Source organism: Onychostruthus taczanowskii, unplaced genomic scaffold (assembly GCF_017590055.1).
Source record: "Onychostruthus taczanowskii isolate IOZ18803 unplaced genomic scaffold, ASM1759005v1 scaffold24, whole genome shotgun sequence".
NCBI lineage: Eukaryota > Metazoa > Chordata > Aves > Passeriformes > Passeridae > Onychostruthus > Onychostruthus taczanowskii.
Window position 1 is genome coordinate 6,067,092 of NW_024499684.1, and position 144,179 is coordinate 6,211,270.

Sequence of the window (144,179 nt, forward strand, 5' to 3'; positions counted from 1 at the left end):
AATTACTGAGCTACTTCTCAGAGTTATTATAGCAGAACTGCAAAACCAGAAATCATATTTTGTTTTCAGTTTCTCCCTGCCTTGTTTCAGAGACCATATTTCTTACAAACAAGGCTCTTATTTCAGTATTCATTAGATTGTCTGTCAAGGAGAGCAGCTGCTGTTGATGAATTGATTAAGACACTCAGGACGGTTCAGCTTAAGGAAGAAAAGACACAACAGATTTCAAAGACATAGAAGGCTGCTGTGACAATAAACAGCTTTCTTCTCCTCCCACATTCAGGGTGGACAAAAGGCTGTTTTTAATTGCACAGAAGATTCAGGTTAGAGAGGAAACAGTTTTACCATTAAGGTTATTGCAGAAAGCTTTGGAGAGCAGCCTGGCAGGACCAGGCATGCACAGCTCCCTGAGTGCCAAGGGTCCTTCACACCTACAACCTCAGACGTTTCTCCTCACCTTCCTCATCACTTGGTGACTCCCATTATTTTCAGACAGAAACTCCAAAAGCAAAAGTATTCCCCTTATTCTGCTCATTTACAAGTCCTCACAGAGAAAGTGGAATAAAATGGCTGAAGAGCTGGACAGAACTCTTGGAATTCCTATATCCATGTAAAAAGTGATCCAGCTGCAAAGAAAGTCACAATGTTCTGATTTCAAACTAACAGAGCACTATGGGTACAGATTTCTCATCCTTATTGTTTCTTGTTGTCCAATTCAGAGGCACAATTTACCTGCAACTAGAAAAGCATTTGATGGGAACACTGAGTCGATTTATCCACCCAGCCAAGCAAACAGTAATCAGCCAGGAGATAAATAAATGGGTCAACAAGTATTTTGCTCCTGAATGCTCAGGGTAAGAAATCATATACCTAAAGCCCCAAATTGGAGATCAATCACTGTCCAGACAGCAGCACCAAACTATATCTCTATACAGCTGGCATTTCCAAGAATTATTGGAGAATTTCCTGCTTGAACAACACACAGGGCAAAGTTATAATTTGTTCCCTATGAAAACTATATTGAATGATTTTCCCATAGAATTAGCTGCAGGAACTAGATAGAAATAAATAGAATAAAATAATAGAATATTTAATTCAGCACACACAGCAAGTTTTACCAATCTGAGCATGAGATGGTAAACAACAGAATTGCAACTACACAAACTCCTACTTCTGTGTCTTGGGAATTGGCTCCTGGCTTCAAATTACTCACTGCTAGAAAGCAGTTTGTTCCCATCCACCTAATCAGCACCTGACTTTTCTGCAGTGTTCAAGCAAACTGAAGACAGATGGGCTGTAGCAATAGAAAGGGAAAGAACTGCAAAACTTTCAAGTAACTATTTAAGAAGTAAACTAAGTGCAATTCTTCACTATTGTCCTGTGGTGGGAATTTGCTGCTTTAAAAACAAATCACGTATGAGAAATTAAGGGATATATGCTAAAATTACTGTGGCTCCCCAGTAATATGAATACATGGTTACTGTGCCATAAAAAAAAATAAAGCAGAGAGCTCCAGTGCAGCCCAAGTGCAAGAGCCAGCAGACACAGTGCTCCAAGTGCCTTCTGGAACTGCAAATGATGCAGCAGCACAATTCCCTGAGCAAGACAGACCCAGTGCAGCTTTGGAGAGCCCCCAGCCGTGAAGTAATATGAATACGTGGTTACTGTGTCATAAAAAAAAAATAAAGCAGAGAGCTCCAGTGCAGCCCAAGTGCAAGAGCCAGCAGACACAGTGCTCCAAGTGCCTTCTGGAACTGCAAATGATGCAGCAGCACAATTCCCTGAGCAAGACAGACCCAGTGCAGCTTTGGAGAGCCCCCAGCCGTGTCCACATGACACAACCCCCACCTGTGCTCCTCTGCTGGACATTTATTAAAGGCAGGCCCCAAATCTTCAGATATTCTTGTCAGCAGAAAACATTTGAAGCAAGGACAAAGGTAAAACTAAAATTAAATTAAACTAAATGGAGCCTGCAGGTTTCATGGTTTCCACCAAGGCTGAGACAAGACACAAAGAGCAAAAGGTGCCTTAGGCTTGTGGTTTGAGCACTTCAGCACAGTGGCACAGGAATCTTGATCTTTAATGGATGGATTTTTTGATAAGTCAGAATAAAAAGTCCTTCATCCACCAACATCTCTTCTCAGAAGCGCTGCCCTAGGTCTGCTTGCACCGAAGTAATTGGGAATTTCCCAACAGCATCACTGTGAGCTGGACCCTTTGATTCTCTAATTGGGAAGGCAGAACACTCAGTCTGAGCTGTCACCAGTCCAGTGAAGTCTTGAAAATGTTCAAGAACATGTAACTCACAAAGCTCAAAATACAGTGTTCTCAAGGTTAAAATCAGGGCACCCAGCATCTAGAACAAGTCAGAAAAACTCTGTGGAAAAAAAGAAAATAGTCTGCTGAAAGTACTCTACCGCTGTCGAGATGTCTTGACATTTTTTTGAAGCCAAAATCTTGACTTAGAAACTGAAGAATTAATCTGGAAACAGAACCTTTTCATATGACATCTGTTAAGAAAACCTGTCTTTATTAATCCTTCAACCAAGCCTTTATGGCACCCATTTTCAGTTAGTCAGATAACCATGAAAGCCCCTGCACTGCAGAACTCCTGGGTCAGCTTTCCTTAAGGACAAAATACTAACTGGGGCATCATCACTCTCTACAGAATCATCAATAAATTCCTCCCAAATTATTATTCCATTACAGCTGCCCTGTGCTGACATCAGCAAACCAAAGATATTGCTTTAACTTCCATTAAATCATTTCCCTGTGAGGCAGGGAACATGGATTTTATGAAAACCTGAGACCACAAGCTCCTGCAGAGTTGTGAGAATCAGGCTCTGACTTCCAAAGGGAAGATTTGGGAAGCAGTGGAATAAAGCACTTACCTGGAATGCTGTCTCCTCTTCACAGGACGGATCTGGACATTCACTACCACGTGAGAGCAACATGTACATAACACAAGACTGCTCTGTGGTTCCTGCATTTGCACTAATGAAATATCAGCTCACAGTCTTGTCTCAGAACTATGAAACTGCTCCAACATTGCTGCTTCAAAATCCAGGCGATGCAGAAATCCTGCAGGGCACTCAGACTTAGGTGAAGGGAAGGCAAGACTGGTTTTACACTTGTAAAACAGAGTCCCTCCTCTGTTTTCAATTCATTACAGGCACTTTTCAACAGCAAGTTTCAAAATATTAGAATCAATTTTGATAGCATTACTGAGAAAGCTACTACTTTTGGATATAGAGCAAATCAGCAATCTACAAGAAAAAGCAGCAATTTCACCATAAAGTGGTGACACATTGAAAAGAAACTGTCCAGGTTCCCTCACTTGGATTATGACATGACCCACAATTCCAAAGGAATTAAATCATTATATGTATGATGGATGTATGCTATTTCACACGTGAATCTGAACAGTTTCACACATCTGAAATACAGAACCACATCTGAAATACAGTAACACAAACAACACTGCTCTGCACAGCCAAACTGGGTCGCTGTGTACCACCAGATCTCCCCGACGTGAGATTCCATCGCCAGGAAGGAGCTGCTGCCACGCTCCAGAATCCTCCACACAGCTAGGCTGCAGCTGCAAGCACCACTGGACTCTGCTTCTCTTCCACAGGTGTAGGGGCGAGGGGAAGATGGAGCATATGAAACACAAAATCCATCAGTTCCCCTGAATGGAATTGCAGGACAGGGTGGCAGGGAGGGTGTCACCATCACAGGATCTACCGTGTGCTCACACAGATCCTGCAGCCACACACTGCATTAGCTCCTGCTGCTGTGTGCACCTTGTCTTATGTGAAAATGTACCAAACCAAATAGTAAAAACAGTGTTTCAGTCTGTCACTTCCCCAGCCTAATGATCTGCAAATCTTCCATCCCAAGCGTCTAAAATTATTGGTATATAACATTCAGCCAAGGTAATATCAAAATATATTTTATTCTGGACCTCTTTCAGATCTGATTCAAATTACAGTTGTCAAAGCAATACAATGCAAAGGGAAACTGCAACAGAAAATGTGCCTAGAAGGGATATAAGGGCCTTGGGGACAAATCATTGTGATGTAGAACCAAAATACATCATAAAGTGTAATTAACATGGTCCAGGACAGTATAGAACATCTATATCAGTCTTCTTTAGACAATAATCATGAAAACTGAACAATAAAAGTCCTTTAAACAAGTACAAAAAACTGTCATGGGCTGGTTTACACTTTTACAACAGTTGTAGTTTAACTGGATAACTGAAGAAATGATGCAGACATTTTAATCCAGTGCTATAGGTAGGCTCACAGAATTAGACCCAAAGGATTTGTAACTCCAAATGAAACCATTACAACTACAATGTCAATGTCAGGAGAGAGAGAAAATTACTTCTGTATTCTAGAATTACTGTTCTGCACACTGCAGTCTGTTGAGGACAAGATTGCAAAGTACACTGGACTAGCAACAACATGCAGACTGTTTTCTTGTATTTACCCACAAATGTCAAAAAACATTATGAAGTAAAAATGAATGATTATTTAAAAATAAAAAAACAAAACAAAACAAAAACATGCCTCAAGTTATTGTCAAGCTTCAAACTTAAAGGCAGAGAAAGCGAATTATGTACTCAAAACTACTGATCTGAAGCACTATTAACACTAAATCTGCAATCCACTCGAAATGGCAGATTTTCCTGGTTCGTCTGCCTCCCACCAGACTGACAGTGAAGACAGTCACACTTTCACAGCTCGTGGTATTTCAGAGCTTTCTCTAGAGGGAGAAGTGAGGACTGCTCCATGTCTCTCTCCCTACGGAAAATGTCAGGGATCTTGATGGAGATTTACTGCTGTCTCCCGAAGCCGCATTTGCTGCTAACATGCCACAATGTTGCTTCTGCTTTCTTCAGGCGTCTGGAGAGGGTGGAAGTGATCCCACCGGGGAATGGCTCTACAGGGCTTTGGGAAGGGAGGAGCTATCCTGCTCTTCAGCCAAAAAGGAACTGGGCTAAATCCAGCAGGCCCTGCTCTGGCGAAACCCCACGGACACGGGGGATGAGGCCGATTTTATCCGCACCGGGGTTCGGCACGGCGCCGCCAGCGCTCGCCCTGGCAAGGGTGGAGTGACAGAGCGTGGGATTTTTGGGGAAGTAAAGATTGCAAAAATCAGGTCCCAAGGCTCCCCCCCACTTTGCTGAACACACAGCCTTGTATTTACAGGCTGAACCCCCCGGCCTGCAGTGGCAATGAAGCTCCTTTAATGAATTAAAGGTGCCAGCTGCTGAGGTCGCTCTGCTGGCAAACCGGCACGGCCGCCCGGTGCCACCCACTGCTCTCCCTGAACACAAAGGACATTCCCCATCAGACGCCCCAGCATGAGGTAAGCAGTGTAAGGAAAAAGGAGTGCTTTTTAAAATGAAAATCAATTAAAATTGGTAGAAATCTTTGGCCTTTCTCTCAAGATGCATTAAAGTGTCACGAAATCAAGAAACATGCTTTGAAATGCCATGTCGTTCTGACTCTGGTAACTACTACCTCCCCTCCACCCAACCCAGAAAAAGAGGCACTTTTAGTGTTTCATATAAGATTTCCAATCATCTAGTAGACATGCTAAATAACCCTGCACAATGGTAGTCCCAGAATAAACTCAGTTTATCAACATTACAAAGAGTCTAAAAAAGCTTTTATGAAGACCTAGATATTCTCTTAACTACACTAAAAAGTCCACTGGTTGGGAATCTTTACATCAATTTAAAAATGCAGAAAAAGGTGAAGTAAAAATAGAAAAAGACAAACTCTACAGAAACCTGGATCTGGTCATGCAAAAATGACAAACGGGATTCTGAGATGGATGCACAGAAAGACAGCGAACTCAAGAGCAGTTCATTTCTTACCCCATCATTAATTCTGAGCCCAGCTTTTCCCCTTCCTTTTATCCTCTGTTTGGATATTTGCCTGTCATCGTGTTGAGCAGATAAAAATAGGAATGACTCCATCCATGAGACTGAGCACGCACGTACACACTACACAAAGTCAGGGCCTTGCTGCCATTTGGCTTCCCCTTTGAAAGGAGCAATTTGGACAGTCTACCCCAGCCTGGAACACGAGGCCTTTGTGTTATCAAAACAACAATTAAAGTCACGGTTCTGTGGTGTTTTTGTCTGGTTTTTGGTTGACAGGGTGGCAGAACCCGGCGTGCGGCGGCTCCGGGTGCGCAGGAGCAGCACTGTGGCATGCGAGGCAGGACAGCTACGGCTGGAGCTCGGCTTGGGGACACCAGCCTGGGGACACCGGCCTGGCCCTGTGGCAGTGGGACACCTCAGCTTGGGGACACCGGCCTGGCCCTGTGGCAGTGGGACACCTCAGCTTGGGGACACCGGCCTGGCCCTGTGGCAGTGGGACACCTCAGCTTGGGGACACCGGCCTGGCCCTGTGGCAGTGGGACACCTCAGCTTGGGGACACCGGCCTGGCCCTGTGGCAGTGGGACACCTCAGCTTGGGGACACCGGCCTGGCCCTGTGGCAGTGGGACACCTCAGCTTGGGGACAGTGAAGACAGTCACACTTTCACAGCTCGTGGTATTTCAGAGCTTTCTCTAGAGGGAGAAGTGAGGACTGCTCCATGTCTCTCTCCCTACGGAAAATGTCAGGGATCTTGATGGAGATTTACTGCTGTCTCCCGAAGCCGCATTTGCTGCTAACATGCCACAATGTTGCTTCTGCTTTCTTCAGGCGTCTGGAGAGGGTGGAAGTGATCCCACCGGGGAATGGCTCTACAGGGCTTTGGGAAGGGAGGAGCTATCCTGCTCTTCAGCCAAAAAGGAACTGGGCTAAATCCAGCAGGCCCTGCTCTGGCGAAACCCCACGGACACGGGGGATGAGGCCGATTTTATCCGCACCGGGGTTCGGCACGGCGCCGCCAGCGCTCGCCCTGGCAAGGGTGGAGTGACAGAGCGTGGGATTTTTGGGGAAGTAAAGATTGCAAAAATCAGGTCCCAAGGCTTCCCCCTCTTTGCTGAACACACAACCTTGTATTTACAGGCTGAACCCCCTGGCCTGCAGTGGCAATGAAGCTCCTTTAATGAATTAAAGGTGCCAGCTGCTGAGGTCGCTCTGCTGGCAAACCGGCACGGCCGCCCGGTGCCACCCACTGCTCTCCCTGAACACAAAGGACATTCCCCATCAGACGCCCCAGCATGAGGTAAGCAGTGTAAGGAAAAAGGAGTGCTTTTTAAAATGAAAATCAATTAAAATTGGTAGAAATCTTTGGCCTTTCTCTCAAGATGCATTAAAGTGTCACGAAATCAAGAAACATGCTTTGAAATGCCATGTCGTTCTGACTCTGGTAACTACTACCTCCCCTCCACCCAACCCAGAAAAAGAGGCACTTTTAGTGTTTCATATAAGATTTCCAATCATCTAGTAGACATGCTAAATAACCCTGCACAATGGTAGTCCCAGAATAAACTCAGTTTATCAACATTACAAAGAGTCTAAAAAAGCTTTTATGAAGACCTAGATATTCTCTTAACTACACTAAAAAGTCCACTGGTTGGGAATCTTTACATCAATTTAAAAATGCAGAAAAAGGTGAAGTAAAAATAGAAAAAGACAAACTCTACAGAAACCTGGATCTGGTCATGCAAAAATGACAAACGGGATTCTGAGATGGATGCACAGAAAGACAGCGAACTCAAGAGCAGTTCATTTCTTACCCCATCATTAATTCTGAGCCCAGCTTTTCCCCTTCCTTTTATCCTCTGTTTGGATATTTGCCTGTCATCGTGTTGAGCAGATAAAAATAGGAATGACTCCATCCATGAGACTGAGCACGCACGTACACACTACACAAAGTCAGGGCCTTGCTGCCATTTGGCTTCCCCTTTGAAAGGAGCAATTTGGACAGTCTACCCCAGCCTGGAACACGAGGCCTTTGTGTTATCAAAACAACAATTAAAGTCACGGTTCTGTGGTGTTTTTGTCTGGTTTTTGGTTGACAGGGTGGCAGAACCCGGCGTGCGGCGGCTCCGGGTGCGCAGGAGCAGCACTGTGGCATGCGAGGCAGGACAGCTACGGCTGGAGCTCGGCTTGGGGACACCAGCCTGGGGACACCGGCCTGGCCCTGTGGCAGTGGGACACCTCAGCTTGGGGACACCGGCCTGGCCCTGTGGCAGTGGGACACCTCAGCTTGGGGACACCAGCCTGGGGACACCGGCCTGGCCCTGTGGCAGTGGGACACCTCAGCTTGGGGACACCGGCCTGGCCCTGTGGCAGTGGGACACCTCAGCTTGGGGACACCAGCCTGGGGACACCGGCCTGGCCCTGTGGCAGTGGGACACCTCAGCTTGGGGACACCGGCCTGGCCCCGTGGCACTGCTGGCCCTGGCCGGGGCTCTGCCCGCAGCGCTCGAGCCAACGGAGCCGACGTTCCTGACAGCCCTGTCCTGGACACGCTGGAGCTCTGGTGTTCTCTATTTCTGAGTGTGTGATGCTATGCTGAAGCAAATTGCAACCAAAACAGCTGATGACTGAGAAAGAGGAAAATGGCAATACCCTAAAACATGGCTGTGTGATTTTGCAGCTATGTCACAGAATTCCACCACAATTCGGTTTAGATTGGCTGAAAGAATCATCCAATAACTTTTATGAAAATGAATAAACTGTCCATATTAAAATACAAAAGTACTATCAAGAATCACTTCTGACTTTCAGATTTAAATTCAGTGCAATTGACAAATGCATTGCTAAATGAAAAATGCAGCTTAAACATACTCAAAACATTTGTGTCTATTCCTGGGAGCACAGTTTAAAATTATTGCACAGATTTTTTTTTTATTTTTATTTTTTTTTCATTAAATGACAGAGGTCAGCCACAGTCATGGACCTCCAGCAATAAAAGCAATATTTCAAGTGCCAGACACTCAATATATTAGGTTTCCTACATATTGTAACTCACAGGGTAATTGCTCTAAACATTTCCAATATGTTCCAAAACCCTAAAAATAGCTGGCACAGAACCACCACAGATAACTGTCTTTATGGATATGACTTGGTGTTGGTTTTAAACACTGTGTATGATAGCAGTATAATCCTGGGGTGTATATAAACCATGTATTATTGTTGACTCCTCTCAACCACTGGCAAATTGCTACCCTACCTTAGCCAAACTCAGACTTGCTTCAAGTCATGTTTATTTCATGGAAATAGCAGAAATCGATGCCCAAAGAACGATGGTTAAAATGTCAAAGCTGCATTATCTCAATTTAATGAATTTATACTTAACTTTGAGAGGGGAAAAAACCCCAAATGAATAAAAAAATAGGTTAGAGACTAACAATCATAAGTCACAAAATTAATTGTGATTGAAATAGTGTTATAAAACCGATAACTTTGCAAAGCTCTGTAATATAAACCATTCCTTAAGTAAAATGTCTGTGACATAAATTTGACAACCTCTCTTTTTATAAATTTACACTCTTGGAACCTTATGCAAGACATGATGCAACCTTTTCGACTACACATACGCATAAACACAACCTCATGCTATCATTTACAAATAAAATCACTATTAGTATACTTTTAATCACATGAGCAGAAAAAGGTTTGCCATATACATCTGTCATTGTAAGAAAAATACTTGATATTGTAAACAGAGTAAAAGACACTATATAGTAGTGATTATTAAAAAAATAGCAGCTTACATCTACCCTATATTTGGAAAAAAATGTAGTCACAAGATACAATAAACTGCAGGACTGGAGCAGCAGGGGAATTAGTGCAAGTATTCATCTTTTAAATAAGCTGAATCACTGCTATTAAAATAAACTTGAAGCAAGTCCTCTGTTTAAGATCTTTTTTTTTAAATCTAAGGTAGTAAACATTTTGCCTCTTAATGGCAGTGTTATCAAATATATGCCAAAGATTTTATTTTAATAAAGAAAAATTACATGAAATACTTTTAATACTGGAGTTTGGTTACAATTATACATCTAAGCTCCTACAAATAATGATGGGCAACTCTCAAAGAAGCTGTGGCGTGAACCCTTGTCCAGAAAGATCTTAACCTCTTAAACAAAATCCCCCAGCTATACTTTGCTCCTTTTCACAATAGTGCACAATTTAACCATACTTTAGCTATGGTCTTAAAGCAACAGAAGATGCATTTTTCCTCTTTTATTTTTTTCTCCTTTTTTTTTGCACCCCTGTTTGTTTTATTTTTTCCTGTGTTTTTGTGCCCTTCTGTTCTTAAGTTTGGCAGAATTATGTCCCAAATAAGAAATTACTGCATTTCAGCCATGTCACCAGAAAAATCAAACATAGCATTATACCCATTTCTGTCCTGCTTTGTAGATGAGAAGGACGTGGAATATCACGCTGCAAAGAAGGATTTTTTTTTTTCTTCTCTCTCCCTAATCCCTTTTCCACCCTCCCTCTGTTCACAAAATTGTGCTCTGGGAGCCACAAAATGTACCAAACACTATCAGGTTCAAACTACCTCTTCAAAGAATGCATCAAAACATGTTTCAAAGAAACACCTTTTTTTTTTTTTCAAGGTGAAAAAATATAAACAAGAAACTAAATCACTCCCTTACTTCATGCATCCGTAAACTTAACCAAAACAAAACAGAAAACCCAATGTTTAAAAGCAAAGAAAAAAAACTACTGCTGCAGATTTCTGTAAGTCCATTTTCTCTGTACACACAAACTGCTCAACTACTGAAGGAAAACAAAAATACCCCACAAATCCACGTGAGAATGGATTTCATGGGGGAAGGGGTAATGAAGGCTGCCATTAGTATCTTCTGATTTTGGTATGTATATGGGTCTGCTCTTGTATATGGTATATTTCTCTCTCTCTCGCTCTCTTCTGTTTTTCATATCCAAAAACCTTTAAATGTTATTTTGGGGCACAGCAGATTCCAGCACTTGGTGAACAGGATTCACAAGCTGTGACAAAACTCTGTCATCCTCTTCAGGGTGTAATTTTTTTTTTCTTTCTCCTCTTTTTTTTTTTTCTCCTTTTTTTTTTTTTTTTTATATACAGTATATGTATATATTTCTTTTACATTTGGCTGTAGTGGACTGGCCATGGTTCGATTGGGACTATAGCAGTACATGGGTCAGGGACAGTCATTTTGGCTATGTACACATTCATAGTCGGTCCATGGCTTCCAACTAAGAGCGCTATTTCCGGAGGTCTAGTACACAAACCTGCAAAGAGAGAGACACACATGCAGCAGCTGCACAGCACCACGCGCTCCCACAGCTCTGGTGAAGAGTCAGAGCAAAGCCTGCCACGTGGGTTCTGTCAGCTTAAACTTGTATCTGTTATCAATGATTAAATAATATCAAAAGGACCAGGTGAGCCCTTTATGAACTAAGGGCACTGCTGCCTCCAGAATTACTATCAGAGCAGCAACAACATCTTATGTAAGCTGTTTGCCTGTTATTTAATACTGTGAGGCTGAGCACTGACTCGAATTTCATTTTATATTTTTACAGACTAGATTCAAGTACATGGACAAGTACTAAAATAGATCAGAAAAAACAGGTAACGGTGTACAAATTCCAGTTTTAGTCTTCCCAAAATCTCCACTAAGTAGTGCTGCTGGGTCTGTCAGATATAGAAATCTATTAATAAATACAACCACACACAAGATAACACCAGGTGCAAGCACATTTAAAATAGAGTGGAGAAGAAGGGCTTTTGCTAGCAAACAAGATAGAACACATTAAATCCAACATTTTTAAAAATATCAGAAACTAAATGAAAACAAATCTATTCCAAATACAATCAGCCTCTTGGGCCAAATTAATTGGAGGACTAGAAAGGTTACACAGCATGTATAAAAAGGGGTCATCTGGGGGGAGTGATAATCGATTTCTGCTCAGGATATGCCTTGGGCTTTTGTCCTTTTATGACATTGCCTATACTTACAAGACTAAAATGATATAATGACCAATCAAAATTAATTCTCTAAAATTTAGGCTTCTTAAAATCCAGAACTTCCTATTTTGTGATTTGAACTCTAACAAAACAACCTTACTTACCAGCAAGGAGCATTGAGGAGGGAATTGCTTTGGCACCTGTGTTAAGATGCCACCTGAAATTCTGCACTACTGAGCTGCCAGGATTGCTTTTTCCTGACATTTGTTAAAGGAAGCTACAGCACTTCAAAACACAATTCCCTTATCAGCCTTATTTTACTTTAATTTTACTTTTCCTTAGGCTTTCCTTTTCTTTCTTTGCAAACCGTGGTGAGACAGAGGCAAGCAAAAGCCCCAGGCCTGTGTTCCTTATGGAGACCCTGCACATTCCCATCCCACTGCAGCTCCCTGCAGGGCAGTGTCAGAGCAGCCAGGAGGTGATGCTCCAACACCCTGCAGTGAAATGACAGTGGGAGCATTCATGATTAGTTAAACATGAATTTATTCCCTGCTTTTCCTAGGCAAAGTAAGCAGACTGATATTTATATATAGCTGCTGACATTTTTAGGAACTTTTTAATTACAAGCATTTAGAAATCTGTGCTTTGTTTTGCTGTTGAATGCAATGCAGAAGGTATTTCATTCCTGTCATGCACTATAATAATATCACCTACACTGAACATCTTCCCTCGAAAAGGGCAGAGAAAGAAAAACAAATTTGTTTCCAAGCCAGCCACACTGACACAGTAGGCCCCAGAAGGAACAGAAAATATAAACTGGAGATATCTACACCTTCTGAGGTTCTTGGACTGGAATGAAGATATTCTCCTTAAAATACCACAGGAGGGTTACAGTTGAAAACCTACAGCTGAACTGGCTGCATTCAATCTTCAGCTAGAGAAGGAAATTTTGTCTCCATTGTTGGTTAAAAGATTTCCAGATGATGTTTGTTATTGGAAAACCAGCCAAGTCAAGCAACACTTACTGAACCATCTGAAGCACTTGCTCCAACTTTGTCTCCTGCTGCATTCCAGCAAACCTCAAAAATCCCTCCTGTTCCCCGATAACTGTGAACTAGGGCACCTGTCTAAAAAAGGGACAAGGCAAGTAATTAATACAACAAAATCAAAGTGAGCAAGCACAATTTGTACGTGTAAAATTTCCTCACTGTTTTTAAAAGCTAAACTTCTCAGAGGAATGTGGTCCAGAAGAGAATTGTGGACAGTCTCAGCACCTTGTTAAGGAATGTGGCACAATCATTGCATCTGAGCTCCTGTGTTTGATGGGCAAAACTGGGGAGGGTCACAACTACTTCCAATTACTAAAACAAGCCTTTCAGAAATTAATACCCAATGCCCAGTAGCCAGAGATTGCATCACGCCTGACAACAAGGTCTTTAGACTTTCAAACATAACAAGCCCTTTTTTTCTGCCAGAAATACAAAACAAGGAATAGTATCCTTTTTGAGAAAGTTTCATAAAAATACTTTGTCATCATTATCTTCCCTCACTTTGCATTCTCTTGTTTGTCAGTGAAATTCAATGAAACAGCCAGTCAGATTAGTATGTCTACACCCAGTCATCATTTTTCACAAAACCCTTGTTTTATCAAGAATTTAAAGTTCAGAGTTAACAAAGACTATTTTTGGATGAAATATGTTCTTGGAGAAACTTTTTTCAACGTGGGGTTTTGTTGGTGAGTTTTTGGTTGGGTCTTTTTGGGGTTTTTTGTCCTTTTGTTTTTGTTTTTTTTTTTTGCTAAGACAATGTAAAGACAAGTATTACCTCACCACAGGCAACCATTCAAAGAGAGAAATTAAATGTACAATCATTAAAAGAAATAATCTCAGAACAAAGAGAAAACCAGTGTGTTAGGAATGACAAAGCTCTTTGTGGCTGAAGTATAATGGATAAACAAAGGTTGGAAGGATGGAAAAGACCAAAACACAAATTCCTCTACACAGACAAGAGCAATACCTGTGTATTCCAGATGTGTACACATTTATCAAAGGAGCCACTGGCCAGGTACCTGCCATCAGGACTGAAAGCTACACTGTACACAGGTTCTTGATGTTTTGTCAGAGTATGAATACAAATTCCTCTGTCTACATCCCATAACCTAACAGTAGAATCAAAGGATGCACTGTCAAGGGAAAAAAAAAAAACAGATTTATTACATCTCAATTGAACATATTTTTGTTGCTAATACAAATAGAATATGATAAAGTATCTTACATGCTTCAAAACATTCTGTGAACTTACATTTATAGAAAGTGAGGTAAAAATAATGTTTAACAAGCATTTAAAACCAGGATTAAATAGTACCTTGCTAACATAAGATTGGCATTTGGATTATTTGTTCCTGGTCCTGTAGGACTCCATTTGATAGTATAAATTTCTTTGTTGTGTGCTTGTAAATCATGGACACAACTGTCTTGTTTCATACTCCAGATCTATGATAAAAAGGGAGGAAAACACAAATAAGTTAGCACAATATTGTATTAAAATACATGTTTCATGTTTTACATGTTTCTCCTGTATCATTTCCAGACTGACTGTTATCTTTTAGGCCACTCAAAACATTTGCTACAATTGTTGGGTTTCTAGAGTAATTATGCCAAGTTTTATTCCAGGACCTTTCATTCTCTAAGTCCCCAGAGAGGTGAATTAATAATAACGGTGCTGCCTGTAGAAACCAAACTGCCTGAGTGAACTGCAAACCCCTTGAAAAGTGCAGGGATGAGAGCAGATGCTGAAATGAGAAGAGCAGTACGTAAATGTTCATGTCTGAGTCGATAAAATATCACGGTCCTATTTTTAAATGAACTTCTTGCTACACAGACTGAGTGAAATAAAGGGATAGTAGAGACATTTTCTGTTTTCATACAAATCCAGAGACACAAATACCACTATGGCATTTTCCTGACATATTAGTATTTGCATTGCCAGATTTCAGTGTTCAGTGCTTCAAAGAGTTCATTAGAGGACTCCAACTCCTGTATGATCACGCCCAACAAACAAAATAACTTTATTCTATTAAGAGTTTATATGGCTTCTACAGAAGGGATTTGGGAAGGCTTTTATATGGCAGAAATTTTAAAGGGTAGATAACCACCTGAATGCTATTTTTAATAATATCTGTCTCAATAATGCTTTTTGTTGGGAAAAGCTACCAGGAGCATGTTTAAACACAACCATGTTAAGCTGCAATTGAGGTGCATGTCTAAACAAATGGTGCTTTTCAGAACTGCTGCTTTGCTGAAGAGGAAATTGATTTCCAATGTGCAGACAGAACTGAAATTGTATTTCCAGTTTAATTGATGGGATCAAAATCTAGCCTCTCTTCCCAAAACTAGCATAGATGAAAGAGTCTGTATCAGCTGCCCTAGAGAATGTTAAGCTGTAGATAGGAACTGGCCAAGTAAATAAATCACTAGGCACCTTCCATGTGCTTCCAAACCTGGTATTTATTCCTTCTGCCATTGAAAAGTAAGTGATCCACAAGTGATTAGTGATGCGTAGACTTAGCCTCCAGCATGTGGCTTTTGAGCTAATCCTGAACAAAATAGTAACATTCTTTCCAGCCTGGGCTCCATTTGAAACAGCCACCAAGAAGTTAATTGCTTGAATCCCACAAATGCTGACACATTCCCAGTTGTCACCTCTACTCATGGAGAGGCAGCAGCAACAGCAGCTCAAGCTCCAGACTGGAATTCATCACCCTGGACTTTTAGCTGTTTAAGTATTAAATACCTGGCTTAAGCTGGCTATTTTGACTCCATGCACTGCCAGTGGAGAACAACTGATGCTCTCAGGGGATTCCTCATCACACTTAAGACACTTAGGAAAGGATAACTTGCTCTTCAGCAGTGCTAGACACTGCTGACTGGAGATGTCTAGACATCCAGCTTTAGACTGGAGGCTTAATGCTTAAGTGTTTGTATTTAGATAAGGTGATTTCCCCTGCCAGAGCCTGACCGTGTGCCAGCAGGAGGGATATGTGGCTACTCATTCAGCCATTCCCTGATTAAACAGCAGTGAGCTGCATGGAATTAACTGTCCCAAGGGTTACTGGCAGGACAGTGCTGTCCATGTAAAAAAGGTATCCTGAAATTCTACCAAGCACAGGGCTGAAGGTCCCAGTGAATATAAAGCATGTGTACCATGGAAGCAGCACAGGCCTGTCAGGCATGAACAACCTCATTTCTGCTGGTGGCAGGTTTGTAGGGATCTCTAGAGTGCCCTGAAGTCACATGTGTAAGCTGCAGTGTCCTCTGCACTCACAAGTTTGCCCCTGTTCTACAAGAAAGCACATAGCTGAGAATCACTTGGAGGACAAGTGTAGGTGTGACTGAAAACCGCAGAATGACTCCTGATGAACTGGAAAAATCCAGGCCAGCACATGGCCTCTGAAGAAACAACATGCCAAAGATTTTAACTAGAAAGAAAGGGAAAGCAGAAGAAAACCAGGAAAGGAGCAAGTCACCCATTCTTGAATGTGCTACCTGACATGCATTCCAAATTTTTTCTTTCAACCAAAAGCAACCATCAAGCGTGACAGTTTAATGATTAATGACCTGATTCTGTGAACAGCTAAAAGCACCTAATAAATCATGCTCCAAGTCTCAGGCTGGCAGCCTGTAACAAGTCCTCTGGACCAAAGCTTGGCCCTGATTAACAAGGATTTCTAGGATTGCCTAACCTTGTTATATTAAAAAAGAATGAATATAGGGCAACACAGCAAGTACAGTGATAGTGCTGGAATGTCCAGGCTAATGGAGTGTATTCCAGAGTCTACAAAGACAAAGCCCAGCCCCAGAACTCCCATTACCTTTAGAGTCATGTCGTCAGAGCAGGATGCCAGCAGATTACCAGTTGGATCCCATTTGATTGCATTTACTTCATTCTAAAAGTGAACAAAGAGAGTAAGTTGGAGTCTTCCCTTCCATTACAAAATGAGCTTACAAAAGATAAAGCTGGACAGCAGTTATGAATATTTGCATAATTGCCAGGATTTTAACACTTAATTTTTATTCATAGCTTTGCCTTCAATAACAACTAACAGCTTTTTGCTATCTATTTATCACATTTCCCATGCATTCCTGTACACCACCTGGCAAAGTCTTGAAGTTATCATGCTTCTTCTCCTAAAGCTCACTCCTGCATCCTGACACTGGTAAAACAAGCTGCACAAGGGGGTGAAAATTGTTCTGAACACAAAGATTGTAATTGCCATAAGTCCTTAACCATAACTACCTATGTGTGCATCTACTGCCTGTAGCCAATTACCCAAGTTCTGGGTATTGGTAAATTTACTGAGCCCCCAATCTCTAACTAATAAAAATATCACAGAGCAACCCCCTTTTTGCAGTACTTACTGTGTGACCCTGGAAGGTTTTGATGGGCCTATCTTGTCCTAGTTTACAAACGTGAATACACATGTCTGTACTGCAAGAGGCAAATGTGTTGTTACTCTGCCAATCAACATCTAATGCTGGTGCTAAAATAAAAAGAAAGATATTTAATACTATAGTACACACTCTGCAGGAATTTGATATACAAATTTAGCATGCACCACCTTGGAACAAAAGCCAACAGGAAGCAATCATTAACTTTACAGCTGTTCTGAAGATAAACACTATGAACAGTAAGAAATGCAGCTAAAACAAGTCTTACACAAAATGGAACAAATTTAATATAAGTCATCATAATATGGAACATATTAGAAATCAAAGCTATACAGAAGACAGTGCAGCAGGACATCAAGCTGTAGTTAAGTCATCTATAAAAAAATCTCAGGAGTCAGCACAAGAACAGGCTCCCACAACTTCACACATCATCATGCATGAGCTCATCTGCACCAGCAGCTCCTGCTCACCGATGGGTGAGGATTTATTTCCTTTCTTAATTCCAGCATTGTAAGGTGTGGCAACTCGAAGCTTGATCATGGGCAACATGTTCCACTTGATCAAGCCAGCTATTTATGGCAGATAGCACAGAGAGAACTGCTTGGAGTAAATGCTGAGTTGATGTTTCTGACTGCTGTCATGGCTCTGGAAATGTGGCGCCGGAGGAATAAGGAGTGGGAACGAGACATGTTTCTTAAAGGCCCTTCAATGACATGTCTGCCATCCTCTCCATTCTGCCTTCCAGCTGACTCTGGCAGGATTGCTCAGCATGCAGCCCACAAGGCAATTTGTCTGACCTCCTGCACTCCCAGCCCAGCTGGCCAGTGAATGCTCTCAGCTGGTTTGTGGCCAAACAACGCAGGGACAGGGGAACAATGGGATAGGGGGTGGATCTCTGCAGCAGCAGGATGAGAAATGCAGTCCTTAGGTGATAAACACTAATCCCTGTGGCCTGCCCACATGATTTGTCTGCGTCAGCTGGTTTGTGGCCAAACAACCCAGGGACAAGGGAACAATGGGATACAGGGTGGGATCTCTGCAGCAGCAGGATGAGAAATGCAGTCCTTAGGTGATAAACACTAATCCCTGTGGCCTGCCCACATGATTTGTCTGCCAGCATACTACAGAAAGTCAGGAATACGTGGATTATTTATCTCCTGTGACTTTGTTGGAACTGCAATAAAACTGTGAGTTATAAAATCAGAACAAATCCATCTTTGTTTACATTCTCAATGTTCCAATACGGGACTATAAGTAACCAAAGACTACCTGTAAGATTTTTAAATTATGCAACTAAGCACCACAAACATCAGATTTTTTAATTTATTTAAAATTTTGTCTTTTCAGATAACAAATCTGAATGATGAAATCAAGACTTACCAGAATGAAAAGGAAACTGCTGCTTGGCTTCGCCAGTGTGGGCATCCCAAATAATTGTGGTCTGTGTTAAACAGATAAATTAACAATAAAAAAACTTGTACAAATTGCTGATTTCCCCACAACTACCACCACTCACAAGTATGAGAATACCTACCCTGCTCACCATCACCCAAACCTGCTCTTGATTATACATTTCTAGAGTTTGATCCAGTACTAAAAGAAATAGTAGTAGATGTACAGAAAACAGTAGAAAACTTAAGATTGCATTAGAAAGATGTTTAGCCACAACATTTTGGGGTCTAGAGGGAAGAAGGAATTTGTGGGCTTTTAAACAGTTTTATCCCCATAGTCCTATTTATATTCTCATTATCCATTCCACACACCTATTTTAATTTCAGATACTTGTATATTCAAATTGTACTATCAGTTACTCACTTGTTCCTAAGGAGATGCTATTAACAGTTAGTCACATACTGAAAAATTTAAGGGTGTAATTTCAGTCTATGTTGTTCTCTGCCAATACTTTCATAACCTTCTGGTTAAAGAAACCTTACATGACAAAATCAGTACCTTATATGCTAATATCCCTGCCCTACCTCAATGACCAATGAAAATTTTGACAGCAAATTCAATGGAAGCATGAATTGACCACACAAAATAACTATGGAAAAGGAGCCTAAGGTTGGATCCTTCTCTCTGCTAAAGCAGAATATTTTCCAAAGCATAATCTCAGTTTTTCTGAGAAGTTTTATTGACTGAAACAAGGTTTCTAGTTCTTCCTTAATTATTTTCCTGCAAATGAAAGCTGTACCTCCACAAATATTTAAAAACTGGCATAACTATCACAGATGCCAAAGAGTAAACACATCCTTTCCATATTTTGAGACATTAAATTTTCCTTCCTTTGTGCCAGCACAAGCATTTATAAAGCTGGCTAATAAAGCAAACCAAGTACATGAATGCAGGGGAAAAAAAACTAAATAAAGGAGAAAATTTACTACTTTACAGTGACACTGCCAGTTTTAAGAGGTTGTAATGAGGTTGCAGTTTGCCACTCTAAGAGAGAACCTGTGCTGACTTCTGCACCTTGAATCGGTTACAGAGGAAAAAATCAACTCTCCTTACTCTTGCTATAGTCTATTTGATTCTCTGAATTCACTTTAAGTACATTTCCCTTCACTCTGTGCCCTTCCTACCACTCATACATAAAACCTCTCACACTAACAACAGCTCTAAGCTGAAAGACCTTGTAAAGCTGACTTTGTTTAGAGATGTGAAATAAAACCCAGACAAACAATAAGCTCCGTGGCATTACACAGCTGGCACCTCCCCAGTCACATATATCAACTCCCCTTATGTTCCAGCTCTAATCTTTACAATCATTCTCAGCTTTGACTGATATCCAACTCAGCCTTGACCTACCCCTCTAGCAGAATTGTTTTCCTAAGGCTTTGCTTGAAGTGCTTCACTGAATTTAGATGGTTTAGTTTTACAAAGGTTTAATGTTTCTGGTTTCAATACACTGCAATCTAGGAAATTAAAATGTCTCAATAAACTACTATAAAAACCAAGGAAACACAGCTAAGCATAACAAGATCTTTGTAAGCACATATTTACATCCCATGCCTTTAGTTTAATTTACTTACTTTGCATAGTTTTGCTATTTTGCTTACAGTTAGATTATAACGGTGAAGGAAAGAATTTTAATTTTACCAAAGATTATCTCACCTTGTCCACTCCTGCACTTAAAATGAAGTTTCCTTTCTTGTTCCATTTTAACGCAAATATAGGACCTTTATGTTGCCCTAAGGTGCTGGCAAGATTACCTGAAAATTTATATTGATATGAATACATTAAAAAATAAAAAACTATGCCGTGAGCCACAATATAGGAAAATATATCGTAAATTAAAAAAGTATTTTGCTTACCATCTTTAGTCCATATCCTCGCAAAGCCATCATAAGACCCAGTTGCTAGAAGTGTACCTTCACTCTGCCAGCAAAAAGGTTATTTATTTATTTATTTATTTCTACTTAATTCAAAACTAAAAGCACAAAGCAAATTTGAGGTAGAATAGATGGGAATAGGATTTATGACATTTTATTGACTGAAAGTTTTTAGAAAGAAGTTCCTGAAGTGTAACAGAAGTTACAACGCTGATCAAAACAGAAATATTTCAGGTGCTGCCACAGAGGCCAGCGCTGCTGTCACCTAAGGGGTGACCATGAGGTGCCGTAGGCAGGGCTTTCCCGGGAGCACTGGGAGCGCTGCCACGGGCACTTACGTTCCAGTCCAGCGAGGTGACGTCCTTGTTGCTGGGCACATCCTGCCCCCCTTCCCGGATGCAGTGCCGCAGCACCAGCTGCGTGGAGCCGCTCGTGCTGTTCTCGCTCAGGTTCCAGATCCGCGCTGTCGAATCGCCAGACCTGCAGGACACCCCGTGGGGACAGAAATCCTGCTGCTCACACGTGGGCCATCCCGCTCGTTCCATGTGCACATGCACATGGATCAGTGTAATGGCAGTCTGTAGTGTTATATAACGTGCAATATACCATAGACCAGTAATATACTGTAACAATGTATGACATTATAATATATGGGATGTGAAAGAATAGATAATATGTATTACACTTATATATAGTTACACAAACCACTATATATAGTTATTAATATATATTACATATACTCATATTTACATTTTATATGTATTACACATACATTATAGAAATATATTTATGTACATATATGTATTATATATATTACATATACATATATCTACATAGTATGTAATATAAAATATATAATATGATATATATGACACATGCTACACAATATATATGCTATGTGATGTATATTACAGTATTTATTGATTACATAATAATTATACTTATATATTTTTACATTATAACTGTATTTTATAGTCTATTAATTGATTATTAATTAGTATTAGATATTGATTATATATTAATTAATTGATTTCATATAAATAAATAAATAATAATACATTCAATTTTAAAGCACTGTTCTCTAAAGAACAAATGCTGTGGCATTTTGATGTTTGGGGAAGATGTTCCCTGAGCTTTCTGCCCTTCCCGTGTACCATCATCACCAATAATAGCAATAATGATAATGATAATAATAATCTCCAATTAAAAGTGCTATTTTCCACACAGCACTGTGCCATCTGATGCTTGGGGTAGGTGTTCCCTGAGCCTGCTGCCCTGCCCAGGCAGCAGCAGTGTGCCCCAGCACAGACACAGACAGTGCACGTACCCTGAGGCCAAAAGGTCACTAACGGGATTCCAGGCACAGATGAACACCTCGGACTCGTGGCCACGCAGCACCACTGCCTTGTTGGGAGGGATTTCCACATCTCCATCTACTTCCATCATATCCGTGTGATTATCTGCATTATGGGAAACAACAGTACAGAGAGGCGGATTTTAGTATTTTGGGATGTTGTGACTCCTGTACGTTTCACATTCTTCTGCCATGAGTGCAAAAATTCACAATTTATGCGATTCAAAAATTTGACAGATCTGTCATGCTCTTTTATTTTTTCAGTTCCAATTAATGAAGCACTATAAACAGATGGGGAGTTTCGAAAATGTGAGAAAACTCTTCGCCCCTGTAAACCTTCACATCCAAATGGATTTAAATTTGGAGCTTCAGAATTAGGGCCAAAAAGTTAATTTTTCGCTATGCTAAAAAATAAGTGCTGTTACAAGTACTCTGTTTTTCAGGCCCAATACTGCATAGTACAATATGTTACTAGTCTAGCTTGTGCTGTAGGAATACATTTATGACATATTCCTTTTCAAAAATCTTTTTCACCAATTGCAGTCAAACAGGTTTTAAATCTACATCTCCAACACTCCATTTACGAAATGCCTTTAATGAATATAATCACATTTGGTGATAGAGTTAACATAACCAAGCTTCTCCAACTTCATCAGCAATTGCCGTGGAATTATGGCAGTGTAACTTTCTGCATGGAAGTGAGACTGAAACCATATTGTTCTGTAGAACGTACTGGGGGTAATTCAACTGACAAAACAGTTTTCTTGGCATCTACCATCAATCATTTTCTGTTATTAAAACTAAATTCATAATGAGTGCAAATGCAGAATGTAAGGAATGCTGCACAGTTCACCTGCTCCATATTTATTCACTGCGGTTAAAGAAATCATTTCACAGCTATTGCTTAATTTAGCATTAAGGGTTTCTGTCACTGTTTGTGCATGTGAGAAAATAGAAAAGGCTATTAAAACATGAGTATTTTTTCAGAAAGAGCACCATATAAAGCATTGCTTCAGTCAAAGGATCGATGCCAGTCTGAAGTGCTGTACAGCCAGCAGGGGTTGCTGGTAGATCACATTTAACAGGGCTGAGATCTCAGGTCTACCCTTCCTCTATCCAGTTCACAGTTTTCAAGTAAATACTCATTTGAGATTTTTAAATTAAAGAATCAAAGTAGAGACCTTATTTGTTTCAGCCAAAGAATGTATTCCTAGCTTTTTATCACATATACTAATGAAAAACCTAGTAAAATCAGGCTGTAAAACTTGTACATGGCTTAATATTAATATTCTCTCAAAAATGTCATTTCGTCAGGTGTTTTGACAGAAAGAACTGTAACTCCTACACTTAAACATGCAATTCAGACTTCCAGAAGAGTATTTTCGAAATCACAGTTTAATGCCTGACCCAAACTTTTCCATACTAAGCCTCATTGTAAGATATGTTCCTTTGACCAGTGATGACAAACATACCCCATTTATTTCACCAACCACAGCTAAAATGGTATTCATGAATAAAGCAAACCTGAGAGCAGTTGCACTGAGCAATTTTGACTAGCAAATAGTGAAACCTGATATTGATAAAAGAGACAAGGGACACAGGGCTCGTCCCAGCAACCTTGAACTCAGTATCACTAGAAAAGCCAGGCACAGCTCTTGGATCCATGGGTTTTACAGAACTTTTTGGAAGGAGTTTGCAGAGCTTCAAAAGCAATACTCAGTTTTAACCTGCCATGGACTGGACTCTGCTCAGGAATTACTCAATTTTTTTCCTTTTTATGCAAGGGCCCTGTGAAAAACCTTCAGGTGATGGAAAAGAAGTAGTACTGGAAGTGAGACCAGCCAAGGGAATATTGTGAATTAATAAATTCAGAACTTTGACTCCTGCAACCCCAGATATCAAAACTGGGGACAACCAAAGGTGAGACACAATCTGTTCAAGTATGACCCGTGATGAAGGAATTCTCTGCAAGTTGAAGGGTTACTCCAAACTCTACATTTTTACCTCATTGTCTACAAGCTCATACAATGGTAAACAACTAGGAAATGCTAACCCAGCTTAAAGCAATTTCTGTCTCAACTTACTTGCTATAGTGTGTGCTCCGTTCTCCTCTCCATTTGCAGTATTTTCTCCATTTTTCGCTGATCCCTGTTGGTTGGTGGTGGCTGCAGCTGCAGCAGCTGCTGCCTGCTGTTGTGCAAGTTTGTCTCTGTAGGCCTGTTGTCTTGTCTGTACCACATCAGGCATCACTGCATCTATCAGTGAGAGAGACTCTATCGGCCTACCATCAAACAAGGTACCATCCTAAATTACAGCACAGGGAGAAAAAAAAAAAAAAAAAGATAACACCAAGTACAAATTAACATTACAGGCAAAAATTCCAAGCAAAACTGAAGAAAACATTTTGATTTAATATAACAAAGCAGTCTACATATGGTGCTGGAAGTGATTTATCACCATTGCTGTGGTCAGGACTGGAATTTTAGTCTGAAGTTAATTGGTCACCATAAATATGCAAAAAAAGCCACTGCAGGCCTCTGGGAGAGCCTGTGGAATCAAAAGTTTCTTGTTTCGAGTTTGCTGAATTGTCTGCTAAAGCAAAAAATTCTGTAAGCTAGCTATGAATATGATTTCAAACATGAGTGGCTGCAGCAAAATCTAATGGTTTGTTTGAAGAGAGAGTTGCAAACATTGCAACTCGGGTCACTGACTTGTGAAGTTATAGTCTTATTAGACTAATACTTTCCATAAACATATTATCTGGGGAGTTGACTAGTTTTCTTCCTTTTTTTAAACTGTGCTGGCATGCTTTCAAACAACAAGGAAGAATTTTATCCTGAAATGGACAAGACCCAGTTAAAAATACCCTTATACATATGCTAGGGCTTTGTAAGGATCTATTTTTAGGGACTAGAAGGATTCCTTGTAATAAATATAGGGTCTTCTTCTTCTATTCCTATCACTTGCTTTATTTTTCTGAGGCTTCCTAAGGGAAAGGATTTGCTTCACTAGGACTGTGAAAACCACACAAACAGCAGGCATAAGGGAGACTGGAAAGTGAGCAGAATTAATGGGAAAAAAAAAGGTTTCTTCAGTAATCTGACTGACACACAGAAAGGCTTCTCACCTTCCAGGAACAAATGAGAATGGAAATTGAGGGAGAGTGTCTGCAGCATCAGGCAGGAAGATACATAGTACTGCTGGAATAACCATTTAAATATCAAATTTAACAGATCCTGCTCAAGATGAATTAGCCAGCAGAGGCAAAAGGCAAACTGGCATATACCTTCAACCTTCCTGCCACAAATTCAAACCCCCTCTCTCCTTGGAAATCTTGCCTTTGGGCTCACATTACTTCACTGTGATGACACAAGAGCCCAAACAAGAGCTGCACAGTGCTCTCCCATCTCCCTAGTGCCAGTGTACAAACCAAAAAATTAAGAGATTGACGCTCTCCATTATTATCCTATTGCACTAGATGCACTACAACATTAGAAGAGGGTGAAAACTCTGCAGACAATGGATCTTCAAGCAAAGAGCCAGAACACCATGCCTGGTGTTGAGTGGCTGCACTGGGCAAAACCCCACCCAGTTATGTCACTCCACTCTGGTTCCACCACTAGAGTCATGGTGAACACCAGCAGTAAGTAAGGAATATGAAGTAAAAGTAAAAAGGATACAAGAAAGTTAAGAAAAAATACTAACATTCAAACTTAGCGCAAGCAAGGACACAGCACTCCTGCAGGCAAAGCCTCCTTACCTCATTAATACTGACTTCTGCCTCTACATACTGCAGACCTTTCTGGATGATGGAAATCAAAGCAGCTGGTGGCACCAGAGCACCATTTATATTAGACTGGCTGATATGGCTCTCTATACCAAAGGTAAATGCTGAATGGGAAAACCCTAAAACAAGGCAAAGACATCAGAATTTATTTACAGATAAACAATGCTACTTGCTGTGCCATGGTAGGACCTTCTGTTTAACACCTGAGCAAATTACACAAAGCATAATGCTACAGCATACTTCTGAACTACCAAAAACTTGTCAAAACACCTCAATTCCCTCACAGTTTAAGTGTACAAAAAGAGAAAAGCGAAGTTCATATATAAACACAACAATTATTAATTACAGTATCAATGGCAAAAAATTTATGCACGAGTCAGTATAAAGTACAAAATTCACTATAGCATTTAAAAGTGTTCATATACTCACAAACTACATGTAAGTATCGTATGATATGTAGTATTTAATAAAAAATATATATTTCTCCAAGACACAAGACTCACTTGCTATTTTCACTCACTGATTTGATACCCATGAAAGTTAAATGGATCTGTATGTGAACAGAATTCAGATCATAGTGCCATAATTGTATATGCTCTGGCATTTAGAGCTACATCAGCACTGTGCACTGAGTAAGAAGTGGCAAACATGTTATGGTGCAGCAATGGTAGCTGCTTGCTATTTATTTGATCACTTTGAAAAAACTGAATTTAAGCTAGAGAAAAATAGTTGTTTCAGCAAGTTAACTATTGTCATGGCATTTTTTCTTAAACCACTTTATTTATTTTTTTTTTCTTTTTCCCTGTCAGGTAAGCAAGAAGCTGACTGCAAACTTTCAAATGAAGATGAAGCAATTTTGTAAGTTTGGCTTCTATGACAAAAGCAATCTGCAACTGGAATAAGAGCGTGTAGTAGTTTTCAGTAAATTCAGGCAGAAAAATGAGGTTTTGCTTTCTTCTGACAAGCAGAAACTGTAAAAGTCTGTCATCCACCATTGCTTCTGGAGCTTCTCTCCTTAATTTGGGAAGTCCAGGAGCAGTGGACATACGTTGCATCAGCCAAATGCATTTCCAACAAGCCTGAAGCCACCCATCAGCAATCACTAAACAAAAACTACAAATCAATAAAGATTGAAATAGCAAGGTAAAATATGAAATATATGTGCATATTTTCTTATATATCTATATGTATATACATTAAAGCTGATCTCTTAAACTCCAGTCTTAAGATAAAAGTGTATTTTTGCTTTAATATGCAGACTTCTTTTATGTATTGCTGAAATCATATTCCCTCCTGCCAGCTGACAATCATCACTTGTTCATTTACTGGGGCATGCCCTGACTTCCAGTCAGATCTTCCCATTCTAAATGTAGGTTGTGTTAAGCAATCAATATCACAGTTGTGAGTAAAAGATGATGTTGTCTCTTACAGAGCTTCACGAATAACCACCACCACAAAACTCCCTGAAGCCATATGGCTGCATCTAGGAACCCAAACATGCAACACAAACTCAAACTGCTGATCTGACTGGGCTGGGGAAGCTTTAAAAATAAGGGAGCACTGCTGCATTCTCGTGTTGTGCAGACACAGTGTGAAGGGATATGATAGGAAAAGGGTTTCCTTTCAAGTCTGACAATATTCAAGTGTCTTTTGCTCTTTCTCCTAAGAAGCAGGAGATCCTGGCTACTCAGAAAGATCCTCCAAAAGAAGGTCCTGGAGGGATGGAGGCTTTTGGGAACCTCAAGGGTTATTCCTGCAAAAAATCTGTTCACCTCTATTTAGAGTCAAGTGATACAAGTCATAGTCACAGCTGTCACTTCTTCCTTTGAAACACAGCCACATCTGCCCTCCCACAGTCAGGTTCAGGCAAGGAATTCAGCTGCACAAGACCAGCTGGCAGGAGCACCATCACTCCAAAACAACAGGAAAAACCAGCATTTTGCTGATCTTTCTATTTTCTTCTTCAAGGAGCCCTGAAGAAAACGGTGCAAAGTGCCATCATCACCCTGTGGAGAAGTGATCTCCAGGAAAATGCATTTTAGCAACCAAGTGAGTCCTTGGCTGCTTGACTGCCATCCGAAGACTCCAAATGACTAAAGCTGATTAAGTTACAGAAGGTAACTTGGCAGGAATTCACTCTCTTGTTGAGAAGAAACACCAAGAAACAGTTCAGACAGAATCCATGCCTACTGGCAAAATAATTAAATGAGCCTGTGTTTGCTAAAGCCAGTTGCAGATCAAGATCAAATAAATTATGCATTGTTTAATAACCAGAATTGTAAAAACTCACCTGACTCTTGCAAGTATCTATATACCAGGAAGTTAACCTCATCACTGCTTATACTCATCTTTATTCCCAGTTAAACCATGAGGTCACAACAAAGGACACAACCCTGCAAATAATAAAAAAAAAAAGTAGGTCAATTAAATATTTTTAGTACCTAATAGGTATTTCCCAACAAATGCTATATTTATAAAGTAAGTAGCTCCCTGGCAACCTAGACAATGGCTTCATTTTATAATGCAACTAAGTCTGCTGGAGTCATTAAAAAGTCATTTGTCTCACCACAAAATAAAGGTCAGTAAATTAAATATTAACGGGCTGGATTCTCATATGATGCAAGTTGGTATGGACTGGGGAACTCTGCTGTTTAATACTAAAAGTACTAAAAAAGGCGTCCTATCACAGGTTTTAAAAAATAACCAAGTTTCATCCAATCTACATGACTGCCATGGAACACATTTTTTATAACATGAGTCTCTCTCTGCCTGGTTAACAAAGACCAAAAACTTCGTTTCAATTGACATCCAGGCAGGTTCTCACTTTTACATTCTTATCTACTCCAATTTTCAGGTGTTCCTGCTCTAAGAAAAGGTGCAGAACAGAATGAGCTACAACATTGTCTGTTCAAACAAGCCCAGCCTACCCCACCAAAGATTAGAAAACATCTCAGCCATACCTTTTGGCTTTGCAACTGGAATACTTGACATTAGAAACAAACTTTAAACTTTAGTAACGTTTCCCTAGGGTTTCAATCAGTGCTTCAAAAATATTGATGGGATATATATATTTACACACAATTTTTTTTAGAAAGACAAATCATGTATCAGACTATATATACTTTTGATCATAAACTTGGAAAATATAAGGCAGCAGCAATCTTTAAGACATGAAGAGACAGAATGCAGTGTTTTTTCTAATCCGAAGTCTCATTTTTGAGAACATTCTCATGATGTCTGAATGTTTGAAAACTCTGACCTTTCCAAGTAAACAAGTGAAAACATCAGCTTTCAGAACATGTTATGAAATAATGTCCACCTCCTGTTCCAATTATCTGTCCAGCACTTTCCATCAGCAAACCTTCCCAGGTTTTTACCCAGCTGACCACCACCATTGCTTTTCCTACAGAACTGGAGTCTGAGAAGGCAAAGTGACTTTCCTACTGTTACTTGACAAAGTTTTACCTGGAATCTGATGCAAAAAAGTACTAGAGAGTGACATTTCCTACAACAGGGCTCCTGCCACATGGCTGCATGGACAGGCCACTTGCCACTGCTGCTCCAGTGGGGAAGTGTTGGACACAAGATCCAATTAAACACCTCAAGAAGAGCAGAGGCTAAAGGATTAACTTGGGTACGAAAATGAATTTATTTGCCTGAAACCACACACAGAAATCCCCAAACCTGCCCCAGGCACGTGGTCACCCAGCTCACAGCCAGGCTGTGGGGGGAGATGGCTTTAGTTTCTTAAGGAAAAATATAAAATTTCAGTTCTACTTAAATCCTTTTCATTTCTAAAGGAAAAAGCTGCCCCAGGACAATGACTTCTAGTAAGTGCAACAGGACTGGTACAGGAATGTACATTGATACCAACCCTACCCACCTCTCCACAGCCCCAGCCACACCTGAAGAACAAGATATCACTGTCAAATTTCACTATATACTTTGAGGACTTGTTTACTGAGCAGAATGTAAAATAAATGGCATTTTTAGCCATTTCATGCATTAGCAGCCAATTCCAGCATGTGCAGGACCAAAAACTGATTTTATTTAGCTAAGTTTTGTTACCATACACGAAGCAAATTATCTTTAAGATTGTTTTTAACAGAAAAATGCTGTAGGAAGAGGAACAATATTTTCCTTCAGAGGAGAAGGCAATTAACTTTAAAGAGACTCATAAAGCAGGTTTTTTTATATTACGTACACACACACAAATGACAGTGTTTGTTTCATGGGTCTGTCACAGAGTTTCAAAATCTTGCTGCATCACCAAAAACGATAGATCAAACCACAGAAATCGGATGAAAGTGCTATTTGTCACACAGAGAGGTCCTGAATTATTTATATAAAGAGGGCTCCCCCCTCAAAGCAGAACCGTGCAGGTGCCACATCAATTCACCTGTTATGTAGCTGGGTAGCTGAAGGGAAAAAAAAACAAAACCCAACGTTTTGCTTGTCTGTCAAAAGTGTTCTGCACCCCAGATGAATCAAAGCAGCCTCATTTTTCCAAGGCTGGTTCCGAGTGTTTTGCACAAGCAGCTCTGGTCCTGCCCAGCCATCAGGAGGTGGCACTGCAGCACCAGCTGTGGCACCCTGGCCACCAGAAAAACACAGAAACAGCCCCAATAAACACAGTTTGCCTGGTGAGTGGTTTGAAACTGGAAAGGGTGCAAAAGGTTCCAGTGTTTTAACAAAATACTGCTTTGCACATATTTTCAGTGCTCTGGAAGGGTTTTTCTGTGTTTCCCCCACCCCAGGCCCCGTGGCTCGGGCAGAGCCTGGGGACAGCATCCCACAGCCAAGTGACACAAGAAATGTCAGAAGGAGGAGCAGGAGCAAGCCACCTTCCTTCCAACACAAAGCAAAATGTCATGTTAAAGAGAAAATGCAGTAGAAGAAGATACAATAATTATTTCCCTGTGACACATTCTGAATTAACACCAGGCTTACACTGCCCACTCTCACATTGTTTGTGACAACGGACCCATGCATATACGTGTGTACCCCACATCCTAAAAAAATTACTTCATCAATGCTGGCTAATTCCCCCCAGATTCACTATTTTCACAAGCAATCAACTACACATTTTGGACACTTTAATAGATATTAATATTGCTCTTCATTTTATATGCAGAAATTAAATCACCAAAGAGACACATAAAAATGAGACAAAAATAAGAAGTTAACACGTAATTCCTAACAGTCTTAGATTTGCAGCCTAATTTGTATGGGGACAATTATAATATCTTAAAATATTTGCAGCTTTATGCCCCAAACCCATTCTAAAAATGTAATGAGATCCTTAAGGACCTTTTTCTTTCTTGCCCTTAGAAACATTCCAGGTCTTCCTCAAAACATTCTGAGGAATTACATGGTAAAGTATGATGCACCCACACTGCTGTTTTAGATCCAATTATACTTTTAAAGGAAATCTCTCCCACTTGCCTCTACTTTTGTTTTGCACCCTGGAGCAGGCACAGCACATGTGAAGCTGATCCCTCACTGGTAAAACCAGGATTAAATAAATAAATAAAATACCCCAGGACAGGTAAAAAAATGATGGGCATGAGAGCTTATGAACAATGCTCAAATTGCTCATGGGACCACACCAGGGTCGATATTCCCTGCTCAAAAGCAAGTCCATTTCAGCAGTCCTCTTCCCAGGTTTTATTTCCCTTCCCAGAGGATGGGCCTGTAGTTTGTAACACCACTGCTCAGTTACAATCAGCACAACATCCAGATATCTCAGGTAATTTTTAAGACTGCTACAGAAAGTCCCTGAAGTCCCAAAATTTATCAGGCATAACACATATCAGCCATAAAAGCCAACTGTCTATAGAGATGCTAGCCTTGAGATTTACTCAGTGACAGGTCAGAAGCAGACAAGACACACACCTGTGCTTTAGACAAACTGACCCGCTCATTCCATGCCAGGAATCACACAAAAAATTCATTTGGAAGCTACTTTTTCCAAAGGAAACTAGGTTTCTCATCCCAGAGACAACACCAGCTCTGGCTTTGCTCCCAGCCTGGCAGAAGTGTGTCTGTGTTTCTGTGCCCAAGGCAGATGGGGCAGGTCCCACCCCAGCACCTCTGTCCCTTGAGTACCATTCACACACTTCATACCTGGGACAAAATTTACAACTAAAACCCATTAAAAAGGAGATAGAATTCCACTCTCACCAACACCAGGTCTAATCAGTGCCCAACCGTGCAAACCTGGCTGTGCTTCTGACAAATCATTATTCCACTCCACATGTTTGTGCTAGCTTTGTACTCCTTGTCCAGGCTCATGCCCAATGCTGGAGAACAGATGCCACCCGATATGGCTCCTGGCCTAATAGGTTTTTTGGCTGTTTAGGGGTTTTTTTCAGACAAACCCAAACTGGCAGAGAAAGTTTATACATCAGATTATTACTGGGTATCTCTTAATCACCATTTGATAATGTATACTGGAGTTACACTACAATTAGAGTTATTTTATCATCAAATAACAGCCTAAGAAAGTGATATTTCTGCAGTTGTAGGTGGGCTCCAACATTCCCAATAGGTAGGGTAACAGGAAAACCTGACAGGCTGCTGTGAATAATAAAACATACCAATCATTAAAACATACCAATCATTAGTTTGATAACAAATATGATATGTTAAAGGGAGCAGCTAATGCTCTGGGTAGCTCTGATGAATGCTTAATGTTCAGACATAAACACACATTTATCCATGGAAAACAGAACTCTGGCTACAGAAACAATAATAGCCCTACAACAGAAATATTGCCATTAGGGCTTTTATTTTTTCCTCTTTTGCAAGAAATCCAGACAAGTATTTTGCTAGCACATGTGCACATAGACATTTTATCAATTGTTGCTTAAGAGTATTTCTTGGTTTTAATGGCCATGATGGTTAAAATAAAAAGTGCAAAGGGTGCAGTTTCAATCCAGCCACTCAGACCAAATTCCTGGATGTGTGAGGATGTGTGAGGTTTCAGCAGGAATTCATTCAGATACCAAAGCCACCACAGGTTACAGAACTGGAGATTTAAACCACAAAACACCATTCCTTGTGGCTGCTGTTCTACTAAAGCTTTTTCCAAATGCTCTTCCCCAAGACATGGTGTGTCCATCCCCAATGGCTAAGGAAATTCCTAAGTTTAGATCCAAAGAAGAGTTCTGCATAGCCCTTTAGAAATGCTTTATAAAGGAAAACTCATACAATTAATTAGTGGTTCCTTTACATCAAGCATGCAGTCTATGACTCGTGTTGTACATCATTCTGCGTAAGAATTTAGTATATGCCAATTTCAATCAAAATGAACATTTTATCACACTGTAAAAAGGAAAGAAAAGGTTGACTTTTCTTCAAGTGTACCAACTACTTGCTCCAAAGACTCCTATTTGCTCTTTCACATCCTCACTTGAGTGATGGCAGCCAATATTGTGTTGGGCACAGTGCAATTGAACCCTTAGGAAAGTTTTCCTACTACCTGATGATCTGCAGTTAGGAATTCTAACATTCTGAATGACAAGAAAAACATTTTTTCAAGTTAAATGCCCAAGTGTTTTCTGAAATATCTCAAAATAGTGCTCTCATTTTCTGCATTTTTACCTGTGCCTCTAAATTGCTATTAGCTAAATGCCCTTTTCTTTAAGATTTAATAATATGTCAGATGTGCACTTGCACAAAAATTGTCTGTAATTCTATCTTAGGAACCTTCTTACTGATTTCTCATATCATCAGGCTTTGCTAGTTTTCCTTCTAGTAATTTAAACCAAGAGATGCTTCTCATGTTCATTATTTAACTTTATTGGTTTGCTTTTAACCTCAGGAATACAGCTTAATTTCTGAACACTAAAAAAAAAATAACTTTTTCCTTTCCTCATCTGAATTGCCTTCCTTAGCTCAGGCAATAAATATTTGTATTCTGTACTTCAGCTTTAGTGACCTAATTTATGGCAACAGTCTCTGCCTTTCCATGCCAATTTGAGAGTATGAAGAATACAAGATGACAAAGCCAGTCTGAAATCTTCTGAAGAAAAAGAATTACAACCCTGAAAGGGAAGAGAAGGAAAAAAATAAAAACCAAACAAAACCCACAACAAAACACAAAATCATCCAGAACCTTGGCTAAAAGTAAGTTACTGTCTACTTATCTAAAAAATGCAGCCCAGTCCTGAGTACAGTTACAAAATATGCTGCAGATGAAGCCCATTTGTTGATTTTGCCTAGAGCAAAGTAGTATTTAATTACTGAACTCCGAATCTTCTCCCCAAAGTCCCCCGCTGTGTGACCCAGGAGGCTGGAATTCCGGATGTGACAGCACAGAGACAAGCGACAGCATATCCAGTGTTGTGTTTCCACAGCTATGGCTACACAGCTGCAAACTTCTGTGCTTTCTGGAGATGAAAATACATCTTCCTGGACAGCTATAGGGCATCTTGCAGTGATTCTTGGCAGCCACATTTTGTAAATCCCTAGGCTGACCAAAGACACAGGGATATTTCTGGTATTGACACTTTATTCAACATTTTAGGTTCTTAAACCTTTTTTTCTTTTTGTTATTACAATGCAACGCCAAAAGAAATGATGTTTGGGGAAGATTCTCCTTATTTCCTGTATCAGAATAATAAAGTCATATTGTTTATCAGTATTTTAAAGACTTTTCAACTCTCTGGGTAACAATGAAAGTAGACACAGATGGACTAAAGGATCTCCAGAAGTCCCTTCTAATGCCAATCATTCTGTGATTCTGTGACATCTCTTTAAAGGCACAACTCTCTTGCATGACAATTACAACCTTGCTGAAATGGAGCTAGTCCTGATACATCCTTCTGCAGATGCAAATATGTTCCTTTATAACTTAAAAGCCAAACTCAGCTGCTCAGAACATGCAGTAAAAAAACCTCCAGCACTAAGTCCTGCCTCATTTTTGATTACTTCATGAAAGCCATCCCTCCCTGACTCCCTTAAGATCCTAAGCCCAAACATCTTGTTTAGTGAAGGATTTTTAATTACAGAGCTCAGGCTCCCTGATGGAGACAAACTAGGATTAAGTGAAAACTGTCCAGATATAGTCGTTCAAAGATTAAACCACCACCCTCTTTCAATACTTGAATAATTATCATAACACACCAGGAAATACAGCTAAACATTACAAAATGTTCCTGGATCAATTGCCTAATCCAGACCAAAGGTATTTTTAAAAAGAAAGAATCTGTGGCTTGATGGGATGACCTTCAGGTTAGACTGTCCTACCCACACACAAGTTGGACAGATGATTATGGCAGCAAAACTGCAAATATAGCATCTGTAAAACTGATTAGGCAGTGATTGGTCCTGACTGATGACCAGAATTAGCAGAATCATCTGAGGGAGCACTGGGGTAGGTTTGGCCAGCATGGATTACTTCAAGATGACCTGCAAGGTCCAAATTCTAGGCTCTGTGTGCTAAATATATCTCTGTAACGGAGAGGGAAGCACTAGACAAATGCTGGGCATTCCTCCAGGGAGAGACATCTGTCCATCTGTCCCTCAAAAAGGGAAAATCACCTTATTAGAGGGGCATGTCAGGAACAGTGGTAACATCAAACAAGCTCTGCAGCTTCCATTCTTAGCCCATTAGAAGGATGTCCCTTTAGGCTGTTACAGTCTTTCAGGAATACCTAATTCCAATAAAGACAGACTTCTGCAACCAAACTTTTAGACCCTGTCTCAAGCAGGCTTTGTGAAATTGTTCAATGGCTTTACTAAGTGCTAAAATAGCTGCCTGCTAATGCTGCCTGGATCTAGACACAGAACAGCTGCTGGAATCAAGTCCAAGAAAGGTGAAAACTGGAAAAAGCCTTTTCTGCAACGTTGTTTAAATTCCTCTATATGCCTTTTTGGCATGCACCTGGTGTTAAGCATGCAACTATATGGCTGCTGATCTCCTGTGCCGCATTAAAGCCTTTGCAAGAAATTAATTATGGATGAATGTGGGAGCACACCCATTAAACCTCACTTGGATCAAACTGTGTAAAAAATTCTGAGAAAATAACAGATTGAGAAGAGCCCTTGAGTCAGTCAAAATGAGCCCCATCAAGGGCTTCTGCTGAGACTAAGGAGGGGAGGGGCAAGGTCCAAAAGTGATTTTCTATTTGTGAACACCACCACTGAAAATAAACACAACTCCTGTGGTTCAATCTTTTTGATCAAGAATCTGTAAAAATTAACAGCTAAACGGGGTTAAAAATCTCCATACTGTGCTAAGTTTCTGCTCTCATTTGATTTATTCTCATTTTCACTGCTAGAAAACCCACTAAATAACATGGCCTGTAAGTCTGATCAGGACTATTCCATTTTTTCCAATATGTTCTTCCTGATGTTCCCACAATAGATCATTCAGGGCTCTAAGGGACTGTGTCAATTGAATTGAATGATGTGGTCGCCTGCTGGTACATAAATGCAAAAGCAAAGCTGAGGGGGTTTATTTTCAAAACAGGAGACATTGATCCTGTGACAATGTTCCATTACCCTGACTTTATTTCTATTAGAGACAGTGATTACATCTACATCAATTGCTTGAGCTGATGGATACTGGTGCACTAACAGTGACACAGTTTTTCACTAGGCTGCTGCTGGATGCTCATGGTTTACAAAACAAGACTCATTCTCCAGCTAATGCCACTTATTTCTCCATGGTATATTACTGCAGTTTGGGCAGACTTTCGTAATTAGTCAGTTCTCAGCCGTCTGTGGTTTTTTGGGGGAGTTTTGTGTGTTCTGTAAATCTTACCATGGAATGGTGATTAGTGATTGTATAGCCTGGCATGGATTCTATTTGTTATGATTAAAATATTTACATTGCTACCTGCTGGTAATAAAACAGCAGATGTAGCTCCCAGAAGCAGCTGTGGGAAGGTTTTTCTGCACTCCTACAACAGCAGTCCTATCTTGACTGGGGTTTTTCCATATGGCTGTATGGGCTCCTCTTCCCTTTTCATGCAGTGTCACCCTTTTGCAGCTTCTGCCCACTGCCCTTGCTATCTTTCCCGAGCTGGTGATCCATCTTCCAGCTTTCATCTCTCGATCTGACATCCGATCTCAAGCCTGTGGCCACACATTTGCCCTGGTTTTCACCTCCTCACCATGCACTGCCTACACATACTCTGCACTCCTAATCCCATCTCTCCAGAGCATTCATCTGTGCCTCCTTCAATCACTCCTTTTTCCACGTCCTTCTTTCATTACTTTTCCATTATGACACAAGTTGCTAACATTTTGCACAAATAAATTCTGCTGATTGAAAGAAAAAAAATTCAGTTTATCAACAACAGTGTTTTCTAGTCCAAGTAAACCCTGTTCCCTTTATTTGTCCTTGTTTGTTTAGCCTGGTGCCCTGAGTCATGTCCTGAACAGCCTGCAGGAGAAAGGCCTTTGTCTGACGCACTTCAGTGTATTTACCAGCATGGGTTCCCTCACTCCTGATAAGGAAGTTTTTTAATGTTGCCATAACAACAAGAATTCGAGGTGATTCTCGGTGACACCTGCACAGAGTAACCAAGCACAGCTCTGAGTTCCCAGCACCTGAACAGGTGCAGAAACTGGGAGCAGAGCAGGTCTGCAGAGCCAGCCAGCACCTCCCCTCTGCCCCAAGCCGCTGCTACAGCTCAGCACAGCGGGTTAGCTGGGCACCTCCTTGCTCAGGTCCATTGCAGACTGCACACCTAGAATGTTTGCACAACCAGCAGCAAAATAAAGAGACTCCAAATTGTGCTCTGTGGTGTGACTGGGGACTTGCAAGGCTGAGGCTGCAGGGATCCAAGCAGCCCTTGGCCCAGCAGTTCTGAGAGCAGTGAATTCTGCTGGAAACACTCAGAGCAGTGAATTCACCGAGAGCAGTGAATTCTGTTTGGAAACACTCATTGGTGGCCACTTCTGCCTGATGGTGCTGGAATAAGCTTTTTTTCCCAAAACATTGTATTTTTAGGTTTTATTAAGGTTGATATCATTACTTGGGTAGCTACATTAAATTTCTGCAGGTCTTTGGGGACTGGTTCCTCTTCCCTAGTGAACAAACAAATTAAAACTGAAAGAAACATGCATCAGTCTGGGCACAGGCAGCTCCATGAACACGACCTTGCCCTACAAAGGATCCACTCCCTCATTTACCCTGCCCCTCAGGTTCAGCCTGAACACTCCTCTCAGCTTTTTAAGCACCCACAAAGTTATTTGGGCAGGTATTATTTTCAGTGTAAGAAGTTGACAGAACTACTCCATAAATAATACTGACAACGTAAATGGAGCAGGAGAAGCATTTCCTGGAGTGAAAGGATGCTCTCTGTGTGCATGAGCATCTTTCCTGAACCCTACATTATTTTAGAAAACATCAGGGATTATCAGGCCCAGTGCAGCTTCAGCAGTGTTGAGGATATAAACATGTGAAAAAGAGAGAGGCAGTAACGAGGTGCTCAGTGCACAGAACAGGTCTTGAAGAGGCTTTGATCCATTCTAAACGCAAATAAACCCAGCTTATTTCCCCATAGTTAAGCCTAGGCTTTTATGCCTTTCCCATGAGAAAAGAAGTTTTGGAATTATGTACTCTGGCAGAATCTAATTTGGGAATAAATAATTTTTCTGAAATTCCTTTGTGATGCATAAAAGCTGCCAATTCTTTTCCTGAGGCAGATGTCTTGTTGAACAGTAACAGCTCTGAGTCCCGGGTTTCTGAAAAATTAAGGATGAAACACAAAACCCCTGTGAGGGAATACTATAATGGGGTGAAAAAGGAAAAAAATCCAACCTAACAACCCCACAGGACGTAGAGAAGATCCCTTAGTTACAATTTATTGAAATTTCAAGTCAAGAAAATATGAACTGTTAACAAGAAAAGATAATTTCCATCTTTAGTGGCCATTAATCACAGAATCAGCTGAAGAGCAACTACATCAGAACCTGCTACTTACTGAAGAGGAGGCCAGATTTCTTAATCTATTTTTAAATTTGGGATGAAGAAAAAGAAGAGGGTGCCCTTTGGACAGGGAAAACAATTAATTAGTTATACTAACAATGCTGGGGTTTGTTGTGGATTTTTTTAATTAAAAAAACCTTAAATATCACTGACATCTTAGGACAAGGTCAGTATTACTCATGAGTTGTGGATTAATGGCATACAGGTAGATTGGATTGGTACTTGTGAACAGATTAATAGCAGAAATACACTGCACTTGAAGCAAGATTTTCTCCATTTACCCAGATATTAAACATGCTAAAAATCTAAAAATTTGGTATCGAAAATATAGGCTAACATTCATCATATTTAGTATTCAAACTTTTCCACAGCCATGAAACACATCCTAAAGCCTGGAATAAATTAAATGTAAAATGACAAGTTCTTCTAGCCCCAATATGTTCACCTCAAGAGATTTAAAGACGTGTAACTCACAACTGACTGCAGCATTATGCATGAATGGAGTTCTAAAGAAAGCTTAAGAAAGTTTACCCTCACATTAAAAACGCAACTCTGCTTTGCCCAAGCAGTTTCACATCCACCTCTGTTCACCAAAGCAGCCTGAAACGAGCCTGTGGGAATCTGCAGGTAAACAACCATTATGAGTCCAGGATCTTGAAAAAAGTGGAAACCCCCCCACTTTTTGCCAAACCAAAAGTCCCAGATAACGTGTTTCTGCAGCTGGTCACATGAATGCCAAACCAGAATACGTGTGAACCTCCAAGAGCCACGTCTACTCCCACACTCCTGCACCATCCCTGCCCTACTGGTTTCTAATCTGCAAAAAAAGCCTCCTTTCCTCATACCACTACACCAATACCACCTACAACACCATCTTATTCTGAAATAAAACCAAAAGCAACACGAGTATGAAAAAGTGCAAACCACAGCTCTGAGCCTTTAAGGAGCCATCTTAGAACTACAGCACATTTTTGTTCAGGAATAATCAATGAGGACAAATGACAGAAATCAGTAAACAACATCAGGTGCAAAAGGGCAGTACAAAACGATTTCACCTACGGTTTTGTTCAATCATTAAAGACCAATTAGCAGAAAAAATATTAAATCAGATGTTGCTCATTTAAAAAAAAGATGCATTAATTAAAATGAATTTAACACTTACAAATTTATTTCAGAAAAAGGGTCTATGAAGTGGATCAGAAACCAACTGTATTCACTTTGGCACCTCAAATTTTAATTTCAGGTGAACTTTGAAGTTAGGCAGCTAAATTTTCCAGAAGCACCTAGATCACTTAGATGCCATATTGGAATTATTTCTAAAGAACAGGATGTGAAGTTCTTGCCTTTTGTGTCTACTTCCCACCAAGACCCATATCTCAAAAGCGATGAAAGAAATTAAGAAACAAGCACTGTCTGACAAACATTATTTGTGGTATTCAAAGAGGCAGAGCTCTTCTTACTTGTTAAACTTTAATTAAATATTAGGGAAGGAATACCCATGATCTCAGCCCTGCTACAGACACTGGGCATGGCCACTGAGGAGCAGGAGTGACTGCAGCTGCAGACAGCCCTGATTCATTGTCCTAGGCAGTGACACAGCATCGTCACTGTCCTCATCCTATTTTCCATCTGCAACCGAAAATACCAGCAATGTGCAACCAATGTAAAAAATTCCCATTTCTTTTGTCACTGCTCTGTATGTCAATCTGCAATACTGGTGTGATCTACCATGAAGTAATAGAGGAATAAAGCAACAGCAACCCCAACAACATCTCAGAGCTGCCAAGGCAGGAGGGAGGGAAGAGTGTTCCTGAGACAGCCTGGAAAAGGTGGCCAGAGTGGGGTCGGGACCACAGGGGTCAGTCACTAGGGCAGAGTGCTGCTTTACTTTTACAAAATCAAAGACTGGGCATTATTCTTGGGCCACCATTCTGTCATCATGGTCCTTTCAGGGCTCAGGAGGCAGTGAGGTGACAACCAAGGGACGAGAGGGGCGGTGCAGTGACCCTCGGTCCAGGCTCACTGTGGGACTGGACACTCAGCTCACAACAAGAGACCCTGGTGGGTACACAGGCAGCTCTACAAAAACACCTCAGCCCCAGGAACTCTGCAACAAGGGACAGATTGTTTTCCAAGCCTGCAAGTATTTCTTCCCTTAATTTATACAATTTTCAGTTTCTGCTACAGGAACCACCCTCAGTGCAGACACTGCATCTCTCCATCCCTACATCCTACTCTGTGCAATACTCAAATCTGACTGTGGAGGTTTTCATGAGCAAAACCTGGACTGTCTAGGTATTAGTGCTGTGTATTTTGGCAGAGACATCTCCATCTATATTAGCTATACCCAAAGTTCAATAAGAAGTTGTATTGATTTTTCCCTTCAAGCATATATATATTTGATGAAAAACTCACTCGTGCCTCCAAAAGCTGCCTAGACATTAAGCTGATCCCCCTTCTGCCTTCAGCATCTGCTTTTTTTTTTTCCCTCAAAATGAAGTTGTACCAGGGGTCTTTTGACAGAACATTAAGAATAGCATGTATGCTGAAGTGATATGCCTCTAATACATGGAAGAGGCACACAACACTGTCAGTGCCATCAGCCTCCTTGACCAGATTTTCCATACCCTGCAATATACCTTTTTTTTTTAACTGGGAACTGTTCCAATATCTGAATCATCAGGACAAGTCTTTTCTTTCACAGAAAGCCCTGAAAAACAAAAACAAGCTTCTTTCCTTGCCTGTAGAAATTGGGATATTTTGCCTAACTCAAATTATCCCACACTAAGGACAGCTTTGAATAAATGCCAAGTTCAGATAATTCATCAGTGCTTAAGTCTAAAGGCATATTTATACTACTGTAAAGGAAAAATTCCCAGAGATGGGATGATTGTGCCTGCCATAACACAGCCCCAGACAGCTCCTACACATTGCAAAGTCACCTGCATCTCTAGAAGTAATTGAATTGTTGATCTTAGAATATTAAAGCAGCACACCAAATGCTCCTCTTGCTAATTTGGCACTCTACAGAAGGTCTAACTGGTAACAGGAGCCTGAACACACCTGTACAAGAATATATAATGACATTCAAAAATACATTTAAAAGCAGTTTAAAAGAACACTATTTTGCTTTTCTGTATAGCATACAGGATATAAAACAGCTATACTAAAGCAGCCTGTGGTATATAAAGTTTTTGTTTTGTGAAAGAATCATCCTCCCAAGCTGTATGCAGAAACTTGCCTGAGTGCCTAACCCGTACATAAAAACCTTACATTTTAAAGCTGTTGGCTTTGTACAGTAGAAGCAGGAGAGTCTACTGAATAAACTCTTATCAAATGGGCTGAGAGTCACAAGGGATCCAATTAAGATAAAAAGTTCAAACCCAGGACATTTCCTCTTCTTTCTGACTGTTGAGGCCAACATCAGACATCTGTTCTCACTAATTTTTTAATTAATCCCCTTTGAAGCAAACTATTCAAAACCTGACAATACCTCATCTGTCCGATAAGGACCCCCCTCCAGCAGAAGGTGCTATTCTGAATTAAAATGCTCCTCCACTGATGCAGTTGGAAACACAACCACAGCTTTGTGTAGAAAAACCAGTTTTGCTGAGTCAAGCCAAAACATTAGCAGAGATGGAAATACACCCTGTCTTGTAACTGCAGGCCACTATTACACAGGCAGCTGCACTGAAATGGTCTGCAGCTTGTCCCACAAGTGACCTCTGCTCTGCTTTCTGCAGAATTAAACAATCACAGTAACTACTTCTGCTAGTTCAGTGTCAGACAAATTAGATAGGATGGCTTTTCACAAAAAGAAACTCACCATCTTTGGTTACCTTTACTTTGCTTCAGATTCTATGCACATAAAATTCTGCTCACCCACTTCCAGTAATGGGAGCATTATTTGAAAATAAAGAGATGATAGAGATGAAGAAAAGCCCATGACTTCTCCAGATGACATTATACTTTAATAAGTACTGCATAAATTGCTCACAACATTTTGAAAATTTTTCAGTATTTCTCAGACTCCAAAGAGCTCCCACCATCTTTCATTTGTTACAATATTTATAAAGCTATGATGTTTTTACTTTGCAGAATTGCCATTTAACATTCTTGAGTGATGCTACTCAAACCTTCCCAAAGCCATTCCTCTCCTGTAAATCTGAAAGCCCATTTTCTGCCACTCCAAGACTTAGAAACCCTAAAGTAAGCCTACATGCATGAGTGGTGCATGCTTGAGGCATTATGGACTTACAGGACTGGAATTCACACAATGTGAGTAGTGCCATGCCCAATTATTTTAGATAAACCAACCTAATGCCATGGCAGAAAGGAAAATGGCTTCATACTTTATTCACTCACAACTTCCAACACCTTCTGCTTCCTTCATTTATCAGTCCAGAAACTTCTCAAGCAAGGACACCCCTCTCTCTCCTCAATATCTCCAATACCTTATCTGTTTCTTAGCTTGACCAGAAAACTGCACTGAGAAGTTCTTGTGGACCCCATCTTGTTTTTAGAAGGTACACATGGATACAGATCAATCCAGAAGGATATTTAAACATACTCCAGCCTCACTGCCTTCAAGTGCTCAAGTGATGTGCTGGAGCAGAGCCAGTACCACACTACCCTGCGAGGCCACAAGGAACACCAGAAATATCCTTCTCTTCCTTGTGGGGGTCTACTTGCAAGGTAAGGTTTGTTAAAACAAATTCCCTCTGTGTTGGAGGGCACTCTAATGACCTAAGACAGCACACATAAGAGAGACTGCCAAAAATTTTAAGGGATTGAAAGTCAAAAAAAAGAGGGGGTGCAGGGGAAAGAAAAGACATCTGCTACACCCACAAGACATTTGTTAAATTATGGTATATATTAAAAATTCTGCAGATACAAATGTGGTCTCAGTTATCTCCTGCTGAAAGCACAAATACTCCACTGTGCTCTTGCACAATACTTGAGCATGGCTGCTGATGGCCTGGTGAACAAGGAATTTTCCCTTTCTAAGAGTAAGTATAGGTAAACTCATCTCCCCTGTAACTCTAGCCATGGAGAAGAGATAAGAAAATATATTTAAGGAAAGTTTCCAAAATCAAAATAAATTATATAGGGATTGCAGTTACATACATTTAAAGAAAATAACTGCAAAATCATGACTGCACATCACATTTAAGAAGACACTAATAACAGCACACAGTCTGAATATTTACCCTCTGAACCACACACTTATTTTCCTTTGGGAAGACAAGACTTTAGCACTTGAAAAAAAACATACTATAATCAAAATACAGTAATTTTACACCCCTTTTTAAGAACTGATACACACCAAGGCAATAGTGACTCCACACTTCAAGGAGACAATACAGTTTTTACAATGTGTTTTGACAAAAGGTCTATTTATTATTATTTCCATACTGTGAATTGATGTGTTAAATCATAACTCTCAACAAAATGAATATGGATTTACACATGAGACACTAACAGCTCCAAAAGGAGCTGTTAAAGAATAAAAGAACACAATGTAAGGATTCAGTGAACTGCACAAACTGATACCTAACAAATACTGTAAATGCACGTAATACTAAATTGTACCAAACTACAGTCCACTTTTATGACAAATAAATAGATAAATCATTGAGTGTCCTTACCAGAACTACTCTCTGAAACCCCACAAAATTGTGATGTGGCAGCAGTACAGCCCTTGGTATTACACCACCTGTAACACAAACCATATTATGATAGTTTCTATCAATATTTATTTTAAAGAATGTAAAAAGGATAAAAGCTATTTTTCTACCAGTTTTTTACTGAAAGAATTAAAACAACATTCAGTTTCCTACTGATAACAATATATGCTTAGTTAAGAAAATAAACAAAAATTAGAGACCTTAATTATTTACATGGAATTTATTTAAAAAACAAATTAGTCACAGTTTCAACTCTATCCTCTTCTCACTCTTTTAGATGAAAGCAGATCACCACCACAGAACAGCACATTAGCTTCAAAGGAATTTCTGTTCTTTTTGTCTGTCCACATTGACAAAGGGGAACTTTATGAGACTCCAGAAAAAGTTCACAAAGGGGTAAGTATTGATGCAATAGATATTGCAGTGTTAACCAATACAAATAAAATGATTCAATAGGAAAATAAAAACCAGGAAACACAAGGCCATGATCAAACCATCCTGTGTTTTCAAAAGTGACCATTCAGGAGCTGAATTTCACACCAACAAATTATAAAGAGCCAGTTATATGAACAATCCTTAAAATATCCTCATGAAGTTAATTTCTACAGGTGACTTCAAAATTTAAACATTGTGCACCTGCGATCAGAATAATTTCTGATCCTGTATTCGTGTACCATGGTGTCCTACCACCAATACTCATTACAGATTAAATCATTAGAAAGTGATCTTATGTAAACTAAGGGATTAAGGAGAAGATTTGAAAGCGGAAGCAAAGCAACACTGTCTGGGCACCACAAGAAAAGAATCCACATGTCAAAAAAATGCTGTTTGAAGCAGGATGCACTCAATAGTGAAACAGCCAACTCTGCCCTCTGGAAGAGGATCTGGAAAGGAACAAACAAGTTTCTAAGTACTAAACTCCAGCTACAAAGGCTCACAAAATACATTACAAATAACACTAAAACTTCCAAAGCATCCCCTTAATACTAGGATTAAAACCAAGGAAGGCAACACATGCCTTAAACGGGACTTAGCATTTCAGACTTTCCATCATCCTAAAAGCAACCAGTGATCTCTAAGAAACCCTCTGCTATTTAGTCTGTTGCTAAGCTCAAAAAGACTTGAATTTTTTTTTCCTCTTTTGACTGGGGAGCCACAGAGTATTTTGGTCAGTAATCATTTTCCATGTGTTAATTCCCAAGAGAATAAAGTAAACGTCTCCTCTTTCCCTCCTGAAAAGCCTCCAACAGCCAAATGGACAAAAATCTCCAAAAGCATGATAGCACCATCCTGGACTGGAAAAATGTCCTGGTCCTCCTTCAACACTGACAGTAGTTCACAAGAACTAAGTGAAAAGGTCCTGACCCTGCATTAATGTAATTTTAATTCCCTGCTAGGCTATTATGTACTGCTTTGATCATTTCTACAAACCTAACTGTACATGCCAACTGCATTGCTAAAATTTGATTTGGAAAAAACAATCAGAAGCAAAGTTTAAAAAGCTCATAAAATTTTAACTCCAAGTGCAAAAGGTCATTAAAAGGGGATGTTGATCCTGCTGGTTGAACAAACAAGACAGAGCAGTAAGTTTCAACTTTTATGCTTTGAACCTTGTACACTTTATGTTTACATTAAGGATTTTTCATTCATTTGGAACAAACTCTGCTCAAGTAAATAACTGGAATTACCCCCAAAATGAGGCCAAACAAGAGAAAAAACCCGGAGGCCCTACAGGAGAGCAGAGAACCACCACACCCTCAAGAGTTGCTGCTTTAAGAGGAATTCCTTTCCTCTCCACAGTTCCCCGCAGAGCACACACAGAAAACACAAAACACACTGAACACAGAAATTCACCATTGCATGAACCTCCCTACAACAGCAGAAACCTGCTCCATTCCCTCAGCCATGCCATGGAGAGGGCTGAGGGAACAGCAACAATTAAATACGTGGCCTAACTTAACAGGGCTTTTAGCAATGACTAAGCAACAAAAGTAATTTTTCAGAGGGATCCTGACAGTCAGCTACTTCTGCAGGCACTTGCAGCTCGTAACACCACCATCAGAGATCCCTTCAAATTATATTTTTCATGTGTTTCAAATTAATAAATAAGAGTAAAAATTATTGCATGTGCTGCAGAGACACATTACTTAAAGACTATGTATTCATTTATTTAATCTTAGTGATGTGAATAGAATTTGTGGCAAAAAACCTTTCACATGCAGTGAAGGATGTAGGATAAAAACTTCACATTTAATTATATTTCTACCAAGTGATATGTTGAAATGAAGCCCATCTCAGGGTGCTCACCTACAATCACATGGCACAAATTCCCTTACTATATATATCTATTCTTCAGCTGTGGATTGCTTCATAGTTACTTATTATTTTATTTTTCTTATGAGATGCCTATCTACATGTATTTCAGAAACCTGAAGAGAATCAAACTGTAAACCTACAGTCTCATTAAAGAAAAAAAAAGTTGAACAAGAGAGGAAGGAGTAAAAAAATTTTCCAGCCTCAGGGAGAGGACTAGAACAGAAAACACTGCAAAAATGTGCAGGGCTTGAGAACCCAACATTTTACGTGATGCTAACAGGCAAGCTTAACAACTGTGTCTGTTACTAAAACGCTCACACTCCATAAGAATTTGTGCATCGTGAGCATGAAATCTTCCCCTCTGCAGCTTAAAATATCTATGCATTTAAAAACCATCTGCAAAAATAGACATAACTTCCCCACTGCAAAATTAATTAGAGAGCAGGAATTTCATCTCACTACCACCAATACATGTGATGATGCCACATGTAAACACATCGCACTTGCTTTGGCACTGGAGAGCAACAGAAATGGTAAACTTAAGATTCTGTGAAAATGTCACTTTCTCGAAGCAGCTGATTAATATCAGTGAAGGTGGAGGATGGGCACCGAGAAGGCCATGCTGGATTAACCTGCCACTAGAGCGTGCTCCTTGATCAGCATGGAGCCCATTTACCCACTCCATTGCTGGGGTTTTTTCCACAGCATTTTTTGATTTTTCTTCTCTTCCATTTCTTTTAAATGAAATCCCTACTGCTGTTGGATTGGGACTTAAGTATCAATTTTTAAATAAAAAAAAAAAAGTAAAAATAATCAAAAGGGTTTTTTCAACAAACAAACAAGTAACTTTTGTTTTTTAAATGACTGACTAGGGTTGTGCTTATTTTGATTTTAAACCATACATAGTTAGGGAAAACAAGACACAAAGATAAACTATGTGGTCATAAAAAATACTGATGTGCATTTTATAAACTGAATGTGGCCCATCAGGGAGAGAGGAATTACCCACTTTTAGGAAGTATTGTTGACTGCTGCCTTCCCACTAGACCACCTGTTAATAATATTTGATATTGTTTTCTTTCTGTATGATGAGTATGACTATAAATGAGATACTTGATCTGCTTGCTACAACTTATTCCCTCTAATGCCTCTATTTCAAAGACCATCCAACCAACAAATGACACCAGCCTCAAGGCAATGTCCCAAGTGAATGTGCATCTCTGCTGCTCTTCCTTATCCACTGTCATTTCCATAATTCATCCTCTTAACGATTTACCAAGTGCAGAGGATATTTTCAGAGCACATCAAGGGGGCTCAAAAAGTCTTATAGCTGACTGACTGCCAAGGGCACATGAAGGAAGCAAGAAGTGTGTACAACTATTTTGGAAACAAGATGTTGAAATTCTCATTCTTTCCATTTGACAGATATTCCAATTCTTTGGCCTAACCATAATGCATGCTATTTGGCTTAAAGCATTTAAGTTTTATAAGGATGTGCTTATTGAAAAAATCAAACACAGGAATCATTTTTACAAAACTGGAAGGCAGAAGTATTTAATTTTTAAAGACTGCCTCCAATAGTACTGTTTCATGACTGGTGTTGCAAATACTACAGCCAGTATTTTGCATACTCATTAAAAATGATGTCTGGAGCTTGCAGTTCTTTTTCAAAAAAAAAAAAAAAAAAAAAAAAAAAAAAACACCACCAAAAAACCCCCACCCTTCAAAATGTAAGCCACTCAAAAGCACTGTAAAGCTGGTCATCGTTCTCATTCCTGAAAATCCTCCATTTTACCATTTTAGAATTTGGTAAATAAATATATTTTTCTCTTTCCCCCCCCCCCCCCCCCCTTTCTCCCTTGCCACTCTACACAATCTCTAGCAGCTTTATTTAACGCCATCAACCAATATCACTGTCAGCACTCCCAGAGCAGAAGGCTGCTCTGTACTTTGTGCCTGCCTCTGAATTCATGACCAGAGATTCACCCTCACCACGCACAGAAAAGGAGCAGCCTTCATCTTCCCATTTACCCCCATTAAGTCAGTGCCATCATGTTCTCCCAGGAGAAAAGTGCAAGAGCTGGAACACCGCAAGCGACAGAAGCCAAGGGCACTCAGAAATGAGGTCTGCCCTTGCTGCTCTTGGATGTGAAAAGGAAAGCTCCAAACTGCAGGGCAGTGACCGTGTACTGCCAAAGTCTCCCTTCTTTTTGAACAGATACCAGGTGGCTGGGATGGAGCACATACCTCAAACTGGGCTTTAATTTGCTTGGAAATGCATGTTAAAATAGCGGGACTTGGTGCTAAACTGGACCAAAAGCAGGTTGTATCATAATTATGTCATATCTAATTAAATCCATATCACCAAAATAGAGAATTACCAGCATAGATACAAATGTCACTTGGCAGCCACAGTGATTCCCAAACCTGCAGCTGGAGCACAGCTCAGGACAGAAAAGTGTAAAAAAGTTACTGACTGAATAGCCTGATTGCTAGAATGTCATAGATTTTGCTTTGTTTTATAGTGTTGTAGTAACACCTTACTCCAGGGAACAACGGTTCTTGGATTTCAGAGATCCAGTTCAATTGGTACATGGAGTTATCATCACATCGACGGCTCCTGCACTCTGCCAGGAGACTTGAGCTCAGGTTTGTAGTGAAAATAAGCAGGCAGCATTAATCTAGTTACCATTTATATATAAATTACAGTTAACCCCCCCAAATCTTAGCTTTAAAAGTGTCAGCCCTAACAAAAGATTGTGACTGCATCTGTCAGCACTAACAGTAAAAAGAAGGAGCCTGACAAAATCTTAAATGTTGCTCTTGTAGCCTGTCTCTCCTCTACTCACAGAGAAAATCACCTTGGGACTGATGGACTCACAAAGTCCACTAAACAACTCAAACCAGACCTACGCATGCCCACTCTGTGGAAAAGATTTTGACAGGAAAATAATAGTCAATTTTTCTTCAATTTCGCAAGCATTGCAGCTGTGTATTGCTTTATAATTTAGTTTATTAAAGGCAACAACTGTCAAAACTATACAAACTAATTTGTTGTGCAGCAATTTTACATTATTGGAATCTTGTTATAATCTGACTAATGCACACGATCACCTTCTAACCATGCCTATAATTGGGTTCTTGGCTCCACAGGCCTGAAGACAGTAATCCAAAACATCTTCCAATTACGCTGAAAAATATGCATGTTTGTGGGAAGTTACATCACTTAATTTTCAGACTCAATGGCCCTTTAATAATATGAGGGGGGGAAAATGTTTGTGAAAGGACAATTATTTGTGGTGTTACACAGAAAATTGTGTGTTTGTGTAGGAAAACACCACCTCAAAACCTATAAACACCAAAGCAGCACTAGCAAAAAACTTATGGAACATAAGAGAAACTAAAGCAAAAACAGTAAAAAATCCATTCAGATGGAAGACTGTATTCCAAGTCTATACATCCAAACCAAACAAGGATCCCAGCCATTAAAAAGTCCATACTTTAAAATTCACGTATGTATGAGAGTCCCTCATGAACGTCACTTGCTTATTTCCAACACATGAACTGTCTATTGCTCCTGCTCACAACCAGATGTGAAGTTCCTTGAATTTATTGGTAGATCAGAAGCAGTTCAAGACACAAGAACCTCACACAGGAACCATTGCTTCACATTTCCAGTGTCTGACAGACACTACCAGGACTGACAGGTAATTTTTAAGATGCCTGAAGTGTTGTGACCTGCTATGTTATTTGACAGACATGGTTTACTATTTTTAATACAAAAGATTAGCAAGTAAATATTACAAGGGCAAGCAGGACTGCCCAGCTGTGGATATGCTTTTTACAAAGGAGAAAACACTGAATCATTAGGTTGGAAAAGACCTTTGAGATCATCAAATCCAACCTACAACATAACACCATGTCAACACATGAAATACAAGATCATTTTTGCCATTTCTTTAATATTAAGAGGGGTTTTTTATTGCTAGAGAATAACAAAACATCTATAAATCTTGTCAGATTAAGACTGCACCATGTGATGAGTTCTCATTATTACATGAGGATCGACAAGAGTATATTAAATGCTGCCTGCAATAAGCATGTACACAGAGAAAAGGTTCCCTGAGTCACAGGGAACTGAAAATAAAAACATGAACTGTCACACAAAAAAGAGTCAGAAAAATATACAGGGACAAAAACTTCAAAACAATCCCCTGACAGTCACTTCCAACATGCTTCAAACTGACTCTGAAATTACAGAAATCAGAGAATTCAAAGCTGATGTGTCCTGCAGAGTTTAAACTCTGTGTGCCTCATCTGGCCCCACACACAACCCTGAGCACCATGAGTGCACTACCGGTGTCAGCTCTGTCCTTTGAGCTGGACAAACACTGCCAGCTGCATTTTATCAATGGACAACAACCTCAAGCACTTCTTGAAATGGCCTGGATCCCAAGTGATGCCTGGAACCAACCTCCCCAGCTAAGATTCCCACATCTGTGACTCAGGATTTTTGGGATTGGTTCTCTGATCAGAGCTGCCCTCTGTGCAGCAAAGTACATAAGAGCCAGGAAAAAGAAACTGCCTCCACTCCTCAAAAAACCCAACCAACCAAAACCAAACAAACAAAACCCCAAACAAACAAAAGCACTTTGAAATTGCAATCTCTGGGTATCTGTAGGAGAATGGAAGGAGGAAGCTTGCTCCAAGGGATCTGTCTGTTCACAGCTGTTTGATTCACAGCAATGACACTCTGAACTATGCTGGAACACAGAACACAGCTTTGGGGAGACCAAATACAGAAGAGCTCAGCACCTTTGGAAAGGCACAGAAGCTAAAAGCCCCACACAATGTTTCCTCTATCATCAATGCCATGCCCTGCAACAAGCAAACAGCTGCAACCCCCACCCACCCTCTGCAGGTATTAAAAACCAGAACACTGATCTGCTTGTTGTTACACATCTGCTGCTAATATGGGCTCTTCCCCATCCTACAACAAATGCTGAGAAGACCTGAATGCAGCAGATGCAGCGTGTGGTTGAAGGGAGCATGGGTGCTTCCACAGGTAACTGCAGCAGGGTTTTAATCCAACCACAGGAAACACTTCCTAGGACACAGCTTAAACCTCCTAGGACAGTCGCTAAATGAGTAATGCAAACTCTAGAGACAGAGGGAAACTATTTTTGTACCCTGTGAGTTGAGCACTCACAGCAAAGTTATTCACACAAGAGGGATGAGATGCAAAGAGAACACACACTAATTCCACAGCTAACAGTCAAGGCCCAGATAACACAGCACTGCTCTATGGAGTTTGGTGGAATACATTTAAAAATGTTGGGCTATGTGACAAAACAGATCTAAAACTATCAGGCATATACAAAGTACAATGAATCTCTCACATAGTCTTCCTGTCTTATTATCAATTCAATTAAGAATTCATTAAAAAGACAAGTATCACATATGCTTATTAATTTACAGATGAATGTGAGTACGAGAGAGAAGGCAGGAGACAGGAGGAATAGGTAGAAAAGACAAAACCCTATGCTGAAGTTTGTCCCATCAGAGCAAACAAAAACATCACATCTCTTTGGTATAGTAACACACATGCTGTGAGAAGAAATGAGCACTTGAATGCATGTTTTATTCTGATCCCAAAGGATCAAGCTGCCTGTGAGATGCTCCTTCTTATTTTATCCCTCTTCATTTTGTCTATGAGCTACACACTTTCAATAGAAGCCTAAAAACTGCTCTATATTCTACTTTAAACAGAGGATACATACGGGAGTGATGCTGATCAGGACTCACAAATGCAGGTGAGTTGTAGACAATGCATCACTGGCTTTCCTCTTAGGCCTTGCTTCAAGAGGGAGACTTCCCTCAGTGGTTGAAGTGTTATTACTGTGAAATTGCCATCCTCAAAAAGTGGATTTGAAGAACATACCAACTTTGCTATCAATCTTTTGATTGCAAAGCCTGAATGTTACCAAAGCAAAAGTTTCAGAATTAAACATATACGCAAAGAAGGATACACAGCATAGATGAATAATAGATGCCTATAAATAAGCAGAAAAATAGACTTAAAATATCCACATAACTATTAATTAGTTATTAATATTAGATCACTGGTCTATTTCCTTTCAAATTAGCCACCCACTAGCAAAATGTCAATTGCAAAACAAGAGACTATATTTATAGTACAACCTACTTTGAGGTTTGAGCGACATGTCAGCCACTGCTCAATTACAATACCCCTATTGTGTGCCTTTCCAAATTAATACCTAACTTTCATTACAGGCAACTATATGTACAAAAGCCATGTTGGATTTTAATAGCCTTTATTACATCACATAAGCTGGTGCAAACATTTTTCCATCTAGAAGTGTATGCAAAAGAAAATAAGAAGCAGAGTTAAGTAATACACTGGAGTGAAGCTGGGTGGGACACTGGACACAGTGATGCTAGGAGGAGTGTCCAGGAGATGGTAATAAGAAATTCCTGCATCTGATTTTATTATTTCCCAGAAAAAGGTCAGTTTTGATTGCTGGTACCACCAGCAGTGCACCGTGAGGTGCAATGTAGGATACTGCTCCTTCTTTAGACTGGATTTAAATGGAAGAGTCACCAACAAAGTGGAAAACCCCAAACTCTTCTCACAAAACTTGAATGAACTGGGGACTTTGGAAGAGGAGCGTTACATTTTTAAAGAATATTACCTATTTCCCTGAGTTTTCTTTTAGTTTAGGTTTTGTGATTTGCCCTGAAAACAGCTCTTCTCCCTTTATCTCTCCAGATGCCCCACACTATCTGCAGAAGAGCAGAAAAAAGAGCATTCTGCAGCGGATGCTCAGTGAAGATGGAAAGCTGGCAGGAGAAACCCTGCAAACACATACTGAATTGCCTCAAGCCTTCTGCTGAGAGAGAAGCAGGACTCTGTTTCGGGTATGCCTGCCACAGAGAGAAAACAGAAATGGAGACAATTACATAGAAACAGCTCTTGAAACAAACTTAAGACTAAGGAACATCATCCCATCAACAAGAGGGGACCTGTATCCATGTTTCAGTGGATAATAATTCATTTTTACACTTGTACAGCAGAATAAGTTGGAATACTCAGAAATGTTGGAAAGACAGACTTGAAGAGAAACACAGAAATCATTGCTGCTCAGCTTTTCTCTTGGTATAAAATCACATCACTTCCCATCAGCTTGCAGAAGCACACTCCTAATAACGCCATTTACAGAACTTCCTTCTACAGATAGCTCTTTGAATCTTAAATTAAAAAAAAAAAAAATCCTCCTAGCCTCAAGATTTACACAAAACCAGGAGGCCTCTACCAGCTGTTTAATTTCTCATGTATTTATGCATACCAAAGCACTTGTACAAAGAAATCAATTTGAGCTGTAACTAATATTGCACGTTGCCAATTCACCTTTAAATCCAAGGGGAGTGAAGAGAATCCTGAGTTATTAAGATCATAATTTGCTGTCTGGGAACAGGATAGTCTGTGGTTTTCCATTTCCTAAATTTTTTTTTTTATCCTAAAATTCACTCTAAAACTATAACTATTAAAAAAATAGAAGAAAAAAAAATCAAGAAAAGGAAACAGAATCTGAAAGAAATAAATACAAAGCTAGCTGGGATCCAGAGTCACTTTCATCATGTGGGCTATTTTTGTATCCATTGTACACTTTATGTTTTCTAGTAACTGCCACACTTGTAAACAAAAAAGCTGCAAGGCACTCAACAAGAAGGTAAGAAAGAAGACATGAATGTGGTTTCCTCCATCCCCTGACAGGTTTTTTCTTTATACACACTAAAAATATTTAAACCTTAAGGAGATAATTTAAAAATGTTCAGGATTAAAGTGGGCTTGACCAACTAAGTAAAAGTCTCTATTATAAGCAAATTTCACTCCAGCAACAGCTGTAGGAATCCACCTGCCTTATAGTTATGAATAAAAACTGGATCCCAGCAATCAACAGCAGTTTTGCCTCTGCAGCTGTAACACCACAACCACCCTCACAGGACCCTGCTTTATATAAAACCAGCACCAAGTCAAGACCTAGTTCATATATTCTGATTTTTCTCCTATTCCAGATCATTTTAATTGCAACACTCATATTAGAACTTGCAAACACTGTCAGCAGTGAGAAAACATTATTTTCTTTTTTTTTTTTTAACTTTTTTTTTGTTACACTTACCCTAGGCAAAATCTACTTTACCGAGGGAAGGACATATGACATCATTTTTTATGATTTCATTTAATTTTTAATAGAAATAGGGATAGAATTTAGAGGTTTGGGTATGTTATGGAGATGAAGACAAGTGGTTTTCTAGTAAGTCGTGCCTCATACAGATCACTCAAAAAATCCACATCAAAATTTTCTTCAAATTACAGGGGGGGGGGGAAAAAAAAATCAAGCAAACAATGCACACTTTACCCCTTTTACTGCCAAATTAACATCCTTTTGTAAATAGTACTTTTTCAGACTGCTATTATATTGCCCACAGGTTTCGTGACAGTGCTGAGGGAATGAATTTCCACCAGACAAACCACAGGCTCCACAGTCAGCCTAAGGTGGATCTCCTGGTAAGAGGAGTCTCCCTCCAAGATGCCACAGAAGCTGCCTTTCCGCTGAATTTAACCTAATTAATTGAAATTATTGTCACTGAGTATCCCGTTATATAACCACACGAACAATAAATCCTTTGCCATCGTGCTCTTCACCTGAATTGCAGCTGGGAAAAGAGCAAAATCCAATGACCCTGTGCACCATAGCAGGAAAAGCAGCCAGGGTCATTCCTGAACACAACCTCTGGATCACACGTGGGGTACAGGGAATGGATGGCAGGCAGAGGTACAAGGATGAGCCAGCACTGTCAACTGATCAAGGACTTGAACTTCAGCTCCTTTAATCTGCTAGAAAAGCTACTCAAAATATACTGAAAATGTTACTTTCTGCCTCAGGTCATGCGAACTGGTCTGTCTGTTCAGCATAGCAACACTGGGGTGGGAAGAGGCTCACTGTAGATACGCCACCAGACACAGTATTGAAAAACAAATATAGCTCATTTTGTCATGAAGAAAACTGAGAGCACTTCTAAGCAGTTAAAGGTTTGTAAGGCTTTCTAGGCCTGTCGTATTTTAGGTTCATACATCTATACTATAATTTTAGAAATGCTTTGAAACGTTAATAGCAGATCCGTTTTTGTTCCCTTTTCTATTGAGAAGCAAACTGTTTAAGCATTAACTACCCTTGACAATGCAATTAAAACCTGACCCATTTTCTAGACACAAACGATCTGCATTTTTTACAGCACAGCCATATGTAACCAAATTCATCTCTATTTACTCTGTCCCTCAATTCCACTTGTAATTCTGAAATGTGAGGAAAAAACCAAAATAAAACAAAAGGGTACCAGAAATCAGTGCCTGGGAGGAAAAGGAGCAGGTACTGTGCAGAGGAGGGGTGGCCACCCCCTCAGCTGTGATTCCATGACTTGTAGAGAAGGAAAAGTCAAACAAGTCTGTGTGCAAAGTTTTTATCACTGTTCTGCACTCTAAAACAGACAGCAAGCAAATTACAAGGCTACAAATCCAGGATTATATAAAACCAAAAAACCTCTGGCAGTCATCATCTTTACTACTGAGTATAAATCACAAAATGCACTGATAGAACCCTTGTAAAATCTCTGATGTGGTTTTATATACACTTGGATAAAATGGAGTGGTACAAAAATATCTACAAAACACACAGGCAATTAAAAAGCAACAAGGGACTTTACTCATTTCACTTAAAATGTTGCTGTTCTACTTCAGGTACGTCTCCCTTTGCTCAAGGAACTTTCACAACAACTAAAACCAGGTATAATGAACATTATTATTGCCACCACTTATTTGAATGACTGCATCATCCAAAAGATCTCTTCATAAGATGGGGCCCCCATTATGCTAAGGTTGCATAAACAGGTAGGACCTCGTTCCTGTGCTGAAGAGATTGTAATCTCACCAGACAAGGTCAATAAACAACACCAAAGGTCAACAACAAAGTGTCCTGTCCAGGACTTTTGTTGTTTTGTTTTAATATATATTAGACAATCTGCTACTCTCTCTTATGGACCAAAGTTCTCCAGAGAGTCAGTACCACTGCTGCTGCCAGGCGTGTCCTCCTAGCACACCCATTCAAAACAAAAAAAAAAAATTTCCTCTTCTGTGGGAGACAAAATACACCACTGAGGTTTTCAAAGATAATGGAAGTGCTGAGATGTAACACAGCTTTTCTGGAAATTCCTGAAAGTGTCAGTTATTACTGTCTTAAGATAAATACAATGTTGAATATTGTCATCTTTATCTAAATTCAGTAACTTCTCTGGCCAGTGGAATGAAATATTTTTAGCATCGAATGAGGATTAAGTGCTAGCCCTTGGTTTATTTTAGAAAAAGAGCTAGATAAAGTGCTATGTAACAAGTCTAACTGTGTCTGGAAAAAAACAGCAATATAGAGCTCGCAGTGAGAGAATGGGATTCTCTTATTTTCTAACCAGACTCCTACAGGCAGGTCCTTGCTGAGCCCCAGTGAGCGCAGCAGAAACACAGGCACTGAGCTACACCAGAGCTGAGCCAGCAGGGAAGTGTTTTGCAGGAACAGGCTGAGAGAAGGAAGGTAAAAGCATCACAGGAAAAGGCACTTTTTTTCTGTTCTTGGCTCTGGCTGTTGGGCTGAGTTAGGGAATGACTTATTAAACAGCTGAAGCACTAGAAATTTGCAGCCATTATCCTAGCGTGAGGCAAAACGTTACACAGGCACTTCTGCCTGGCTATGATTCTTTCTTCACTCAGCAAATATTTAGTAGGTTTAAGGTTCCCAAAACAAATTACTTTTTTCCTAGGTGTTACTGAAACAATCCATACAGCTTGCTTAGATTTGACTCAAAGTGATAAATAGATGCATTTTCTACAGTGAAGGCCACGCTTTAGAGACCCTACAATCCTCCTGTACTAAGATAAAATGAGAGAAGGAAAAAGCAGCAAAACCCCTACTTCAAAATGCTGCATTTTGGAGGATTTTATGCATTCACACATTACAACAGAAACAATTGTCCCCCTCCCCCTTTTCAGTATTTTCATTTTCATTTAACCCAAGATGTCTGTCATGAAATCCTCCTAGGAATTCATAGCAAGTTAAGGAACACTTTGCTTTTTGACAAATCCTCTATACTTAAGGAATGCAAGTGTTTCCTTCACCCAATTCTTCAACTAAGCTTCCTAATTATAGCACTCTTGCTGGATTTCAACATACGCTGGCAGAGGCGCTGTGTATCACACTGAATTTAAAGCTGAGGTAGCCACAAAACTGCTCTTCAAACCCCCTAAAACCATGCACATGGTAAGGCTGCACTGGCATTTCTCATCCCTGACACAGTGTGCAGTGAGCTTCTTGTGGAACTGAGCCACAGCATCATCTTCCCAATCGTCCTAAGTGCTACTCAGCTCCCATAAACTGTGCAGGGGAGGGCTGTGAATTCACCCACATCCCAAATAAGCCCTTTCAGCTGACCTCCAGGCAATTTTTCAGTTGACCTCTTGGCAATTTTCATGGGTGTAGCCAGAGAGATGCACGAGGCAAAGCTGGATTTATTTTAAATAAATAATTTCTCTGGCATGAATTAATTTTGCTGTGGAAGATTCCTATGGATATAGCACTGCAAATACACAAATGCCATGCTGCCAGGGCAAGAGAATAAGGAAGGAAGGGTGCTACTCTGTGACCCAGACCTCTTCCTGGGATGCCCAAGCTCCCTTCCCTACTCAGAGCACTCCAAACCTACAAACCACTGTGGATTTTTCACCAGACGAGTTACGAGTCACAAAAATATGTGGAACAATTGACTTCACTTAAGTTGCAATGCTTTTTTCTTCAAAAGCAAGCACAGAGGTTCCTAACTTATGAGTCCTGCATAGTTGACATCTTTTTAAGTTGATGTCACCCATCACAGCTGTAACTTGGCACTTCTAGTAACACTCTGCTCAAGATTTGCCTTTCCCGATGTTTCTCCATTCCCGCACTTGCAAAACATCCCACATCTATCTTGGGGTAACAACAGAACCTCAGGAACCCTAAAAATGAGTATTTTTTCCCCATAGGTTTGCTATGTATAGATGCCACGAGTTCTTTTCAGAATGATTTAGAATTTGCGCACATAACACTCCTTTTTCAAAGCATAAATTTAAAGATTTATGTAATGGATTAAATTGTCTTCCAAATCAGACAAAAAATGAGTCCAGGACTTGCTTATATGCTTCTGAATTTGCTGAACTATAGTGTTTCTGATCATTACACTGTTTTCTCTCAGGCTACAGTTTCTGCCCCATGTCCCAGCCCCCATGAACTCCAGACACTTGGACATCAGGACCAAGATATTTTAGAGGATCACATGTAACACTCATTCCTCTTCTAAATATGCCACAATCCACATCCAGCTATGGGCAGACTGAAATGCAGTCTGATGGAAACGGGAAGCTTTAACGGAGACAGCCCAAGTGCAAGTCAACCTCAATGGGGTAAACTCTGCAACTGCTTTGACATTGGCATTTTGAAAGGAAAAAAACCCCAACAAACAGTAGTTTATGTAGTTTGCATTATGATGAAAAGGAAATTCAATGGAGACATGTGAATTAAGAAACACAAGCCACCAAAAAAGAAAAAAAACAACCAACCAACAACCAAAAACACCCAAAACCCCCACCCAAAACAAAAAAAAACCAACCAAACAAAAAAAAAAACCCACCCAAGAAAACCCCAACCAACCAACAAAAAAAACCAAAACAAACAAACAAACAAAAACCCAACAAACAAACAAACAATAAAACTCACCAAACCACCACAAAACAAAATGGCAACAGTTGTTCCTGCGGACAATGAGGAGGTCAATCTGCTGAGAAATTTCTGTCAGCTTCAGCAAAAAGGATGTTAAAACAAAATTGGATGGATCAATGGAAGCTACTTTGCTCCACAACAGCCTATTCACCACAGCTCCCAGTATGAACCAAGAACTGGGATGTGCAAGAATCTGCTCACCAACTAGGGAGGCCTTTCAAACAGGAACCTCATAAACTGCAGCAGCATAGGAAAAAACTTTATAATAACCAAAATTGAACGGTTCAGCAAAAAAAGGATTTTGTTTTTAGAAAAAGTTAAATATAAAAGAAGCCAGGAATTCGACCAGGGGAAAGGTATGCCAACAATCTATTCTAAGCTGCATTTGCAGTCACAAATTCAAACACATACCAGTTACTTGCTTATCATAAGTAGCATGAAATGTGTACAAGAAAAGGCAGCAATGATCTTGCCGAAAGATCAGCACATCACCTTGGGGTATCAATGGTAGGAAATATTAAGTTGTATTTTATCTTCTATTTGGAGCAAAACCCCAGCATCCCTAATGTGGTTTCCACTTGCTATTTACATAATTAAGTCACCTCCTCACAGTTCAGATACCCTTACTTACTACTCAGGTTACTTCCAATTTACCAGATGGTCAGTCTCCAGAAAACACTATCTGAGCCTCAGCCACTTCTTGGTTAAATCTATTCTGATGGCTTATTAGTAGAATAATTTATCAGCTGTTAAAATAATATTTGTTACAAACTCGTTTTCTATGTAAATCAGGTTCCATGAACTAGGATGGAATTCCAGCCCTTTCAAATTCATTTTAATGTGAAATGCTGACATCAAGTTGTAACTTTGTTTGATTATTTTTTCTGTTTATGTTATTAGCAACCAGTTTTTCTGGCACTCTTTCCTGTTCCAGTTCAATCACTCGGTTGAATTACTTGAACTTCTGCTGAACTGCACCAAAAAAAGGAAAATTAACTAATGCCTCATTTGATCTTGTGACCATAAAACTTGTGTTTTCATTCCCTCTTTAACCTTTGACCATCTATTTTCCCCTTAATTTGTGTGTTATGTACCTGATAGTTTTAAATTTGTTTCTTTTATTCATGGAAAAAGACTCTGCTCTGATGGTTGATCTGCCCTCTGTTCATTTTAACCACCAGTGACTTTATTCTGGATTCTCATCAGTAAGCACACACTCAAAATCACTTCTTCAAAGCCCATCATGTATCTGTAATTTGGCGTACTGTATGCCCTTTACCAGAAGTACATGGCTGTTCTCATAAAAAGTGTCAACTAAGCTAGAAGAAAAAACAAGTTATAAGAGAGTGAAGCGTCTGATTTTATAAAAATTCCTTCGTCAGTTTCACAGAATCAGCTGAGTTGGAAGAGACCCACAAGGGTCATTGAGTCCAACTCCTTTCCCTGCACTGAGCCATTCCCAAGTCACACCACATGCCCAGTTTATTACTTTATTCAAATTCTCTCCTTCTCACATTGTTATGATGGACTTGAATTTAACTCATGTCACTTTTTTAAGCTTTTTTTTAAACAGTTGTTAAGCACCTGAACACGAGATAAAACATTTTTAAAACACATGTAGACTGCAATAAAATATGGTCCATCTACAGCCCAAAGAAATTAAGTGAAAGGGGAAGGTTTCATGAATATCATTAAGGAGGTCAAAGATGCCAATTATGGCTCACATTTGACATCAATACCCTCCATTTGTGTGATTATTAAATTCATGGATGCCAATCCTACGTACATATGCTCAGTATGGAATTCAAATCCCTTGTCTTGAATAGTTTCTTCCATTTGTTCACTAAATTACAGTAAGAACGCCACACATGACCTTTATTTACAAATATGGGTGCACTAACCCACTGACTACAATTTCTGTTTCTAACCACTGGGTGAACTAAAGACTTGGAAAGCAGATACAGACTTCTAGCCATGCCATCCCTGCTGATGGCCACACAGTGTCCTGGTTTTTGAAGGCCAGCAGGTCTTGTTTCTCCTGAGTAAACAGAAATCAGCATCAGCAGTGTCATTCCACACAGCCTACAGACTTCCTATTGTCCTGCAGCAATATTCATTATCTCCCAGCATCAGCACTGCTGAAACTAAGGGCAGCTTTTGCTTTTGTTAACTTGAACTAACATCAACTTTCTGTTGACAAGAAGGAAACCAGGATCAAGGCCTGATGATACAAGTGACACATTGACATGGTCTCCTGTGAAATCAGCCTTGCTCTTCTGCAGATGGCAACACTCGTGCTGGGACACAAAAGAGCCTGTCCTTGTGTTTTCTCTGTAATATCCTACTTCATGTACACCCAAAAGCCAATTTAATTTTTTAACTATGAAACTTTGTCAATGTTGAGAAGACTTTGCAGTGTATTTCTAATTCTTTCATATAACAGAGCAGGGAAAGGGTCATTTCAGGTTATACAACTTCACCACAGACATATGGCAGTGAAGCCAGAGCACAAAAACTCCCTCTCCTCTAAAGCAGATGGCATGCTGATCAAGTAAGATATAATCTAATGCTAACTGCACTACTATTATCTATTGAACCAACACCAGTATAAAGCAGTGAAGACAGAAAAAACATAAGGGGAGGTAAAGCAGAGGAAGACAACAATGAAAAAAAACCAGAGTAAGCCAGCTGTAAGAGAAGACAACCCATTGCAGAAGAAACAGCCTCTTTTCATTTAAGATTTAAAACCTAGAAATGGCAGTAGATAAGGAACAGCAACGGCCCTCACCCTGTTTTAGAAGATGTTCTTCTAGCTTGAGATACTGGCCCAGTTCCCTTTGCTCTTGCACTGCACTGGGCACCTGCCAGGGGCTAAATATCCCAGCTGCTTAGATAATTACATATTTATGATTTTGCCGAGAATTCTTAGTCAAAGCTTATTTTTGCACTGTAAAATGCTTAGAGAAACAGCAGAGAAAGTTCTCTGACAAATGCTACTTCAAAACAGAGCCAACACTTAAATTTTTTTAAAGGACGTTCATTTCCGTTGCAGTTGATTCATTCAGTGGTGAACTTTAATGGCAGAAAAAGGAAAGAGATCTTGCTAGTGTGTTTAACTTGCTCTCTGTAAGGAAACAGAAAATTCAAAAACCCTTCCAAAAATGATTCAGAATAGTGTACATAAAATTTTTAATGCTTACCACAGTTTGCACCCTACCACATGATGGAACTTTTCTTCTGTATCACCTTATTAGTAGTATTTCCTCTTCCACACATAAACCACTAGATTAGCTAATTCATGCTGATCCAATAAACAGAACTGATGTGTGAACATTTTGAAATATAATTGTTTAGCCACAAAAATTATCATACAAAATACATTGCACTTCACCTTCCCTCATTGATAATAGCATCCACTGATTTCAGAAGGAGCAAAACAGCTCAAAATTTCATGTTGTTGGTTATTTTAGACTATTTCAGAACCTTCTAGAAATATTTTTTTTCCTTTTAAGGCTGCGCTCCATAAACTGTACAACCAACAGCCTCAACAATAAATTTCATGAGCACTTTTAGGCCCTACTGTTCAAAGTGCTTTCAAGCTTGGTTAGCTTTATGCATGCAAGTACTCCTTATTTATATTGCAAAAGAACTACTCCTACACCAAAAATTACATGTAGGCACATGCATTTGTATTTCACAGAATAAGGGCCTTAGTCTTGTGGAGTTATTTATTTTAAATCAATTATTCTAGGTTCTTGAGGGCAACATCTTTAGTCCTGTCAAGTTTCATAAACCCTGCAAATCAGGGGTCCGTGTTCTCAGTATGACAACTGACCTTCAGCTCCACCACCTTACAAAGAGCTGCTCATCTGCAGATACTCATTTTATATACCTCTAGCTGAGAGATGCCATTCAGTTTGTCTTGAAACAAAGCCAATTTTGCAATTCCAGTGCAAAAACCTTGGAGCTAGAGGCACAGACCTCCAGCTGTCCTTGTCAAGTGCCAGTAGAGACAAGGCTTCCACACCAAACCCAACTCTCCAGCTCATATCCCCTCCCTTAGTCGCCTTCCTTTGCATGGAAGCATTTCAACACACTGGCCTGGCAGAGTAGTATTTGGATGGGTTTAGCTGCTGGGAAGCACAGGCTAATAGTTACATCCATTTATTCATTTACCTGTCTTCTAAGGAGTGTGAAGGCCACAGGACTATCTGAAGGCACCACAAAGACATTCAAATTAAAAACAACTTGCTGCAGTCTTGGGGAAATTTTTGCAGACATCTTCCAGTGCCTTCACTTTGGAGTGAGTCACTCATTCTCCCCAGCTCCTCCAAGCCCTCCTGCTGTTTCTGAACTAAATCCCCTGTAGAAAATTACAGTGAAATGTTGCACCCATGGATTTGCTGGCCCAAGAGACTCAGTGCCTCAAGAGCTCTTCTATCCCATCTCTTATGAGTAGGAACAGTTGACATAACACACAATAGGTGTATTACACCCTCAAAACACAGTATAATGTGTTCACCTAGAAGTAAGCAGCACTGAAAAGAATGGATTTAAATCACCTACTTGGTATTCCCCCCAAGACTGTGAGGACATGCCTTAGCTGTTGATGACTCCGCTCGCCTGGGGACTCAGTAATTTTGTGTTCACTGCCTATCCTCAGACCTTACCTGTGCCAGGTAGTAATAAACAATAACAACCTCTATTCTCTTGGGCATTAGACCTTTTTAACTGATCAGGGTGTTGATCTTTGTCAAACCATCCACGTATAGCCTCAGAACATGGACACTGTTTTCCAGGATGCCTGTAAGAAGGCCACCACATGGCCTAGCTTGAGTCCTTCACAGCTTTTTCTGGTTACCTCTGCAAAATTAAACCTATCCCAGCAAGATGTCATGGGACAGTCACAAACTGGTAGTTCCCACCTTTCTGTAAGCTCCTGGGTTTTGCACAGTCCAGTCTGTATTTCTAAATTTAAATATACATCTGTATGTGTGTATAAATACATGCACAGATAAGCACACTCCTATATTCCCACATTATTTATGTGAACACACAAACCTGCTTCAGTGACTTGCAAAGGCAGAAAGGCAAACTGGTTTGCGTCCAAAACTCACAAAAAAAGCAAGACACAATGGAAAATCTTTCTTGGGTAAGCTACAAGTTCCATTACATAATAAGAACATTTATTTGCTAAAGCCCTTGTTGAAATCCTGATGTCATCTTTTGCTTAGACCAAAGATCCATGACTTCAGATCTTTACTTCCGACACATTCATTAATTCCTGTGACCACAGATTAATTACCCAGTTATCAGCCTCTACATGAACCTTCAAAATCCTAGAAAAGTAGCATTAGACACTTAGTTTCCTGCAATTACCAGGCCTTTTTCAGTAAGCCCTTTGCACCTCTCCTTTGACATGGTGAGAACATTAAATTTGGCTAGAAAAATGGGAAGGAGAACTTACACCCACTGAATACAGCCATGCTATATCACAATATCAATATTTGATTTTCTAAAGAATTGCCAACAACTACAATAATTTTTAAAGAGTAACTAGCATTTTACCCTATTTGGTTTATCAGTTAACATATACATAACATATGTATGCATATCATAACGTAATAGGATGCAAAAAATAAGCTTCTTTTAATTACCTTGAAAATTGAAAATCTAAGAAAACAACAGAAGAGGATGGAGTATGTGTAAATTGTTATTTTGGGTGGTTTTACTACTGAGAAATGGAACTGACAATTAGGATTTAAACATGACCAAAAATGCTATAAGCATTTCTCAAGGGAATAAGAAATTAATTTCTTATTCAAATATATGTGTTGAACATGGGCAACCATGGTTAAAGCAAGGCCTTTCTAGGGCATGTACAAAACCTGCTTTCTTCAGCAACCTCTGGGCCACACTTTGTTTACACACAGCAAAGAGAAAAACATAATAAAACCTCTAAAAGTCTTTTTTACTGTACAGGTTTAGTTACAATTCGGGGATGGTAAAAAATCTGTCTAGCTTGTCTCTTAAGTCTACATTCAAACTATCTCCAAGTTAATCAGAGGTGAGTAATGGTTTAGAAATCTCTTGAATAATAAAGTGTAACAACTTATAGCACAAAAACAGCCCTCAAAGACAAGAGTGGGGAGTACTTCACCTCACTGCAAGTAACAGTTGAGTATGTTTTATGATCACTGTAACAACTACCATGCCCTTGAGACTTTGCAATTCTGAATTTCTAATATAATTTGTAGGGGGAAAATTAGGACAAAATGCAGTAACATTTCAAGTACAGTCTCACAGTATTTTAAAATTTTATGAAGTATAAGGACTAGGTTAATATGAAATGAGTCGTGCTTTTAAGAGAGGCAGTAATACAGATCAGTATCTTAAATCACAACTAAAATAACTCAACCACTACAAAATAAAAAGAAAACAGAGCAGCATTTTGCTGGAAAAAGGTCAACAACAACAATGAAGATTTAACAATACTAGAAAAGGCTGAGAGCACTGCTCATTTCAGGACCAAGAAGTAAAAATACCGCTCTGAGTGACCAGATAAATACTATTCTTTCTCACTCAACAACTCCATTCCCACCACCTGGAGTTCATCCCAAATTAATATAAACTCTACTCATATAAACTCTGAGCCCAAAAACCAGACTATTAAACAACATACAGCCTTGGTGCAGATCTTCTGATTTCAGAGGAATATTTGCTTTACTTTGTGACAAATATATTACATTTCACTCCGTGGTGTCTTTGGGAGTTAACAGAATTGCTCACTACCTCAAAGTGAAGGAGTTACATCCACACAAACTCTCTTTGAGCATCATTTTCCTCACAGGGCAAAGACAGTGCAGTTGCAAAGGTATAAATAAGTGAGGCTGTAATTGATTTACTCTTTAGATCCATTTCTACATGCAAACCAAGGGAAACCAGCTCAGCTCTCAGCTCCAAAATTGAGTTTTCAAAGCAAGTGGTTCAAAACATTACCTCTTTAACTTCTGTACTGAGCACAACAAGAGAAAGATGTTTAAATATAGAATTCACACGGGCACTTTATGCATTTAATTCTTAAGGCTAATGCTGAAGGTACCACTCTTATACACCTCAACTGTGACAACATAAGATACCAAAACTGCTAAAAAAGAGGTTGCTTGATCAAAGCTGAAGCAGCAAGTTCCAGTCCTTCCCTTCAGGCCTCAGCTCTGCATTCCATCTGCACAGCTATCAGGAAGCACCAGCAAACCATAAGGATAGCCTGAAAATATGAATTTGCAGCAGTCTGTAACACTAACATTCAGAGATGGAATAAGATTGCCCCTTTCTACAGAAGCTAAGATTTTAACTTCACTGGTCCAAAACTGCCAAATGGGCTGAAGTAAAATACACCTGACAATGCAGAGCTGATTTAGGGTTTTTTTCTGGAAAAGCTGTTAGTATTGAAACAAACTCCAGACAGCACCCACGTGGGGACAACAGAACATTCAGCTTGGCTACAGCTCACCCCAACCAGGCTCTTGGCCAAAAGAGGAAGCAACACCAGTTACCAACAGGATGAGCTATGTTACTGTCAAGTCACTCTTCTCACTTCAAAATGAACATGCTGCCCCTATTTCCACAGGATAAAACCAAGTGCAATTGTAATATTTCTGTCAAACAGCATAATGGTCTAGATGTTCCTTAAAAAATGAAAGTAATCCACTTGAATACTAAAAAGTAGTCATTCTAAAAATACTATTTGCAGTGTAAGCCTGCTAATGGCATGTGTGCAGAGAGAAACCACGCCACCTTTAGTCAGTCAAAAAAGTACTTACCATTGGCAGTGCATTGATATGCAGAAGTTTTCCTTTCGGGTGCCTCTTGCCACAGAAGGGTGATGCTGGCAGGGAAATAAGGAGACAAATAGGAAACATTAGTATTTATTATCTTGAAACCACAGCTACCAACATCTAAACATTTTGAAAAGCCCCAAACAAAAATCAACATTCCAATGGTATGACTTCCAAAATGGTTACACTGACTGTGAAACAGTAAAAGAAAAATCTGTTTTCCTAACACATCTTGCACTAAGTAACTCAATTTATGTACACAGGTGTGCCCATGAGCCCAAAGAGTTACCAACTCCAGCATGACCTCAATGATTAAAAAAACCACCAGCTCACACTAATTGCTAGAAAAACCACCAGCTCACACTAATTGCTAGCAACGCTTGACAACATGTAAATAACAGAAATCTTCGTAGTGCAAAATGCAAGAGAAATCTTGTCCACCTTTAAAACCCAAACAAAAACACAATCCAAACAAATCCACACTCTCCTACATTTTAATAATTTTCTTTACATGTCAATAATAATTTTATGCAACCTACAATAAAATAACTTAAGTGTAAGCACACAGCTTTTGACGTCCAGATATGAGGTAACTCCATCCACTACAACATTCATTTTTATTCAGCAGTGACAAACGATTTTTATCCACACTAATATCCCTGAGTGGTTGCCCTCCATATAAACACTTGCCAGACGACTTTTCTTTAGGACATAATCTAATCACCCACTCAAAGAGCAGGAAGGGTGACAGATGGACATGGGTGACTAATGAAGTATTACCAGACTATTTTTAGATTAAATTCTTTACCAAGCATCTGCAACCTGTGGTCAAAAAACTTTTACTATGAGTAAAGAGTAACTACAGTTTGTGGGACTCATGATTAACACGAGGTTCTCACGTGCAATTTACAAGCTCAACCAGCAGGAAATCATTCATTATAGAGCCATTTTTGGACCCAGCCAAAAAAAAAAAAAAAAAACACACACAAAGGAAAAAAAAAAAAAAGCAAAATAAAAACTGCAGAATTTGGGCTTATTTTTTTCTTAGAAGATCCCACAAGGCAGGCAATAACACCACCTTCACAGTGCAAGCAAGAGGCACTGCAGAGGATGCTGAGGAATGCAGGAACGCTGGGAATTGAAAGAATTTGCAAACATGCTCTTATTTCCTTGCTTAGTTGTACTTGTGCTGCAGAAAATATGTAAATAGGCTGAGTGAAACTCCACTCCTCAAGAGGTACAGTATTCTATGCAAGGCTACTCAGGAAGTTTTTTTTTCCACAGCCAGAGATGCTGACCAGCTGAGAAGACAAAGCTTTAACACCCACTCTGCAGACCCCATAAAAACATTATTTGCTTATAACAAGAGTTTTCCTTAAAGCAGAACAAAACAGCAACCAACCAAGATTCTTTTGAGAACAATCTAAATCGTGATAAAAGCTGTGTGCAGAGAAAGGCAGAGGAGGGCCCTGCTTCTGAGTGTGACGCTTGGTTTGGGTTATTCCATTTGGGAAGGAACATTGCAAACATAAATAAAGGGATGATTGCACAGACATAAACCATTTTCTTCAAGGAAAAAAGGCTTTCTTCAGTACACACTGCCCAAACTGTCTCCTTCCAACACCTCTTTGCCCTTGTGCAATCTCGAGTGCAGTACTTATCATCGAAGCCAGAGAGGGAAACCTTTCTGCCTGATCCGTGGAAGAGGCTTCTTGTCCTTTGCTTTACATCTAAACAGGGCAGTGACACGGAAAGAAGCTGGAAGCAAAGACTCAAGAGAGCAGAGAATTAGAAAAGAAAGGGTTCACTGACTTCACTTCATTCCTCCTTCAATGTTAATTGGTTGTAGGCTCCAGTTTTAAATAAGGGCGCTTGAAGCGACGTGTAAACATTTAGAAAACTCTGCAATGTCCTTCTTCAGAATCAATCGCTGAATACAAATGCCTCATCAGCAGCTTTTTTTCTTTCCAAATTTATCTTATTGGATTTTGGCATGTACCTTGAAACAATGCAGGTGACAGTTATAATTTATTGATTTCAGACTATCTCTCACCTTTATATTCCAACATGTTACGGTGATTTAAACAGGTGCCCAGATGCAGTAACAGCTATTCTACATGACACCTAAAGGGCATCTGGTGGATTATTTTTAAGTTGGTAAGTCACACTTGGGGAATGCACAGCAGCTTGTGAGTTTGGATCCTTCATCTTGGAGGGGCTGGGAACGGCTCACCACTGCCTGTTGACTAACAGGTTCAACATCAGTTGAAAACTGCTCCCCTCAACTTGAAAAGAAAGATGATTTTGATGAGCACAGCATGTGCTCAGAGCCAGTGCTTACCAGCCTTGCCCACACCAGTTTTTTCTGCACAAAATGACATCACTGATGCCAGTGTCCCTCGGAGATTTGGGGCCAAACACTCGGTACAACACCCAACATCATCACCGTGTGAAGAGCATCCTCCCCTGCTGTGGTGCACAGGGACCAGCCACGCCCCAGGCCTTAAAGCCAGCCTGCATGAGCCAGGCATTCCCACCTGCAGGGCTAAAACCAAACCACCTTCATCAAAGCAGCAAATACCCATCCAGGCTGCCTGCACAGATTGGGCTGCTGCTATCAACCAAGTCATAATTGTGTGGTACAAAGGAAACCACAGATAAAAACAGCTCTGGCACCAACACAGTGACAGATCTGGTTATAAACACACAGACCAGACGTGCACTGATGTTAGTCCTTACCTGCTTCCAAACACAATCAAAGCAAGGATTTCTCTAAAAGCTACTTGCAGAAATGTTTAACCATTTCCTTCCAGAAATGCTGCTGTTGGTGCTACTTCCTCCTTCCCAGACATTACACTGGGTATGTGTTATGGCTAAACCAGTGTTTTTTGCACGAGATTTGAATTGCTCCTCTTCCCCATGCGAACTTGTGCTTCTTTCTAATCCTCTTAGGATCACACTGTTTAAACTACTTTCTGAGATTTTGGTGCTATTTGAGTTCTAACAACAAATTTAGTCATTAGATGTTTTGCTTTCCGAATCACAAAAGCCTTCTAAGGACACAGTATCTTTTCTTCTAAATTATCCTTGAGTATCCTGCTTTTATCTGAATTCAGTATCTGGAAAAAGTGTCCCAATCAAAACAGAATTAAAAATAACTAAATCCTGGATATTCCCCTCGGTAACTAGGCTGCAAAAACCATGAGACAATGACTTTAAAAGCCTAAATTGAAAACTAATCACTCCATTGAATCCTTCCTTTCATTTGGTTAATAGGCACATACAAAGCTAATGGTGATTCTACCACTGCTGTGCTTGGAACATAAACAGAGAAAACCGAAGTTGTTTCTTTTAATCACAGTTCCACAGTGATGTATGGCAAATTTTTTAAGCAATTCAGCACGTCTACAACAACATCTGCTTTTCAGATCTGACAGAGAGGCTGAACTGAGACAAATACCAACTCAGAAAATTCAGGAGAAACAAATACATACAAGTGAGGTGGGGATCAGCACCACACACAAGATGTCGTTAAAAAGTGTCATTACTTGAAAGTGCTAGGTAGCAATAGGGCTGCTAGTGACAAAATAACATGCACAGACTGCTCCTGTACTTCACTCTGGGAGCAGGCGTGGGCGAGGATGTTTTACAAGAAGCCTCATCAGGGGAAGCACTGAAAGTATGTAAGACCTGCCCAAAGACACATCCACACAAATTCCTAAACTCCACCTGAAACAGCTCTTCTCTGTCAATTGAGACATTCTTATTTCATGATCTTTGTTCTTTTACCTTTATTCCATCAGAAATATAGAAAAACCTGATGTAAGCTGACTTTCCAGATGTTTCAAAGAAGAAATGCTTAACTTGTGCATTCCTATCACATTAAAGCTGCACAACTTTCTACACTTCAGGAATACTTACATGGAACAAGCACCTATATGTCCATGGACATATGTGAATGAACTGCTAAAACAAAGGGTACCTGAGGGGATACAGAGTAAGAACTGGGCAAGCAGACAGCACTATTCTGGAGAAAAGTTCATCCAGATAGAGAAACCACTCATTGCAAACCCACAGAAATAGGATTCACAGTGCAATGAGAAACACAGGACAAGTCAGACCAGAGCAAAAGAATGCTGCAGAAATTTAAACACCAATTTCTGTAACAGTCAAAAACTGAGGCAATCACAGAAAATAGCTCATAGCCCACTGAAAGGGAAGGAAGCTGAACTGCTGCAGAGGAAACCAACCCAGCCAGCTCCATTAAAAGCCATAATGCACTCCAGTAATCTTGTCAATACCAATCAGCTGGTAGGAAGGCAAGCAGCACGGCAGCACCATTTCACTTGCAAGCATTTAAATGAAATTCATTAGTAAGTAATCCAATTCACGTAAACTGGAAGTTAGAAGGTCCTAGAGAATGAAGTTAAACCCAGTCTAGACTGGGAAAGAGTATAAAGAGTTATTACCCAAAGCAGTCTTATGCCAAAGGACCTTAAAGCACTCACAAAACCCCAACTCCCACCTGCAGGATAGGGGCCCACCTGTGAAAAGTTAAGGTAGTTTGCAATTTGTGGTGTTTTTCTTCCAAAAATAGTGGACATGATGACTACTGACATATTGATCAAAACACTAGCATATTGACAAATAATTTTTCTGTGTTTTTAGTCTAGAACTGAGTTTTAAATTTAATTTCATCACTGGAATATTAACCAGATAAAACAACTTGCCAAACTGGGTGCTCTCAGCAGAAACACTTCAAATAGGAAAAAGATTTTTCCTTCTCTAAAAAAAAAAAAAAAAAAAAAAAAAACAACACCACAAACCAAAAACACCCGAAAAACTAAAAAAAAAAAATTTAGAGGCCACTCTGTTATTACAGATTTCAAATACATACCTAAAAAACTGAACCCAGCCACAAAAAAAAGAAACAAAACAAAGAAAAACTTTAAAAAAAAATCAGATTTTTTTGCCATTCCTTTTCTTCAAAGTAAGAACAGACATATTTCCCATATACTAATTCAGCCTTCTCCAGCTCACTAAATCAGCTCAGCTCACTGGTGGGTGAAAACCCTTCCATTCTCCACTCGGAACTCAGACCCAGTTAACCCAGAGGAGCCTTCACAGCTGAAGGAAGGCCACAGCTGCTTTTGTCAACATGTGCTTGCCAGGGAACTGATAGCTGCAAGGTTAGAAGGACTTTCAAACTGGTCTCTAGTGTGGGTTATGGAAAAAAGCTCAAACTGCTTTCCTGGGAAAATCACCTTCTTCTTGCCAGTGCTTGCCTCATCTGTGTTTTTAGACAGATACTGTGTTTCAGAACAATATATTCTTCTGATTTGGGATTCACAGTAGCCACGAAAAACTAATAAAAATCTGATGTGTAACATTTAGAGGCCACTCTGTTATTACAGATTTCAAATACATACCTAAAAAACTGAACCCAGCCACAAAAAAAAGAAACAAAACAAAGAAAAACTTTAAAAAAAAATCAGATTTTTTTGCCATTCCTTTTCTTCAAAGTAAGAACAGACATATTTCCCATATACTAATTCAGCCTTCTCCAGCTCACTAAATCAGCTCAGCTCACTGGTGGGTGAAAACCCTTCCATTCTCCACTCGGAACTCAGACCCAGTTAACCCAGAGGAGCCTTCACAGCTGAAGGAAGGCCACAGCTGCTTTTGTCAACATGTGCTTGCCAGGGAACTGATAGCTGCAAGGTTAGAAGGACTTTCAAACTGGTCTCCAGTGTGGGTTATGGAAAAAAGCTCAAACTGCTTTCCTGGGAAAATCACCTTCTTCTTGCCAGTGCTTGCCTCATCTGTGTTTTTAGACAGATACTGTGTTTCAGAACAATATATTCTTCTGATTTGGGATTCACAGTAGCCATGCAGATGAGCTTATCCAGATTATGGCGCGCTTAATTTACTGAGTTTAATAAAATTCTGTCTCATATATGCCATGTTTTACGCAGACATCACATTTGGAAGTTGGCTCAAAATGTTTACATAAGGAAATCCCCCAAAATAATAAAAGGACTTGACAACATTGTTATTATTTTCAACCTCAGTGAGTGTAACCACCATGGGAGCCCTGGCTGGGTTTCCCTCAGTGCTGGTACCACTATCACCCCCTTTAATTCTTTGGGGCACCCAGAAGTCAAACAGGGCATTCTTTCAAACAGCTCAGATGTACATTTTTGCCAAGCCAAGCTAAGGAGCTGCTGAGGACATTGAGACAATGCAGTGGGGCTTGGTTTCTGCTGCAGGAGGTGTTTGCAGACAGCCTGACGTCAACAGGCTCGAGCTGTCCCGCTGTGGCCACTGACCCTGAACGCTGTGTACACCCAGAGCTGCTGAGGTGACTCTCCCTGGCTGAGGACACAGTAGGAAGGCTGGTTGCCTTCTGTCTGCCCACTGCAGGAATAAGTCCCAGGATACCTGCCCTTGCAGCAAAGGGTCAGGTTTAAAAACAAAGGTTTTCCAATATGTTCTTAAAAATCTACCTTGCTCGCGATGTTGGATGACAGTAGTAGCATAGAGGCTGAAGAGTTAGTATGCAAGAATTCCTTTAAAATAGCCCTCAAAATTATAAGTCACTTTTAAAACTCAAAAGCACTTAAAAATCCACAGGTATGAAAACATTTTTCTGAAAACTTTAAGTTGTACCAAAAGTAAAGTTTATGGTGGAGCTTGGGCTCATACACTCCAGGTGTTCCTGGGATACAGCTCCACTAAAACAAGGTGTTTATAATGTGTTCCAGATTCTTCCTAAAATTATTATTACTACTATTCTTTTGTGCAAAGCCAGAGAAAAACATAAGCCTCTCACACTGCCAAAAAAAGGTAACACTGAATACTCTGAAATCATCAATTAAATGCATCAAGGAATAATTTTTCTTTTTATTTTATTTTTCAAAAATACTGGTCAACAAAAGCTGCTGCACTTCTGCTTACAGTCCCCTCTCATTTCCCCAGGAACTTTGAAAACTGAGAGACACCTGAAGCACAATGTACTCAGGCAGTTGTATCACCTCTCCAAACTACCACTGTGTCTGGGTCATACAGTCACACAAATAACCTACAGATGAAGTTCCTCCTGTACAGGTAAACCCTGTGACTAGGTAGCAGACATGTTGCCCAAGACCAAGCAACCCAAGGATTTTTTTTCCTTTTTCCAAATCTTCACACCATGCCACCAGTAGACAATACCATCTTTCCTACAACCTTTGGCCTCCGCTCTTTCCATGTCTCCATCACTTCTCTAACAAAGCAATTTTGCAACCTCAAGTGAGGGCTCTGATTCACAATGAGTTAAAACCTACCTGGAGAGCGCTGCCCTTGTTCATGCACTGCTTATCCAGCCATCCCTGCTAAAAGGACAACTTATTCTTACACAGCAGCTACTGGGCTGTGACAAATTGCAGAGCAGGGTATAGGAAAAAGCCTGTGCTTCTCATTAGCACGGCAAGCTTTCCTGCCCCTGAGAAGGGAAGCCTCCCCTGCAGCAGGGGCTGAAGTCACAGAAGGCAGAGGGACAGCACACTCATTCCCAAAGGAGCTGTCTCTTGGCCCTAAGAGCTCAGGTGTGGCTCACCTGAAGGCTTTGGTTTAGTTTTAAGCTCAAGTCCCATCCTAGCCAAGATTTGACGGCTATTGTGTGGGGAGACCTCAGTCTACCCTCATCTACCCTCTCCCAGCTGGGTGTTCTCAGCACTTCCTTTCCTCTAAAAAAAATAAGTTTTCTTCCACTCAGCTCTGGAAGCATCCCACTGCAGGGTCAGAGGATGAGAACTGGCTCAAGAAAGGAAGAGGGAACACAGCCCTGAAAGGGAAGAAATGCAGGAGCAGCACTGCCCTATAGCTCCATCATCAAAATACATGTTTCCAAAGGATGCCTGGTGCCTTGGACAGTGAAAGGGAGCCCAGCACAAAAAGCTCTCAGCAAACCTGGAATGATGTACTAGGGATGAGCTGTACCACAGACACTAACTGTACAAAACAGCTGTTATTCTGTTGTTTTTTCAAACCATTTGGATACCAGAGTTGTTTGTTTGTCACACTGACTGAACAGCAAAATAGTTGCATCAATATTAGACTTGTACATGGAGTAAGAGACACCAAAACCTGTTCCAGAGAATAAGGAGCTTACAGTACAGAGAAACATAGCAAAACATTTACTTTAGCACTATGGTCAAGGAGAACAGCATCTATTAAATAAATGGACTAAAGTCATTAATCAACAGCAGCATATTAAACTAATATAATCATGCCACTTGTTCTTTGTTGTTGTTTCTTTTCTTAACAACAGGACTTAAGCATGACCAAGGAAAACATGTATTTGATTCATCAAAGACAACATATTCAAAAGAACTGAGACTTCAGGAAACAAAACCACAGCAGAGAGGTTTTACAAAGATCATCAACAAGGCCATGATTAATTCGTAACAACCTAACAGTGCCCTTATTCAAGCCTGTCCTAAGCAGTAAAGAGGGTTTAGCTATATGTATGCACTTGAACTAATAAACTGTGTACTTCCAGGATAGACCTAGGTGGTATATCCTGAAATCTAAAAAAACCCATCCCCTAAAAATACTGTTTTATTAGCATTTCCATTATGTTGATTTTCCTGCTTGTAGGAAAAGGTTTTTTTCCCTATTGAAAATGAGTGTAAAAAAACCCTAAGCAAACTTATTTTGTTGCCAAAATGAGTGAAGTCAATATTTTTGTTTCACTGGAAGTATTTTCTGTTGATTTCCTATGGTCATTGCAGCTGTACAGCTCAATTTATATCCCTTTGAACTTACGTGTAACACATACAGAGCAACAAACAGCAGGTGTTTATCCTACAAACAAGCGAAAGTGGGATTAGATAACCTATTACACCACTTTACAAACAATTTCAAAAGCAGAAAAAAGAATGCTGATGTTAGTTAAGCGATCAGTCTCAAGTACAGCTATGTAACACCACATCACGGACAGGAGAAAAACAGCAATTTCACAGGAGCAAATGTTAAGGGCAAGAGAAGACTTAGGTCTGTCTGGTTAAGATTGGGCAGCTGCAAATACATTTTAAATAACCAGAAAAAACTTCCCCATAACAAAATCATGCAGCTGAAGACAAGAGAAACTCTGGGTGCCATGGGGCTTCTGTTATTTTAAACAAGAGCAGTAAGGACTCTGGAAGGAGTAATTCTGCCTAAGGAGAAAGATTAGTGTTTGATCTAACAGGGCTTTTCCCTTTCTTTACTTTTTGATTCTTATCTTGATTGTTTCACACCAGGAATCTGAAACTGGCTGAGCTGTGCATCCTGCAAATCTCGTTCAAACTGGAATAGGCTGGGGATAGGATTTCACCGTTTGGGAATTTCATTTACAGAACTCTGCCTCCGCAGTCACCTACAGAATTCTCATTCTCTGTAACTGCTGTCAGGGCTTCATGGAAGCAGTGGGTTTGGGACTTTTATTTTTTAAGTCAACTCACATTTATCAATGTGATCTACTAGGCTGGTCAGAGAAAATAACAAACTCAAGAACTCTGTTCTTGGTCTTCGGGTAATCAAACTTCCTTCATCTTTCACCTTGTTAAAAATAGAAAATTTACCACATCTTAATATTAAAATATGCCATCACCAGGTAGGTGCCATCACTGAAGAGATTTTCTCCTGATGTGGTTTTTGCTGCTCTGATACAGATTCACTAAAGCATCCACACACCAGCCCATTTTCCATTTTTAGAAGGAAAAAAGTGATGAATGTTTATGAACTTAAAAATAAAAGGCAAAAAGCTATGCCTCTATTTTCATTTGAACCTGCAGATATTTAGTTCTTTTTACAGATGGAGAACAAACAGAAGGCCTGTAAATTTTGCTGCTTTCTTTTGTGATCATGCTAACATACATTGGAAGCAAAGTGACAAATGCTCAGGGGAGGAGTATCAAACACTTGTCAAAAATACTCCACCTAGCAAAAGTATTTCCCCTCAGTGTCAAACACCAAATATTGGGGTCTGGTTCATCTCCAAACAGAACACTGTAGATATTATTTCAGTCACACCTAGTCAAGGGTTTTTCTTCCCTGTTTTTTTGAGGATACTTTTATGCCATGCTTTTCCAAGTCAGTGGCAGAATGTTGAAATGGAACAATATGAGGTATTTAGCACTAATAAACACACAGAACCTATACAGCACAGAGTAATAAATGCACAGGACTTGGAAACCCAATAATGATGCATCTTCCATCACCAACAAGTAATAAAAACCCAGGTTTACAAGCTGCTGCACTTCAGAAGAGACTGTTTACTGGATCAGATAAAAGCAAGGTTCGATACATATATTTTTTGTTGTATGACAGTACAGCTGCAATCATTTATCAGACTTTTTCTTGTGTCTTATCTTTCTTATCACTGCCTAAGGAACAAGCAAAACCTTAGAATTATAAAAGCATTTCAAACACTAGCACTTCTGACCCATTTAACATATCCCCTTCTTTTTTTTACACCAACTTTACCCCACTTGCCATATTCTCCCAGGAATGCTACTACTGGACTGATTTTGACACCTTTTCAGAGAAGTCTCATTGACCCTCCTGGACTGGTAACAAGCTGGGTGCTCACCACCTACACACTGGCACTCCCTCTCCCACAAAAACAAAAAGGATGCATTTTTGCTAGCAACATCTGCAGACTAAACAAGCTCAGTTTAAGAGCAATTAGCACTATTTGTTCTTTGGTCAAGTTAAGATAATTTCCATGGGGCATTTTTAGCTAATCCGTTAATGCAGTGATTCAGAAAACTACTGGTTTTATCCTGTTGTTCCTCATATCTTGCCGTAAAGCAGTAAAAATCAAACTACACTCATTTACTTTAGCCTGCATGTGAAGAGTTAATTTTTATAACTTCATTGTGTAACGACTTCACTGCAAAATTCTTAACTGACTTGAACAACTGCCAGTCCTCAAAACAACACTTGCCAAACATTCTTACCAAATTTCGAAGAGAGTGGCTGCATGGACCAGCCAGGGACCATCCATGGGCTCAGAGGGCACAGATGAGTGTGGATGAAGGGAGGCAGCCACAGGGAAGTGCAAATAATCCATGCCAGAGAAGCAGCACCAGTGTGAAGTGTCAGTAACACATGTATGGAAGTGATCTACAAAGCCTCCCATCACTGCATGGAATTCCTCTGTCCCAGCACAAGCTGCAGAGCCATAAAGGGTAAGATAAGGAAATAACCCTGGATTCCAGCAATGTGGTGCAATGGAACACTGCAGCAGCTTCTCCCTTCTTGTAGTACTTCATACTGCAGGGGCAATCTGATTTCTCATGTAACTCTCCGTGTACAAACATGTCACATCTCTCTTGTGACACATTTCAGGAAGAGAGGTGTACTTGCAAAAGCATGAAAGCAAACATCTGCATTTCTTTTGATTAACAAACCAGAAAGACACTCCTGCTCATCCCTTAGTCACCAGCAGACTTGACCTGGTGAGGTCATTTCAGCAGTCCTATCTCAGGCACTCCACCCACACCCTCCTGAGGCTTTTATTTTTCTCTCTTTTAAATTAACCAAATCTCTTGCAAAGAAAAACTGTGGGCACTGCCCAAGATGAGTAGCTGAGTTGCTCATGGCTGGAGAGACCCAGAAAGCCAGACCTGTGGTAGGGTGAACTTAAAAATTCTGGTAAAGAAGACAGACACTTCTGTGACGTTATTATTGAATATGTTTAGAATTAAGAAACATTAAAATACATATCCCTACAGATACCACAGAGTAAATTTTAAACCCTGCTGCTTACTATTTTAACCAACTAGAACAAAACACAACCAAATGGTAAAGAGAACTGGAGGGCAGTGTCTGCACTGGCTCCTGCCCAGTGCTGCTGCCTCACAGCATGAGGGAAGCAGAAGACAGAATACTACAGAAGCATTTCTGTTTATGCCCTTCAAAACCAGGCAGTTCTTTTCATATTTGGAAAGAATTTATATTTTTTTAAAAAGGCGAGTAAAAAATCCTTTTGCAATTCTTTAACTGAAATTCTTCAGTGTTTTGATGACAGAGCCCACTGCAGATATAAATACTATAGAAATAGCATGTCAAAACTGAGTTTAGATTTTAATTTCAAATTCAATTTAAAATTTTGGCAACCTGCACCAAAATTTGATTGAAGCCACTAGGAAAAATATCAGATAAATGAAATAATCAAGCAATATTTACAGTTTGAAGAAAACTAAGCAATCAGTGGAACTGCTGGAAATCACAGGCAGTGTTCATGAACTAAAAGTGTTAAGTGGCCAGTTTTTACAGTGGCACAGAAATTATTTTTAATACCACAACTATTTTGCATTCAAGTGGCTTCAGTGCTTTGCATGTGCTCCAGACACTCAAGGATAAGAAATTTATCTGCCAGTTATGAGACTACAAACCCCACTAATTCCAAAATACTGAATAAGAAAATCAGTTCATTTCACTACTGTCAAAAGAGCACTTTTCCCTAATTTGAAATGCAGAAGTTTCCCTCTTTATCCAGTACACTGCAACAGTAAAGCAAGTGAAGATTTTGTGCATTAGATACACGCATTTCTCTAAATGCAGTTTGACATAATAAATTAGAAGCATGCTATTTATCAACATGCAACTTCCTAAAAAGTCACAAAAACTTAAATAATTTGTATCAATAAAGGTTATATGCTTTAACAAAAGCAGAGCAAAGCAGTAAATCAGCCTGATTAGCAAAATAAATACCACTTCCACTACAACAATTCAATCTTAGTAGCAAATCAAACATTTTAATAGATTGTAGCACAGTTATTTTCCCAACAAAGTCTGATTTCTCTAAATCCAAAGCAAAATTACAATCAATTACTTCAAACAAGGGCCTCTACCTGTTGATTAAATTGTTTTCCTTTTGATCCACCCTGGGCTTAGCAGACATTTATTTTGGTATTAAATAGCCAAAGGTGTAAATTAAAGACTAAAAGACCTCCTTAAAACAACATCTATAATCAGCCTTGATGTTCACTACTTTCAGAAGAAAAAGATTTAAATAGGGTAGCACTGGGTAGTCCCTCTGTCTCTGGATGGAAGTCACTGAAAACAGATCCAAGGAAAACCCTAGCAGGTCCTAACCCACATCCTGAGGTGCTCGGTGCTTCTTTGGAGGTAGAACAGTGAGCACCAAACAAACAAACAAAGGAAATTTAATCATTCAGTCCTGGGTGGGATGGGTTTTGTCTGTTTTTTTTAAGCTTAGCTTTACCACTGAATTCAAAACCAGCAAATATATTGAAATAAACCACAAAGTTACGTCCAGGCTACAGTAATCTTTCAAGTAATTACAATGAGAAAAAAAAAATGAGGGCAGTTGCCACAGGAAGTCACCTATATTAATTGTGCCTGCAATTATTTTTATATACAATATGCATTCAAAACCAAGCTTTTTTTACACTTCACTTCAGCAGTGAAGTGTAAAAAGTACACTTGCTCTTGCTTCTGCAGGAAAGCATTCCCCACAAGTTCACTGTGGGTATCATAAAATCTCAGCTCATTGATAATTAACTTGTACATCTCATCCAGAAGTTTCTTGACAGTGCCTCCTCTGTATCCTTTCTGGAACATCAGTGAGAAACACCAAAGACCGGACCAAGAGGGCTGATTTTAACTACAAGCCATGTCAGAAAAATAATAAAGTTGTTCCCATTTGTACGGTAGCAAATAAGGAATCAATAACATAAAATACATACATTATAAAAGAATAAACCTCAGAAACACCTTCTGAATTTAGATTTCACTGTCTTACACACTTCAAAAACATGAAAGGCCCTGAAAGATCAATACAACCCATAAGAATCTAAGGTGCAGAAATCCATAACTCGATTTTTTTTTTTTAATATGGTAAATTGTACGGTAGCAAACACTGAGATAAATCAAAGAGATCTCCATACAAGAAACAAAACAGGTTATAAATCCAGAATTTATAAACTTCCCATATCGTCAAATAGGGAATGTGGTGCAAAGAATTTATTACAAAACTTGTTTTCTAGGGGGCATTCAGGTATTTCTCACTTCAAGTAAAAACTCCTATTAAAGTAACATGATCTCTAAGGATTTATCTCCGGGCTTTCTCCCCCACAACATTGTTAATTTTTAATGAGCTTTCTGAAAATTCCCTTTGCACTGAATCTCACTGGCTGGGGATGCCAAAGGACCCTTTGATCAGCAGACACAACCCTTTTGCTAGTTTTGGAGGGATTTTACTCATGGAAACTACAAAAAATTCTTTTGATCATAGCACCAAAACTCTGATTTCAGATCACTGCTGGTTTGGAGCCATCGGGGGTTGGTGTTCTGCCGAGTCATTCCTCCCGAGGAGCAGCTGAGCTCAGGCTGGAGTCCCCAAGCACAGAAGGGTCTGGGAGCCTGGACTGGCATTTAATTGTCACCCTGGCTCCATCAGCATCCTGCCTGATTCACTTTGATTCAGTTCAGTGCCTGAGAAATTCCCAAACAAGGCAGAACGAATCTGCCAAGCCCTGCTGTATGTCCACACCACAAGGACACTTGCTGGACTGTTTCTAAGAATGGGACACCATTTGGGAGAGCTAAGAAAACAACTCATTAGAGCACCAGGAGAAAATCCTTTTCTCCCAGGACACTGCTGTGCCATGGAATAGAAAATGCTATTAAACAAAAATGATCAACTGCAAACAAACACGAATAATTTGCTGAAGAAAAAAATATCTCGCAGCTAAGAGACAATATGAATTACCATATGCAGACAGCTAGGATGCCAAAGGAGCAGGGGCCTCGCTGCCCAAAAAAAATAAATCAGCAAATGCAGAAAGACGGTTAGTGACTATGTTTTGATTTTAGCAATAGAAATCTAAAATAATCCAAAATTGAGGATGTAATTGCCAAAAGGAAGAAACAAACAACACAGAAAAAGAATCATCAAGACTGGAGAAAAACAGATTATCAAAGGCACCTGCTATCACAAGAATAGAAATGAGATCTTCAGAAGCCCTGAAGGACTCCTTGCAGAAAAGAAACAAGAAAAAGCATAAAAACCCCAAGAAAGTGATCATTACTGATTTGATCATTTTAGCATACAAACAGAGATGTACCAGGGATGGTAGAGACTGCCAAAGGGAACAAAACCCAAAAGGTGGGGGCTGCATATTCCTGTATTCCTCTTGCCTATGCCATGCCAGACACATTCCCCTTTTTTCCACTGCATCCAAACCCCTGCAACCTGTTGGCTCTGCATTGCTCCCACACTGCCAGACCACAGAGCTCCAGGAAAAAACCAGCATGGGGGAGTGAACACCTCAGAGAGACTAAAGCATCATCTCAAAGATTTCTCTGCCTGCTCTGGCCATGGCCTTGGCCCTGAGACAGCACCACTGCTGTAATTGCTGTCATTTCTGTTATTTCTTCTCTTGGAGCAGCAAACACTCCCCATCCAGACAAAGCAGGAGACTCTCTGCTTTTCTGTTCTGATCAGAGATGTTCCTCCATCCCTCACCCTTGGCCCACACACACTACAGAGCACTTCAGGGCCTCTCCAGGAGATTGCACTCCCAGAATATGGGCTGATCAAACACACCAAATGCACAACACATTTGACTCCCACATATTAATTATGTACCTCTAAATCCTAATGATTTCTCTAATAATTTTCTTACAGAACTTCCAACTCCCACAAAAGATCCCCTTTGATGTACGACTGTTTTTCTGCAGGTAGCAGAGACACAGTGTAAATATGGCTTTGCAACAAACAGAAATTCTATACATTTTTACTCATTTGCAAGATGATCAAAAAAAGTGCCAAGTTCTAAGGAGAGAACTTTAATTTTGTTCATTCACGCCCGGCATCTACCAGCTCCTTGAGTTCCTGCAGGAGCTCCTTAAGCCTTTGGAGAAACCAGAGGATCCTGCTGGGAAGGGATAGGGAGAGTGCACATTATTTAATAACCAGAAACTGTGTATGAGAGACCTTTCTGGTTTTATTTTTGGTACAACTCATCTGCTGGTAGAAAGACTGTATTTTAACACTGAGAGGAATGTAATAGGAAATTTATTTTAAGAATACAGTTCTAGCAGGTCATAAAGATTGTATCATTATCCTCCTTGGACAGTAATTGGCAATAAGAGTACATGCTCTTCTTTTAGTTTTTGTTCACTTGATGAGTTGAAAGAGAAATGCTGTTCATCCAACATGCTGTTTATTTAATATTCAGCTTTCCTGAACTCTTCTTATGCAAAGCACAAATGCTGACGATCAATTATTTCAGTAATCATAATTCAAGCTCAAATTTTACACTCTGTAAACACATTATCATGACCACCACATTATGCATTTGAAAAATTCCAGTTGCAGCACCCATACAAATGAGCACACTGCATTAGGTTTACAGTAAAATTCTGTTCTGGCTAGACATACAAGGGGTTTTTTCATAACAGTAAAATGAATGAAGCACACATAAATGCTGAGTATTTTTCTATGCAGTGTACAAATGCACACATTCATACACAAACAGTCACGGCACTTGTTTCAAATACTGAATAAAAGTGAAAAATATTTATACTTGTCACTAACAAGAAGTTATTTCAAATACTAGATTTCATGTTCTTAAAATTAAATTATTGGGTACAATAGAGAAGTCAGAGGAGAGCTGCTGTCATTTTTGCAGGAAGATTTCCTATAAACTTCATCAGGTTGACAAGAACTAAGTTTTCCCGAAGCAACCGGTAGCTCTTTGGAAGCAATCTAGAACGCCCTCACACTCAGTGGGTGGCCTAATACATCCTGAAATGTAAGTCTATAATTAAATAAAAATTTGCAAAATTCAGTTTAGACTTCTTATGGGAACGCTTAATGCACATATAATTGGGGTGTAACACACGCTGCATTACATTTCACTGATAAAACATAACTTTTCAAATCAGCGTTTCATGGAAATGCTTAGAAAATAGTTTGACGTTTAATGCTGCAAATAATAGCAAAAAAAGCTAAGCAGGGAAAAAGTGGGGCTGTTGCTGAAGGAGGAAGATGATTTAGTGGCAGCAGATGGGAGATAAGGCTGAGGCTCCTATCAGGGATTATTTGATCTTGACCCATGGGACCAGATGGGCTGTGTCCAAGGGTGCAGAGAACCAAGGTGACAGCAAGGCCACCACTGTCGTGTCAGAAAGCTTCTGGAGACAGAGGGGTCCTCAATGGCTACAGAAAGGCAGGTTTTCTGCCACCCTCAAATAAAAACAGAGAGCAGCAGAGGGTATTACCCCAATTTATATCCCACAATATGGACCTGTCCAGTCTGGGATGTGGCCAGCAGGATGAATGGCCACCAGATGGGTGGAAACACAGCTGGGCTCCAAACACAGCAATTAATGGGTCCTTCAGCAACTGAGAGCAGGCCACAAAGTTGTTTAAACAACTAGAGCACCTCTGCTATGAAACCATGTTGAGAGATCTGGAGAAGAAAAAACTTCAGAGAGACCTTAGAGCACCCTCCAGTACCTAAAGGGGACCTCCAAAAAAAACAGCAAGGGACTTCGTACAAGGGCACACAGTGACAGGAAAAGGGGGAATGGCTTTAAATGGAGGGCAGGTATAGGTCAGATATGAGGAAGAAATTATTTACTGTGAAGGGACACTGGAACAGGTTTGCCAGAGAGGATATGGATGCCCTATCCCTGAATTGTTCCAGGTCAAGTTGGAGTCAGAATGAGATTGTCTTTAATGTCCCTTCCAACACAAACCATTCTGTGGTGACCAGGAGGCCAGTAACACCTGGGATACTGCAGCCATCTCTCCTTGGACCTGACCTATCCTGTGACTCCACCAGGGACTTAGAGGAAGCCCAGGAATGCACTCCCATCAAGCTTGTAGGTAACACCAGTCTGGGGGCAACCAGCAGCTACACCTGAAAGCAGGGCTGGCATCCAGAGAGACCAGGAACCCTCTGGAATTCTGCAAGGACCAATGCAGGGTGTGGCTCCAGGGAGGGAAGAGCCCTTTCTCTAATCCAGGCTGGGACCCACAGCTGAGAAGAACCTGTGGGTCACGGCCAAGCACCAGCCAGTGGTGGTGTGTGCTCTTGGACATCTTGGGTCCTACAATGGTTTATTCTGGCTATTCACTGCTCTTGGGATATTTGACTTTGAAACCTTAATAACATGGTTTCAGCAGTTCTTTTGTAAAATAAACCCTGGTAGAAAAAACAATTCCAGCACATCCATGTCCAGCAGGTACTGCTGGTTGTGGATTTTTTGTTCCCAAAATGTGCACTTTGTCTTCAGAGAGAGCCAGTGCACAGCCTTCAGCAAAACAACTTAAAATTGTGATTTCTGCGTCTATAATTAAGCCACAATTGGCACTTTAAGGGGCACATTCTACAGTTCATGCTGCTAAAATAAATACTGTGTGCATGAAAAACTGCCACATGATGAGTGCAATGAGCATCAATGCTTATTTGCCAAAGGAGCTCCTTGAGTTTGTATTTAATTCCAATTCGTTATCAAGCATCTCAAAAGTCAAGCAATTGCAAAGTCCCATAAATATATGTGACTGTTTGACTTTGCATTAATACAGCACTTAACATACAAAACCAAATTAATTTATTTCCACATGCAAAAACCAGAATAGGTTGGAGAGGCAATGCACACTCACACAGGCTTGGAACTGAGCAAACTGTTACAAATTTACTGGAAAAATTGTATACTGGGCATATGTAATAGGCAATTTGTTAGCACATAATTGCTATTTCTAACCTAAACCAAGGCAACTCTATCCAAGAAGCATGTTCATATAAACACTGTATGTATATAGGCACAAACACTCTTAAATATTTTATATAGAAGCACATTTTTGAAACATGAAAAGCAAAGCATGGTGGGGACATAGAGAGCCCAGCTTCATTTCCCCTAAACACCAGGGGAGCTAAACATGTGCACCCACACCGTAACCAATGCTACCCCCAAGTTATCCTCTGCCAGGAAAAAGAACAGCAGCTGCACAGAGAGAAGGTTGGAGATCTAACTGTGAACATCTGGGGTGGGGGTGGGGGGGAAGAGGCAAGAAACTTTAACATGACTGTCTTCCCAAGCTTGAACAGCAGCCCTACCTTCATCCCATCCCACCTTGCCAATATTCAGATATGTAACATTCACCACACATGGGACATATTTTAATTGTGTGGTGACATATTCTAATGATGTGAGCACAAGGCTTCTAATCAAACCTAGATAAAAATCAGAGTTGTTAAAAGGAATTATCTTAAAAATTAAGGTTTAAACCTCATCCTGAGATTAAAATTTAATTTGATAGGGTGATGCTTATAGTGCTTCTAGAATTTTGAAATACCTGCAAAATTCTTCCCTGTATCTGCTTAGTACAGAACTTCTTCCTAAAATCAAACTCAATCTCCTAACATAAAAATATGAAAAAAAATCATAAACATTCATAAACCAAGGTTAAAAAAAAAGAGACTTTATGATATTTATCTGAGCAATAGTTGGCAGATTCCAAGAATATTCTATGAAAAAAATACTTGTGTTTATTTTGGACATCACCCTCTATTTTCAGGTGATGCCTTTAGTCTTTGCATTACAGTAACCACAATCTCATGTAATGATCACTTTGGAAGAAAAAAAAAAGGATTAATTAAAGCATATAGTTGGCATATTAGCTGAAAGGCTGACATACACCACCATTCCATTTCCACTGCTCTTCAAAGAATCCTCTTAACTAAGCCTGCACAATCAGGGCATTTACTCTTTAAATAACCATGACGAAAAGCAAGATTGTTTCACTTCTTGAAACATCAGTGTACATTCCAGGGCTCCTTATACTTTAAGCAAATGGCAATAAAAACCAAAGGTATTCTTATATTGAAAGTGTTTCCAAAGCCTTAGAGACTGTGACTCTACATCTTCAAAATGCTCAAGTACATATACAAAATGCACAATGCCACTCATTAAAAACCCACATTTTTTACTGGTGTACATGCCTCTGTCTTTATATAGACTAGTTTAAGCAGGTTATATCTAAGTTCAGCAATTCTTTCAGCTTAGCACCAGTAAAACATGGCCTATTCCATCCATCCACCCAACTGAAGTTTTTTGTTATCTCACACTTGAGCTTCTGCTGCCCCTGACAAAGGCAGTCTCACCCCACTCAGAAACACTTAAAATCCTTCTGAAAAGGTGACTGGCTTTTGTCTTGCCATGTCTCTTTGTATTCCTGCACCAGCTTCACCTTCTAATGCCTCAAACATAACACACTTACCAGGCTTCTCTTTTATTAGCCAAGAAGGGCCTTTGCACTTTGCTTATCACTGATTTGGTACCAGAGAGCAACTCCAGCTCCCTCCAAATGGCTAATGATGCACTTGATGTATTTTCTGATGAGCATCAGCATGCTTTCTCACACAGTGCTCATTATGAAAGCTGTTCCTAAATTCACAAGTCTCCTTTCAATCCCTTTTCAAAAGTCTCCCTTTCCATGTCAGCTCAAAAACTGAGTGTTCAATAGCTCCAGGTCAATTTTTCTTCCATGAATATATAATGGCTTTCTGAATTCACATCAACTTTTAGCATTACCATGTCCTGAGGCAAAAAAGTCTGCAGGACTATTCTAGGAAAAAAAAAAAAAAAAAAAAACCTGTGTTTATTCTGGATATCACTTTTTAGTTCCATTTGATGCCTTTAGTCTTTGCAGTAGAGCAACAGCAATCACTCCCTAATTACCTTCACCACAGTGCTCGCCAATTTACAAATCTCTCCCATCCCCTCCCTCAGCTGTTAATGGGTTCCTGACACTCAAACTGGAGACCACTCGACTGCCTAATGAAACTCCTCCACTGCCAGTTCTGACTGTGGGGATGATCCAACTTGTAACCCCAAGCAGACACCTCACTAAGTTTCTAGAAAAGGCTTTAAAATAAATAATTTTGGTTTTTTTCTCATCAGCAGGACAGGCTTCTGGAATTGTTCTGCCCCAAGAATATTAGATGCTGAGTCCAGTGTACAAAGAAAGCTGTCAGCACTACTAATTTCTGCTGCCAGGAAAAGAGAGGTGCTCCATGTCACCCAGACCATGGCAGCAGGAGGGGACAGACAGCGAGGAGCACTGAGGAATGTCAAATCCTCCCCCACTGCTGCGTTATTCCATCTCCACGCCTCGTGTCTCACTGCCGTGAAAAATGAATCTGATTTTCTCTCAAGGGCTGAAGTTCACTGAGGATGACGAGGTGGCTGTGACGAACCAGAAACCTGCAGAGAAGCTGCAGACCTGGCTCCTGTGCACTTCAGCAGCAGCTCCAACACAACTGCTGTTAGAGCCTAATCTGCCTCTGGTCCAATTCCTTATTCTGCAACAGCAGAAAAAAAAAGTCATCAATTCCTGCTTTGGGTAGCAAAAGGGAATGGCTGTGTAAGGAGGTTCAATGCACATGCCTCCGTTAATTTACTAGATGAGCAACTTCCACATGATACTCACAGCACAGCAGTAGTGTCCTAATAAATTCATATTTTTCAGTCAGGAAATGCATTTTTGGTACAGATTTGAAGCTGACTGAGACATAAATTAATGAGATTCTCTACCAGTGATTTTATTTCCTTTGAGCATGAACCAATAAGAACTTTGGTAAACACACTGAAAGGTTCTATGGTTTCACTGCTTTATGGTTTAATAATTTTATATCCTTTTCTGAGTTGTCTCACATCTGTTTACAGAACTGCTGCCTACTGAGTCACAGATATTTCCAGAGCCCCAGCCACACTAGACCACTGTTACTTTTCAGTCTCCAAAAGAAGCAAGATAATGATTAACTATAGCAGCAGGGAAAATAAAATCCATGCTGCCTCACTAAGTTAACACTGCACAACCAATAAAAATAATCATTTTTAAAATTATAAAATCATTCAAACAATTTTATCTTTGACGTTTCCCGTAGTTTCTCTCACTACACTTAGCCATTTTTTCATGTTTCTCTTAACAAGGCTTGCATGAGCTGACCTAGTTTATTTGCACTCCTCCCAAACTGTGAAGTAGAATGTGTTAACATAAACCAAATGGTCCCAGTCACTTTGAAACAAGCTTCTCCTCTGCCAGCTACTCACCCTCTGCCACCTCTGTCTACTGCCTTGACACTTTCCAGCCATTTTTCCTCCCTGGCCTTTGCTGCCGCCTCCTTTGTTCTCAAATCCCACCACCCCAAATGCCTGGTAACTCCCTGCTTTTTATCCCGAGGGGTGACACCTTCTTCCCCCTGGCAGCCCCAAGCAGTGGGGCCCCCCTTTAGAACCGATTCTCCTCAACTCCAGGGTGCCAACCACACCAGGTGGGAACGCAGCTGCCGTGCTGCCAAGAGCTGCTCAGCAGGCACAGGGAGCCTGGCTCTGCCTGCTCTTCACCTGGCCACACTCTGCTTCCCAACCGAGCTGCCATGGGATAACGCCACGGCCCCCCACCACATCCTGCAGAGCAACTGAACACCCCTGCCCATGGGAGAAAGCCCAGCTTGGATTTAGTGCCAAAACCTGGAGGAGAGGTCAGTGTATCACCTGTCTATCCCACGGCTAAACCCAAGAGCGAGAACTTCATCCACTGCTCCAGCGGAAGTGGCGCTGCCATCCCTGGCATATGGTATTACTCAGGTTACTATTTTCATCTTTGTTAAAGCTGTAGCTATGGTAAGATAACAGCCCAAAAATTTCATAGTATGACATGAGGGGGAGGAAAAAAAGAATTAACAAAGAAGAAACAAGTCACAGTAGTGAGGAAAAGGCCTATAAAACATTTGTACTGTTGTGGCTTTGTTCTGCTATTTAGGAAAAAAAAAAAAAAACACAACACTAAACAACGTTGAAATAAGCTGCCTGAAGCAAGCTATTTTTGTGTTTCCTCTAGTTTAATGACTCCTCATTTCCTCACTCCAGAGGCATACCTGTAAGTGCCACAGGCCAGAGAGGAGCAAATAAGCACCTGTGGTAGTTAGGAGCAGAAAATGCAGCAAATGGAGCCTATTAAGTGCAAGCCTGAAGGACAGATTGTGAACTGCCAACAGGGGAACCAATGAGGAAATCATATGGAGATGTGAGAGTCTGCCACTCACATAAAATAACTTTCATTTCTTTAAAATTACCTTAACTGCACACTCCTATGGTAGCAGTTCACATCCAGAAATCATCATGGAGTTTGTTTCTTTACTAAACAAACTCCCTCGTACTTATCCTCGAGTTTCATGGAAGTCGTTTCAGCTGTTGTGGCTCTAGAGGAGAGCAGATAAATCCACAGGAGCTTGGAATAACAGCATGCTTAGAACACAAAGGAACTGTACCTAGTGCACATGGCTGTGACTGTAAAATACATCTCTCCCAGCACATTTGTGACCAACACATCAAATCCACAGCAGCAGATTGGTCCACCGTAGTGGAACTGCCAGGTTAAACTTCAACATGCTTTTTCCTTTCATGACTGAAGGCTGAACAGCTACAGAAGGATATTGGAGAAATACATCTTATTCCAGTACTGACTAGCAGAGACAATTTCCCCTCACACTCTGCACCGTGATAATTTGAAATTCTTACAATGGCAAATACTGTTGCTTGTATTGCAAGGTTTTGGGTTTTTGTTACAGATGTGAACCTTTACCCGTTCTCTCTGCAAACACACCAAGGACTTTGGCTAAACCAGGTCAAGGGCTGAACATGAAACACCACATCAAACCACCATGCCAGGCAAAAGGACGAGCTGGTACAAAATTATGTTGCCAGATTGGATTTGTACAAAAAAAATCCTTAAATGAGCAGCTGTGATCTGGCACACACCCGGTTTGATCAAACACTGCTGCTCCTCCAAAGGCAGGGTATCAGTTGTGCCCTTGCTGATTTCCTGGTAATAAGCACAGTTACAAAAAGCACACTCACCCATTAGCACAAAGATGGAGCTCTGGCCTAAGGCCAGTCTTGCTTGGGTTTTTATGTCATTTAGGTAACTAAAGTATCTAAGTCTCCCCATCAGACTGAAAACAGGACAGAGAATGCAAACAGGATTCTCATTTTCCATTTGGCCACTTACAAAGCAATTGCTACTGGAAGCATGAACTGTCATGTAGAGATTTGGGGTTCTCAGATACGTGCCCTCTGAAACTGTACAGTTTACTACTGATGTTGCTCAAGACAATGAAAAAATACCAGTATCTCCCACTGCCACACAGAGCTTATCATTTCCAGGAACACACAGCTCAATGAAATGCAACAGAAAGTCATCACAGATCAAAAACACATCCAACCACAAATCCAACACCTGCCCCAAGTCCAACCACACTCTGCTGCACAAGATGTCACAGATGTCACAAGCTAGGAGAACTAATTCAGTCCCCTCCACACAAACACATGACTTTGCTGGACTGAACAGCTCAAAGATTCAGAGCCTCTCCACCTGCTACTCTTTTCTTAATTCATTTGGTAAACTGACACATCCCCTCCCCCTAAGCCATAACTAAAAATTATAATTAACAAGATGATGACATAGGAGGTCTTAATCAGTACTAATTCTTGTGTTCTTGCTTGCTGAGAAAAGAAGGTAAATTTCATTCTGAATTTTTCTCAAATAACTGCAGACATTCAGCACAGCCTCCTGAGATCTTTGCTTTCACTAGTGTTATAAAAAAGCAAGTTTCATAAGTGAAATAATAAAGAAATAATCTAATGAACAGGAAGCCAAACCTCCATGGCATACAGGATAACACAAAATCACACTGCAGGCACCAAACCTGCACCAATGTCCATGCCTGTTTCCCACTTTTTAAGGGAAGACTACCAAAAATCTCTTGCCTTTGCAGTAAAGTGTAACTGGTCACAGGTTCTCTGAAGGATCACAGGTGTGACGTGTCTGAAACTAGACAGATAAATGACAAATGGGCTATGATGACTACATGTATCAAATAAAAAGCACCAGAAATGCGCTCCCACAAATACACACACATATTTTAATCTTCAATACATTGAAGCGTGGTACTGCAACTGTCAATACTACATTTAACTGGGTGGAGGCTGCTGTTGAATAATGCAATGCATTAGCTCCCAAACTAGATTACATTTTTTGCCTTAAAATGTAACCATTTTGTCCAGCTCAACAAGGATGAGGACAATGAGAAAGCATCCAAAACATAAATAAAAATTGCTACCCCAACATACTGTTCCCAGAACATACTCCAAAAATAGACTTGTCTACAAAAGCAACTCTGTCTCTTAGATGATCTAAAATTCTGACAAATGGGCAACTAATCATACATGCTGCCTCTGATGGGGAAGATCATGCTTTAAGAAAAAGTCCACTAGTCCATGCCCAAAGGTGGAACTACAGTGTAGCTTGTATACCCACACTACCCAGTGTCTTCTAGAAATTAATGTGGTGAATTAATTTGGGCAAGTATTCCCGTAGCTCTCAACAGTTTTCAATGAAACCATTAAATGTTCTGCTCAGCTGAGTTCACTGTGAGCAAACACAGTGCTGAAAATTTCACTTTCCCTTCCCACTTTGAAACCTGTTACTTAAGTAACCAACCTTGACCATTCATTCCAAGTAAAAAAAAACCCTCTGAAACTGGCTAAAAACCCCTGAAACTGACACACCCAATGCAATCCAAAAGGACAAAAAGTAACTTCCTTCAATTGTGGTGTAAAGATAAGGTACCAGTTAAAAAACACTCGTATTTAAGTTATTTTAATGATAGCAAAATGTTTCACATACCCTCCAGCAACAACCCCCAAATGATCAATCTGCACACCCTTTACCTCAGTAGCTCCTTGCTGCAGGGCTGTTCCCAAAGCCAATTCAATTCTTCCCAAGAGCTGTTTTCCCTTCAGTGTTACCTTTCCCTCCCCATGCTTAAAACACACTCCAGTAGTATTGCTGTCAATCCCTGCCTGACCTGCTGACGAAACTTCAGAAACCTTCTCTTATCAGATCTGTCCACAAGCCACCCAAAGCATGACAAGATTTTCTCCCAGTAAAGGCTGGGATCAAAGCCAATGGCATTGTCAGCATGAACTGGGACACGGAGGAAGTCAGCGCAAGATGGGACGTCTCAAACCGAGGCACAGCTCAAGCATCATGAGCAATAAATGAAAACAGAAGTCCTTTCTCCTCTGGGAGCCATTTATTTTCATAAGACATGAAGCCTGATTTTAAATTGTTCTGAGTCACAGTCAGATCCACACTTCAATGCATGCAAGATGATTAATATCGCTTGAGAACACGGCATTATTTCGAGCTTCAGAAAACACAGCAATGTGAGGAAACTAGACCGGGAGACACCCAACAAAGGGACAGAGCTGGTTAAAGCTTAATTTCTTCCCTGCAACCAGGGTCCTAAGGAGCTTTCCTTACTCCTGTGTGTATCAAAATCCCAGTAAGAGTTTGCTCTTCTGACCCCAGCAGGGTTAGAGATTTAAACCCTCTGAGGCCTTAAATCCAGACAGCAATGAGAACAGCTCTGTCTAGGTGTTCCTAAAATCCTCACTGTGGCATCCCTAGAAAGATAATCCTGGTCATGTTTCTAATACAAAGGGATGCTCTGGTTGACCCAAGCTGCTGCTGAATTTCACATGGAAAAACTGCCTCTGAAAAACACCATTATGAGGACTTCACTTAGCAAGACTGATGGGAGACCAGGAATTTTAATTGCACCACACATTATATTGCCGTACTATTTAAATAATTATTTGCATATAATTTATTTCAATTATTTTCATGCATTTCACAGAAGTCAGGGTGTTTTATTAAAAGGTAAAAATAAATACTATTTCACACAAAGCAATTTTACAGGAACCTCACAGTGAATTAATTTCAAGCCAATATAATGAACACAAAATAAAAATTGCCCCATAAATAATGAAGTCCCTCAATCTTCCCATGCCACCCCATTCCAGCAATCATACTGGTTCACTAAATAATACTGGAATTACTACAGTAATTTCCACCATTCAAATTAAACAGAATGCAACCATTTCATTTACACACACAAAACAAATGTCCACAGCACACGAGAGCAGACATCCAGCCTGCAGTCAGAAAGACACCAAGTTTTGAAGTCTGTTTGGACAATATTCAGAATCTTACAAATTTTCCACCTTGAAACACAGCTTACACAAATGTATTTAAAAAAAAAAAAAAAAAAAAAAAAAAAAAAAAAAAAAAAAAGATATTACCCTGCTCCTCCTGAGCTGTTCACAGTTGATTTTTGTTACAAAATTTCTAACAATAACCTTAGAGAAAATCATCATACTAACACTAGGGTCAGACATAGAAATTAGCGGACACTCCACACCACAGAGAATCCAGTGTGGCCTCAGACTTGGATAAAGTTGAATGGGTTTGGGGAACTGTTTGCTAAATTGGAAATGGGTGAAGAATGGGTTTTTATTGAGGAAAGCCAACACTGGAGAGAGAGAGGGGTACAAGTAACATTACTACCATCAAAACCAATTTTGCTCAGGCAATAAGGAGGTGTTTGGGTGGAAAACAGCACATCTTTTATGGGTTTTTTGTTAAACAAACAAAAAAACTCTGAATGCATATTCGTGAGAGATAAGAGTTGGCCAACTGAGTAACTTGCAAATTTCAGTACATAAATGCTGCAGAAAAACATCCAGCAGTCTACCTTAGAGTATTAAAAAAACCCCAAACCAACAACAAATGAAACATAAGTATTCTATTAAACCAGTCTGAAATACACCTGATGCAATTTCTAAGTTTCTCCTTATTTCAACCAACTTTGTTGTAATGAAGAGAAATACTGGCATATATTTGTAGAACTACATATTGTGGCACTTGCACCTGCTATTTCATTCTTGCTCCAGTAGGTAAAACCAGTGATCCTGCAAGAACACACACTTGTCACACAGCAGACACAATTACCTCATTTAGGCCACTAGTGACCAATTTTGAGAGATTCTTGTCTACATGTCCTGTGGAAATAGATTCAAAACATTCTTCAGTATACTGTGATTTTGTTTGCTCATGTTTAACAAATTACTCGTTTAATTTTGGATTTAAATCTAAACTATGATTCTGCTCCTTAGCAGCTTACAAGTACACTGCACAGAAAGTAGGGGTTTTTTTTCATTTTTTCAGAATTTTATTGAGACACATTGACTGTTTTTAAATAAATAACCAATCAAAAAAAGGCCACCAAGGACACCCCAAGTCCCCCTTTATCATAAGCATTAGTGATCTTTCAAGGCCAAATCCTGCAAGTGAGAAGGAGACAAAAACCTAAAATTTGGGAATCCCCCAAAACTGTCCTAACAACAGAGGGAGCCCCCCACTGCTGGGATGACACTTGCTCTGCAGATGCAGCTCTCACTTCCACCATCCCAATACACACTCACCACCACAATAAAAGTGTAATTAATAGCCTGATGCAAAGCTTTTCCTAGACATGTCTAGTCTCTCCTGCTTTTCAACAACCATTAGGAGACACAAATCCTAAACCACTGAACATTGTTATACAGCTACCTCCTTGGGAAAATACATTTGAAAAAGCCTCCCATCATCCCACTGCCCCTGCTCATTTTATTTGCCTTGCTCTTAGCCCTCACTCCACTGCTCCTCTTCCTAGCTCTGAGATTTATTAACTTGAAAAACCGTGATTTCAGTGTTTCTACTAAAGCAATGCTCAGCAGATGTCTCACATCTCTATTTATACAACTCTAGAACTGGTAATAAACATGATTTTCCTATTGCCACACTACATTTTTTCATGAGACATCATTCTTCGTCTCTGTTTACCAAGAATTACGTCGGCCACAACGAAGTCCTTCTCCCACATTATTACAGCACATAACAAGGGTTTGGAAGGCTGACTGGAAACTTGTTACTGTACATGAAAGAATTCTTAATGGTTAAGGATTGGCATTCTCCTCCCTGTGCCTGTGGAGAGCAGGGCTCCTCAGAGGTGTGCAGGAAGGCGTCCAAGGGAAGGGAGATGCCTGGGAAGGCATCAGGCATAAACACTCAGCCTTTCAGAGCTTATTTCCACCCAGATTCCCAACCACAGTGACTTTCACAGGGCTGTGCCAAAGACGTTTGTGCAGGACCAAGAGTGTGGTTCCTAAATGACGTCAGATGTCTGGGCAGTCAGCCAGCTTCCTATGGAAGTGATTTCAATATTGCTGGACTTCAATCTAATTGCATTTATCATATGATTATTTATGTAAGGAGCCAGCAGCTTGTAGAGGTAACCTGTATTCTTGAATCTAATAAAATAAAGTGTGTTTTGAAAATACGAAGAAAGAGATAGATTGAGCTAACCAGAAATCATATTAAAGTTTCATGCCTTCCTTTAAAGCCACTTATTTCAGAAAGGAACAGATGTTAGCCAAGACAAATACCATCCTTGCTCAACTGGGACTTGGAAAGCCTGATCCAAAGTACAGTATTTTCTCACCTGCAAGTTCACAATTGTTCCCTACCTACAGTTATACAATGAATGTAAAGTCTTGCCCCCTCTACTCATGCCTCTAGCAGGTTGTCACTGCCCCAAGGCTTTGCATAAAACTTCTTCATTTCAGTCTTTGTGACCTTTCTCTTAAAATTTTTCTGGAACACACAGAAATCTTCATCCAACCCACCAAAAAACCAAACAAATTTGGAGACAGTTATTCCACATTCTGAAATTACCATTTCTCCTCCCAGACAACATAAGATCAGTAATTCCATGCACACTTTCCCCTCTTTCTATCCCTTCCCTACTGCACAATTTTTTCACTGAAGTTCAACCTGCACACAACAAGGCACAATGAAACCCCAGAACACTGATGTCCCATAGGCAGTGCCACATCAGGTGGCCATGTCCTGTAAAACACTCGTGACCCTAAATCAGTTGATTGTTAACAGACAGATCAAGGAAGCTGGTGAAGTTCCCACTACGTTAAGGCAGAGCACTGAACTCAGGCATTCATGGAATCTGTGTTCTAAAGGGAAGAGCAAGAAACAGAATTAATGCTACTTCTCCCCTTCCTCTACATTCTTATGGCCCTGGTCTTCTCTTCCAGTCCTCTAAAAGGAAATATGCCTTTACAACACCCCAGTTCAGATATCAAATTCTGGCAGGGTGTTTCCAAGGTCTTTGCTGTCCTTTATGATCATCCCTGTCTCCTAAATAACAGCTCAGAAGTTCAGTGACAAACAACAACAGAAGAACAGCAGAAAAGACTCCATCCTTCAGCAGTGATTTCAAGATTCACTGTGTGTCTGAAGGACTGTAACAACCATGAGCAGATTCCCTTTCTGTTCACTGCAAATCTCAAAACCTTTCTATGGAAATCTCCCCTTTTTTTCCCATAAATTAAATTTGGATCATTCTCTAAAAATATAAATAGGAAACACAATATTAAAAAAACTCAAAACCTATACACACAGAACAAATTTTCCTCTGTGGCATTTTTTTGGACAGGATGTATTTGCAGCAGTGTTAATCACTCATCATTAGGAAGTGTACAGGGCAGGAACCGTGTGTGAAGTGTTTGAAGGCATTTGCAATTTTGGAGAAAAGTGTTTGTTAAAAATGTTTTGTCATAATTTGTTAGCTATGTCACAAATGTTAGGTAGCATTGATGTATTTTATTTCCAAGCCTGTTCTGCTATTTTTACACTTTTGCCTGCAAACCAATTAATGGGTTTTTGTCATTTATCGCTTTTTAATACAAAACACCTTCTCCACAGTAAGTGGTTCACCAGCCTGAACAGTCTATTAGAAATGCAAAAACTAAGGCTACCTATGTCAGATTTATGTTTTACACAATAGCCCTACCAACAATAAAAAAACCCCAAACCAACAAAACAAATCCAAAACAAAACCAAGCCAAAAATATCCCCTGTCGACACAAAGATCATATCTTTGCCAAACTTCAAGCACATGTTCTCAAACAGGAAATAAAGCTTTTCAAGAAAAATTTTTAATAGGTAAAAAAAAAAAAAACAAACCCAAAAAACAACTGACTAGTATTTCTTGTTGCTGTTATCACAAAAGCTGACCTATTCCGGCTAATTTGGCAAGAAAAGGGAGCCTACTCAATACAAACCTTATCACGCAATGTTTTGGCCTACTTATAAAAAATTATTTGTGATCCAGTTTCCTCAGCAGAGTTGTTTTTACAAAGCTTTTTCCCCACTGCAACCACATTTCCACTAGGACCATAACCAGAAGTGATCACATAAACAACTGAGTTTCTGTGAGGGCCATGACCCCACTCGCAGCTTCCTTTGTCCATCCTAAGCCACCTCTGTGATGGAGGCAGAGAGATGGACAACCCCATGCACAGGGGGAAAAAAACTAAGCATTTCCAAGTTTTGTCAAGGATTTTGTCAAAATTGGGCCCAAAACAAAGTCCCAGACCAAAGCAAACCCCCCGAAAATTAGGAATCAAGATCTATAATTCCAGATGCCAGTTGGTTTTTGCCTATGGAAAACAGAAGCTGTGACAAGCCTTATTTTGGAAAATTCTAACACAGAACACCACCTCTGATGGAGCCCATGTTCAATTGCTGCAGTTACTTTGGTGTTACCACTGTGTGTGCATGGAGCAGCTCACACATATATTTATTGTCTGACTCCTTTGGTAAATTAGTGTATGTAATTTCTACGCAGTAGAGCCATCTTTTTTAGTAAGTTGTAATAAATAGAGCTGCACAGCATTCCACAAGACAACAAAAGGATAACTGATCCAAATACAGCTCTTTGAAGACAATTCTTGGCTAAATAAGAAGTTAAAAAAAACACATAATGGATATAGCTTAATCCTCAACCACCTCACAACAGGCACACAAAGGACACTTCACAGGTAAACACAGAACAGCAATCATTTAAAAATTGTCCAGTTTGGTTTATAATTGATTTTTTAAGCCACATTCTGCTTTTCACTTCAGATATTTTGGGACCAGTTACACAGGGGGAGAAAAAAAAAAAAAAAGTCATTTTTAGCAATTTATAACTACACAGCCACACTCTTTTTAAGAGCAGGCCCAAGGCTGTGTGCACAGATCTAACTCTGCTTTCTCCACACATACATTATGCAATGCAATGTGATAAATATGTAACCATGGAGGCACACACTGTGTTGCAAACAGGACACAGAGCTCCTGGGTGACCCAGGAGAAGGCAGGCTACACCACATTCTAGCTGTGATTCCCTCCCCCTATTTCTTTTTCATAATGGTCCGGGCACTTGTTCTGCAGCCTTTTTATACCATCTCCTCTCTGAGGTATGTAAATAATTTAGTCAACAGCAATGCATTATGCAATTTATTTCCAGCCAACAGCACAGCCTTCGTTAGGTGCAATTCATGGGAAGAAGCAGTTAATTATGGTAATTCATCTGCAGACCTAGGTGAGCAATTTCACTGTTATTCTGCTATCCTACTTAATATGCATGTGCTGTATGAGAGCAGTTAAATGGCAACTTTCAAGGCTGACATCCCAAACCCTGATTCCATAACAAGCTTTGAACCTGGGCTTAAGGCAGAGCTACAGTAAACAGGGCTTCTGGGAGGCGAAGGAGTCAATTTACACAAAACAACTTGCAAGCTCAGGGTTTAAGGTAGTCTAGTGAATAGACCTCCACCAGATCCTAGAAATAATTCTATGCTATTGTATTGCACTATTTGTGGAATGGTATGTGATCATATAATTAGAGATCATATAGTACATTCACACAAAGAATACTTTAGGGCTTGCCGGGGAGGGGGGAGGGGACCTCTTTTAAAAAAGAAAATTACATTATCTGGAAATTCAGAGCTAATCTCAACAACTCAGAAATGCTACCAGAGAGCTTTTTCTTCACAAACTTTTCTATAGAAAAAACATTTTAGGTCTGATTTCTGCCTAAGGAACAAATAGCTCCAAACAAAACCAGCTGAGGCTTTAAGTCATTAGGTGTTAAAAGCCTAAATAAAACATTTAGGAAAATAGACTGAAATATGTGCAAATATTAAAAAATATAATTATTTCTAAACTGTAGCTCTATGATTGCAATGACAGGGAGGCAAAGACAGCATTTGGTTCAGAAGCAACACTGAAGAAGTGCTTTGAACAGGTGTAGGAAGAATGCCATGGGTTTGGAGGAGAGAACGAAAGGCAGGTCCCAGGGAGGGTGGCAGGTTCCTGGAGAAGGTTAACCCCTGTGTTGAGGGGAAGACTCCAAGCTCTTCTGTCCAGAGGCCACCCCGAGTGTCCTTGCTGTGTCCTGCCCTTGGGGTGACAGCCTGGCCCGGGCACTCCACACCCGCCCTCGGCAGCCTTGGGAGGAGAGCCCTTGATCCTGGGGCTCCTCTCCGCTGCACCTCACCTCCGCCCTTGCACAGCCCTCTGCAGACTTCACAATCCGGTTAAATGACCCAGCTTGCGTAACTTCCAAGAGCACACAGCTACCGAAGGGCAGGCTCCTGCCAAATCCCTGCCCTCCCCTGGGAAGCACATCAAATCCTGCAGAAACCACTGGAGCTCCACACGCTCTGGAGAACCAGCGCCCAACTCGGACAGCTCTGTGCGTACAGCCCTGGTCTTCAGTTACAAACCAAGCCTGGAAACCTGAAAACCCCTCCTTGATTAAAAGATTAAAGGTGAAAAAACCAAAAGAGAGTCACTGCTTTAGTGACAGAAGGCACAGAATTTTATCATGAGCATCCTGAAGATCTCAGTGGAGCACAGGTCCAAGAAGCACAGTCAGACAGTTTTAATTTAACCTTACATGCTTTCCTACAGCCACAGGATGAAAGCGTTAGTGGTCTCTAGTTTGTTTATGACTGACTACATATGCTAGAATGTGCTCTGCCAAAACCCATTGCTAAAACAAAAACCAGCCTTCAAATGGCACAAAACTTCATAAACCAAATAAACAACACATTGCAAATATTTAAGGCTTCCAAGCAAAGGCTACTTCCATAAAGTTCAACATTTAAACTGGCAACAACACATTTCAGACACTGAAACAAATGACTGGCTCAAAAAACCCTGTCGTCCTCAGCATTTCAAATGGTTCATTTTTCTGTTGCCCTGAAACACTCAGGGCACTCAAATTATAACTGAGCAAATATACATATCCCTTCCTATTTAAAACAAAAAAAAAAAAAAAAAAGGAAACATTACATTTAAATCTTTCTGCTTAACCCAGGACTAGAAAACTGTCAGCGCTGAAAATTAGTTTCACAGAGCCTTAATGTGTCTGAAAATGGCTTATTTGCTACACATGACAAGCAAATTCCGAAATAAAGGGAAACCCTTTCCCTCAACATGCACACTAATATTTTTCTTTCCTGAAGGTTGGATTACTTCCAGAGAACCTGAATTGACTTCAATGGAGCGATAATATATTTCTTAGGAAGAACATGCAAACTGCCTGAGATCACAAGAAAATGGTTCAACCAAGAAAGGACTTCACTCAGCTCTTCTAAATATACCAAAGAATCACACTTAAGTGATATTTTTTTAAACAATTAGGGCTTGACTACACCAACAGCTATATCAGCTGATATATAGATATATATTACTCTAAACAGGAATGAGACACTTTCTTCCTGGAGTCATTCCAAAAAAAATGTGAGCGTACTGTAAATTCCCACTTTTAACTTCAACCCATGCTGCCAGTGTGTGTAAATACATCTTTGCAAAGTTCAAGGTATTTAAGTGCTAGCAGGACTTTCTTTTCAAATTAACCAGAGATACCTCTCAAGGTAGATATGGTGAAAATAAGAAAAGGCACCATAAAGAAGCACAATTTATAACAGCAAAACCCAAATGTATACAACTTTGGGTACTACTCACAAAGTGAAGAGACTCCCTAGAATTATAACACTCCCTAAAATTTCATTTTTTCAGGAGATGAAAATAAGATAATTTAACAGTGAATGCCTCTCTGCTTATCAGTGTCACAAGCACAGTTGTGAAAGCGAGGACCAAGATGTGCTTCAGGAGACACCTATACCAACAAGGCAAACATTCACCAGAAATCAATATCCTTAGACCAGGAAAACACCACTGGCTCCCACCAAAGGGCATAAAAAGAGATTTTCATAAAAGCTTGTAAATTAGTTTATAGTTAAACTTATAAACAAGGATCATTTAGGAAGCTAAAAGGAAGAGTCACCCAAATGAAATTCCATGCACATGACAAAGATTTATGTGTATTTTATGTATGGGTGAGCCCAAGCAGTCAGCAGCCTGTATGCACAGAGTGGCTGAGCTATCAGCTGGCCCACTGTGCTCTGAGGAGATTCTGCCTGATAGCAGAGCTGAGATAAGGAGTTCATGGCCCACCCTTACCCAGCCACGTCCACTGCAATGGCTCAGCCTCAGCCTCCACAGTAGCAACGCCAGTGTTTGTGGAGCCAGGCTGTAAACTGGTGCAGCAAAACTACCTGGACTTTAATCCCCTCTCCCCACCAAAACAGCTGTTGGGTTTAACACATCCTTCCAGAAATGATGTCTTTAGGACCCATAAATCTGTCTCAGCATGGCAGAGGACTCAATATACCACATTAGAGGACAGAAACTTTGTGCCTCTACTCCACCACCAGCTCAAGGGTCCCACCACCCCTTTCCCACCACCTGCGCTGGGATAAGTGGCTGCTTGTGTAGCTGTTCTCCAAAACCCATTCCTGAAGTGGCTCCACCGAGAAAGTTCCGCCTTTCCTCACTCCCAAAACTCTGCCAGGGTCCAGAAAAAATGCAGCCATCTTAATACTTCATATAAGGTTGCATTTCCACGTTACTAAGGACAGAAACATGCCTAAATTTATGAACCAAGTAGCCTAGTTTCAATATGTCCTAGCACTACTAGAAAATATTTCCAATGTGAAGGACCACGTTCTGTCCAACAGAAAACTAAAAGACACAGACAAAACCTATAAATTAAAATGGAGTTGTTGCTTAAACTGAGTAAGTAAGCAGAGACTGAAAAATTAAACAAAAGCCACTTTACACAGCTACCTACACAGCCTTTCACCAGAAGATCTCAGGGCACTGAACTGGTCTGAAAAAGCTCCTGTTAAGTATTAAATCACTGGTGCATGGGTGAATTTGTTAATCCATTTGCGAAGGTCACACAGTGGCAGAAATAACAGATAATCCTGACACCAGCTTTCTGTCCTAATCATTATGTGGACAGAAAATCTTCAGTGATGTAAACAAAAAATAAAGACAGTTATCTGTTGCATACTCATATATTATGTCAATTCAGAAAAGCAAAATTGTGGGTGTGGGGAGTGGAGGTGTGCCTCTGGGAATCCACCACAGAGCTACACAGGCCTGTGGAAATGTATGGAGAGAATTTATAACCAGAAAGTAATTCCATAATTCCCTCTATCAAGCAGTTCCTATGAAGGGACTGCGTAAACAAACTGCAGTCACGCTCAAAAAAAAAACCAAAAACCAAGTCTGAAAACCTTGAGCAGTAACCCACAGAATATATTCCATTGCTGTATTACACCCACATCAGGATGCCAAAAGTTTGCCATTCATCTATTCAAATTAAAGCAGTATTTTACAGACTGCCTGCAAGCCACCCAAACTGGGGAAGTTTTCTAATACCAGAGAGCAGATGGACACACAGCTGACACTGTCGACACACAGTCAAGATTGCTACGAGAATTTCTACCAGCTTGAAAGTTTCCACCACCTTCCGTCCCATTACACATGAAAGCAACTTGGTAATACCTACTGTGGAGCTCTGACAATTCAAGATCATTTTGGTGAGCAGTCCTTTAGAGGTATAAAACACACTGCAAGCACCAGTTTCTAAAGAGGAAAAATCAAGACTATATGCTGATTAAAAAAAAAAAAACCACCAAAGCAAAACAAGCAAAAAAAAACAAACCCCAAACCACAACCACATTTATTCTACAAATCAAAAATACTGGACTAGACAATGAGCTACACAGGCATTGTTAAGATGTACTTAAAACAATAACATAATAAAAATCACTGTAGGCAGGGAAGTATAATCTTTCTGCTCTTCCTTAAGCAAAACTCACAGCAATTTCAATGGAATTCTCCCCCAGATACGGCTGGATGACTACATCCACAGCCTACATGTGCCAAGTCTGCTCCTGCAGCCAGTCTCTACTGCATCCATCTTAGTTACACTACACGTATCCTGATTACAGGGATTTATAAACAGCATGAGTAATTTAGAGGCGATCCACAAAACTGTGACTTCAATACAGATGAGGTTCACTATTATTGTCTCAAGTGTCACCAGCCTTAAAAGGTAAAGGACTTACACACCTGGAAGACTTTCAAGCAAATATCTTTTATTAACTTTCTCAAAAGCACATTCTCCATTCTCTCAGTCCCAAGCACATCCACTCTGGAGCCAGAACACAAGCCTGCTACCCATAGGTTTTACTGGGTAACAAGGTAGGAGAGAGTTTATAATCCGTTAAGTCACCTGTGTTTATTTTCTTACGTTCTGGACAAGAAGACATGAAACAAAAATGGTGTTTAGCTATCAAGCAGGAGAGCGTTTTATCATGCAGTTTGTGGATGTGAACTCTTTAGAGACACATGGCTCGACTCCGAAGTCGCAGTTCCACGCAGGACAAAGGCGCCTGTGCGCACGTCCCAGCTCGCAGCCTCAAAGCCCTGTTTGTTCACCCAGAACAATGGGGCATGTGACTTGTCAACACTACCCACAATAAAAACAATAAGATAAGGCTGCCACTGATTTCACCATGACTGACTTTGTTTTCACTAATTTTAAGTCACAATGTCAATAAAAACTTCTTGCATAAAACCCCTTATTTTGAAAAGCCCAAAGCCAACCCCACCTTGCGCTGAGGTTTTCACTCCAACTTCCTCAGCTTTGTGTCTCTACTAAATGCTCACACCAACTCCCTCCAAAGCCTCCCTCTGACTTCATCAAGAATTGGATCAATGCTATATGCCTAGAGCCAAGATTATTTTTATCATAGAAGAGCACTGCCAAAATTTGTCCTCTGCATTTCCTGCCCTGTGTGCCCATCCCAACCACCCATGTGCCCGCAGGCAGCCCCTCGCTCACCTCCTGCTCGCTGCCAGGGGCACACACAGGAAAATGAAACTTCCCCAGCAGGTTTTGCTCCACCACTGACTCAGGCTACATCATCCAAACCCATCCAACCCCTCCAGTTCAAGAGGGCTACCTAGGACTGAGTCCTGCGTATATATTTAACATTTTGAGAAAGAGGAAGAAAGCAGAGAAGATCCAGAGAACAGAAACAAAAAGGCACCAATTTGATTTAAAGGACAACAGAACAGATGGGGACAACACAAAAGAAAAAGTCCAAAACAACAAAAGGATAGAGAAAGCCCAGGAAAAAAAAAAAAAACCAAAACCAAAACACACAGGTGGGGAGTGATTAGAAAAAACAAAGCCTTAGGAAGGGGTAAGAATAAAATGGTGCAAACTGCCAGTTCACTACACTTATTTGCCTCTTTCCCACTACAGCATGGACAAGGAGCAGAGCCAAGAGGAAAAGGCAGAGCCACCCTGACACTTGGAAGGGTTAATTCAGAAACAAAAAAGCAGCACAATCTTGCACCATTTGTCTTTTTATCACACAGGGGGAGGCTTGGGGGGTTATTTTAATTACACAGAACAGCAGTAGGCCCAGCAGCATCAGATTAACAAATACAACTAGGCAGCAACAGGCACACGGAAGTACATTGCAGGTCCAAACTTTCACCATTTGCAGGAACATTAACACAAATGAAATCTGACTAACCTGATCTCTGAATGTGTTTTTAAAACCTGTGCATTTCTTTCACTTCACCCTGAAAAAAACTCCGTTCCACAAGCAGGTAGTTACAGGGTTACAGGCCCAGGCCACAGCTGGGTAAGTGGGAGGCACATTTAGCACACAAATGAAATTTCACATATTCTAACACCATCAATGGAGCTTTCTGGAGCTCTGCAGCAGTGTCCAACACACACAAGCCTTGCTGCTGGCACAACAGACAGATCTCAGCCTACGTAAGGGACGTTCTCCTAGCTGGAGTCTGACACTGTGTTTCACATACCCTCCGAGCCCCGCGTATGAAGTCATCCGCAGCGTCAAAGAGCGAGTCAAAACACATCCAGACTGTTTTCCCTGGCTACCTATGAAAGTTTCCATCCCTTTATCTTTCGTGTATTTTGTTTTAATTCTTCCCACCATTTCTGTCGATGCACAGGATCTCTAGAAGTCCCCAGCACACGCAAGCTGTGAGTATCCCTCCAACATGGGACCTCAGCTGTGTTCCAGGCACTGGGACGACACCAGACTGATGGGAAAATTGAATTTGGTGCTTTCACAACCAGCCCACATAACCACACAAAGAGAGGGTTCATTTTTTAAGACAAAAGCAATGCCCATCTTACCAGAAAATAATACACCTAGGAGGGCTGTGGTGCCCAGGCACCTCAACGGGATGACCCAGTGGTAAAGAGGGCTTTTTGTTTTATTTTTATAGAAGAGACTCTTAAAACTTAATTGCTAATGTATTTAATGTGTATTATATGTACTGTAAGAAAGAATCTTACAAAGGGCCTTGATGAACTAGGATAAGTAAAAAATAACCTTGCACATGTAGACAGCAGAAAAACCAACTAACATGGATTTTGCCAACAGCAAGATAACATTGGTATTTCTAATGTAATCAAAAGCCATTCACAATCTGCCCTGGAAGACATTCACAGAAATACAAAGCATTTTTCTTACAGCTCCAACAACTGTGACAAATATTTACTATAAAGGCAAAAGCTGTTAAAAAAAAAAAAAAAGAAAAGAAAAATAAGTTGGTTTCTATTAATCAGCTACATTTAGATATCCGTTCCTGCTATCAGATCAAGCTCTCCAAAACTGCTTAGTAAGTCGTTTCATTGTATTTAAGTTTTGTCACAACTCAACATATTGAAGTTTCGTATTGCTGACTTTTTTCATGCCCACAATGGTAGATACTTATAGTATAAACAAGACGCCAGATTGTGAAATTTAGTTGTGCCTTCAAAATAAAGTGGAAAATCAGGTACCACGTCAGCATCAAGAAAACATTCATGTTGTTCAGCAAGTACAGACCTCACTTCTATAAACTCCAGATTTGTCACAATAGCAATGGGAAACAGCTAATCCGTTGCTACACAAGATATGCTTCTAGCACATATTTATTTATTAAGTATGCTTCTAGCACAATTTATTTGATGTCAGCATTAATATATGGTTTGACCACACCGTCCCTCATTTTCCTCCATCCACATTTGTGCTAACTTTGCTTTATAAATACATTAAAAAGTATAAAATCTGATACATTACAGAATCACAAACATCATCATGGCAAAAAATCTGTATTTTTACAAAGCACAGACCAATTAAAATTTATCTCCAAGAGTCTGTATTTACCAAAGTGTGTTTGTGTTGGTACACAAGCAGAAATTTCTGCACTAGAGAAGAATGTGAACATCCATACAGAAATTAGTGGTGATTCATTGTTTAGCAGTTGTCTTCCCTTTACAGCACACCGCAGACTGAAGGACACGTTGCCAAACTGAGAGCACCAATACTTCCTTTAACCTAATATAGGACAAATAAATACACTTCAACAGCTTCTAAATCTTGCACGTCCTACTTTTTTGACCCAGATCTCTTGTTATTTCCCCCATAGGTCTATGCAATATCAAGACTATTTTTTTCCCCACAAATTTAGACATAACCTAAAAGAGGAAAAGTTCTCATGCTTACTGTGAGCTAGAGAGACCAGGAAGCAGGGGGGAGGGTCAGACTCACTCATCTCTCTTAAGATCAATGGGTATTTTAAGGTAAGCTCCTCTCTGAACTGCTGAAATTAATAGCAAAAACGCTCATTTGTCCAAGAGGACTGTAAGTTTGACCAATATCAATAATAAATGAAAAATAATGACATTTTTAAAATACTATTTTTACAAAGCAAAATTATATTTTCAGAAGTCATGCTGACACTCCAGCATGAATCAGTCTGTCAAAAAACCACTAAAGAGCTATGAAACTTGTTATTCCACTCCTTGGCCAGCCTGGGCAACTTATTCCAGGAAATCAAACTGTCTCCTCTTTGCCTGGTACTTTTAGGGAACCATCAGAGGACTCAAAACTGCCTCACATGTGCTCGCCATCCATAATTCCCCACTCAGTTTGCTGGCAATAGGTCACCCATGTGAAGAGTCTGAACTTTTAACATTGTTAATGTCAAATGGATGCAACTTTCAGGATGGGTTCTATTTAGGACTCTAGCCCTTGACAATTTCTGTGGTTTTGGCACTGGGCACAGTATTTAGCACTACCTTTTCACAAACAGTAAATATCTGACCCTTAACTCATAACCTTGGAAAAATACTCCACTCTGGTGGTTACCAGAGAGCTTTTCTGCAGCTCTCTGGTAACCACCAACAGGCACATAGCTGTGCACAGAGCAAAGTTTCCACTTTCACAGTCCCAATTCATAAAAATCGACCATCAGCCTGACGTCAGTGGGGTGAGAGGAAGCTCTGCATGCAGCCAGAGAAGTGACTGAATCATTCCCCAAACCCACAAAGGGTTAAAAGGAGCACCAGCATTACTGCAGGGACAGCTGCTCGCCTGCCCTGCCAGGCTGGCAAAACTATTGCCCCAGTGAAGGGGAAGGGAAGGTCTGCTACTCACACCCCACCAGCTCGAACTGCCAGCAAGGCACCTCCAGCGATCTGAAATGACACCCAGCGTGTCTGCATATGGCACATGGTTGTAGAGAGTGTCTGTAACACACTGACATTGAACAGAGATTGAACAGATCATAAAACAAAAAATCCCACACAACTGTTTTCTCTGGATGATTCTGATTTTTTACTGCTAGACATTACTAGTAAGCAAGATTGCTCCTCTGCAACATGGAGACTTCAGAATTACAACAATAAACACAAGTCAGAGCACACAACATAGCCTTTTACTAATACTGCTCCCAGGAACAGAAACTACACCCTCACGGGAGTTTGCAAAAGCCTGCAAACCACACACAAGAGTTGATTTTTAGAAATGCTAAGCACACACAGAGACTGCCAACTTCACATGCAACTGCGGGGACTCAGCATCTTTGAAAATAAAACTATTAATATCTTACTTCAGAGATGCAGATGCCAGCTTATACTCTTCTTAAAACGAGTCATGCTTGCACCAAGCACAACTACAGCACAAATTCAGGGACCAGATCCCCACTGCTACCAATCTCCAGCTCCTGGAGGCAAGCAGGGTACAGAGAGCACAAGGAAGGGCCATGGGCACTGAACCACACAGTCAGGCTGACACTCAATCTGCTTGCATTACTTATCCTCAAAAAATGGTTTGTTAGGCCAATAGCATACCTAGGGATGCTGCTTCTGGCATTCCAGCTAACATATTCCAAAGGACCTCAGTAAAAGGAGACTCTTTGAAAGATGTTGCTTATAACGGCCAAGATAATTCCATAACACTCCCCCTCATCACTTTGGAGCTTCTTTAAATAAATTCTTCAGAAAGCTACACCAATTCACCAGACTTACTGATTACTATTTCTACAGGTAAGGAAATACACTCAAAAGCCTTCCCTGCAATCAGCCCATCCAAGAAGCAAGCAAGCAGGTGTGAGCTGCAACACCAGCAATTTCACTCCTTGGCTAGCCAAGGCAGCAAAATCCTACGCACCCAACCAGTGCATGCATTTTCTCCTACAATTACACAACCTCCAGCTTGGAATGACCACTTACTTCTTATCAAAGCAGAATTATTTTTAAGGCTCCTTATCAACATAAAAAGTCTAAAGGATGTCACAGAAAGGTAAGTGGTAAGGTACTAAAGACAAATGTTTCAAGAGTGTAAGCTGAGTTACAGTTCTGTAGATCCTTCCGAACCAAAGAAACATTTAACCTGAACTCAAACAAGGCCACTAAAACTCTAGGGCATCTTGTATAAACAAGTTCAGCCTTGTTTTCACTACGAGAAGAAAGGAAAGGGCCTTCTCCTCTTGGATTAGATACCACAAGATGGAATGCTAAGAAGTTTGCCAGTTTTCATACAAATTGGCAATTTCCAGACCAGACTTCCAAACCTTTTCACTCAAGCTATCAACTCTCTCAAAGTGACAGCTACGCTGCCTCATCCTCACTGCTTCTTACCTCCAGTTAGCTAATTCAATTTGGCAAAATTAAAGGAAAGCCAATATATTCCTCTACAATTTCATATCAAAAGATATTCCTTATTCCTCATTTCATTGTCACACTTTATCTCAGAAGAAACCAATTATGAAATGAATAAAGCCGTCTCCATCTACTCTGCTCGGGATCACGTGAACCTTTCTCTAGTAAAGTCACTCGTCATTAAGTGACTTTACAGAAATTAAGACCATCTAACTTCATACTTCGCACTTAAAAAACTGAGCCCATTTGGGACAGGGGTAGCTAAATCAATAGCAGAAACATATAAATGGTTTCTTCATCACCTGTTAATTTGAAGCTACTACATTAATGCAGCAATGCAACTCAAAAAGAGAGAAAAGCTGTCAATCATAATTCCTAATGGGAAGCTCCTGACACTCCTTCACCTAACACAAACACTTCAATTTGTATTTAAAAATGAGCATGCAATGAGTATATTCTCAGAGCAGTTACTTTTTGCAGGAGCCAAACATGGATAATTACAGAGTGTGCACACACACTTTCACTTCTCCCCCAACCTGCAGCTACTTGCATGAGCTGAAGTTTAGGGCACTAAATACAGTCATTATTACACCCTGAACTCTGGGTGCAGGCATGTGCAAACACACACCCAGCGAGGATGGTCAGCACACAGACCAGTATCACACCACTCGATATGAACAGCGTGAATTAGATTATCAATGAGTCACACTTGGGTACGATACATCTCAGTATCACAATATTGCAGTACTGACACAACACCCACCTGCAGCACACCCTGTCCTTGCCCTCCTCTCCAAAGCACAGACCAGACCACTTTACCACCCCCTTATCCCAGCTGGGAAGGGGAAGAGCTGGCGGGAGACTTGTGTCTGCCTCTTCTCCGCCTGCCAGCAGTGCCCGCGCCAGCAAGGTGTCAGAATTCACACAGACACCACAATCCTCAGCAGCTGGGGACCAGGGGGGCAGAAGAGACAGGCAAAGCAAGCAAAACCTGGAGGGGTGACTATCACTTGGGACTCCCAATGAGCTGAGGAATTAGTGATGAAAAAGTGTCACACCAGCCACTACCTCAGCCTTCCCAAGACACTTTACAGTGCTGGTGTACCAAAACAGCATCAGTGTAATGAAAGATTCACATCCTACTGCCCACCACTAATACAAAACACACCCAGCTTCTGGGAGCAACTTCACAGACAGCTGCAGAGCTCATTCAGCTGAACAAGACCACTGATGTTCACAAAGCTGTGTGTTTTACAGGACTTCCTGACTTCTGCACGATTACATCCTTGTAGGATGCAGGTCTTTACTGCCACTACAAAACTTCTAACAGCAAACACGTTCTGACTCAAATGTGAAGTCCACGTTCTATTAAATTCCAGACCAAAATGAAGTTAGGTAATATAACTCAGTTTGCTTTACATTATTCAGATCTGTTCTTCCTAACTTAAAACTATTATCTGAAAACAACATTATCAGCAATTTTGGCCATTTCCCCTAATCCATCCAGAGCCTCTTTATGCTTAGGGCTGTAGCACTTTTTAGCATCAAACTCTTTCATGATGGGAAAACGACTATGAAGTATTGCTGTTGGGTACTTCGCGCTTATGCCCTGCCTTACAACTTCAAAGCATTACACAAACATCAATAATTACCATATATAGAGTAAAACTGAAAGAAGTATTCATATTAAAAAAGAAACTCACAAGAAAAAACAACCACCTGTTTGAAGGGGTGAAAAAAGCAACAGAATCTTCTGTAATTATTGTATTCTTTATGCTACAAACATGTGTTATGGCTGTGCACATTCAAACAAACAAAAACTATACACTCTTGCAAAGTCTTAAAAATAAATTATGAAGCCCAAAAGCCAAACCCGAACTCCTTCATACATTTAAATTACATTTCCTTCTCCTTTCCTCCAGGAATGGGAGCTAAGTGTTCTCCAGGTGTTCCCAATAACAGTTTGGGAGGCAGGCCACCACGCTCCCAAGACAGAGTACCAGAAAACACAGTTCTCATAGAGAAAAATCCAACTTCCCCAAAGAACACTTAAGATAGCAACAGTGTACCAGCTCAGGTGACCTTAGGTAAATAACACAAAATGTTACCATTCCATTAGACCTTAAACAAAAACAAAGGGAAAAAAAAACACTAGAGAAAACCACAGAAAGTTTGTTTCGATCAATTACAGGGCACCACCTGTGTCCTAAGCAGCCCCTTTTTTTCAATGGATAAGGGCAAAAACCCCGTCACAGCTCATCCACAAACACATACCCACTCACTTAAATTTAAGGACACACACTGGAGCTTGCAGCCCAGTCCTCATTTAGAATATATTCCAAAAAGCCAGCTAACACACGTGTCCAAAGGAAGGCCCCAAACCCAACGTGAGCTTCACATGGACAAGCCTTTGGGCTACTCAGAGCAAGGAGAGGGCACCAAACTGCCCCAAAACCCAGGCACAACCAAACCCCAAACACCAACTTTGCATATGGCGCAGTGCTGCTAAAGGAGCACAACTCACAAAACCCAAAGGGCAGAGACCATCAACAGCAAAGAACCTTCTTAAAGCACACAACGTGCTCAGACATTTATTTTAGCACGGAAGGACAGCAAAGCAAGTCAGACAAGCCCACGAAACTCTTTTTTTTTTTTTATGCAACAAAGACCTGTTTCTCCTGATCATGCCTCCCATGCCTTAACAATAAGGAAGGAATATGTTTTGTGATCCCCTCCCCCATAAATCAGTTAGGAATTTGATTTACACGGACAGGAAAACGAGGAAGTCGAGCACACTGGAGAGTAGTAAAAACTTCACCAGCAAACTTCACTTTCCTACACAGCGACCTACAAACCAAACTTTCCTCCAGACTCACGTGTCATCTGCAGCAACCAGCCCCTGCCATAAAGCACAGACAAAGTTTTGCTGTTCTGGGGATAAAGACAAGCGAGGGAGAGACTTTTATTCTGTCAAGCTGCCTTAAAAGGAAATTCGGTGATGAAAGATTAAATTCACCTGGAACAACACGATAAATTTTAACCCTTTCGAGGGTACAACAATAACAAGCCACATATCTCAGGACTTAAATCCTCCACCAAGAAAACAGTACACACTGCATCAACCGTGCGAGCAAGCCCCCCTCATTGATGCAACACACAATTTACACCAGGGTTTCGGACAGGGACAAGCCCTGGGAAGGAGAGACGCTGGGAAATGGATAAATAAAAGCTTATTTTGTGCCCCGAACCGGGCCCGCTCCCTGCCGCCGCCGGGCATCGCATGTTCCGCCCCGAAGTTCGCCGGCACACTGATCAATAACTTGGCTCTGGATGGGGGGAACATCGGGAATGGCCCGGGGGTGGGGGTGTATCCCCTCCCCAGGAACGGGGAGTCGGGATGGGGGAGAACTCCGGGGAGTGGGGGAGGGGAAGGGCCTCCCCTCCCCCATCCCGACCCGGCCCTGCCCCCCTTCCCCTCACCCCCCTAAGTAAATATGCGGGAAGGGGGGGAGGGGAAGCCGCTCTTCCACACAAATCGGGCTAAAAATAGGCCTCTCGCCATGGCTCCCGTGTGCCATTCGCTGCCGAGGCCGGTGTCCCCCCCATCCCCCGCTCCATTAAACCTTTTCTCTTTTTTTTTCCCCCTTAATTTAAAAAAATGAAGGCGGGTGGGGGAGGGGAAGCCAGCGGCGCGGGGTGGGGCAAACAGGGCGGCCGCCCCCCACCCCCATCCCCGGCCCCTGCCCGCCCCCGGGGCTCGGAGCCCCCCGGTTCTTACCTTGCGAGCGGCTGCTCCCCCCTTTCCCAGGGAATGGAGGCACGAGGAATTTACCCGGGATTGTCTCTCCTCCTCCCGTGTGTTTTATACCGCCGCGTGTATATACGCGCACATCCCTGCCTGTGTGAGTGTGTGTGTGTGTACACGCGTATAGTTATCGATTATATATATATATATACACACACACACACATATATATATATGTATTTTTAAGGTGTCCACACCGAGAGGAGGAGGAGAAAAAAAAAACACCAGGAAAAAAAAAAACCAACAAAACCACCACACACACACAGGAGGAGGAAGGAAAAAAAATACCCAGCGCGTAGCGCTGTGATATTCAATTATATCCGAGCCAGGGAAAGTAATATGTGTGTGTGTGATTGAGATTGAGGAGGGATCGGGGCGGAATGTGGGAGCTGTTACTGGGGGAAGGAGCCAAGCGGCGCGGAGCAGCCGGCGGCCCGCAGACACTCCGGGTGCCCGGCCGCGCCGAAATGGGCGCCGGCGGAGGGAAGGGAAGGAAGGGAGGGAAGGAAAGGAGGAAGGGAAGCAGCGGAGCCGGGAGGCGAGGCCAGGCGAGGAGGAGCGGCCCGGCCCGGCCGCACAAGCCCAGCGCGGGGGTCGGCGAGGGGGACCCGCTCCCTGACGGCTGCCCCGCCGCGCCCGGCAGTGCGGGAGGGGAGGCGGCCGCGGGCCAAGGGAGGGAAGCGGAGGGGAGGCCGCGCGGGCACGGCAGGCCCCAGGCCGCGGAGCTTTTCTAGGAAAGACATTAAACTGCGCTGCCAACAGAGCTTATGTAAATGCAGGATGTAACATGGTGGTTTTGCCTCTCTCCTCGCAGCCCGTCGCGGTTGGCGATGGCACCTGGCACCGGGATCCAGCCCCGTGCGGGCACCCCGCTGCCGCCTCTGCCCTCTCGTTTCATTTAATGAAAATAATCCTCCGCAGCACTAATTCATGTCCTACCTGGGTGCTGCTCATTTTTACAACTGAAATGCTGTTCATCATCTATAGGGCCGCATTGTTTGTTTTTGAAAGCGAGCTTTGTTAATCAAAACCACATTCGTCACCAGGCAGCCCTTTCCATCTTAAAATGGTTTTGCAAGAGCATTTCACACTCTTGGGCGATGGTCCAGCACTCTCATGTCCGGACATTGGCACCCGTGCAGAGTCCCAATGACCACAAACCCTGCACGGATGCGATGGCAACATCCGATGTTATCCCAGCTCGTTCCAAGGCTCTCCACACATCCCAGCCTAGCTCTGGTGCTGCTCAAATAATAGGGCATCCACACCACCACACTGAATTTCAGAGCTTGATTTCACTGCAGCTGGCAGTGAATAAAGAGATGGTCATGAATGTAGTGCCTCTTTTTTTTTTTTTTTTTTTTGTGGATAGAGCATTGCCAGAGAATTATGCTAGTCCTAAGGCAGCATTTCTGGATTTTACCTTCAGTCTGACACCTGGGATATACGATAGACAGATTTTTCCTACCTGAGCATCATCACACAAGCAGATAGGATCCATCAGCTTCACAAAGCCTTGGGTAGATCTCTGGGTGTATGATCCTCTCATAGTACGCATTTTCTTCAGGGTCAAACGCATGCATTTTTCCTTCCTTTCTGAAGAAAAATATTTAAATACAGACCAGAGTTATGTAAAGAAACCTAAATCTTTCTAGAAAGCCAGGAATCATATTTGTAATTGTAAATCACTTGGTGTCCAGCATTTATTTGTGTAATTGTTTTGGTGGCCCAAGTGGGCAACTTTCTCTTCGCACTAATGGTGTGTAGGTTGTCTGCTTTAGGTATGTAAAGAGTCAATAATTTTGAACAGTATATCCAGTCCAGCTCCAAAATTTGCTGAAAGTCAAGAAATTTAAGAGGGGAAGAAAAAGTGGCAAGGCACTCATTAACACACTCACGCATTATAATCTTAGATCTGTCCGTGCTCCTAATGGAGTTTGACCTCTTGATACTCTGATTTATTTCCCAGGTGAAAGAAGATAAGCAGTAACAGTGTGTGGAGGAAGGGAAATGGGAATATGCACATAGCCTAAGGCAAGAGTAAAGGGAACTCTTCTGGGGGACTGGGGTACAGCAGGGGCCTAAAGAAGGATATGTGAGAAGTCCATGAAATGGGAATGAGAGGTGTGACGTTCACAAAGCTTGTGTGAGAAACGGGGGAGGGAGAATCCCTGAAGTGTGTGTTGTTTGGCCCTCAGGAACTACAAACACTGTCTTCCCATCCATCTGCCGAGCAGCGACAACGTGCTGAGCTGAAGTCATCTGGATGAAGGTTTCCTGGTCTGGTGCTCTCCAAATGTTCAGTCGTGGCTCTGGGGTGCCAGGCTCTCTTTCATAACATGATGACGTGCTCAACTGGTCAATTTCCTCAACTGGTCAATTTCCCAGGAAGTTCTGCTCTGCAGGATCTACAAAGTGAATTCTGGAGGATTTGTGCTTTAATAGTCGTCCCCCATCTGTTTTGTTCTGGTTTCCCTTTTTCACGCCCCTCAGGACTGCACAAAGGCCTCTCACTCTCGGTGATGAGCTTTAGCCTTTGCAGTTCTCTTGCCCAAATGTGCAGCTGGATTCAGCGCTACAGGGGACAGTTCCAGAGCGTATGGGAAGGAGGATCTCTCTCTCAGAGGTTTCCAAGAACGGATGTTGGGTAACACGGGGCAGTTGAGCAGGTTGTGGTTTACAGCAGATTGTTCAGTGAGTGAGCTAAGCTCAGCGAGTTGGCTTTGCCTTCTGGGAGAGCCACTTCTAAACAATACCTCTTGTTACACTTCCCAAAGTAGCAAGAAAGATTGGACAAAACCCTAACTTTCAGATGTATAACTGGAGCAGAACTGAGGTCTTGGTTCATCTGTGAGTAAAAGCATGCTTGTGAAGTTCTTCAGTGACAACTGCTCACGGCCAGTGGCTCCATCATCCCAGCAACTGGAAAGTCTTCTCATGCCCATATTTTTAAGACGCATCCTTAAAATAGTTGAAATTACTTGTAACAGGGAGTGCTCGGCCTACCAAGCACATATAAGCAAATATTTGCAATAACTGGCCCAGTGTTTGCACAGCACCAAGCACACTGCCTGGACTCCATAAATAATAATACTTGGCACTTGCAGAGTGGTTTCCATTTTCAAAGCACTTTAGTCATAACCCTTGACACCTATACGGCCTTTTACATCTTTACAAGAATTAATTAATCCTCGCAATGCCCTGTGAGGTAGGTATGCACTACAATAATAACAATAACAACAATTAATAATTCATGCATTCTACTCAAAAATCACTTCAGGGATTAAAATGCATCTGTAATACTTGGGGTTTATTAACATTTTCCAGCAAATAATAAAACCCATGCTATTGTGTTAAATCTATATAATATCTCTCCATAAATCTTGTGCAGATTGGAGTGAGACTGAAGGCACAGCGAGGCACCAGCACATCAGCAGGAAGCAGATGGCTGGCTCCAGAAAAGTTCAAGCCCAGTCCACACACAATCCAGGTGCCAGAGCAGAGCTCGCCACGCACGGCAGCGCGTAAATAAATAGCAGCGAAGCAGGAAGGCTCTTTGTTCATTTTTAGCTCATGTTGATGCCCGGGCTGGGCGTGCGTGACCCCATCCTGCACAAGCACAGCACCAGGAGGGTGCCGGCGCTCCTGGGTGAGGCCGGGCAGTGACTCAGCACCGCGCCAGACACGGAGCGCAGGGAGGAGCCTGGACAGCACCAGGCAAACACTTTCCATCCGCACTTTCCCTCGTAAAAATTACCACAGTGCCTTTGATATGCAGGCAAGCCCCAGTTAAACCTGATATTTAAACCAGCGGGACTTAAACCCTGTTGATTTAAACAGAAGAACCATCAGGCTCCCACGGGCCCACTCCGGGCTTGGCAGGGCAGCGGAGGGACCAGGCTCCCCACACAGAGGGATCCCCTACAAAGATGCTTTTGTCACTTTGCATCCCAAAGTGGATTAATGATAACCACAAGGGCACTTCAATCCTAATGAGCAGGTACACCCACACCCCAGCAATTCCACCGAGACTTCCTCTGGATCGGAAGCACTGAACAGTTCGGCCTAGAGGCCTTCATACTCTTAAGACCTTTTGTTTCCCGCTTAATTTGAGGGAGATATCAACTAAGAAAAAATTCCCAAACCTTTTAAATTATTTGTCTTTTTGTTGTGCATACTGAGAAAGGAAATGGAGGTTCACTGGTTTGAAGGCGGTGGTTTTATTCCTTTTGAGGCTGCTGACAATGACTCTTTGCAGGAGAGGACATGCTGGAAAAGGGCTTCTTGCTGAACAGGGAGCATCTTCTGCCTCACCTTAGCATAAATTTATTGGTGATTCATCATTTATTGATCATATATGGTAAAAAATGTCTAACACTGGTCATCAACATACCAGTACCACTAGTTTCATCAGTTGCTTTAAAGCATACAGACGGATAACCATGAGATCTACAGGGAGACCTCCTGGGACTCCTCCAGGGAGGAGTCAATCCAAAAACAATCATCTCTTTGATACACTTACCAGATCGATTTGGGAGGCTTCTGCTTCCCAGAATAAACAGCAGGAGCAGAGGAACAGCATGACCAGGTGAACAGCCCCTCATTCACAGGCAGCTGATGAACTGTGTGATCCAAAGCCATGAAGTGGTTCTTTCAGAAGTTACAGGACACGAGCTGTGCTGCTCAGAGCATGTTCAGCTCTCACTCGGTGTTCAGGCATGTGAATTGTTCAGCACCTTCCTGGCGCCCAGAGCTTCTGCTGGACACGGCTGCTGGCCCCAGGGACAATTTCACATTGCTATTTTCAAAATCTACCCCAAGAAATAGTACAGATGAACAAGGTCAGGACTGCTGCAGGATGGGGATGCCTACCAAACAGCCTGGCCTCACTGTTTTATTGCTGCTGACCTCCCACCCAGAGACCCATCATTCCCTGTAAGAGAAACACAGATGTGTGTGTGAACATGTCACACCAAGGAGAGCTTCCAGATCAGTGCCGGAGGAACAGATTTTTAAAGGAAAAGAAGAGATGCCCACTGCCTGAGCTCCTTCAAGCAACCTGCACCAGACTCCTGCACCTTGCCTTCTACTGGGCCACATGGTCCCTTTTTATTTTTGGAGAGGAAAACCAGTGGGTTTGTTGCTGCAGCCCCAGGGCCTTCCTGCCCATGGGGCAGAGAATGTCCCTGCGCACCTGAGCTCCCACTGTGGTTCCTGGCACAAGAGGGAGGACAAAATAAAAGCTGAATGTCATCCCTCACTATCCACAACCAGCCCCAGGAGGACTGGTGGAGGTTTCACACAGAAAAATGAGTGAACAGCCTGGAAAGGTGCTGATACAGACCTCACTCTGGGAAGTGACACACACTGACCTCAGTGGGTTCAGTTATTGCAGGTGCAGCACTGTAGCTTCAGTGTGAACTGGGGTTGTTACATGGGAATAAATTTATATTTTGGCTTTACTAATTTGCTAAGGATTGGGTTTTTTGTTTTGTTTTGGTGGATTTTTTTTTTGTTTTGGGTTGTTTTGCATATGTAAATACGTACATTTTTTAAGATGGAAAGAAAATGTTACTTCTCAGACAGAAACACTGAAGAGGCCCCTGTTAACGCTGAGGTTGTGGCAAAACTCCCTTCACAGCAGGCATGTAACTCAGATATCGGGTCCTACAGTGGCTGAACAAATCCAAACTTGTTTTATTTTAACACAGTTACGAAAAAGGGTGTGTTCCAGCTGCTCTGGCATACCTCTGAAGTTTCAAGCAAGACATATCTGGTCCTCGTAGGAGATCAAACAGATTATCTCACAGGCTCAGGATGTGGTTGCAAAAAATTCAGCCTTGTAAGCGTCATAGTGAATCATAATGTAATCTACATTACTTGGTGTAATTACTGCAGAGTAAATAAAGGCACAAGTACAAAAGGTATAATATTTGTTATTTACCTTGATCTCTGTCACATACTGTTTTAATATTTCCTGTGAGTCCAAGAATCCAGCCAACCTGAAGGAGATTTCTCTTTCTTGCCCATACTTAAACCCTGTTTTCTTTCATTATACCAACATTGTTCTGGTTTTTATGTGAGGGGAGGACAGAGCCAGGACTGATTCTCTCCCTAATCAGAGTCCTGAAAGACTCCTCATGTGGCCTTCAACAAGCAGTTTATTATCAGGGCATGAGCTTCTATCTATAGAAAGAGAGGACTAACACAGATACTAATGGTGATTATATTATTGTTAACACATAATTATCTATCTCACAAGAAATTTGGGAGGGTAAATTAATGTTTATGAAGTATTTTTAAGATGATAATGTTATTTATGTGAGGGCTATACATTATGCCTGGAGGACAGCAGTTGTTGAAAACCAACCCCTAATTAGGTTTTGCTAATGAAGGTGTCAAAAAAGTGTAGAAAAAAATATCAATAGGTACACTTGAACTGGTTTTATTTCTTAAATTATTTGCATCAGCTGCTTTCTTGTAGACAGATATGCTATATCCACTTATACCAGATGTTAAACATTGTTTTCTAGCATATTAAGCATAAAATGAATGATGAAGGTGGCAGTGCCAAAGCACACCCTGCACTATGTTATTAGACAACTTGCTCCAGTGATTAAAGCCCTTGAAGTCAATAGAGGTTTTGTAGTTGTTGGGTTGTTTTTGTTTCCCCACCCCGCTGGGCAAGGATTCCATCCTGGATCTCCAGCCTTGTCTTTCACTGCACATCACTGATGTGCTTAACACTCAATTAAAGCACACCCAGGATTTATTCCACTCAATCCCTTAGCAAGGGTGACTGCAGGTACTCAGAGGGAACTGACAGCAGCATAAACCCAGCCAAAAGGATGACTTCACTGGGGCTTGCCATATTTCCTCTTTTTTTCAGTCAATTATCTACATTTTATTGAACATCCATTTCTTTCAGTTTTATTCTTGAGGACTTCTGATAAGGTATCAAACTTCCCCAAGCCAGCTGTAATCTTCACCCCCTCCCTAGGACAGTAACTGTGAGTGGCTGCAGTAGATTAAGCAGCACATTCCCACAAAACATTTCCAATATGAGACCAAATTTTATGAGCTGTGCGAGCATCCTGTGTAACGTTCCTAGCAGGTACATAAAACACTTTGGGGTATGTGCAAAAAGAAAGATCAGACTGGGTAGAGCAGTGCATTTAGGAATAGCTGCCAATATTTCACAGTGCTTGATGTGTGCCGTACCATGAGACCAAAACGTTCACACATGCACAAAAAAAAAAAAAAAAAACAAAAAAACTACACAAAGGAATAGCTGTCAATATTTCACAGTGCTTGATGTGTGCTGTACCATGAGACCAAAACATTCACACACGCACAAAAAAAAAAAAAAAAAGAACAAAAAAACTACACAAACCAAAAAAAAAAAAGAAGAAGAAACAAAAAACCCCAACAACAACAACAAAACAAAAGCAAAAACAAAACACCCAAAAAAACAACAACAACAAAAAAAACCACAACCCAATTCTCACAGTGGAAGAATGAACTGAGAATTATTTCCTCAGCTGAGCCAATATTTCCTACAACATGGCTTTCTGTGAGTCAGCCTTTTTGTGCCACGGAACTTAAAATAGCAAAAGTGAGATAACAGTAGGCTTGTTGGAAATAGAAATTTTCAAGGGATACAAGCAAACACACAGAAAAAAACCCAACTTTTGGACCTAGAGAGTGGTGATGAGCATGGTGGTGATCTGCTGGTAATAGATTACTGCAAGAATATATCAAATAATCCTAAAAAAAAAGTGACATTTATCTGAGATTGTAAAACATGGAGAATCCCAGGTATGCGGGAAGCACACCACAGGGATTTCAGCCACACCCCAATCCTCCTGCAGCACTCAGGGCAGAGAGCACAGCTCCCTGAGTTGTCTTTCTCACTCTTTGATAAGCAGGAGTGGTTTCATCCCAACCCCAGCACATCTTTTAATTTTGCTTACACTGCTGAGAAGCCCTGGGCCAGCAGAGAGGAACCTAAGGCAAATTCCACACTGATTCCACATAGTTCAGGACATGACTCAATATTTCTAGAGGCAGAGTGAAGCAGGGCATGGGCTAGCAATTATGCAGACTTGTTGGCCACATACACATCAGTGGTTCTTCAAGGGCTGTACCTGCCAGAAATGAGTTTAAAGCACAAATGAAATGCATGTCCCTCCAAACCCATCACCCTCCCTGTTTGCTTACATGATGTGCAGTGCACCCACGTAGAGAATTCCTACTGAGAGCAAAGATCATGTACCACTGGTAATTCTGCACTGTCAATTAGAAGTGATTAAGAGGCAGAAGGGGTGGAGCCCCACTGTGGCCTGTATGAAAATTAAGATTGTTAAAATGTACCCAAAAATAAAAAAGGCACCTCCATACACCCCAGGTCTTGGCATAGTTGGGGTTGTCTCTTTCCTTACTGGCTTCATGAAGTCTCCTCTAGAAGTGCCCTGTCCACCTCAGATTTCATCTGCTTGCTCATGGTCCATATGGATAAACTCCCTCCATTCCTCTGTATTTAGGTTCAATATGTAACATTTGCTAACTTAATTGGCCCTGGAGCGTTTTGCAAAGAAGTGTCCCCACACAGATCCATGGCATTTGTCTTTTATTTTTAATTTCTTCCTATCAAACACAAGTCCTGTTCACAAGGCACCAGGCAGAGGCAGCTGCAGCAGATGTGTAATGTAAGCAAAGCAAGCTGAGGCACAGATACTGCCTGCATTTACACAGCAGGTTATTTTTAAAGCTGAGAGCAAAACCTCCATCTCCTGAGCCTTGTTGGGGGAAGGCTCACTCCATCCAGGCTGTGTCTCAGCACTGAGACCCAGAGTTTCCACGCAAGCACCTTCCTCCCCTTCATCACTCAGGAATTTTTATTTTAAAAAGTCTCCTAGGACATAAAAAACTTTTCATTTCCCACATCCTGTCATTAAGCAGCTGTACTGCAAACAATGAATGATGACAAACCAAAGCAACAGTTTTAACTGAAGCGGGATTACACTTGGCATCACTATTTGTTATGTGGCTTACTGGACAGCAAGACAAATGTGTGCTTCTGCTGCCCTTTCCTGCTGCCAGCTCCATCCCCTATTAATACATAATGGCACGATTGGAGAAAACACCACAGCAGAAATAGCTGCAGGATGAGACCCCAAAAATCAAATGATGTCTGGGCCAGCAAGGGCTGGGAGTCTGCAGTCTTGGACAAGACCCTTGGTTCCTCTGGGCTGAGCTCTCACCTCTGGCACTGACTCAGTGGCTATCTGATGCTTCAGAAGGAAGAAAAAGATTTGGACAAGCCTTCTGGTCCGTGGTGCCTTCATACACACACACAGGGAGACAGCTGTCCTGACCTGGGGAAGCAGTTCACCAGAGAATTTTAACCAAAATCCTGCTCCCTTGCACTACATTATTCTTCACTGAGTAAGGTGAAAACATAACCAACCCACGCCTGATTAATTATCAGACAGTACTTGCAGAGGTTTTAGTAATATCACACTTTGCTCGTGCATCCTCCAAAGCCTGGCTGGTAATGATGATATATGGCTGGTAGCAGAAATGCCATTTAGAAACTGGAGGTACAGAAAGATTCGCCGAGGCGGCTGCCAGGGTTACACAAATGGATGTGGATGTATAATCACATAATCCTGCACCAACGTGGCACTTGTGAAACCAGAGGCTCAAATCGCTGCACCCAGCAGGGCACAGAGCTCTCTCCCAAGCAGGAGGGATGGCAGCCCCCGTGCAGGGAGTTGTGAGCCCTTCTGAGGGGTCACTCCAGCCTACACAGGCAGGACCCTGCTCATGCCACCCCCTCCCCAGCACAATCTCAGGTATGCTGTCACCCAGGACCCCCTCAGGGGGGGGACAGACAGGACAGACCCTGCACGTACAGAGCAACATTGAGCAATGTCTGCTTGGAATCCACGCTGTCACCCAGGACCCCCTCAGGGGTCACAGCCAGGGGTAGGACAGACCCTGCACGTACAGAGCAACATTGAGCAATGTCTGCTTGGAATCGTTCTTGGGTCCTTCTGGGCCATCTCTCCGTGCAAGCACAAGACTGTTCAGCCCAGGTCATATCCGCAGTTGATGAGGAGTCAATGGGATCATTCATGTCCCAAAAACCCTGCGCACACGCAAGTTGTTCCTTTGGCAGTAGCCTGGAGTGACACTCCCAGCCCCTGTCATTGCAGCATTCACACTGTTCCACCTCAGCCCTTGGGTAAACATAAATAAAGGCAACATTATGGCCCCACTGCGAGTCCAAGGTTGCAAATGGTATTTCTATTTACTATTGAGCATCTCTTTATTCATCAGATACATTAGAAAATCCATTAAAGAAGAAATTAGGGATCTAATGACCTGCAGAGTCATTCGAACCCAGTGTTTCAGATACAGGCATCAAATATAGCTCAGTGCCTGCATCTCCTCTTGGCTGATGACTCACTGGAGGTGGGAGCAGCGTGATGAGACAGCCTTACTCACCCTCCACACCGGGAACAGGCTGGGAGCACTCACGGCCTGGAGCCATCACAGCTGCCCCGCGAGCAGGAGAGGCCACGGGGCTGTGCCATGGGCAGACAGGGAGCAGGGTGAGGGCAGAGAGAGCAGGGAGAGCAGTGAGGGCAGAGAGGGCAGTAGGTGCAGAGAGGGCATAGAGGGCAGTGTGGGCAGACAGCTTCCATTCACAGTCAAACTGCTGGGAACTGGGGCGGCTGGGAAGGAAAGAACAGCGTGGATGGCTGTGGGATGGCTCTGAGTGTGTGTGTGTGTGTGTGTGTCTGTGTGTGTGTCTGTGTGTGTGTCTGTGTGTGTGTATGTGTGTGTGTATGTGTCTGTGCGTCTGTGTGTGTGTCTGTGTAGAATGGAAATACTTAGAAAACAGGAGTGAACAGCAGCACAGTGTGTCCTGCAGGTGCAGTGACTTACCTGTGGCTCTGCAGGGAGTCACCACTCAAGGGCAAGTTGACAACAGCACTTCGCTGTAGCCAGACCTGAGGTTCAAGCAGCAGCTCCCCTTGACCTCCCACAGCAGCTCTGAGCTGGCATATCCCCAGCTCCTTCATGTTCTGCCATCACAACACTACAGCAAGGACAGCTTTCCCGATAGGACTTTCTATCCCAAGTCTCTGCCTAATAGCTGACACCAGCCAGGTTTCCCAATCTTAAATTTTCAGTGAACTCCATAAATTGTTTGAGATCTACACTGGAACTGTGGCTTTGTGCTGCTCCATTTCATTAAACAAGCTGAACAATTCAGCAGCTGGTTTTATGCCTGCAGGCACTTGGGTCATCTCTGACTTTTACTTGTCTCATCTCTGACTTTTACTTGTCTCAAAGTTCACGTTTGCAATGAATGGCTTCTCTGGACAATGAGATAAAGTAAATGATAAAATCTTCCCCAATGAAGTGGCTCCCACCAGCACAGAGCAGGGAACAGGCCGGGCTGGGACTATCTTCCCATCACATTTTGCCAGCAGTTTTGCCATTTTTTGTCCTCCCTTTGCCAGCATCTGAATCGGGGGAGACCTGCACCATCCCCAAATCTCCACCCTTAGTTCAGTGTGACAGCAGAAGCCAAGCCACACTTTAGCTCTCCCCTTCCAGAAGTATAACAGAGTCCTTTTCTGCCTTGGCTGCACAGCAGCAGCGTTTGCTTCCCCCACACCCCAGCGAGGAAGGTTTTGCAACCTTGAAATGAACTGAAAAGATCTCAAGCAGGAGCTCAGCTCAGCAGCTTAGAGCTTGTCACACATCACATCCCCATCGCTTTCAGCTGGGTCTGAGACTGTTTTGCAAGTGACTAACGTGGAGCTGCAAAAGATTTAAAGCTTTCTAATAAATGCCATGTCCCCCCTTCACTGCACACAGACACAGACACACACACTGCATTATTCTAATGCCCTGCTAAGCTTTCTAACTCCTTCTTACATCACACGACATAATCAGCCATTTGGCCCTGAGTCAGTGTTTCCATGAAGCAGAGTCAGTGTAAAAAGCTTTCAAGGCACTGGGATTGTTTTTGCTTCTGTAATGCTTTAAAAATGCTATATCTTGGGACTGAAGACTATTCAGTGAAAACACGGCATTTCTGGACGCCTTTCAGTTCTTGCATCAGAAATGCTGGCACTGGGAACCAAATTGTTCCCATATTTGAGCTTGGTACCAAAACATCAAGGTTTTGTTTGTGAAGTTTGTAAAAACAAATGACTATAGACTTGAATATATTAATCATGGGGAAACGGAAACAGCTCGAGAGGACTGTCTGGCCCGCTTTGTACTTTACATAAACAGCAGGTCTTTGCTTACCAGTGGCCACATTTTGGGCCAGATGAAAGCAATTAGGATGCTTCACATGTGTGTTCAAGACTCAAGGCAGTATCGGGGCATGGCTGTGTTCCGACCAGCTCTGAAATGCCAGAGCCCATGGGTGACAGAATTCAGGGAGCTTTAGATTAGATATTAGGAAAAATTCCTCACAGCAAGCTGCCCAAAGAAGCTGTGAAGTCACCATCCCTGGAAGTGTTAAAAACACATGGATGTGGCACCTGAGGACTTGCTTTAGCGGTGAACATAGAGGTGGTGCTGAGCTGATGGCTGGACTTCAAGACTTTAGAGGTCCTTTCTGACCTTAACAATTCTATTAATCCCTTTAGGAGTCTTTTGAGGATCCCTTTTGGGATCCCCTTCCAGCTGCTCTATGGGAATTGTATTCCAGCTTCTCAACAGACATGTCCCATCACCCTTTCCTTACCCCTAAAGACACTTAGGTGCCATCAAATGTGGTGTGGGGACAGGGGTGACACACTATCATGTCATTTGATTGCTGATAAATATATTTCTCATCTCTGCTTATTACATGTTGTTACTCACCACTGCCCTGATTTATTTTGCTTTCCAAGGGGAGGAGTGGTGGAAACACTGTCAGGCCAGCAGCAAGGACAGCAGCACACAGGCATTTTGGAATATTTATATTCATTCTTAGCCATCCCCTTCCTTTTTCTGTTTTTAGAAGCCAGAGTGCAATTTTTGCACTGGTTGCAAAGATTACGTGACACCAGTTGTAACTGCTGACAGGTTTAAATGTCATCTGAGAAAAGGAGTGGTGAGGAAGGCTGTGGTTTGAATTCTAACAGGGAGCAGGAGCTGGTTGGATATTGCTCTTTTGGGGGGATGCTTAGGAAAGGACCAGAAGGTCTCTCTGCTCTGAAGTGATGCATGTAGCCAGCAGGAACAGTGTTTTCTGGAAAAATTGTGTGTTTGTAACAGAAATCTTCACAAACAGGTCTGGTCTCCTGTGGATAATAGTAAATTTTTTTTCCTAACAAAAAATGCTTCCTTTTTCCTCATGGGGAGAGCTCCCAGCCCAGCCTCATCCCCAGTGAGGCACCATGACCAGGAACATTTTGATTCCCATTTGAAAGGGCATCACATGATGACACAGTGTGTGTGTCTTGGCCCACAAAACTACCCAGCAAGAAAATCTCCCAGTCAGAGCTTTTAGCTTTGAATTGAAATGTTTGCCCCCAGATCTTCAAATTTCAACTTTTCAATTAAAAAAATTTGGGGTTTTTGTTTTGTTGTTTTTTTTTTTTTTTTTTTTTGGGTGGGGGGGCTGAGGGGTAGTTTTGGGGATGTTTGCTGGTTTTGTTTGTTGGTTTGTTTTTTTGTTTAGGTCCAGTAGAAAGGACAGTTAATAACTTCCCTTTCTCTTTGGGGTAGAGGTGAGGCATGTGTTGTCTCTAAAAACCAAATAATAGCTCCTGAGTTTATCTCAAAGAAACCTCTAAATTTTTTGATGGTTATTATTAAGCGACAAGTTTTATCTGCTCTTACCATCTCAGTACTAAGGGGGAAGTTGAAGAGTTTTCTAAGAACTTCTTAAACTGCCAGGGAAAACCAACATTAGAGATAAACCACAGTATCTTAAAATCAGAAAATAGCTTCTCTCCAGCTGTGTTATCAAGCAGCAGCACAGCCTTGTGAAGTGCACTCATTGTGCAGCGACTGAAGAAAAAAAACTGGGGAAAACACTGGGAAGCACGAGGTGTATTTTTGGGCACCCACTGATGTGCACAACCTTCATCTGAGAAAGGAAAACAAGCTCTTAATCCCTCAAATATATCAGGATGTCTCCAGATTATCAGAGTCTAAAATTAGAAGAGATTGAACAGTTATATATTTCTTTTATTTTAAAAAAATGTGTGCTAGAGTCTGCAGAAAAGGACTTGGCTGCTTCCAGGGGATGAGCAAGGACCAGCCATGGTCCCTGCAGCTCCGTGTGTGTGTGTGTGTGTGCAGCACAGCAACCCTGGTAATATTTTCCCTGATAATTTCCACATATATGGAATCATAGATCATTTAGGCTGAAAAGACCTCTAAGAACAGAATCACAGATTCATCAAGATGGGAAGAGACCTTGAAGATCACCGTGTCCAACCATCAACCCAGCCACCACAATCACCCCTAAACCATGCCCTCCAAGTGCCACCTCCAGAGGCCTCTGAACACTTCCAGAGACAGTGACTCCACCACCTCCCTGGGCAACTTACTTCAGTGTTCACCACTTTTTTAGTGATTTTTTTTTTTAATCCCCAGGTTTTCAGCTGGTTTGCTAAACCCCAAGGTTTAGCCTAAGGGTAGAAGGTGGAGGCAAGGACTGTGGCAAAGGCTTTTTGAAAAACACTGGTGTGTATTTATTTCAGTGTAGTTAGTTTGGAGCTACAGTAGGATAAATGGGCCTAAGACCTAGTTTAGATGTTAAAGGAAATGCATCTGACACTAACTTCAATAGACTAATTCCAGATTTATATTACACTGAGCCTAGAGCCAGTGAATACACAGCACAGTGATAATTATAGAGAGCAATATAGAAAAACAAATCACCATATTAAGAGAAACAAATAGATTCTGGAAAAGTGCCATGGTTTTAAACTGGGCCACAGTGACTCGGCCTGGTTGGTGCCTATTAGATCATCCTCATGTCCAGGCATTTGGTTTCTATATCTTAATCATGTTGAGAAGCTCAGGCAGAAAAACAAAAAGCAATTATCTTTCCCTTAAGAGAATGGTGTATTTAAATAATAATAATAATAATGATGAAAGGACACTGGGCCAAATAAAAACCACAGCAAAATGAAGGGAAAGGCAGATTCGATCTGACAGGACTTTCTCAGGCTTCCAGAGAGCATTTTCTCCTGCCCTGCAAACCCCCCTCCCCCAGTCCACACAAAGCCAGAAGTTAAAGGTAAACATCTGTTTCTGCTTGCTAACCTTTCTTTCTTTCCTTAGGAGGCTCTTACTGCTGACAAGGGCACTGCACGTATTTCACTCAGAAGATCAAGCGAGGATAAAGGGAGCGGTTTCCTGCTCCTAAAAGCTGCCCGTGCCAGCTCGGTCATGCTGCTTAAGCACGGCCCTTCGTCATCGCCAGCATGAATGAAAAGCCAAGGCAGCCCTGGGACACACAGAGATCTCTTATAAATCAGGACAGCGAGCTGGCTCCTGGCTCTGACATTACCAAGCCACCATTTTTGACCTGTTTGTCATCGCTTGGTTCCTCCAGGCATAGTCTCTGCGAGCCACAGCGTGGAGAAGGGTTGGGAGCAGCAGGAATTCCCCTGGGAAGCGGTTCTTGCCCTGCATGCAGCAGCACATCAGCTCCCCACCCCAGCCACATCCCTCCTGCCTCGCCTGGGGCTCCAGTGCTGCCCCTCTGAGCTGCTCCCCAGGCCCTGCATCACCCTGTTATGCAATGCCGAGTGACATTTTATTTAGGCTGTTTCAGAGGAGCAGGAAGAAAAGACACAACACAATGCTTTCCAAATGCCCTCAAGCCCTACTCTTTCCATCCCTATTTTTCATCTCCAGCCGTGGAGCCGCGTAAGTGCCCCTGTCTCTGCCTGGGCAGACCCTGAGCCCCCACTCCATCGCCCTCTTTCCCAAGCCGGGGTGCCTGCCCACTGCCTCCAGCTGACCCGGCACACCCTTCGCCCTCTGAAACATTGGAGAGATGAGATCATCCAGAGCAGCTCTAAGACAAACATCCTGACAGCCCTCACTAACATTTTCCACAGGTTTCTCAAGCTCCATTAGCTCTTGCTAGATTCTATCGCGCAGCAGTCGCCATAATTAATGGCTTGTGTACTTTTGCACACACGGGCTCTTGTAATCCCCCTGCTCCTCTCTAAACACAGTCAAAATCACCATCCCAAGGCAGCAAACATGGTCAGTCAATCCATGGCTTGGCAATCACTTTTAGAACCTGTTTGTTTGATAAATTTCCCTCTGTTCTTCCCACCTATATGTATTACTCTAAAAAAACCCCATGGCCACCTCCCTTGAAGGGGGGGAAGCATAAACAGAGGAGCATAAACCAAAGTAGCAGCTCAACTGAAAACCTTCATCTCAACAATTCGCCCACAAGGCTTGGGGTCCAAGGAAAACAGACCGAAACTTTCTTGTCTGGATCTAAGCCTTGCCTAGAGTCATGATGAGAGGAAATGATGGAAGCAAGAGGAGAGGGGCTGCCCTATGGAGGCAGCGCTGAAAGGGAAATAGAAAAATGTGAGCTGTGAATCTTTCTATTCTCCTAGGTGAAGGCCAGCACCTTTTCCTGCCCTGCAGCAGCATCCAAACATGCCCCTGGTGCTAAAAAAAAAGGGTTATCATGGGGGGATGTTAATGGGCACATCAGCAGCACCTACAGAGTCGTCATTATGTGGTTTAGGCAGGAATTGCTGATATTTTCAGTGGATACCGTGGTGGCTTAAGCAGTATTTGGGTTTAGGAGCCATTACATTATTGTGAAATATGCACACTGTTGGTGGATACTTAAAGTGCTGCTACACTGTGGCATAAACTCAGTATTAATTTTGGCTCCGCAGAGGAAATTGAAAATGGTGCCCTTGAAATCATTATGCTGAGTGAAATTCAGCAACAGGGGAAAAGACAGCCTGGAGGGAAATAAGAGAAAATTTACTTCAGGCAGCCAAAAAGATCCCATGGGACTCACTCAGTCCAGGCTCAGGGATGTGGAGGATGTTGGGGGCAGCCTGGTAGGATGTGGGGGCTCCACACCATTGCTGTGCCTTCCTTAGCCCCAGCTGCTAGAAACCCTGAGAGCCCCTGGGGATGATGTTGTGCCTGTGAAATGTCATTTGGTCTAATTTTAGCCCTGTTTATGTAACTGCTGTGTGATGGGAAGGTGCCACACTCCTGGAGGGGCTGTGCTGAGGACAAAGCCTGTACCCACAACCTTAGAGCAGGACCTGTGTCTGCCAGGGCCTTCTGTCCCATGCACTGGATGCAGGCAGAACCCAAAAGGATTATACCTGAGTCTTGCAGGCTGTATCCTGACATCCAGTAGATTTTATATATATATATATATATATATATATATATATATATATCTGTAATATCAATAATGTATCTAAAAATAAAGAAACCTACTTCAACTGTCACCCCAAAACATCCCCCGCACTGACTCCACATGTGCTGACCTCTCTGGAAAGAGCTTTGCAGAACCCAAATGACCAGCCCTGGTCTGTGGGCACAAGGGATTCAAAGTCTGTTTGAATGAGCATCAGAAATAAGTGGGGTTTATTGAACTGAGATAAATTCTTGGAACTCATCCACGTAGAAAGGAAATGCTCAGAATTCATCTGAGAGTTGACTCAGACCTGCCCTTTCAACCTCATATCCTGACATTACAACCTGTCTATATAAAAAAAAAAAAAAAAAAAAAAAAAAAAAAAAAAAAAAAATTCTCTACTGGGGCTTCAACATACAGAACTGAGCTCAGAGAAAGAGGAAACAGAAAACTACAACCCTCGAATAGCTCCATGGGAACCACTGTTGGTGTGTGCTCTCCTTCTCTGGCTTAGGAGAGCAAAGCCCTGCAGCTGGAGCTGAGGCGAGGAGCCGGCTCTACCTGGCCCCTGTGGGACCACACGTCACAGCCATTTTACTGGGAGCTGACAGGGCAAGCAGCTGTTCCCACTCCCCCAAAGCCTGTGATGAGCTGCAGGGGTGTCTCCAGCACAGCAGCATCCCTGGTCCCCTCGGCTCATCCCCCACAGCTGCGGGGTGCAGACCACGGTGTGATGGAGCCGGGACAGGGGCTCCCACGCCCGGGGGGACAAGCCAGCTTTTGGAGGAAAGCTGTGAGCAATCAGTGGATTTTCTTGTTCTCTCCCAAGATTTGCAGGAGCGGAGGTCTGGCTTGGTATGGCTCAGATTAGTTTTCATATATATAAAATTCTGCTGGCAACACAGCTGCCCTTTATTTAATGCAGATTGTGTGCACTCCCCAAGTAGAGAAACCATTACCTCACCGACTGGATGCGATTTCTCAGCTCCCAGCCTTCAATAAAAATTCTAACACCTGCAAACTTTTTAAACAAATTATGTACATTAGAGCAGAACCCCTTCCCCCCTCCACGTTCTCCTGAACTTGCAGCCGTGTGCCTTGAAACCAAATCCTCTCCAAGACATCTGGTCTGTGCTGGTGTGGTTATTACAGGCTCCCCTGTGGTGCTGGTGGCACTGAGCCCATGGACCTGCTCCACAAAGGCCACTGTGTAGCCAGGGCTCCCTCTGCCATGCTGGGAATCCAATGGATCACTTTCAAGAGTGCCTTAAAAAAAATAAAAATACAAACATTTTTGCATGTAAATGCAAAACGAAAGGATGGACAGCAAAGGGTGAATCCTCAGCTTGTTTCTGCAGGTGTGGATACTGATGTTAGAGGCTGAAACACTTCACAGAAGCTTTTATCATAGATCTGTGCACAGGGGTACCAGAAAAAGTGTCTGGGCTGCAGAGACCAATAGGTAGGGGGGAAGAGAGGTCTCCAGCTCACATTCCTGGGTGCAGTCCTCTGAAAAGCTGCTTTGCCCCCTCATCCCAGCAGTAAAAGGTGTACACTTGAGCTCTTGAACAGCTGCTAACTAAGAGCCAGGCATGTTTCCACCAGACCCAGCACCCAGAAGGGCTGAATTCAGGTGTGTGCCAACAGATTTGCTAGAGCAGGGCCCAAGAAAAGGCTCATTCATCTAAAGAAGCCCAAACTTGTTTTCTTTTCCCCCAGATCTTCAGAGCATAATTCCCTTCCCAACAATTACCTGAAAGAATGAGAAAAGAGCTGCAACCCCCCACATCTCCCCACATCCTTGTGCAGCAGGAAAGCCCACGTGGAAACCCCATGAGCAGCTTTGTCCTGGTGGCATTTCCAGTCCAGTCACTAGGCCAGAGAGAGCACGGACAAGTTTAATTAAACATCCAGACTGTCTGGTGTTGCTTTATTATCACCTGAGCCTTCCCACTGCTTCTCAAGTGAGACCTGAGGCACAGAATCCTGAAAACGAATTAACAAGTTTATTTTGGTTGATTGACCCAGACTTTGGAGCCATAGGAGAAAGAACAAGGGCTTGAAGTTCAGCAGAGCTCGGTGCCAAGTATCACTCCTCAGTGACAGCCCAGAGCTCAGCAGGAGATGTTTGACTTTCCCTACCCAACGTCCTGTCACCGGCAGCCTGTGCAAACCATGCAAATGCTGCAATTAGTATCAGAGATAAACCAGATCCATTAGTAGATGGAAGGGGAACTCAATCTGTTTTACAAATGGAAATGAAGTAGCAGCCTCAATTATAGGATTTTTAAAAACATGCAATTTAGCAAAATGTTGATTTCCTTTTCGTTTACTTCGTTCTTTGTCTTTCAGATACTTCAGCTCAAGTAGCAGGCAGTATATTAAACGACCAGATTTTGGCAATGTATTTAATAATCAAGCTCAAATAAGTGCTCTTAGAAAATAATTTTATTTACAGTTCATCTGGGGAAGAATATTAAAGCTTGAGGATTTGGCTAAAATTATTATCCTACAGTAACATATTTTGAAGGAAGGCACTTGGGCCATGGATGACTTGTACTAGTGACTCAGAGCACAGCATTTGACCTTTCCAAAAATTCATCATCTATTTGGGACACAGGGCAAGATTTTTCCTCCAGCTTCCCCCAGCCAGGATGGGCAGTCACCACCACAACAGCTTTAGCACCTCCCTAACCCGTGCTGCACCCTGAGCCCAGCAGGGAAGTTCTGGGGTTCCTGGCAAGCAGCTGAATCACTCCTCATCCACCAGATTCCCTCCTCCATACAGTTGCTTTATGCAGAGATATATTTCACCACATATTCTGCAGCAAGGCTGGAGTTTGGGAACACTACATCAAGATATTTCAGCATGTATATGCCTGTACAACAACTTTGTTTTTTAATTGGTCCAGCCCACGTTACTGTTTAAATAATTGAAGGTGCTCAGCATTAAACATATTTTGCCATGCTTTCCCCATGGCACCTTTCCCACTCCAAACTGTTTGGAAGCTGAACAGAGACTAAGCATTAACTAATTAAATTTCTCAAAACAAAGGTTAATTAGTGTGTTTATTTTGGATTATGTATGTATTGAATTATTAAACACTATATGGTACCATAAAAAAAAAAAAAAAAAAAAAAAGGAAAGTAAGATAGAAAAGGGCATCTGAAAGGAGGAAACATTCCTAAGCCAGCTTCTCTGGCTGCCTTGCAGCAACATTAACCATTTGTTCACAATCTAGCATGTGCTTAAAAAAACACACAGTCTTTCTTTAAGGCTAAAAGCAAAAGCCCTCCCAATCCAGAAGGAAGGTCCAGCAGCCCCGAACTGTGACTATGGCAGACTCAGGTGCTTTCAGGATAATGCATGGGGAGCTGCACAGATCCCATACTTGGCTCAGGAAACGTGGTGCTGGACACCTCACCTGACACACCTGCTCCTCTTCCAGCCCTGTCTGCTGTGCCTGACACAACAGCCACTGAGGACCAGAGGTCCCTCCCAGGGCCTGCCAAACAGCAGCATTTCACTCCACCCTCAAAACCACCCCCTTTCCTTTTTGGACCCAAGGTGGAAAGTTTGCAACATGCAGCCCATCTTCCAAATACTTAATTGTACAATTATCTGCCTGCAGGCCAAGGTAATGACTGGAGTCCAAGAGCCAGACCACACTAAAAGAAACAAGCTGGTGAAATTCACCCCGATTCCAGTTCTCACTCATACAGTGGCCCTATAGCTGAAACATCAATCCCAAAGGATATATGAATAAACCACTGGCAATAAACCAGAGGCAGGAAGATACAGGCTAATACCCATCACGTTGTAATTACCTGGCAGTGTGCAAATACACCTACCTGCCCCAAGAGGAGGGCACACAGGGCACTGTTTCCAAAGCACAAAGGAATCTAAAAAGCTTGCTTGCCTTCTTAAGATTATAATGTAAAGCAACACTTCATATATGCCTGGCCTACAGCAACGGGAACAGTGTCAGGGTTATCTACGTGAGCATTTCCAGCATGCCTGTCATGGTGGGTTTGTGATTCATTCTGTCTGAAGAGTCTTATGACAGCTGATATGAGAACCCTTCTTCATCACCAGAATAAGGCTCTGCATTTCAGCTTTCAGCTCATTTTCTGTACAAACAGGAGTCCTGAGTCACTTACAAAATGAATTCCTTCTTTCAAAGCATCCTCCTTTGCTGCAGTGAGCAATAACCCGTGTTGTTGCCCAAACAGCAAACAAAAAGTGGGCTCACAAGCACTTCTCAGACAAGAGGTGATCCCTGATTTGTGCTTACCTAGAAGCTAACCAACACCTATAAAAGTGTGTTCCCTGTTGCCCCATGTAAATACAACATAAAGTTCAATATAATCTTGGAGATGCAGCTTCCCAGGACTCTGTCAGATGAACTCTGCAGGAACTTGGGGCTGAAAAGGATCGTTCATTGAGGATGGGTGTCAGAAGCAAAAATGGGTCAGTTCCTGCTTTATCACTTTGTGATTGCTGGAGCACCATCAGGAGGTGCAATCAGAGCTGCAGCTGACACCTCCAGAGGAGCCGTAAGTGCCTTCAGCTGCTTGTTCTCACCCTCATGTCCTATTCCTATCCTTTGAGGTCAGAATTCCTCCTCAGTCCTGAACCTCTGCTGGATTGCCAGTTATTTGTCATCAGACCTTTTTTTTTTCAGATTCGTTACCTGATCAGGGGGCCAAAGTGGATAAACTCATTTTACAGCCATTGCTTATGAAGGAATGCAAATAAAATTGTCTCTCTGAGGGTTTTTTTGCCTCTGCTTAGTATTTTTTTCAAATGCATTTTTATCAAGGAAATAGTCTTTCTGCAGATCCAGGAAGACAAACCTAATTAAAGTCACTTTATTGAGGGACCTGATATCAACATCTGCTTTAAAGACAAAACTCCTTTCTTTTTAAATTCAGATATTTTTGTTCTGCTGTAGAAGCGAAAATATATCTTTGAATGACAGATATCTCAGAAATCTGCTTTCATTCCCCTTTCCTCCTTCCCTGATGATCTTGGGTTTCACATTCACATCCTTTGGGAAAATTGCCTGGGAAACTTTTCTGATGATTCGCTGAAGGTCATCTACAGTAAATGTGGTACAAAGTGAACCCAGATCTCAGGCTTTGCAAATGTTCATTATGTAAATTACAGGAGCTGTGAAGATGGAAATGAGGCATACAGATGCTGTTATGCACGAAAAAGCAGAGGGGAAACTTCAGACTTCCCTTCACTACAAAGGCACTACTGCTGTCTGTAGGCACTCTCCTTCCTCCCCATGGTTATTTCCAGCATGAAAAGGCCTCAGGTTCTCTGTGGCTGTTGGTTCAGAAATTAGTGGCTCTGTGCTCCTTCATGTAGGTCAAGGACTGGGATGGATCTTTAAATTCATCACACATCTGGGAGAATCACAGGACAAATGCAGCTGCGATCTGGATGGAAGGAAACAGGGAGAGCCCCTGTGCAGGGCATTTATGAATTCCCATCCATGACCTTTATTTCTGGGATTAGTCTTGTTGACTGCCTCAGCCAGGGCTAGTCCTGAGGAGCAGTGTATCTATGCTGTGAATTGCAGAGCAGAGATGATCGAGTGGAGGAGATAAAGATTCAGCCCTTGATTTTGTGCATCCTCAGGCACAGTACTTGGAGGCCAGATTTTGAAAGATGTTAGAGATCAAAGGATGAAGAAAGATAACCAGCTTCATTTTCAGCTCTGTTCCTGGGCATGTGTTTCCTGAACATTTCAATAGGAAATAAGCATTTTTGTGTTTTTTAAAAAATAATTCTAAATGCCTTTGGGTAGGTGGTTTCATCATGAGGAGCCAACATACATTTAAGTGACAGCTCTTAAATTGCACATTGTTTCAGTTTCCTACTAGGGGAGTGTAAATCCCCTTTTCTTTGATTTCTTCCAGGTTTGATGCACAATTCTCCTCTAAACAATAAATACCATTAAAGACACTCCAAGCCTGATTTCAAGCAGCGATGAGTGCTCAGCCAGTAACAGGAGCTACTGGTGTTCAGCTCTGTTGAAACTCAGCTGCTGCGTCTCATGTTCAGTTCCCCAAAAATGAAGACATCAAAAACTCGAGACTGCTTTTGGTAATTTTGCCCTAAAAGCTCAGGAAGCTCTATGGTGCAGACATATTGATGATGAGGTGGAAGGACAGTGCCCAGCCAGATGCTCTCCTGTCAAGGGATTGGCACTATCCAGGGCAGATGGAGTGGAAGAGAAGGGCTGAGCCTTCCCCCACCAACCTCACCATAGATCTGCTGTGACCTGCAGCAAAAAAAGCCAGAAAAAAGGAGATGAGCAGTAAGACAACACTGGAAGGGAAATTCCAACTCCCTGACCTTGGGACAACCTCACCCTGCATGTTAACAGACAAACAAACAGGGGAAAATGATTAAATGGCCTCAAAATGGAAAAAAAAAAAAAGCCAGAAAAAAAAGATTTGTTGAGTCATCCAACAGTGTTCGAATCAAGATATTTTCTTAGCAACTGTGCTAAAAGACTAAATGTAACACATTCTGGTTTGGCTTTTCCTTCAGCAGCAAGATTTATTTGCATTCACACATGGGGATCTGGTTTGCAATAAGGTTCTCTAGCCCTTTCCTTTCTTTCATTGTTTCCATAGTGTATCTCGGATAGAAAATATCCTTTGGTGAAAAAATCCACACCAGACAACCCCAGGGCAGACCATGCCCCACCGTGCCCATCTCTGCTTGGAGAGGGTTTTGTCTGAAGGGCCCTTTTGAGAGGCAGGAAGGTTTTGCCCTTGGCCCTGTGCTGCAGAGCCTCTCTCCCCAAGAGGAGGAACTTGTCCTCCACCAGCCCCAGGTTTCGCAATGCACTTAGGACACATCTTGCACTGGCCTTGATTTATGCAGAACTGTTGGCTAATCTCTTTTATGTAATCACCGATAGCTGTTCCTAAAGGCTAAGTCCCCAAAATGGAAGGAATGAATTAAAGGAGACAGATGTGGTTTGGCCGGCTCTGTGTTCTGATTAGAGCCTCAGAAATGACCTCGTTAGTCTGTGCTGATTTAAGCAGGGGTTCAACCACACTGCACACCCATCCCAGCAGGAACATTCAGCTTTCTGCCATGCAGCCCAGTTTCATAGTCTGATCCCACTCACACCAAAGCCACTGGAATCACTCCAGGTTTATTCTGCTGAAATGCGATCAAAGTCTGGTCAAAAGTCGCCTGAGTTTTTGTTTACCCCAGATCCCCTTGCTTGGCACTGCTGCAGGCCTTGGGGAGCTAAAGGAATGCCATTCCCCCACAGAGCTGGCTGCCTTTGGTCACCCAGAAAGACTCAGGGAAGGCAAAAGTCCTGAAGTTCCTTCTGCACCGTCTCCAGGTTGAGAATCAACCTGAGCTCAGTGACCCACTTGGCCCTCGTGGCTGCACATTGCCTGTGTCTGCAGGCACAACGGGATCCTGAAGGAATGATATTCCCAGCACGTCTGTGATGCACAGACCTGTCCATCAAACAGGCATTCGGGGGTGGGCAGAGTGTGAACAAGCCTGGTGAGAGACTCAAAATCCTGGAGAGAAGAAGATGCAGTGTCTGCTCAGCCCTTCCCTGCTTAGAAGTAAAGATGCCTTTTGTTTTGGGGATGCAGCCACAGCCTGGCTTGCACACCCTGGTGGGAGACCCTCCTCAAATCCTCCTCTTTAATTTTTCCCCATGGAAAAATATTGCCCAGCAGGGCTGCATTTAGATTCCCTTCCTTCACCAAAGCTGCCCTGCCGTGACCGACTTCAGGGGTAGCTGGAGCAGTCCCCCAAGCCTTAGAGAATTATTTCCCAGTTTATGTAAACTGAGCACCAGCTCAGTAAAAACAGGAAAGATTTATGCTTGGCAAACATTTCCAAGGAGCCAATATTTCCACGTTACTTACTCGTGGCTTGTGAATACAAACCTCACACAGCTGGTACCTCCACTAATGATCCCATTACAATATGTATTGAGCTGATACTCTGTGATATCTCATTGAAGTATTCATCCATGTCAGAAAGGATTTGTCCATAAAAACATCTCTTCTCACACCATCATACGAAGCTGCATTCATTCCTCCTTCCTCTGTCATCTGATGCTGCCTAATCCCACTCACCAACATCAATCACAGGGGGAAAATAAGACAATTAACTGGCAATTAATTAAATTATAAACTGTAAGGAAGAGCAGAATATTTGTAAACCTTAATAGCCTTATTAACATGCACATTACCAGCCAGTTGCACAATCCTACGGCTAAGGGTATCTGTGCACATCTGTGACATCACACAGACTTTAATCAAGGGGTTCACCTCAGAGGGCTGCGTGGTGGGATGAGGAACCTGCCTGGCCAGCCTGCAGCTGGGGTGGTACAGGTGCTTTACACCTCCCTTCCTGCAGAAAGCTGGAGTGAGGATCCACAGAGCACGAGGGGTGCTGCAGCATTCCTCCAGCTGTGGCTCCCGTGCCTTCAGGACACAAGGGTGTGAGGATGGCAATTCTCCGTTTCCTGCACAAAACAGGCAGGAAATCTCAAGGGGTGTGGAGGCAGCACGGAGCTCTGCCAGCCCCTGGGCTCTTCAGATGAGTACATTGACCTGCAGCAACTCAGAGGTGACAGCCACCCTGCCCAGGGCTCTCTCAGGGATGGAGCAGGCACCCAGCCATCAGGACTGGTGAGCCTTGGCTCCATCCCAGGACAGATACTGGCAATTCTGCTGCAAGGACACATGTTGGGACAGCGCCTGAAAACCCACTAGTGACAGTAACAGTGGATTGTTGTTATAAAACACATATGCAATGTGGCTTTGGTTAAAGCTGTTTCCTGAAGGACTAAAGGAAAGTAAGTACAAAACAAGCAAGGGCAGGTCAGGCACCTTCTGCAAGGTTCACAGCAGCTCTTGCAGGCAGGGCTCTTGATGGCAGAGGCTCCATCACTGGGGAAATGGGCTCAGAGCTTAATGCAGCAAGTAACAGGGCCTGACCTCTGTTTGAATGTCACAAGACAAGAGGAAAAATCCAATCCAACACAAGGCATGAGTGATGCATGAAGCCACAGCCAGACCCAGATGAGGTACCAGGACTGAAGGCATCGCAGTGCTCATGTTGGCACAGCATCACTGCCTGGTCCTCAGGTCCCCTGGGAATAACCTGCACACAACACCCTCAGGGTTTGCTCACTTTTTTCGTACTATTTCTATACTGGTTTTGTTTTGGAAAGCTGACCAAGTCAGTCCATCCAATATACACCAAACCCTTGACTTCTTCCTAGTCTATTTGTTCTGAAAGAAGTACCACGTGAAGCAGAGAGTGACCTGCTAAAGCAGGGAAATTAGACTGTAGAAGATGGATGGAGCTGTAAATCAGGCCTGCCTCCAAGAGCAGGTATAGCCCAGCGAGGCCCTGCCATCTGCCCTCTCTCCAAATCAGCCACATCCCAAATCTCAGCTGTGTTAACTCTGGTTCCAGTCCAGCGTTATTTCTGTAACACGTGAACTGGGATGACATGCACCCAGCCCGTTCATTTATTTGTGGAGTGTGGACTGCTGACTGATGGCCAAGTGCTAATAAAAGCAGTGCTCTCCCTCCTGTGCCATTCCATGCTGGATACTGGCGGCAGGCTGGACCTCTGGGCACACGGCGCTCGCTGGGAGCAGCCGGGGGTCGTCAGTGAGCAGCGCCTTCACATTTTCATTCTTAATTTTGATGGATCTGCAATGCCACATTGTTTTCTCTCCCAGCTGGGCTCTATATTTAGCCAGGGGTTCTGTCCTCAGCTTGTGTTTTCTGGTGAGGTTGGTAGCTAGCGCTGCTCTGCTGTCGGAACGCCTGTCTCCTTGTCAAAGCGCGGCTGTTTTGGGGATGCGTGAGGCAGTCAGATGTGACAGAAGCTGAGAGGTTTCTTTCACAGCTAGGAAGGGAGAGGAAGGAGCCAAGCACTTCCATACCCACCCTAGGAGCTCTGGTCCCCTGGGAGGGCTGGAATCCGATGCCGGCTGGCACTGGGAACACCCACGTTCAGCTAACCTGACTGCAGTGTTCACTGCAGGATAATTGGCTCCAAGGAGGCGTTACAGCAAGAAGAATAAAAAAAAAAAGTCAATCAAAGAAGGTGGGACATCAGACATTTTAAAAATAACCCAGGGTGAAGCTCCAAGAAGCTGCGATGACCAGGGGCCAGATCTGTATTCCCTGAGCCCAGCTGATGTCCGGGGTATTGCTGACCTCCGCGAGTCCGCTGGGCTGGCGCTGAGGCCAGTGAGATCAGGATCTGGCCCAAATCGCCTGGCCTCCCGCTGCACCCCGTGTTGTAACTATCCAGGATGTTGACACATTCAACTTGCCACTCGTTTGTGGGACTAATTACACATTCGCATTTGTCTGCGCTCGCTCGGCTCCTAGCAACTGCAGTCACAGTCCTAATTAAAATAATAGACTGAGATTGGTAACATTACTGATTTAACAGGAAATTAGAAGAGTTACGTTCGCAGAGTTTAGGTAATTGACACCAACAGTGCTTTCGTTGTAACGGGTGTTCTGTGATTGATTTCGTTCCCCAGTCAGACCTAAAATCAGCCTGGGAGCATATCCCACCATCAGATTACAGTACAGGGGAATTAAATGGCTATTACACCACTGCCTGCTCTGGAGCTGGCAGCTGCGGGCTCGGGCACGGCTTTGAGCTTCCAAACCAAACATCAGCCCTAAAATTATAAGCCTCATGTAAAACAAAACATCTTCAGCACAACATGTTCAGTTCTCTTCACACGAGGGTCCCTGCATGGTGCCCATCTGACCACTCCTGCCTGGGGAGGGGGCTGCAGGCAGCACAGAAGCAGCTCCTGCATCCTGGGATGTCTCAAATACCAATGCCCTGGAGGTACCACGCGTTCCCATGGGCAGACAGAAAGGCTCCAAGCACACTGGTGACCATGGAATATTCTGGGCACACAGAGCAAGAGGTGATGGGCAATATTCAAAGTTTGTGATGGCCACGTTGAAGGGAGAAGGGTTCCCTGTGCTAAACCCTGAAGCTTGCTCCACATGAAGTTCTGTGTGTGTGGATAATATTTCCAGGCAGCAACATTCCCTCATTCTCTTTCTCTCAGAAAGATAATTGGATTTCTGGAGATGGCCCTGCTTGTTCCCACAGTGGTGTAAATCCAGCTGGGTCCATATGAGCCTCAGAAAGATGACTTAGTGACTTTTTTCTGCTAAGGAAACTTCTGACTCCACAGCCTTAGAAAGGTTCGTGTTGGAAGGCACCTTAAAGATCACCTAGTTCAAATCCCCCTACCTTGGGTGGTTCATATATAATATTCATTAAAAAATCCTGGCATTTTCCACAAAACAGGCTGTTATGACAGAGTGGTTGGCTCAAAAATGAGGTGGACTCTCTCAGTGCCAGCAGTTGCAGCTGGGGCTGGTGTCTTGTGTTGGCACCTCCCTCCCCACAGCCTGGGCCCACAAGGGCAGATGGGTTTCTAACCTGCCCTGAATGTCACATCTCCAATTCCCTCCAGCAATGAGGCTGAGCTGTCCAGCAAGTTCCCTATGCTGTGTTGTGCTGGGTGGTTCCCAAAGGTCAGACCTGAAAAATGAGGAGAGTGAGAATGGATAGTTCAGGGAGATTCCAAGGGTGAAGAGAGGGGTGTCCAAAGGGCTTTACACAATGTCACCACTGTGACAAGGTGTGACACTTTATTAGCTACACCCTCATGGCAAGGAACCCATAATGCTTTTTGTGGGACTCAAAACCACTCACTGAGTTTGACTGATTAACAGCTTTTGTATACCAAGAAATATGATTATTTATATAAAGAAATTATAATATAATTTCTGTCTGAACATCTCTAGATTGAGACACTTTGGACACACACATAAGTCTGCTTTTGAAGAAATGCATGCCTGTAAATTATTATGAAAACCATGTATGAAATGCCAAAATTGCACGAAGTTGCAAGAATATTAGTTAATAGTCATCTGCTCCTTTGAACTCTTTTCTATTTGCAGACTTGGAAATGTGTTGGGAAGAACAAAGTACACGTGGTCTGGACTTGCGTATCTGATATTAATCCCAGCACAACAGGACTATAAAACGTTTTCATGAACATATATGTCTTCTGCAGAGAGCTTCATGGGATAATACTGCCAGGAGAGATGCAATGTAGGAAATACCCATCCACGGTTTATAAATCCTATCCATCTCGGCATGTCTCAGGGAGTATTATCAGGGCCCTGGAGAGCTACTGCAAATGCTACTCTTGCAGCTTGCATGGATAATTGTTTATA

At 41.6% G+C, this 144,179-nt stretch overlaps 1 protein-coding gene across 2 annotated transcripts; it reads right to left on the reverse strand.

The window, feature by feature from the left end:
- Positions 1-3,936: 3,936 nt before the first annotated feature.
- TBL1XR1 (TBL1X receptor 1) lies at positions 3,937-114,695 on the reverse strand. Of its 2 annotated transcripts, none has more exons than XR_005952784.1 (17): positions 114,442-114,695; positions 67,447-67,511; positions 28,087-28,189; positions 25,770-25,915; positions 24,094-24,313; positions 21,983-22,115; positions 20,994-21,135; positions 20,638-20,701; positions 20,438-20,535; positions 18,710-18,770; positions 17,300-17,421; positions 16,753-16,827; positions 14,247-14,374; positions 13,899-14,064; positions 12,908-13,009; positions 8,335-11,206; positions 3,937-6,529 (listed from the first exon to the last, which is right to left on the reverse strand). XR_005952784.1 is itself a non-coding variant. In XM_041405714.1 (17 exons), the coding sequence occupies exons 4-17, from the start codon at positions 28,142-28,144 to the stop codon at positions 11,180-11,182; spliced, it is 1,542 nt and encodes a 513-aa protein (XP_041261648.1). In that variant the 5' UTR covers positions 28,145-28,189; positions 44,391-44,458; positions 67,447-67,511; positions 114,442-114,695; the 3' UTR covers positions 9,545-11,179. The 2 variants fall into 2 exon arrangements, 1 of the variants encoding a protein (XP_041261648.1); XM_041405714.1 differs by lacking the exon at positions 3,937-6,529 and adding an exon at positions 44,391-44,458 and having other exon boundaries at positions 9,545-11,206.
- Between the last annotated feature and the right edge of the window lie 29,484 nt (positions 114,696-144,179).

Bases quoted from the DNA above. Each gene is read 5' to 3' on its own strand.
- TBL1XR1 (XM_041405714.1), bottom strand. From the start codon at position 28,144: ATGAGTATAAGCAGTGATGAGGTTAACTTCCTGGTATATAGATACTTG. The intron at 22,116-24,093 runs GTAAGTTGAGAC...CCCATAATGCAG, and splicing joins CGGAGCACACACTATAGCAA to ATAATCACACGGATATGATG. The intron at 21,136-21,982 runs GTACGTGCACTG...GGTGTCCTGCAG, and splicing joins AGTGACCTTTTGGCCTCAGG to GTCTGGCGATTCGACAGCGC.